Source organism: Procambarus clarkii, chromosome 32 (assembly GCF_040958095.1).
Source record: "Procambarus clarkii isolate CNS0578487 chromosome 32, FALCON_Pclarkii_2.0, whole genome shotgun sequence".
NCBI classification, from domain to species: domain Eukaryota; kingdom Metazoa; phylum Arthropoda; class Malacostraca; order Decapoda; family Cambaridae; genus Procambarus; species Procambarus clarkii.
The window spans coordinates 15,423,123-15,535,310 of NC_091181.1; the positions used below are offsets into that span (position 1 = coordinate 15,423,123).

The 112,188-nt window shown below is 41.8% G+C and overlaps 2 protein-coding genes across 2 annotated transcripts; both read right to left on the minus strand.

The window, feature by feature from the left end:
- Positions 1 to 2,047: 2,047 nt before the first annotated feature.
- Positions 2,048 to 77,301, minus strand: LOC123759273 (probable glutamate receptor). Its single transcript, XM_069334801.1, has 13 exons — positions 77,095 to 77,301; positions 76,326 to 76,472; positions 60,131 to 60,238; positions 57,069 to 57,298; positions 56,852 to 56,980; positions 40,130 to 40,288; positions 37,114 to 37,204; positions 12,538 to 12,844; positions 12,071 to 12,288; positions 11,778 to 11,958; positions 5,094 to 5,193; positions 4,565 to 4,694; positions 2,048 to 4,412 (listed from the first exon to the last, which is right to left on the minus strand). Exons 1-13 carry the CDS (start codon positions 77,299 to 77,301, stop codon positions 4,326 to 4,328), a joined length of 2,094 nt encoding a protein of 697 aa, XP_069190902.1. The 3' UTR covers positions 2,048 to 4,325.
- Positions 77,302 to 100,495: 23,194 nt separating this feature from the next.
- LOC138370436 (trichohyalin-like) lies at positions 100,496 to 102,777 on the minus strand. Its single transcript, XM_069334802.1, has 2 exons — positions 101,845 to 102,777; positions 100,496 to 100,954 (listed from the first exon to the last, which is right to left on the minus strand). The coding sequence occupies exons 1-2, from the start codon at positions 102,775 to 102,777 to the stop codon at positions 100,496 to 100,498; spliced, it is 1,392 nt and encodes a 463-aa protein (XP_069190903.1).
- Positions 102,778 to 112,188: the final 9,411 nt, after the last annotated feature.

A 112,188-nucleotide genomic window follows, 5' to 3' on the forward strand; every position in this document is an offset into this window, starting at 1 on the left:
TATATATATATATATATATATATATATATATATATATATATATATATATATATATATATATATATATATGTCGTACCTAGTAGCCAGAACTCACTTATCAGCCTACTATGCAAGGCCCAATTTGACTAATAAGCCAAGTTTTCATGAATTAATTGTTTTTCGACTACCTAACCTACCTAACCTAACCTAACCTAACTTTTTCGGCTACCTAACCTAACCTATAAAGATAGGTTAGGTTAGGTTAGGTAGGATTGGTTAGGTTTGGTCATATATCTACGTTAATTTAAACTCCAATAAAAAAAATTGACCTCATACAGTCGATTGTCAAGGACTGGTCCGTCCTTGAGAATGGTCCAGGACGGACCGAAACGTCGTCGTCCCTTGACCTTCTAGTATGTGGTCTGGTCAGCATACTTCAGCCATGTTATTGTGACTCATCGCCTATAAATGTTGTTTTTGTTATCATCCAGAAGTTTTAGTCCCAGCATGAGATTGATTTTAAATATTCATTCTCGAATGCTTGTTATATTTACTTCTTTCCGCATATTGAGAACTTTGGTAGTTATCTCACAGCCAAGTATAATTCTGAGTGCTTCACATCGTTTTCGTCGAACCGGTCCTGGTTTTTGTGGGTTGCTGGTCGGAGGTCCTCAAGGGTAGGAGAGTATACTGCTTCTCTCAAGACTGCCCACCTCACCTCAATGCTGTCCTGACCATGCTTGGGTGTGTCTAGTGTCACGTCTCTCTTATTAGCTGCTCTACGTTCTATTTAACAGTGACTGTCTGATTCTCTTTCCTCTGTCACAGACTTTTATAAATTAATGATGTTTACTCTATTGTACGGCCTGGTCCTTATTATTTAATCTCAAGTTGGCCATGTCCCAAGGCTTCTACTCTGATCATAAAATCCTTTACTTAGGGGTCTAGGGGATGATGCTTCTAGATTTGCCAATGGAATTTTCAAAAGGAGTAGGGAAACATCTGAGTAGTGACAAAAATTTTATTTACAAAATAAAACATACACCAGGTAATAAACGCAATAAAGCACTCCTCACATCTTAAGATCATTCTCGTTAATAGTTACACACCAGTGTGACTTATCTTTCACCAAAGACTTCAGTAATACAGTAACCCTTGAATTCTGGTTTAACTCTAGAAATTGTATACAACAACCACATCTCTTAGCATATTAGTCAGCCAAATATATTTTAACTAGAAAATCTGGACTGTTACCTACTCGGTACAACGCCAATTTACTCTACACACTCCTATAACCTGAATAACTACAACATTAAGACTTATCTTGGTACCTGACAGGCGTTAATCCTGCGAACGTTGAGGACTTGTCCCACGCAGACTCTTTCCGACCAGTGGACGATGGCGTCCACCCTCTGGCTCCGTCACTCGCACCTTGATACTCAATCTCTCAACATTCCTAGTCAAACTCTTAACCATGTGCCTAGTAATAACCATGTGCCTAGTAAACCTAGTAATAACTCTTAACCATGTGCAGGCGATGAGTCACAATAACGTGGCTAAAGTATGTTGACCAGACCACACACTAGAAGGTGAAGGGACGACGACGTTTCGGTCCGTCTTGGACCATTCTCAAGTCGATTGTGATGAAGAAGTAAAGACAGGCAATAAATTGGCAAGAGAGAGCTGAGGAGCAAAGTAAGGTGTAGTAGAGGGGATAGTAATAATAATAAGAGCTGCAGAGGGCCTATTGGCCCATACGAGGCAGCTCCTATTATAACCACCGAATGAGAAGGAGATAGGAATAAGAAGAGGATACCAAGGGAGCGTAGGAGAAGACAATGAACAGAAAAAGGGAGAAGAGAGAAAGAAAAGGAAAGAGAAAGAGAGATAAATGGAAGGGGTAAGCTTATGTTAAGTCACGTTTGTTAGAAAGATTAGAGCATTTAAGTATATACTGTGAAAGGGAAGAGTCCACAGCAACAAAGCCAGGACTCACGTTCATGTTGAGTACATTGTGTATAAGAGCCGATTCAACACGACGGCGTCTGTGTAGAGTAGAGGCAGGAAAGATTATTTTAGAGGAAGACCAATCAATGGGATGATTAGAATCCCTCACATGGCAGAAGAGAGCATTGTTAGTGTCTGCAGACTTAACACTTCTCCTGTGTTCTTTAATTAAGTCTGTCATTCAGTGTACGGCCAGTTTCGCCAAAGTATTGGAGAGGACATGACGAATAGGAAATAGAGTAGACGCCAGCAGCGTTAGAAGCAGGAGGAGCAGTGTGAACTAGATTGCTATGAAGTGTGTTAGTTTGTCGAAAGGCGAGTTTAATATCAAGAGGACGAAAGGTATTGGTAAAAGTTTTGAGTTCAGATATGAAGGGAAGGCATAGTACAGTGCTACTAGTGTTGGAAGCAGGTTTAGGATGAAAGAAATTTCGTTTAGCTTGAGAGTAGGCACAGTTGATGAAACGCAAAGGGTAACCAAGGCGAGAGAATGATTTGTAGATAAAGGCAATTTCAGAATCAAGAAACTGAGGGTCGCTGATGCGTAGAGCGCGGAGGAATTTCTTTCATCCTTTCATCACATGCGTAGATAGACACGCCTTAGTTCTCAGAGGTTCCCGAACCTTCAGCTACCCTCACCTGGTTTTGCCCGCCAGTCGAAGCGGGGGTGAACATACAAAGACATACAAACTCATATATTTATTTTTTCTCATATCATTCTAATTCAGTTAAGTACAGTGTACTCACCGGTCTTAATCTAAGTACATATTGGATTTGTGGCCCGTCTTACCTAGAAGCCGAACTTCTACTTTACTTATATAAGTACGCTAGTACTTATATAAGTACGCTAGTACTTATATAAGTTTTTGGGATTTGGGTTATCTCTCGTGGTTCATTGAAAGAGCACATAATAAAGCTAAAGGCATCATTTACACTACAACTGAAAGACGCCCTTGGAATCCTTAGAAGAATATAGTTTTGAAATTATGCTACCTCACATAACTCTCTTTTAGGTAAACTGACCTATAACATATTTGATACATAAAATTACTTTCAATTAGAGATAAAATACATATAATCGCTTTTAATTATCCAAATACACTTTGGGAAAGAGTTTGTAAGAATATAGTAGAAGATGAAATAAATCGGGAGGCATTTATATATTACCGTGTAGGGATTGTAATGAAATCTATGTTGGGGGGGGAGGGACAGGGCTAAAACCTGAGATCAGAATTGAAGAACACAAGAGAGCATGTATGATCATGGCTGATAATAGTGCTGTAGCACACCATAGTTGGGAAAAAGACTCACAATATTGATTTTAAGAATAATGTATAAAGCTAATACTAAAATTAGAAGGGTAATGGCATTGGTTCTAATAAATAGTACAAATACTTTCGATGGTAACAAAAACTTTACTTCGGACAATACCTTTACTACAAAAGTGATTCTAAGTGAATGAAAATTAAATCTCAATAAATGGATGAATGAAAGCAGTCTCATTAGAAGCGATACTTTGGGCATGGAGAGACTTGAATTACGAGGGAACGCATCCAGATGAAAATCTCTAATAATAACAGCTCCAGTTCCCAAAATATTAGGATGACAGAAAGGACACCTGATCATAATTCCGTGGAAGACACCATCTCTGGTACGTCGTCAGTCGGGAATAGCGGTGTCCTGGGGCCAGATTCACGAAAGCACTTACGCAATCACTTACGAACGTGTACATCTTTCCTTAATCTTTGATGACTTTGGTTAAATTTATTAAACAGTTTACAAGCATGAAAACTTCCCATTCAACTGTTGTTATTGTTATGAACATCCTGGTGCTTCGGAGCTCATTGACTGTTTAATAATTGGAAACAAAGCCGCCAAAGATTGAGAAAAGATGTAGAGGTTCGTAAGTGCTTGCGTAAGTGCTTTCGTGAATCTGGCCCCTGGTCAGGAGGACAAGAAGGATAAGAGGACTGGACCCAGGATAGCAGCCTCATTAGACGTTCAGATGTAAGTCTCGTCCGAACCACACACTCAGACCTTGACAAAGCACTCAGGAGAGTGTAAAAGACTTGGTGTAATTCTCTACGTAAATTTCACAAATGCACAAGTGTGAGTTTTATCCTATATTATTATTATTATTATTATTATTATTATTATAACTAACAACATGCTTGTTACATGTGCTGACGTAACAAGTTAGTTTAGTGAACAAGAAGTGGTGGAGCAGACTACAAAATACATAAATTATAGATAAGATTAACCCTAATAGGATCAGGAGATAGTACAGAATGGAGACGTCCAGGAACTATGATGGTAACTTATCTTGATTGTCTTATGTCTTATTTCTGTATCATGACCGTAATTATCTCCAGACACAGTATTAAAAACCCTGCACCGTGTCCAACAGTAAGAATGACGAACATCCCCTGAAATATAACAAGCCAAGTCAATTAGCAGGAAGATCATAAAGGCTTTTATTGATATAAAATTGTTATACAAATTTTCACATATTATCACCAGAGATCAGTTTTAATTTCAGTTTCTATAGTGTAATACAAACATTTAATTTATTTTTTACCCAAAGATTACTTATTGAAAGCGATGCCCTGACTGTGATGCTAGTTGGGGCATTAAGACATATGGTAGAGTTTGGCTCAGAGTCCATCAGCCACTTGAAGAACAGACCAGCCTCAGTCGCAGCCGTGATCCTGTTAAACAATGGATATACACGAGCTTTTACGAGTCATCACACATAACTCATTTAAATTTTAACAACATATACATATGTGACACATACATTTTAACCAACATATATATTGTTTTTAATACTCAGAAGACACTGAGTGTAATACAGAACTATAATGGACCAGACATAAACATTGTTGTGGTCCAATGTTATCTTTAAATAGACACATATTAATAATTATTTACCTCTTGCTAGAGCTAATAATATGTGACTGTAGCAGTCCTTAAAAAATAAAAAAAAAAACATATCAAAGAGAAAGTAGATCTACGACGTTAAATTTAGTTCGCTCTTACAAGTACCTTTCTATCAGAAGGGAAGAGTAAACTGTAATATATTACATACTGTATAACTTGACTTTTACCTCTTATTAATAGCTGGGACGATTGGATTGTCCATCGAACTTATCATTCCTAAAATCAAAGGCAGAAAACCCTCTCTTGAGGAGTAAAACGAGCACTTGCCTGAAAGATAAAATGTTATTATTCATATTAAGCAGATTAGTGCAATAGAAATGACATATACCTCTTTCTTTAAGTCCCATACACGCAAATGATTCAGAGATAATGTTTTAATAGTATTTTATAATATCTTAACTGCAGTACCTGTGAGAATACTAGAAACTCTTACTTTATAAGTTTGCACCTTAAGAAAGTTGCATTAACCAAAATACGTGATTAATTACAGAAATTTACTGAACTATCTTCAAGGTCAATTACACTCTAAAGGCAGACTGATATTTTCATATATTTGAAAATAACAATCTGGACGTGGTAATAACAAAAACAGGAGCATCTCTAAGCACCAGTTTATATACCAAGCCTACAAGCATAGGATTATGCCTAAATGGTAGACGTAAATAAAGATACAAATCTAGTGTTCTCAACGCTTATATTCGTCGAGCCCTTACCCACTGCTCTGAATGGAGCAACGTGAGTATGGAGTTTGAAAGGATAACACAAGTATTGGTGAACAATGGATATTGTAACCATAAACACTACTATAAGATGACACTTGGACAGGTGGTAGCATCTAGAACCAAGAACAGAAACCACAACACCTCCAATAAAATTATATTACAAGCTAGTTGTACCTGGCCGCGCGTTGCTGTGACTCTGCAACACATTTGCGTTGCTGAGCCACAGCAACCTTACCCTGTCTCCCAGTCCTCCCACCGTTCCCTCCTTCCCCATCCCCTCGTCCTCTCAACCATTCATCACTCCTCCATCCCCTCGTCCTCCCAACCATTCCCCCACTCCCCCGTCTCATTGTCCTCCCCACCAGTCCCCACTTCCCCATCCCTTTTTCCTCCCTACTATACCCCTCACTCCAGCGTCCCCTCGTCCTCCAAACCATTCCCCACTCCACCATCCCCTCGTCCTCCCCACCATCTTCCACTCACCCATCCCCCTCGTCCTCCCCACCATCTTCCACTCACCCATCCCCATCGTCCTCCCCAACATTCCTCCCTCCCCTGTCTCCTGGTCCTCCCCACCATTCTCCATTCCTGTCCCCTCATTCCCACCATCCCCAACTCCCGATCCCCTCCAACATTACACCCTCCCCTGTCCCTTCGTCCTGCCCACCATTCCCCACTCACTCATCCGATGCATTCCCAAATGATCTGATGTTCCCATCAGAAAATTTGGAACATCAAATGATCTAATGTTCCCACCACTGAAATATAAGAAAACTGTTAAAAAATGAAATGGTAAAATGAAAAGATAAAAAAATAAACTATACTCACAAAATGAACGGTATGGTAAACAACACTGCTCAATTCGAATGCAATGTCACTCAAAATAATTAAATCAAAATGGAAATAATACCGAAATCTATGAAAATTCAATTTGTGAATGCAACTGGAAACATTGAAATGGAATTGTAACATATTTAGTATAGCATGTGTTGGTCTTATGTGCAACAGATGGTGCTGTTTCTTAAAAAAAGAATGTTTTAACCAGTCACAGGTGTGGCACCTATACTTATACTTACAGAATGAAAGGTATGGTAAACAACACAGCTCAATTCCAACGCAATGTCATACAAAACAATTATATCAAAATGAAACTAAGTCAAAATCTATGACAAATTAAATTTATCAATGCAATCAGAAACATTGAAATGGAATCGTAACATATTTAGTATAGCATGTGTTGCTATTACGTGCAGCAGATAGCACTGTTTTTAAAACAAAAGCATGTTTTTACCTTTACAGGTGTGGAATCTATATAGTAGGTATATAAAAACATGTATGTACTCAAATAGAATGTTGTGTCAAAATTTCAATACATTGGGTGAAGAAATTTTGGAGTTTACAGCATGTGTTCCTCTTACTTCCAGCAGAAGGCGCTGTTTAAAAAAAAAAAATGTTTTTTCCTGTCACAGGTGAGGCATGTTTATAATAGGTATATAAAAACATCTGCCTATTCGAATGCAACGTTGTTTCAAAATTTCAAAGCGATCGGAATAGAGGTTTCAAAGATTTCCCACACATGAAAAAAAGTTTAAAAAAAAAATGTTTTTTCCGTCACAGACCTGACATCTATATAGTATGTATATAAAAACCTGCTCGGATGTGAATGGAACGTTGTGTAAAAGATTCAAACCAATTGGTGAAGAACTCTCGGAGATTAGCGATTTAGAACAAACGAACATTTCCATTTTTATTTATATAGATTCACCATGCACAGTGAATATAAAAAAGGAGAAAGATTAATGAAAGAAATAATCCATGAAGAAGTAAAACCACAACCGTAAACCAGTCAAACGTGGTATATATGTACACCTGCACCCCACGAAGGACGTAACCTTCACTCTAAGTACATAGGTATGACGGTGACCAAGCTCAAGAGGCTTTTGACCTGTCATTTTCAATCAGATGCCCAAACAAATTCACTTGAGACAAGCCCATGACATCACCGTAACAAGGGAAATGCTGAATAATAATACTTGCATAATTGACAAAACCCAAGATGTAAAAAGATTGCAAATTCTTGAAGCCCTTCACATAAAAGTCGAACAGCCCACCATAAATACCCAAATAACGGAACTAGTCACTCTACCAACCATGAGAGTAAGAATAAAACCGGAACGTCAAGATGCTATCGACAACACTGCTCAAAACGACAAGCCCACTACACCTGAATTGTCTTGGAATGTGTTTTTAACCTTTACTCCTTATTCCTCACCTAATTGTATGTATAGGTTATGACTTGTGCCTCTTACGTTTTATACCTCACCTATTTGTATGTACCTGACCTCCCAGTGGTATAAATCCGATACACACTTCCCCCTCCCCCCAACCATTCCCACTGCTACCCGTTGAGAGTGTGGACATATTGCGACCCGAACGTCTAAAGGTTAGAGCTACCTCCCTTGACGGTCATGCTTTCGGGAAAAGCGATATTCTAGAGGTCTTGAAGGATGTTACCGGCATCACCCCCAATGACATTAGTCAGGGAGGTGATGATATCGTGCTCTTCTTTTCATGTGACGAAGAGCTAGAACAACTCTTGACCAACGATGCAATACTTTGCAAGGAGTACCACCTACATTCTCACTTCCCACGTCAGTTCCTGGCCGGAAGAACTGTTTTTACCAGCAGGTCCAGCCAGTGGATCGCTGACCAACTGCAACAAAAGATCATGGGACAATATCGTGGACAAAAATCAGAACCTGGGTGTATTTAACTTAGAGTTCTGCGGCACTGACAAATCTTCAATGAAGATTACTTTCACCACCATAGCTGCGGCCACCCAGGCTGCCACACAAGGTTTCTACTGCTTTGGCTTACAAATACAACCCCACCAAGTAAAAAAGGAATGATACCATGAGATCCAGCAGTGCTTTAAGTGCTACGAGCTCTCCCACCCCACCAAAAAGTGTTAGCATCCCGTCCAGAAGTGTAGCCTTTGTGCACTGGACCATTGCTTCTCGATATAAGGCAACCCATCGTTGCTTGCTTTGTGATGGCAATCACCTCGCAATTTCCTACCGCTGCCCCCGGAGACAGGAAAACCTCAAGGCCAAGGTTGAAGCCAAGAAAAACAACTTTTCTACCACCACGACCCAAGCCCCAGGCGCTCAACCCACCACTTCCAGCCGCCCTCCAACCGACCAGAAGATTTGTCCAGTCATACCAAAGAAGGACTCCTTCCACCAGGCGACTCAACATTCACAATGGGGACCCAAGACCCCACAGGCTTTTTCGCTGCCCCCCTCCCCTCTGCATCACGTGCAGGCATTATCACTGGTCTTGTCAGACTACCGGAGAGGCTTGCCGGACCAGACAACCACCATTTTGTCAGTGAACTGAACACATTATACATTGCTAATGGCCTGGACCCCATCATAGCCTCTGGCGCAAGTCTCACTGCCTCTACTACCACTCTGGAGACTACCACCATGACTACCACGAGATCGATTTCAACACAAACTCCAGAACCACCCATGACCCAGGCGGCACAAACAGAGGTATTTCCTTCTCCCGCTCCCAACACTCCTACTATCACCATCTCAGCAGCCTCACTACTATCTTGAAATAGCTTCTAGCACCAATCAATTACACCTGAGCCTACCTCAAGCTGCGAGGCGAAAGACGAAAACACCAACTATGGAGGTTACGGACTCTTCAGACGAGGAAATCTTAGTAGGAGCTCCACCGCCGCACCACAGATATGACACCTACTCGGTTCAAGACCTCCTCTTGGAGGCCATCTCATCAAACTCTAACGACAGCATGGCTCAGCCAAGTCTCTCGCAAAGAAAAAACGGAAGACCTAGAGGCATACACTAACCCCACCAGGTCCTTTACTGGTACAGCCAGCCCTCCTGGACTGAAAACTACCATGAAAACCATCATCCATCCCTCATATCTCTAGTATCAGCTATTGGTACAGATAATGGCTCCAAAGAGCCTCCATGTACAGGCTCCCCATAGCCTGTGCTACTTCGAACTTGTTGTTCTGAGTAGCTAAATCTAAAACAACACCAAAAAATCTTGTCCCTTACAGGCTCACTATAGCTTATGCTACATAGATATTTTGTTTTGAGTAGTTAGATCTAAAAACAACAACATCCTGTCCCACTTACTCATGTTCATGCCACCTCTTGGGTGGCTTAGTCTTCATCAATCAATCATTCCTATCCCATTACAACTACTCCATAAAACATCCAACGTTACTCTGACATTAGAGAAGGTAGCAATCGACCATAATCAATATGTTGAAAGTTCGCCTCTGGAACAACCAAACATTACATTTGTTCATTTACTCAGACATTCTCCACGAGCAATATTCTAAAGACCATTGTCACCACAACCAACACTAATCCCATCGGCATCCGCCAGGAAGGAGAGGGGATCGTGCTCATCTACAACCAAGGAGCTGTAGCTGACCACTTACACCGTTCTTCAATCCAGAAAAGCCTATTTTGCCAGAACATCTAACTCGCCTTCCCGAGTCACACATTGGCCGAAAAAAATTTGATTGCCAGGAGTGTCATTCCCCAATCACTGACTGGAGACTAACAGAAATTCTCTTCGTTCTTGTTGCAGCTACTTAGACGCCTAAGTAAAGTAAGAAAAACTTACATAAAAAACTTTACTTACTCAGACACCTAAGTAAAGGGTTTTATGACTAGAGCAGTAGCCTAGGGATACAAATTGAAAACCTTAACTTGGAGGTACTCAAGATTACGAGCCTCCTCAACGCCGGCGACGGCTCTGAAGATCATCTTAACCACTGTAGATGCTGCACATCTCGTCGCCACTGCTGGGTTCAAATATTTTGTCATCTTGACCCCACCTGCACAAGTAGCAAAGGAACGGTTCTACACTATGCACAAGTGCGTCAGATACTTTGAGTATACACACTTCATCAACAAGTGCCCATTACAAGATGCAAGGTGCAGTATCTGCGCCTAGGATCATCACTTCTTCGTTTGCAAAGTTAACTTTCAACACTTTCTCTCCTCCTTAATGACTACTTTGCTGCTATTTCTCATCCCAATCCACGCAGACAGAAAGTCATCCAGCAATTAATGGAATCAAGGTCAGTTCACACGAACGATGCCACAGACACCAACACCAAATCCAATGCTACTGCATCCATCAGCCAGTCCGAAGCTTTCCATCCCTTACTTACCAGGCAGCAGCCTCTCATTGCAGAGGCTGCTGCATAAGGCTCCCAGCCGGCTCACTGCCCTACACCAACGTGCCCTAAAATCTCTTCAACCGACGGCATCATCTCCACCCCTCATGCGCCTTGCCGAATGGGTCGCCGGGTTCGACAACTGCTTGTTCGTGAGCACACTCAACACCCTATATACCACGAGTGGCTTAACTGGGATAATCGTTCCTGACACAGTGCTGTCTGCCCCAGCTACGACACCTACAACGGCTCCAACACCACACACCAGACGAACAGTCAGCCCTCGCCTGCAAACCGCCAACGTTCCTGCTGCAACGGCAACCCGCTCCGTGGCCACAGGGGCACACACCTGCACCTTCGACCCACATCGTATCGGTGGCAGAACTAATTGACATAATAGACGGAAAAGTCTCGGTGGGAGTACCATCTCCTCCCCACCAACTTAGTCCCAACGGCCAGGATGAATTTCTACTCCAGACCGATGGAGAGCATTGCAGAGTCTACACGCAGCAAGACGACGAAGCCCAATAAGAAGACGATGTCCTAGAGAGGACATCGACCCCATCCATCCTCAAATCAGCTATTGGTACTGGTAATGGCTCCTAGCGGCCTCCACTTACGGGCTACTCATGCCAGTGCCACCTCTTGGGTGGCTTAATCCTTATCAATCTATGAATCAATTCTGTTCCATCACTTGAGAATGAACCTTATAGCTTCGAAACGTCTAAATTTATTATATAATAAGTGTAATACATTCTATAGTCAAATTTTTCTTTTAGTCAACGTCGAACAAATATGACATTGTGAGAGCAACAGCCTTAAGCAAGAAAATAATAAACACAGAATATGCAGTCATATTCAACGAAACATGTCTAAATGAAAACCGTTGAACATACCGTTTTTGGTGAAGTCTTGAGCAAAATGTGAAATTAAAGTATAGCCGGCATCTATAAGAACATGATCGCCTCGCCTAACCAAGGTGTTAATGGCTTCTGGGAACTCCTCTCGTGGCCGCCATATGAGGTGGCCAGTCTTCATTGCCTCGTTCATTTTGTAGTATATACCAGACTCCTGCGACTGACAGCAATAACGGATACTGAATTAGGTATAAATACTCATTTTATAAGCTTGAGATTTGCATTTTGTTTTGTCTTACAATGCAGGCTATTGTAACATTTTTATTGCCAACCTGTAGGAAGTCTTCTAGTCCGGACCCTTTTAACCATATCATGGTAGTAGACGGGTCGTCCAGCACGTCGCGTCGGGACTGGTAAGGTTCAGAGATGTGTCTGACAGCCAGGAGAGCCATGAGGTTACCGGCGTAGCTCTGCGTCAACACCACCGTCACCAGCCCCCACACTGCCAACATCATCCGCTCCCACCACCAGTTTGCATTCTCCCTGATATCTGTAATGAAACATTTAGTGTTCCGTAGTTTAACTATTGTTTAATTTGTGTTGTATGCTGCTATGAAATCGGAGGCTGTAACTTTCTACTGCCTTACGTGTGAACTTCTTAATCATATAAAATAAACCATCATAATATATTTTGTTTTAAAATTATTTTATGTGTATATCCACTTTGCATCTGCTTTCATCATATTTTACTATATACATTACAGTTCATGGTTATCAGTAACTTGTATTGTTTTGTTACTTTTATCTTGCTGTAATAAGATTCGAATGTAGTCGAAAGTGAGCAGTAACCAGTTCCGTTGACCACTTGTCTTCTGAAAGAAGCATGAAGACATGAGGAATAGTGAAGCTGGCAGCACCAGCAGCGCCCCCAGGATGACCGCCCACACCAGCGGCTCTAGAGGGAACAGGAAGCCCCACGGGTCCACCTCCGGCCGGCCTCGAGCGCCCATAATTTTCCAGTAGTCTATGATCGCTGGCACAGTGAAGTCCACCACTCCAGTTCGCTCTCCCAGTAGCATGACGGGACCGACAGCAAGATCCACCTCCTGCAATCATTACAAAACATGTTTAGATTGTAATGAGGACTGGCTTGTAGCTTGTTCAGTCAAACGTCATTCAAGCAGAGTAAAAAAAAAAGTACATATATATATGCAATAATTATAATTTATATTTGAATTATCTATTGCTGGAAAATTATGTACAGGTGCACATGAAAAACCCATGCAAACTATTGACATTGACTTGAGATGATCAAATAGTAGATTGACTTGAGATCATCAAACCGCTTGACCATCACGACCGGACATAAGGAAGTGATAGCCGAAGCTAGCAGTTTAAGGCGTCCTGTTCATACCAGTTGCGTTGCTCCTGCGAGTATGGGTTCGAGTCACTTCTGGGGTGTGAGTTTTAAGTTGCATATAGTCCTAGGGACCATTCAGGCTTGTTCGCATTTGTGTTCCTCACGTGTGCCCCAAAGAACGAGGTGATTTGATAAAATGCTATGTCCAAGATTGCCATCCGAGTGCCGGTGGGGAAGTGGTTCAAATAGCTTTGGCTATCCCTTCCTTATGTCTGGTCGTGATGGTCAAGCAGTTTAAGGCATCCTGTACATACCAGTTGCATTGCTCTTGGTAGTATGGGTTCGAGTCACTTCTGGGGTGTGAGTTTTCAGTTGCATATAGTCCTGGGGACCATTCAGGCTGGTTTGCATGTATGTATATATATATATATATATATATATATATATATATATATATATATATATATATATATATATATATATATATATATATATATGTCGTACCTAGTAGCCAGAACGCACTTCTCAGCCTACTATGCAAGGCCCGATTTGCCTAATAAGCCAAGTTTTCATGAATTAATGTTTTTTCGACAACCTAGCCTACCTAACCTAACCTAACCTAACTTTTTCGGCTACCTAACCTAACCTAACCTATAAAGATAGGTTAGGTAGGGTTGGTTAGGTTCGGTCATATATCTACGTTAATTTTAACTCCAATAAAAAAGAATTGACCTCATACATAATGAAATGAGTAGCTTTATCATTACATAAGAAAAAAATTAGAGAAAATATATTAATTCAGGAAAACTTGGCTTATTAGGCAAATCGGGCCTTGCATAGTAGGCTGAGAAGTGAGTTCTGGCTACTAGGTACGACATATATATATATATATATATATATATGTCGTAACTAGTAGCTTATTAACTAATAAGCCTAACCTATCTTTATAGGTTAGGTTAGGTTAGGTACCCGAAAAAGTTAGGTTAGGTTAGGTAGGTTAGGTAGTCGAAAAACAATTAATTCATGAAAACTTGGCTTATTAGGCAAATTGGGCCTTGCATAGTAGGCTGAGAAGTGCGTTCTGGCTACTAGGTACGACATATGTATATATATATATATATATATATATATATATATATATATATATATATATATATATATATATATATATATATATATATATATATATATATATATATATATAAGTGCTACCAAAGTGCTACCAGTTTTTACCACCTACCAAAGTGGGGTGAAAGTGCTACCAGTTTTTTGAAGGAACTGGGTTCTAGGCTCATTGAAACAACAAGGGACCCGAGAGCTGCAAGCTTTCTATTCCAGCGCCTCAGTGTGGCGATACAGAGGGGAAATGCGCACTGCATCCAGGGTTCCTGCCCGCCATCTGAGGAGCTGGAGGAACTCGACAACCTATGACAACCATCTTTGTAACCCATATGTAACTCCTTTTTTGTAACAAAGTTCAAATAAAGTAAATATATATGTGTACATACAAAAGAATGGGGGTGGTAGGAGAAGATAATATTAGTGTTCAGTGAGAGACCACAAGGTCTCCTCTGAATACTTTTTATTTTCTTCTCCGAGGCTATGGGTCCCCACATTGGCACCAGAGGTGGTACCCTCACAAAAAAAAAAAATATATATATATATATATATATATATATATATATATATATATATATATATATATATATATATATATATAACTGAAAACTCACACCCCAGAAGTGACTCGAACCCATACTCCCAGAAGCAACGCAACTGGTATGTACAAGACGCCTTAATCCACTTGACCATCACGATCGGACATAATGAGGTGATAGCCGAGGCTATTTGAACCACCCCACCGCCGGCACTCGGATAGTAATCTTGGGCATAGCATTTTACCAAATCACCTCATTCTTTGGGGCACACGTGAGGAACACGAACTTTGGAACACGAACACGAAGGAACTTTGACAAGATGCCAAAGGGGGGGCAAAAATATTTGGCTTCCAATTGATTTATACTGTATATTTTTTTTAATTATTTTATGGCAAATCATGGGCAGCACAATGAATGTAGTTAAAAAAAAAATTTGAATGTACAGGTAATGGAAAGCCTCTTTCTAGTAGGGCCTTGTTGGTTCCCTGTCCTTCCCTACCATGTGTGTCAGTTTGTGGTCTTTTCAGCTCTGGAATAAGGTTATGATAATGTGGAAGCCGAGAGCTCCCGGTGGTGCTGCCACCTGTTGGTGGCCAGCCATAACTAAGGGGGGGGGGGGGTTGACATAGCTTCTAATCATTTACAGAATTGTTGCTTTGCTGTCTGTGTAACTTGAAGTTGTCTGTATTGCTTCTCTTACTTTCTGGATGTTTTCTTGGTAAGGGAGATCATAGCAATCCCCTGATCGCTATGCCTCTGTGAGGAAGCCAGGGTCTGGCTATGGTCCCCAATAGGTCATATGAGATTCATAAAGCTGATGTAACTCGGTAAAGCCTTGGTGAGCTAGCTTCAGGGAGCCATTGTTTGACCTGTAATGCTTGTTACTTTGGTACTATGCTTGTTACACACAGTATGGTTGTTTTAAATGTATATTTGTATAGTTTAGTTACAATGGTTTGTTTTTTAATGGTACAGTACAGTACAATAGAATCATGATGAGTTGCAAGATTCTGATGATACTGAAGATGGTGACGTTTGGAAAGACGATGGTTCATGGTAAGACCATAGTGTTGGTGCTGCTGGTTGCTACCTGGTGAGTGACTGCCGATGTTGTGATTTTGGCAGCCTTATATTCCCATCCACCTGACTGTTGCTGACCCTGGTTGCTCATAAATTGATTGATAGAAAATGTGCCTAGTATCTGTTGGATGTTACTAGCATTTTGTGGAATACCAGGGAATATGTAGCTGATGTTATTTGTAGTACTGTATGTTGAACTCTTGGGGGATAATTTAAGTGGCTGCTACAGGCCCCTCCAGAAAGTTTGGTACTGCAGTGGATATTTCACTAGAAATGATAATACCGATTGTACCTGATGCTGTGTACATACTGTGATGTGTTATGTACGTATGCTGTGTTTAACTTGAGGTGAATGGATGAACCATTCACCCCATTCATTGAACCATTGATTTTTAACCCCTCTCTATCTGCATTTATCTGTATTTTTGTTTGGGTTGTTGCTTTCCCACCTTATGAAAATGGGGGAGTCAGATAATCAGAATGTTGTTGAGGGAGTCGGTCGGCCGAGCGGACAGCACGCGGGATTTGTGATCCTGTGGTCCTGGGTTCGATCCCAGGCGCCGGCGAGAAACAATGGGCAGAGTTTCTTTCACCCTATGCCCCTGTTACCTAGCAGTAAATTAGGTACCTGGGTGTTAGTCAGCTGTCACGGGCTGCTTCCTGGGGGTGGAGGCCTGGTCGAGGACCGGGCCGCGGGGACACTAAAAGCCCCGAAATCATCTCAAGATAACTCAAGATAACACAAATGCGAACAAGCCTGAATGGTCCCCAGGACAATATGCAACTGAAAACTCACACCCCAGAAGTGACTCGAACCCATACTCCCAGAAGCAACGCAACTGGTATGTACAAGACGCCTTAATCCACTTGACCATCACGACCGGACATAATGAGGTGATAGCCGAGGCTATTTGAACCACCCCACCGCCGGCACTCGGATAGTAATCTTGGGCATAGCATTTTACCAAATCACCTCATTCTTTGGGGCACACGTGAGGAACACAAATGCGAACAAGCCTGAATGGTCCCCAGGACAATATGCAACTGAAAACTCACACCCCAGAAGTGACTCGAACCCATACTCCCAGAAGCAACGCAACTGGTATGTACAAGACGCCTTAATCCACTTGACCATCCTTAATCCACTTGACTTGCATTTGTGTTCCTCACGTGTGCCCCAAAGAATGAGGTGATTTGGTAAAATGCTATGCCCAAGATTACTATCCGAGTGCCGGCGGTGGGGTGGTTCAAATAGCCTCGGCTATCACCTCATTTTGTCCGGTCGTGATGGTCAAGTGGATTAAGGCGTCTTGTACATACCAGTTGCGTGGCATCTGGGAGTATGGGTTCGAGTCACTTCTGGGGTGTGAGTTTTCAGTTGCATATTGTCCTGGGGACCATTCAGGCTTGTTCGCATTTGTGTTCCTCACGTGTGCCCCAAAGAATGAGGTGATTTGGTAAAATGCTATGCCCAAGATTACTATCCGAGTGCCGGCGGTGGGGTGGTTCAAATAGCCTCGGCTATCACCTCATTTTGTCCGGTCGTGATGGTCAAGTGGATTAAGGCGTCTTGTACATACCAGTTGCGTGGCATCTGGGAGTATGGGTTCGAGTCACTTCTGGGGTGTGAGTTTTCAGTTGCATATTGTCCTGGGGACCATTCAGGCTTGTTCGCATTTGTGTTCCTCACGTGTGCCCCAAAGAATGAGGTGATTTGGTAAAATGCTATGCCCAAGATTACTATCCGAGTGCCGGCGGTGGGGTGGTTCAAATAGCCTCGGCTATCACCTCATTTTGTCCGGTCGTGATGGTCAAGTGGATTAAGGCATCTTGTACATACCAGTTGCGTGGCATCTGGGAGTATGGGTTCGAGTCACTTCTGGGGTGTGAGTTTTCAGTTGCATATTGTCCTGGGGACCATTCAGGCTTGTTCGCATTTGTGTTCCTCACGTGTGCCCCAAAGAATGAGGTGATTTGGTAAAATGCTATGCCCAAGATTACTATCCGAGTGCCGGCGGTGGGGTGGTTCAAATAGCCTCGGCTATCACCTCATTTTGTCCGGTCGTGATGGTCAAGTGGATTAAGGCGTCTTGTACATACCAGTTGCGTGGCATCTGGGAGTATGGGTTCGAGTCACTTCTGGGGTGTGAGTTTTCAGTTGCATATTGTCCTGGGGACCATTCAGGCTTGTTCGCATTTGTGTTCCTCACGTGTGCCCCAAAGAATGAGGTGATTTGGTAAAATGCTATGCCCAAGATTACTATCCGAGTGCCGGCGGTGGGGTGGTTCAAATAGCCTCGGCTATCACCTCATTTTGTCCGGTCGTGATGGTCAAGTGGATTAAGGCGTCTTGTACATACCAGTTGCGTGGCATCTGGGAGTATGGGTTCGAGTCACTTCTGGGGTGTGAGTTTTCAGTTGCATATTGTCCTGGGGACCATTCAGGCTTGTTCGCATTTGTGTTCCTCACGTGTGCCCCAAAGAATGAGGTGATTTGGTAAAATGCTATGCCCAAGATTACTATCCGAGTGCCGGCGGTGGGGTGGTTCAAATAGCCTCGGCTATCACCTCATTTTGTCCGGTCGTGATGGTCAAGTGGATTAAGGCGTCTTGTACATACCAGTTGCGTGGCATCTGGGAGTATGGGTTCGAGTCACTTCTGGGGTGTGAGTTTTCAGTTATTTATATATATATATGTGTGTGTGTGTGTGTGTGTGTGTGTGTGTGTGTGTGTGTGTGTGTGTGTGTGTGTGTGTGTGTGTGTGTGTGTGTGTGTGTGTGTGTGTGTGTGTGTGTTGTGGGATATTTGGGTTTGATTCTGATTAATTAATAATTAAAGTAGTAAATTAAATTACGAAGGACCACCCGCTTTTAAAGTAAAGAGGGAAACTGAGAATTTCAGATCATTAGATAAATTTCTAGAGAAAACCAGTGACTATGGATATGACTAGAAAGTATGATCATAAGAATAATTAATGGGCTGTTTTATTAAAGAAAACAAACCTCAAACACCTACATTGGGGGGTTATTACTGGAGGTAAGTACGTCCAGGAATCAGTGTGGTTCGTTCACTAATTCAATTAATAATAATCTTATCCTATAAATAATGCTGAATATAATATCATTCATATAAAGAAGAACATGAATATGAGCATAGTAATGAGTTACAATAAATCACATTAATATTAAACATTCTGAATATAGTAAATTGCAAAGAAATGGATAAAAAGAAATAAGCCTTAGCTTGTAGTAGATTCCTTTAGATAACCATGGAAGTCCTCTTAATCTCCAAGTCTGGTACACAGACGAATGGTACGGTTAACATGGAGAAGACAGCATGAGGAATTCGTCTCTCGAGCTGCAAGATAAATAACTACCAGTAGCAATTGATTTAACTACTCAATTCATATTCAAAATTATTAATATCTACAGATGGAATTCTAATCACCTGTTATTAGGTGTTATCCCGCTGCGTGACGAACAATCACCCCGCTATTATTAAACCTGTAAATGATGTATCAAATAAAGGGTACTTAGCTGTGGGCACTGTATAAGTATTAAGATTCTTTCGTAATTTCGTAATTTCGCATCCCAGGCTCCGGTGAACCTATCCTGGATTGATGCGTTTCAAGCTGGCTGATCACGTGTCGTCAGGAACCAAGTCTAGGGGTCCCTCATTTAACACCAGCACTAGTTGAAGATATTATCTGCAAGGTCGTTCACGCCTCACAGTGGCGGCTTTCATCTGAGGATGAATAACACCTGCCCGATTTGCTGACCAATGGCGTCGTTTATGAGTACGGTAAGCACAGTTCTGCCTCCTTTCGGCTCTGCACGTGTCCGCGTACTGAGGGTGGTGGCGTCCCTCCAACCCACGCCGAGTCGACGTTCATAACACAAATTATTGTCACGAACATTAATATTTCTTGCATTCGCGCTTGAAACTTTAAAGACTGGACGGGTTTATTATTTAGAGGAACAAAATATTATTATTTACCAATCTAAGAATAGTAAATATATAAGGGAGAGGAATTAATGTCTCCCCATGGCATTCATTGATGACGTTAACTCTATCGCGAGGTAGACGCTATGATTCTAACGCTCTATTCGGCTTTTAGTTAGAGAACAATTCGTCTGCAATCAGTTGTCATACAGAATGCTTTAATTATGGAGAATCGTATTTAATTCTCACACAAATTGAATATAATGTGTTTTACTGTAAGGAAATCTGACGCAATACTGGCGTCAGGTGACGTGAGAATTCTAGCCTAATGCACAGATGAATTATTAGTACATGAGAATTCTACGAGTTGTTAATTTTACTTACTACAATATTTAGTATGGTTAGTAATAAGTAATAAGAATACAACAATGTTGTATTCGGTGTTGGAAATATCCAACATAACTCCGGGGGGAGGATCTTAGGGTCGCAGTGTACTGTGTTGTACTGACCTATCCCGAAGTGATATTAAGATTAATACATTAGTATGTTAATATGTTAGTATGTTAGTACACACATAACGAACGTCCCGGATTCATCAAGGACTTACAAGGACTTGAGTCTTGCTATTTACATGTCAAATGAAACATGTTGTTTGTAGCCTACACAATATTTATAAAATTCAACTCTCCCAATTTAAACTAACAGAATCTACGGTGATGCAATATCCTGGGTCATAGTGACGTGTAATGTTTCGTTACGTGATATCACATCGTAGCATCATCACAGTTTACTCAGTGGGAAGTGAAGGAAATTACTCTTCTTCCGAGTTGTAATAGGCTTGCAGTTTCCCTTAGTGGAAACATGCATGAAATAATGAAACATTAAATGGTTAAGTTATCGGTAATCAGGAACACTCTAAAGTTCACAATAAACTCAACAACTAGGGTCGCAGTGACATGTAATGGTGTATTACGTAGCTGCTGAATCGTAGGTAAACTCAGAATAAGTTCCTAAGAACTGATAACACTATTGTATGATTATACAGTAAAGTGTTATTAGTCATTTAAGATCAAGGAGACTATGACACTACAGTAAAGTGACTGTCTAGGGTCGCTGTGACTTGTAACTATTGAGTTACTAGACAATAACATCACGCAGCATCACGATCACCCCAAATTCAAATGAGGAAATTGAATTTAATGTGCACTGCCGTGCAGTAGTCATGCTGACTGATGGTACAACTAATTTGCTAACTAGCTAAAATAATAGAAAGGTAGAGAACTGAAAAGTTTATTCATTAAAATCAAGGAAAATTCTGAGTCGACAGTGAGATTAGCAGCCTAGTCATTTTGACTTATGAGCTAATTAAATGGCAGCTCATAGGCTTGACACTGTAAACTTGTTAATAAGAAATCACCTTTACATGAATTTGAGTTTATTAAATCAGTCTCTATAAGTATAGTCAACTGTAAGTAATGGTGAGTACAGATTAGGCTAATACTCAGTTGACACTAACTAAAGTCCCTAAGCCTACCTAAATAAATGGTTTGAATTTCTAACCTACCTAAGTAAGGGACTAAGCTAATTGTGAGCAAAAATGTACTCGAATTAACATAGTGAGCAGTATTGAGCTCATTAACAGGTCGAGTTATATTGCACTCGTGAACATGGTGAGCTGTATTGAGCTCGTCAACAGTGTTGACAGGGTGAGCTGCAGTGAGCTCGTCAGCAGTGCTGACAGGGTGAGCTACAGTGAGCTCGTTAGCAGTGCTAACAGGGTGAGTTACATTGAACTCGTCAACAGTGTTGACAGGGTGAGCTACAGTGAGCTCGTCAGCAGTGCTGACAGGGTGAGCTACAGTGAGCTCGTTAGCCGTGCTAACAGGGTGAGTTGCAGTGAACTCGTCAACAGTGTTGACAGGGTGAGCTACAGTGAGCTCGTCAGCAGTGCTGACAGGGTGTTCTACATTGAGCTCGTTAGCAGTGCTAACAGGGTGAGTTGCAGTGAACTCGTCAACAGTGTTGACAGGGTGAGCTACATTGAGCTCGTTAGCAGTGCTAACAGGGTGAGTTGCAGTGAACTCGTCAACAGTGTTGACAGGGTGAGCTGCAGTGAGCTCGTCAGCAGTGCTGACTGGGTGAGCTACAGTGAGCTCGTTAGCAGTGCTAACAGGGTGAGTTACATTGAACTCGTCAACAGTGTTGACAGGGTGAGCTACAGTGAGCTCGTCAGCAGTGCTGACAGGGTGAGCTACAGTGAGCTCGTTAGCCGTGCTAACAGGGTGAGTTGCAGGGAACTCGTCAACAGTGTTGACAGGGTGAGCTACATTGAGCTCGTTAGCAGTGCTAACAGGGTGAGTTGCATTGAACTCGTCAACAGTGTTGACAGGGTGAGCTACAGTGAGCTCGTCAGCAGTGCTGACAGGGTGAGCTACAGTGAGCTCGTTAGCAGTGCTAACAGGGTGAGTTGCATTGAACTCGTCAACAGTGTTGACAGGGTGAGCTGCATTGAGCTTGTCAGCAGTGCTGACAGGGTGAGCTACATTGAGCTCGTTAGCAGTGCTAACAGGGTGAGTTGCATTGAACTCGTCAACAGTGTTGACAGGGTGAGCTACAGTGAGCTCGTCAGCAGTGCTGACAGGGTGAGCTACAGTGAGCTCGTTAGCAGTGCTAACAGGGTGAGTTGCATTGAACTCGTCAACAGTGTTGACAGGGTGAGCTGCACTGAGCTCGTTAACAGTGTGAGTTCAGTGAACTCGTCAACAGTGTTGACAGGGTGAGCTACCTTGAGCTCGTTAGCAGTGCTAACAGGGTGAGCTGCAGTGAGCTCGTTAACAGTTAACAGGGTGAGTTCAGTGAACTCGAATTAACGAGGTGGAGTTTTGTCATTCAATTGTCATGGCGAGCAATATTAAGCTCGTACGCATGGTGAACAAGTACTCATATTATTACGTTAATTCTAAGGTGAGCTATATTAAGCTCAGGAAGCATGTTAATTAACAATGCTAATGTTTAACGATAATGCATTAAACATATTAGTTCTCTGTAAATTCGCTTACGTATTAGTAAGTTTGCAAGTTTGTTCGTGTTGCGTTCCTACACTAAATAAGCAGAAACGAAAGAAAAAACAACTCAAACAATTAATGCAAGTATTTATCACTAACTCTTAGTGCAGAAAACATGGTATTAAGAAGGTTTTCTTGGCAAACCTTTAAGCGCAAGTATAGTGGACCAGTGGTCCTAGTGAATTTATAATTAAATTCAGGAAATGCCAGTGGCATTAAGTGCTAGATTTGCTAGCCTAACATTATTAATTCCTAGGGAGTACTAGATTCTCTAGCCTAACATTACAATTTACCTAGGAAGACTGAGTGTGGTCAATTACTACTTGTCGAGAATAATTCTAGGTCTGCAGTGAATTCAAAGGTTTGGTCGCTGTGACTTGTACTTGTTTGAGTACGGACCATTGGTTTTCACTGAGAGCTATGAAACATCTCGGCGAGTATCAATTGCACTACATTCACTCTGAGTTTATTACTCAGCTGTGTTTCTCCCTTTAGCTTGTTGCTGGAGAATTGATTTACTGCTGACTAATTTATTATTGTTGGCAGGTTTAGGCTTGTTCACATTCAGAACTTTACCAGTAAGTAAATAGCCTCCTGCAGATTGGAGCATATTCATTCCCAATCGTTTAATATGTCCAGTTATGAACTGGTAATAGTAGTCGGCTCCTACTAGTACATCTATATTGTTAAGGCGGTCAGACGTTAATTTGTTGTCAGCCGAATTAATTTCACGTTCCTGCAGGAAGTGGGCTGTGTACCCCAGACCCTTAATATTTAAGTCTAAAGGTATTTGATCTACAACAATGGCTTGGACAGCCTTGGCTTGACTACCTAGTCGTACAAGCGGTTGAACTACTGAGTATTCATGGGTTCCTCGATTTATCATGGACCCTGACAAGTTTAATTTTACCTGTCCTATTGGTTGTAAATTAAGTGCCTCTCCTGCCCTTTGAGTAATGAAAGTTCTCTGGGAACCTTGATCAAATAGTCCACGTATGGCGATCTTGGCTCCTCTGTTCTTCACTTGAAGTTGGGCAGTAGGCAAAGCAGCATCTACTTGAGATGCTTGTGTAGTTACGCTGTACACATCTCGCACCTTGCAGCACTGTACTGGTGTAGATTCTCTACGTCCTATTCTAGGATTGACATAATTAGTCCTAACTAATTTGCACAGTGCAGCATGATGCTTGCCCCTTCTACACCTATTGCAGGTGTTCAGTGGGGTGTCACAGCTGTTAACATTATGTGGTTTGAGACACCTAGTACATTTGTGTAACTGTTTGAGTCGTCTGACTCTTGTGTCTCTATTAGGATAATTAGTACATTTGTACAGAGAATGGTTTTGATTGCAAAACAAGCACATTCCCCATCCTACAGATCGTTTAGGGGTTACCGATTTAGGTCAAACAGTATTTGCAGGTTGTGATGGTTTTGCTGCTTGCATTTGCTTGTTATTTATTCTCTTGTGAGTACTTGGTTTACTCTGGGGAACCATTAACAGGCTCTTGGGAGTGCTCTTTGGACTATTAGGTCCTCTTAGGAGCACCTGTGGGACTCTTAGGCCTCACTGATGAATCAGTGTTTGACTGATTTTGGTTACATTGAGTATTAGCACCTTGGTTACCTAGTGACAGAGTCACTTTAGGAGTTTCAGGTAAGGAAACTGATGTAGGTACAGTTTTGGTGCATTCAGATTTAGCATTAATTGCTTGGTCTGCTGCATGATTGCTCATATTACGCAAACCTGTAAATATATCCTGCATTGACAGGGTATTACCATTCTGGCATACATATAGTTTATTAAGTGTGTCACTAGACAATTTTCTTTGGATGATAATTTTAGTCATCCACTCAGTAGTTGGGTGATCCACCTCTTTACTGAAAGAATTTATCAGTGACTCAAGCTGAAAACTAAAAGCTTGTAAAGAGTCATCTGATTGCTCTGGTGAAGATAAATTTAATAATTGGTGTACAAGGTTTATAATAGTCTTCTCATTGTTAGCACTTACTTTAGAAGGCTGGTGTGAGCAATTGTGACCATTACTTGTGTTGCTTAAGGCTTCTTGTTTAGCCTCAGCTGTGATTACAGCTTCGACTGCTGCTGCAGCATTAGCTTTATCATTTTCTGGTTCAGATTCACTGATCATTGCAGCTTCACTTGTTTTATCTGCAGCTTCACTTGTTTCTCTGGGTTCTGGCGATAAGCTAGTTAATTCAGTAGCATTATGTATTGAACTTATAGAATCCAAGGAACATTGAGAAGAGTGGTCTGAAATTTGATCAGACTCTGTAAACAAATCATCACATGAAGCTGTATTAGATGAGAGGTTAGAAAATGAAGGTTGAACTTCAGTTGTTGATCCTGTATCATGATCAGCATTGATTAGAGGATTCTCCTCGTCTTGATGTAGCTCAAGTATTTCATCTGAGCTGAGTGTTAACTTGGGTACAGGTCTATTAATGATCTGATCTACCCACTCGGGAATATCTTGTCTCGCAAGCACCTCCTTATATCGGTCTAAACTGGTTTGAACAGAATGTTCATAGTTATCGAGATCATATTCTGTTAGACGTAAGTGGTCTGAGACAGTATGACCGGCCTGGAGTAAATTCCTGTGGGACTCGATTACAGTCTTGATATAGTCATATTTTTGGGTGGCGATCCTTATGGAACTTGCTAGTCTATAGACGTCACCTGGGTCAGTTTCGACACAGAAATGACATTTCATAAGCAGTTTTCCTAAAGGACCTTGAAGAGCTGTCAAGAATCTTGCGTTCCTTTCTAAAGGATTCATTCTTGTGGTAAATTGAGCCTGATAGGGCTTATGTAGCTAGTGGTATAGCTATAGTCTGCTCCTTGATGCAGAGCAGGTATAATTATTGACAGCCTGATAGGGCTTATGTAGCTAGTGGTATAGCTATGTTGTCTGCTCCTTGATGCAGAGCAGGTATAATTATTGACAGCCTGATAGGGCTTATGTAGCTAGTGGTATAGCTATAGTCTGTTCCTTGATGCAGAGCAGATATAAGTATTGAAAGCCTGATAGGGCTTATGTAGCTAGTGGTATAGCTATGGTGTCTGCTCCTTGATGTAGAGCAGGTATAAGTATTGACAGCCTAATATTTCTTGAGGCTGGTTGTAATTTACCTCATTTAGAGGTTAGCTACCTACCTAATAATAAGCAACTAAGATTTGAGTGGTACCTTAGTCTCACTACAGGTGTTCCTCAGCTTAGCTCTTCTAAATCAGCCTCGGATGGGTAGTGGACTTACAGTAACACTCAAAGACATACATAGAAATATGCAATAAAATAATTACACAGTAAATGGTTAATCCCACCCTTGATAGGGTCAGCACAAAAGAATAATATGTGTCTCACTAACTAGCTCAAGCCTAGTCGTGAGAATTTCTGCTTGAGAAACTACAACTATATTTAGTCTGTGCTTGTGCCAAATTCAACACAATCACAGCCTAAATTGCTACCTAATGAAGGTTGGCAAAGATTATATTATGGTGCAGTAATGTGCAAATAATTGTGCTGTGTTTTTGGGGTTTTTGCATTTTATATAATATACACTTGTGTAATTATGTGTATAAGAAATTAAATGAACACAAAGGAATTAATTGTGTTTGGCAAGTATTCTACTGCCGTAAATATTACCTAACTCTTAAATGTACTCCTAATTGTGGAATAAAATATTATCAGGGTTAGTAATGATTAACTAGTATGAGATCAGTAATTTATATTAGTATACTTGATCCCTAAATGTTAATGATCCACTGACTTGAGTGAATCAGTAATTATAACATGGATTCAGGCTATAATGGACAGTCTGCTGACAGCCATACATTGAAACATTGGTATAGCCTAAATGGTTAACACTTAATTGGTGTTAGTGATTAATATAAGGTTATGAGCTGTTGCTCTTGGTGACCTAAAGATTCTACTTCAGTATGAAGTGTAGGTCTAAATGTTGTGGGTAATTGGCTATGACCCACTAAAGCCACTTTATACATGAGGTAAAAGTAGCAATATGTTAGTGTGATCTAGGCTAACTGATGTGTTACAATGTTAGTTGACACAATTAATTAAATAGTTAGTGTAGCTACTATCACACAAGGATTAGTTATTAATGGTTAATATTTTAATTATAAATTTAATGCCTATCCGGTTCGATAAGGACCATAATGTGGGATATTTGGGTTTGATTCTGATTAATTAATAATTAAAGTAGTAAATTAAATTACGAAGGACCACCCGCTTTTAAAGTAAAGAGGGAAACTGAGAATTTCAGATCATTAGATAAATTTCTAGAGAAAACCAGTGACTATGGATATGACTAGAAAGTATGATCATAAGAATAATTAATGGGCTGTTTTATTAAAGAAAACAAACCTCAAACACCTACATTGGGGGGTTATTACTGGAGGTCAGTACGTCCAGGAATCAGTGTGGTTCGTTCACTAATTCAATCAATAATAATCTAATCCTATAAATAATGCTGAATATAATATCATTCATATAAAGAAGAACATGAATATGAGCATAGTAATGAGTTACAGTAAATCACATTAATATTAAACATTCTGAATATAGTAAATTGCAAAGAAATGGATAAAAAGAAATAAGCCTTAGCTTGTAGCAGATTCCTTTAGATAACCATGGAAGTCCTCTTAATCTCCAAGTCTGGTACACTGACGAATGGTACGGTTAACATGGAGAAGACAGCATGAGGAATTCGTCTCTCGAGCTGCAAGATAAATAACTACCAGTAGCAATTGATTTAACTACTCAATTCATATTCAAAATTATTAATATCTACAGATGGAATTCTAATCACCTGTTATTAGGTGTTATCCCGCTGCGTGACGAACAATCACCCCGCTATTATTAAACCTGTAAATGATGCATCAAATAAAGGGTACTTAGCTGTGGGCACTGTATAAGTATTAAGATTGCCGTAATTTCGCATCCCAGGCTCCGGTGAACCTATCCTGGATTGATGCGTTTCAAGCTGGCTGATCACGTGTCGTCAGGAACCAAGTCTAGGGGTCCCTTATTTAACACCAGCACTAGTTGAAGATATTATCTGCAAGGTCGTTCACGCCTCACAGTGGCGGCTTTCATCTGAGGATGAATAACACCTGCCCGATTTACTGACCAATGGCGTCGTTTATGAGTACGGTAAGCACAGTTCTGCCTCCTTTCGGCTCTGCACGTGTCCGCGTACTGAGGGTGGTGGCGTCCCTCCAACCCACGCCGAGTCGACGTTCATAACACAAATTATTGTCACGAACATTAATATTTCTCGCATTCGCGCTTGAAACTTTAAAGACTGGACGGGTTTATTATTTAGAGGAACAAAATATTATTATTTACCAATCTAAGAATAGTAAATATATAAGGGAGAGGAATTAATGTCTCCCCATGGCATTCATTGATGACGTTAACTCTATCGCGAGGTAGACGCTATGATTCTAACTCTCTATTCGGCTTTTAGTTAGAGAACAATTCGTCTGCAATCAGTTGTCATACAGAATGCTTTAATTATGGAGAATCGTATTTAATTCTCACACAAATTGAATATAATGTGTTTTACTGTAAGGAAATCTGACACAATACTGGCGTCAGGTGACGTGAGAATTCTAGCCTAATGCACAGATGAATTATTAGTACATGAGAATTCTACGAGTTGTTAATTTTACTTACTACAATATTTAGTATGGTTAGTAATAAGTAATAAGAATACAACAATGTTGTATTCGGTGTTGGAAATATCCAACATGTGTGTGTGTGTGAGAAAGCTGCATGAGAAAGCTGCATGCATGCACAAGCCATATATCACTAAGAACTCTTTGACCCGGCCAGGATTCGAACCCATGCCGTCCAGGATCATCCCTAAACGTACACAGTACCGTGACCACCGCACCAATGATCGTCATAAGGATTGGTCAGTCTTGGCGCTTATTAACTAAGCTCCCTGACTGACCAACCCCGGACGACACTCATGGATCCATTTGGGTATAGTTTTACTGTTGTTCCCCCGATGCTGCTACGGAAAACGCCTGGGGCCTCCGTCCCTGAGTGGTCGTCCTCTATGGGGCGGTAGGACAGTGGCCCATGCATTGCTGCTCCCTCTTCTGTGGTGGGATCGTGTGTGCCTCCGTTGGGGCCTGTGGGGTTAGATGCGCCTTGATTGTTTCCCACGATGGTGCCCTCTCTAACACGTGCAACATTGAATGTGCATGGGTTGAGTGATTTTGCTGTGCATTTGGGTCTGGTGGATGTGCTTCGTTGGCAGTGTGTGGATGGGACTTTTATTCAGGAGCACAATGTTAATGATGTGGCTGTCTTGCATGGTTTGTGTGAAGATTTTCATATGGTGCTCAACCCGCCGAGGAAGTCTTTTGGGGGTTTGTTGATGCTTTTTTTCTTGGAGGGCGTCCTTATCAGTTTTCACACGGAGGTGGATGAGGATGGGTGGGTGCTGTTTGTCCGGGTGGAGTATTTAGGGGTAGTGATTCTGCTCTTGACTGTCTACGCCCCCTCGGGGTTGGCATATTTTGGGGTAGTGAATAGAGGGAGGACTTTTCCTTAGAAGGGTTTCTGGATTTTTTGCACCATGATATGCGGGATACGATTTTTGGTGGGGATTATCACTGCGTCACCCATGTGCGGGACTGCAATAGTGCTCGTCCGCAAAATGTTTCTGGAGCGTAGGTTGAGACTCTGCAGTGCTGTGGGTTCCGTGATGCTGCAATTATGTGTGGCGGTGCGTTAGAATATACCTTTGCTGTGCGTGGGGTGTGTTCTAGGCTTGATCGGTTTTATGTTCGTGGGAGGGCGGGTTCTGTTTTTACATTCCACACTGTTCCTGTAGCTTTTTCTGATCATTGTTTAGTGGTGGTTCGGGTTGGTGTTCGTAGTCAGGTGAAGGTGGGTTCAGGGTGGTGGAAATTTAATTGTAGGCTGCTGTCTTGTCCGCGGTTATGTGCTCAGTTTCTTGAGGGATGGTTCGGAATTGTTGTCTGGCGGTGTGCCTTTCCTTCTCTTTTAGATTGGTATGAATGGTGCAAGGTGGAGTGTCGGCGTTCCTTTGACATGGTTGTGAAAAGGGAGGCGGCTGGGGAGTTTGGGTTGCTGCAATTGCTTTAGGCACAGCTGTCTCGGTTGTATGTGAGGCTGAATGCAGGCCAAATAGCCCTTAGCAGTTTAAGGGTTAACCAAAAGAAACCTTAACCTAACCTAACCAAGGATAGAGAGAGTAGATAATAACATAAATTATGTAGTCGTTTCCATTGCATTCCCTGGAGGGAATCTCCACCCTGAGGACAGGTTGCACATAACTGATTACCCTTGAAGGTTTCTCAAACCCAGCTTTACTCACTTCCTATGTTTCAGACAGACCTCCATTAAGGCTTCACCCAGGTATTACAAATACAAATAATTGTCAATAGAACCTAAACACCTAACCTCATCAACCAAGGTTAACTGTTCGTTTATCCAGCTGCCAAATTCCCTGCTTATGAAAGAAAAACGGTAAGCACACAAATCACAACTGAGGATGTGTGAATATTTCTCGCTGACGACCTCTTTTCAAATTGCGTCTCAATAAATGCTTTCCATCATAATTAAAATACAAATAACCAGCAGTGGAACCTAAACACTTAACCTAATCTTTGTCTAACTATACATAGAACTTTAATATAAAATTATAGTAATTTTTATTTGAGAACAAACCTGCTTTTAATTCACACAGCAATAAAATTGATGAATGGGTTTTGGGGATGGTCACAGCTTTAATGAGTCCGGCCTGAGGACAGGATACCTCCCTAATGTACCACAAATGAAAATAAGTGAAAACAAAAATGAAACACTTGGCCTAACCAATACTAAGACTACATTAAAATACACAAAACTATAAAAATCATTAATATTGTTTAATTTTGGAAAACAATTAGCTTTTGAATAAACAATATATTAACGTTTTCAAATGCATCATGAAGGTAGTAAAGACCATGGACGAGCTAAGCATAAAAATGCAGCCCATCCTCCAAACAAAGACCTAAAAGTGATTCCATGCACCAGCCAAACCCCCTGCTTATGAATGAATAACGGTTTACACTCGATTCACAACTGATTTCGTTCAAACGCTTCCGGAACAAGGGCTTCACTGCCCAATTTTATTCGAACCACAACGCTGTAAATCGTTCACCCATGTGCTACAGATACAAATAATCACAACAGAACCTAAACATCTAACCTAACCTAAACTAACTTATGTCTATACCTGCACAATATACTAGTATCTATATAAATAAAAATGTAAAATGTTCGTTTGTTCAAAATCGCTAATTTCTGAAAGTTCTTCACCGAATGCTTTGACATTTTCACACAATGTTCCTATCGACTTGAGAATCGTCCAGGATGGACCGAAACGTCGTCATCCCTTCGCTTTCTAGTATGTGGTCTAGTAAACATACTTCAGCCACGTTTTTGTGATTTATCGCCTGCACAATGTTCCATTCGCATCCAACGGGTTTATATATATATATATATATATATATATATATATATATATATATATATATATATATATATATATATATATATATATATATATATATATATATATATGTATATATATATATATATATATATATATATATATATATATATATATATGTATATATATATATATATATATATATATATATATATATATATATATATATATATATATATATATATATATATATATATAAGTTTGTGAGGGTACCACCTCTGGTGCCAATGTGCGGACCCATAGCCTCGGAGAAGAAAATAAAAAGTATTCAGAGGAGACCTTGTGGTTTCTCACTGAACACTAATATTATCTTCTCCTACCACCCCCATTCTTTTGTATGTACACATATATATTTACTTTATTTGAACTTTGTTACAAAAAAGGAGTTACATATGGGTTACAAAGATGGCTATCATAGGTTGTCGAGTTCCTCCAGCTCCTCAGATGGCGGGCAGGAACCCTGGATGCAGTGCACATTTCCCCTCTGTATCGCCACACTGAGGCGCTGGAAAAGAAAGCTTGCAGCTCTCGGGTCCCTTGTTGTTTCAATGAGCCTAGAACCCAGTTCCTTCAAAAAACTGGTAGCACTTTTACCCCAGGCGCCGAGTGTCTCAGAAGCAATGGGGACAAAATTGTAGTGGTGATCCAGTTCTCTATACTTACGGGATTTGGCTGCTTCCCTGTGGGTGGCAGCGCCACCTGGTTGTGCAACACTGAGGTTAATGTAGGTGTTAGCCAGGGTTGATACGCACGTGTAGTCCCATACCAACTGCTTGCCATTCTTCCAGGGGTTCACTGTGATACCATCCGGGCGACCAATAAGAGCATCAGAGTTACGGGGCGTTAGGTAACGGGGCTCTCTTTCAGCTGGGCATCCAGCTGTGGTGAGGCTCCTCTTGATGATGTCGTTAACTTCACTGTGCCTCGAGTGCCATCCCCCTGTGCTTTGGCAGAGTAGGCCATGGTGGCCGTACCTGTCAGCCACCACCTCGCTGCAAATACACCTATATCTGGTGTGGATTGGGGCAGCAAGGCGGAGGGCCACAGCAATTCGGAGGGCGTGTGGTGTGAGACGCATGCCAGTTGCCGACATTGGGGTTGCTAACAGGAAATCCCCTGCATGTGGTGCTGCTACTGCTGTGAGGCGAGCAATGTCGTGTTGTGTTGTTGCAGCACCCAGGCACTCTGCAGCAACTTGGTCTACAATGGGGCCATCCCAGCTGGATTGCTTGTGGGCTTTTGGAGATGGTGGTTGAGGTGATTGGCCTGCACGAGAAGCCCACTCTGTGGCACAGCGTGTAAAATTGGGATCATGTACACCTGCCAGCTGATGTAAGTGGGCAGGTAGAATTTCCTTCACAAGGTCGTCGGATGCTGATAAGGAGGTCAGGAAGGCTGGAACAGCGATTTGCGTTGCTGTTCGGACTCCGAGGCCCCCAAGTCTTACGGGAAGAGAGGCTTGTTTCCACTGTAGGTCATCGAGAGAGAGGTTAAGGGCTTTTTCTAGCATTGATTTCAGTAACCGGTCATACTCACTTAGTTTTTGGCTACTGTAAGATGGTGAACACCTCAGAAAGTAGGTTAACCTGGGGAGGGACATCATCTGGTGATGAGGTAGAGTGCATCATGAGCATCAATATCCTCAATCCTCCCATCCATCCTCTTAAGGTCGGCGATTTTCTTATCAAGGACATTATATATATATTATATATAATATATTATATATCTTATATATATATATATATATATATATATATATATATGTATATATATATATATATATATATATATATATATATATATATATATGTATATATATATATATATATATATATATATATGTATATATATATATATATATATATATATATATATATATATATATATATATATATATGTATATATATGTATATATATGTATATATATATATATATATATATATATATATATATATATATATATATATATATATATATATATATATATATATATATATATATATATATATATATATATGCGGAAAATCCACAGAGAAATATGAAATGAGGTGAACGTTTCGGCTTTGTTAAAGCCTTTGTCAACACCAGACTGACAGTCTGGTGTTGTAGACCAAGGTGTTGTAGACAACATTGTAGACCAAGTTGCTGCAGAGTGCCTGGGTGCTGCAACAACACAACACGACATTGCTCGCCTCATTGCTCGTCAACATCAGTCAGTCTGGTGTTGACAAAGGCTTTAACAAAGCCGAAACGTTCACCTCATTTCATATTTCTCTGTGGATTTTCCGCATAAAATGATCAGTGTTTTGTGATCATCAATTGCATATATATATATATATATATATATATATATATATATATATATATATATATATATATATATATATATATATATATATATATATATATATATATATATATAAATATATATATATATATATATATATATATATATATATATATATATATATATATATATATATATATATATATATATATATATATATATATATATATATATATATATATATATATATATATATATATATATATATATATATATATATATATATATATATATATATATATATATATATATATATATATAGTACTGATGATATTGGTCCAACTATAATTTGTACCAGTCCTTAGGGTACAAGTTTTCAATGTGTTGCATAACCGCTCAAAACCTAAAAAATGATTAACAAATTTAGTTTTTTTACACGTCAACCCGAAGTCTAACCCTAGAGAGAGAAGTTCTTTCTCAATGGGAGACAGAACTCTCTTTGAAAAATTGAAAACCACCTTATCAGGGTCCACCGAATTAAATGAAGGTATACCCAAGTTACGCAATTTCTTCTCGTGAAGAAGTCTACATTTTTCAACCCTTTTATCATTATAGTTTTCATATTTACATTTTAAAGATTCAAAATCAACCCAGGAAACCAAGATCTTGAATTTCTCCAAGTACACGTGCAATTCACTTTTCAACTTATTTACCCGCTTCTGCTTTTCAGAGATTTCAAAGTCCAACAATCTTAATAACCAAGAATTATATTCACTTGTCAACGCAAATTTGTCGGAATACACTTTAAACCTGAGGAATCTTGGGACCAAACGATGCGCCTTACAGGTTTGTAGAAATTCCAAATCCAAGTGAGCCTTCTTAACTGCGAAATCCACTTTCTCTATTCTTCTGTATAACGTAACTGTAGGTCTTCCATATCGTTTTAATAAAATATTTATGATCGATGTTCCCTTCGGGAATCTTAATTTTAAGATAAATAGGAAAACCAGAGATATACTGAACATCTTGTTTCAGAATCTTTACTTTAAAATGCATAACGTTTCGAATACTATATATATATTCATATATATATATATATATATATATATATATATATATATATATATATATATATATATATATATATATATATATATATATATATATATATATATATATATATATGTCGTACATAGTAGCCAGAACGCACTTCTCAGCCTACTATGCAAGGCCCAATTTGCCTAATACGCCAAGGTTTCATGAATTAATTTTTTTTCGACTACCTAACCTACCTAACCTAACCTAACCTAACTTTTTCAGCTACCTAACCTAACCTAACCTATATGGATAGGTTAGGTTAGGTTAGGTAGGGTTGGTTAGGTTCGGTCATATATCCTACGTTAATTTTAACTTCAATAAAAAAAAATTTACCTCATACATAATGAAATGGGTAGCTTTATCATTTCATAAGAAAAAAATTAGAGAAAATATATTAATTCAGTAAAACTTGGCTAATTAGGCAAATCGGGCCTTGCATAGTAGGCCGAGAAGTGCGTTCTGGCTACTAGGTACGACATATATATATATATATATATATATATATATATATATATATATATATATATATATATATATATATATATATATATATATATATATATATATATATATATATATATATATATATATATATATATATATATATATATAATATTGATGTAACGTCTGTGACAGAAAAAAAACATGCTTTTATTGAAAAACTGTTTTTAGTGTGTTTTTCATGTGAGAGAAATCTTTGAAACCTCTTTACCGATTGCTTTGAAATTTTGACACAACGTTGCAATCGAATAGACGCGTCTTTTTATATAACTACTATATACAGGCATCACCTGTGACAGGAAAAAACATGTTTTTTTTTCAAAACAGCGTCATCTGTTGGACGTAAGAGTAAAACGCGTTGTATTCTCCCTAAGATCTTCACCGATTGCTTTGAAATTCTGACAAAACGTTCCATTTGAATATGCGTGTGTGTTTATATACCTACTATATAGATGACACACCTGTGACAGGTACAAACATGTTTTTTTTCAAAAACAGAGCTATCTGTAGCACTTAATATCAACACACAGGCTATACTAAATATTATACGAATTCCATTTCAATTCCCTCTTCACCTGCCTCACAGCACTCACCTGACTCATCACCTGCTACACATCACTCACCTAACTCATCACCTGCCTCACAACACTAACCTCCCTCATCACCTGCCTCACAACACTAACCTCCTTCATCACCTGCCTCACAACACTCACCTGACTCATCCCCTGCCTCACAACACTTTCCTGACTTATCACCTGCCTCACAATACTCACCTGACTCATCACCTGCCTCACAACGCTCACCTGCCTCATCAGCTGCCTCAAAACACTCACCTGCCTCATCACCTGCCTCACAACACTCACCACCCTCATAACCTGCCTCACAACACTAACCTCCCTCATCACCTGCCTCACAACACTCACCTGTCTCATCATATGCCTCACAACACTCACCTGACTTATCACCTGCCTCACAACACTAACCTCCCTCATCATCAGCCTCACTACACTCACCTGACTCATCACCTGCCTCACAACACTCACTTGCCTCATCACCGGCCTCACAACACTCATCTGTCTCATCATATGCATCACAACACTCACCTGACTCATCACCTGCCTCACAACACTAACCTCCCTCTTCATCAGCCTCACTACACTCACCTGACTCATCACCTGCCTCACAACACTCACCTGACTCATCACCTGCCTCACAACACTCACCTGTCTCATCATATGCCTCACAACACTCACCTGACTCATCACCTGCCTCACAACACTAACCTGTTTCATCACCTGCCTCTCAACACTCTCTTTCCTCATCACCTCCCTCATTACCTACCTCATCACCTGCTTCTTAACACTCACCTGCCTCATCACCTGCCTCACAACACTCACCTCCCTCATCACCAGCCTCACAACACTCACCCCCCTTCACCTGCCTCACAACACTCACCTCCCTCATTACCTACCTCATCACCTGCCTCTCAAAACTCACCCGCCTCATCACCTACCTCACAACACTCACCTGCCTCATCACCTACCTCAAAACACTCACCTGCCTCTTCCCCTGCTTCTCAATACTCACCTGCCTCACAACACTCACCTGCCTCATCACCTGCCTCACAACACACACCTCCCTCATATCCTGCCTCACAACACTCACCTGCCTCATCACATGCCTCACAACACACACCTCCCTCATATCCTGCCTCACAACACTCACCTGCCTCATCACCTGCCTCACAACACACACCTCCCTCATAAGCTGCCTCACAACACACACCTCCCTCATAAGCTGCCTCACAACACTCACCTGCCTCATAACCATGCCCACCATGCCGGACCAAGAGCCGTTCTGAAGCCTGTTGCCCCAATAACGATCCGGAGGACGCACGTTGGTGTACCTGGAGGGTGAGACATTGGTCACGCACACACACGTACACAAACATCAGACTCTTAATCATTGGCGATTTCAACCATGGAAAGATTGACATGGAGAATGGGGACCCACATGGAGGTGAAGACACATGGAGATCTAAACTTTTGGAAGTGAGTACAAGGAACATTCTGAGCCAACATGTCAAGGAGCCCACAAGAATGAGAGGAAACGACGAACCAGCTAGACTCGAACTGATTTCACCTTAAATGACTCAGAAATAAGGGAAGTTAAATATGAAGCCCCCATAGGAATGAGTGACCACAGTGTATTGATATTTGTGTATCTGGTAGAAGTATGGATAACCTACCCAAGGATGGGATTGGAAGGAAACAGACTAAATTACCGAAGAGGAAAATATGACGAGATGAGAAACATCCTAATGGGAATACCATGGGAAACAGAACTCAGAGAAAAGACTGTACAGGATATGATGGATTATGTCACTCAGAAGTGTCAGGAGGCTGTAGACAGGATTATCCCAGTCCAAAAAGTGAAAATGAAAAGCAACAGAAGAATCCGTGGTTCAACCAGGAATGTGCGGCAGCAAAGCAATTGAGTAAAAGAACATGGCAAAACTACAGGAACAACAGAACACCAGAGAGCAGGGAGAGATACCAGAGGGCCAGAAATGAGTACATCAGAGTGAGGAGAGAAGCAGAGAGGCAGTACGAAAATGACATTGCCAGTAAAGCTAAGACCCAACCAAAACTGCTCCACAGCCACACCAGGAGGAAAACAGCAGTGAAGGAACACGTGATGAAACAGAGAAAAGGGGAGAACAGATACACAGAGAACGACAAAGAGGTGTGTGAAGAACTCAATAAGAGATTCCAGGAGGTCTTCACAATAGAACAAGGAGAGGTCTCTGCACTAAATGAGGAGGCAAACCGAACAACCTTGGAGAAAATTTACCTCACCAGTGATGAGGTCAAAAGGAATCTGTTGGAGCTGAATGTGTCAAAAGCTGTTGGGCCTGACAGAATCTCACCGTGGATTCTAAAAGAAAGTGCAGAAGCATTAAGTGTGCCACTCTCTATGTTGTATAACAGGTCACTGGAAACGGGGGACGGGGAATGGAAGAAAGCTAATGTAGTCACAATTTACAAAAAGAGGGACAGGTAAAAGGCACTGAACTACACGCCAGTTTCCCTAACTTGTATACCATGCAAGGTGGTGGAGAAGATTGTGAGGAAAAGGTTCGTAGAGCATCTGGAGGGAAACAGCTTTCTAACACACCACCAACATGGGTTCAGAGATGGTAAATCGTGCCTCACAGGCCTAACAGAATTCTATGACCAAGCAACACAAATTAGGTAGGAAAGAGAAGGGTGGGCAGACTGCATTTTCTCGGACTGTCAGAAAGCCTTTGACACAGTACCTCACAAAAGGCTGTTACAAAAGTTGGAGCAGCAGGCAGGAGTAAAGGGTAAGGTGCTCCAGTGGATAAGTGAGTATCTAAGCAATAGGAAACAGCGAGTAACAGTGAGTGGGAGGCATCAGAGTGGCGAGATGTCACCAGTGGGGTTCCACAGGGCTCTGTTCTCGGACCCATCCTGTTTCTAGTATATGTAAACGACCTTCCAGAGGATATAGACTCATTCCTCTCAATGTTTACTGATGACGCAAAAATTATGAGAAGAATCAAAACAGATGAAGATAGACAGAGACTACTGGACGACCTGGACAAACTGGAGGAATGGTCTAGAAAATGGCTGCTAAAGTTCAACTCAGGAAAGTGTAAAGTAATGAAATTAGGCAAAGGGAGCAGAAGGCTGAACACAAGGTACCATCAGGGAGGTGAAATTCTACAGGAGTCAAATAGAGAGAAAGATCTGGGGGTCGATATCACACCGAACCTGGCCCCAGAGGCCCACATCAAAAGGATATCATCAGCGGCATATGCTAGTCTGGCCAATATAAGAACTGCCTTTAGAAACTTGTGTAAAGAATCGTTCAGGACCCTGTATACCACTTATGTTAGGCCAATCCAGGAGTATGCAGCTCCAGCCTGGAGTCCATACCTAGTTAAACACAAGACGAAGCTAGAGAAGATTCAGAGGTATGCCACCAGACTGGTCCTGGAACTGAGAGGAATGAGTTACGAGGAAAGGCTAAGGGAGCTGAACCTCACAACCCTGGAAAACAGAAGAGTAAGGGGAGACATGATAACCACCTACAAAATTCTCAGGGGATTTGGCAGGGTGGACAAAGACAAACTCTTTAGCGAGGGTGGAACACGAACAAGGGGACACAGGTGGAAACTTGGTACCCAGATGAGCCACAGAGACGTTAGAAAGAATTTTTTCAGTGTCAGAGTAGTTAACAAATGGAATGCCTTAAGTATTGTTGTGGTGGAGGCTGACTCCATGCACAGTTTCAAATGTAGTTATGATAGAGCCCAATAGGCTCAGGAATTGTACACTAGTTGGTGTACCTGGAGGGTGAGACATTGGTCACGCACACACACGTACACAAACACCAGGTGAGACATATATTGGTCACGCACACACACGTACACAAACACCAGGTAAGACATATATTGGTCACGCACACACACGTACACAAACACCAGGTAAGACATATATTGGTCACGCACATACATGTACACAAACACCAGGTAAGACATATATTGGTCACGCACATACATGTACACAAACACCTGGTGAGGCATATATTGGTCACGCACATACATGTACACAAACACCTAGTGGCAGATATGTTGGTCACGCACATACACATTCAACTAAGCATGTACTATTCAACCAGGAATGAACTATTCAGCCACGCACGAACAATTCAACCAAGCATGAACCATTCAACTGTACGTGAACACTCAACCAAGCATAAACATTCAACCAAGAATGAACACTCAACCAAGCATTTAACTTACGAAACGTTCATGGCAGTGGCGATGAAGTCCATGAGCTCTCCCATTGGTCCCTTGAACTGAACCCGCTGTCCCCCTGGAGCCTCAGGGTCATCTGTTACTACCATCTTATGGAAAGGGTTCCCCTCTGATGCCGCCAGCAAATTGAACCCAGTGTTGAATCTGTCAGAAATGCAAAAAAAAAAAAAAATATATTGATGAATAAATAAATCAATAAATAAATATTTTAAAAATATTGATGAATAAATTAATCAATAAATAAATATTTTAAATATATTTATGAATAAATCAATCAATAAATATATATATATATATATATATATATATATATATATATATATATATATATATATATATATATATATATATATATATATATATATATATATATATATATTAATAAATATGACCGAAAAAGTAAGATTAATAATTCTAACACGAATTTTCTCAATCTTTCTTACATTTCTTTTCACTGCTGGAGGTAAATCAAAAATCAATTCTCCAAAATTCATTTTTATTTCTAGTCTGACGCGACACAAGCGCGTTTCGTAAAACTTATTACATTTTCAAAGACTTTAGTTCACAAATACACAACTGAATAGAACTTACGCATCTCCGATTTTATATCTACATTTGAGTGAGGTGGAAGGGGTGATGTGGCATTAACACAAGACAGAACAAGAGGTGGCATTAATAGGGTATTAATTTCATCAACACAAGACAGAACAAGAGGTGGTATTAATAGGGTATTAATTTCATCAACACAAGACAGAACACGAAACAATGGGTATTGAATAGAAGTGTTTGTAGAAAGCCTATTGGTCCATATTTCTTGATGCTTCTATATTGGAGCGGAGTCTAGAGGTGGGTAGAATATAGTTGTGCAATAATTGGCTGTTCATTGCTGGTGTTGACTTCTTGATGTGTAGTGCCTCGCAAACGTCAAGCCGCCTGCTATCGCTGTATCTATCTATGATTTCTGTGTTGTTTACTAGGATTTCTCTGGCTATGGTTTGGTTGTGGGAAGAGATTATATGTTCCTTAATGGAGCCCTGTTGCTTATGCATCGTTAAATGCCTAGAAAGAGATGTTGTTGTCTTGCCTATATACTGGGTTTTTTGGAGCTTACAGTCCCCAAGAGGGCATTTAAAGGCATAGACGACGTTAGTCTCTTTTAAAGCGTTCTGTTTTGTGTCTGGAGAGTTTCTCATGAGTAGGCTGGCCGTTTTTCTGGTTTTATAGTTAATCGTCAGTTGTATCCTCTGATTCTTGTCTGTAGGGATAACGTTTCTATTAACAATATCTTTCAGGACCCTTTCCTCCGTTTTATGAGCTGTGGAAAAGAAGTTCCTGTAAAATAGTCTAATAGGGGGTATAGGTGTTGTGTTAGTTGTCTCTTCAGAGGTTGCATGGCTTTTCACTTTCCTTCTTATGATGTCTTCGACGAAACCATTGGAGAAGCCGTTGTTGACTAGGACCTGCCTTACCCTGCAGAGTTCTTCGTCGACTTGTTTCCATTCAGAGCTGTGGCTGAGAGCACGGTCGACATATGCGTTAACAACACTCCTCTTGTACCTGTCTGGGCAGTCGCTGTTGGCATTTAGGCACATTCCTATGTTCGTTTCCTTAGTGTAGACTGCAGTGTGGAAACCTCCGCCCTTTTCCATGACTGTTACATCTAAAAAGGGCAGCTTCCCATCCTTTTCTATCTCGTAAGTGAAACGCAGCACGGAACTCTGCTCAAATGCCTCCTTCAGCTCCTGCAGAAGTCTGACATCAGGTACCTGTGTAAAAATGTCGTCAACATACCTGCAGTATATGGTCGGTTTCAAGTTCATGTCGACTAAGACTTTTTGCTCGATGGTACCCATGTAGAAGTTTGCAAACAGGACACCTAGGGGAGAACCCATGGCGACCCCATCTACTTGCTTATACATGTGCCCATCCGGGCTCAAGAAGGGTGCCTCTTTAGTACAAGCTTGGAGTAGTTTCCTCAGAATAATTTCTGGTATGTCAAGAGGAGTACAGGCTGGATCACGATACACTCTGTCGGCTATCATTCCGATTGTCTCGTCCACAGGTACGTTGGTAAACAGCGATTCTATGTCCAACGAGGCTCTTATCCCTGTGGCCCGTGTGCCCCGCAGTAAGTCAACAAATTCCTTTGGAGACTTCAGGCTGAAGGCGCAAGGAACATAAGGAGTCAGCAGGCCATTGAGTCGCTTCGCCAGTCTGTACGTGGGTGTGGGTATCTGGCTAATGATTGGCCGAAGTGGGTTTCCAGGCTTGTGTGTCTTGACATTTCCATACGCATATCCAGGTTTATATTCCCCAATGATCTTTGGCAGGTGGAGTCCGGATTTCTTGGCGTTCACAGTTTCGATCAGTTTGTTGACCTTTGCTTTTAATTCAGCTGTAGTGTCCTTCATTACCCTTTGGAACTTAGTTTGGTCAGAGAGTATGATGTTCATTTTCGCCAGATATTCGTCTTTTTTAAGAATGACATATAATGGCGACTTGTCACCTCTCCTGACAACTATCTCCTTGTTCTCACGAAGGCTTTTAGCTGCCGCTTTAAGCTCGGGGGACAGTATGGTGCTTCTGTAATTGCCTCGATTCTTTCCTGCTTCTGCAATAAGTTCTGCTTGTAAGGTATCTTTGGTAGTGACCTTCTTTTGTGTCTCGAGGTCGAATATGTCGTCCAACAGAATTTCCAACTCTACTTTCACTCTACATTCAACTCTTACAACTCTACATCTCACTCGGTCTGGACATAACATGACAGTTTATGCCCAGATTTAGGAGAGTGACTAGGTCCTCAGTGAGGTTAATTCCTGCAAGGTTCAGGAAGCCATCTCTTGGTCGTGGAATTGCCATAGGTCCTCCATATAATGAACATTATATGGAGGACCTATGGCAAGCCTGACACACAAGCCTGGAAACCCACTTCGGCCAATCATTAGCCAGATACCCACACCCACGTACAGACTGGCGAAGCGACTCAACGGCCTGCTGACTCTTTATGTTCCTTGCGCCTTCAGCCTGAAGTCTCCAAAGGAATTTGTTGACTTACTGCGGGGCACACAGGCCACAGGGATAAGAGCCTCGTTGGACGTAGAATCGCTGTTTACCAACGTACCTGTGGACGAGACAATCGGAATGATAGCCGACAGAGTGTATCGTGATCCAGCCTGTACTCCTCTTGACATACCAGAAAATATTCTGAGGAAACTACTCCAAGCTTGTACTAAAGAGGCACCCTTCTTGAGCCCGGACGGGCACATGTATAAGCAAGTAGATGGGGTCGCCATGGGTTCTCCCCTAGGTGTCCTGTTTGCAAACTTCTACATGGGTACCATCGAGCAAAAAGTCTTAGTCGACATAAACTTGAAACCGGCCATATACTGCAGGTATGTTGACGACAGTTTTACACAGGTACCTGATGTCAGACATCTGCAGGAGCTGAAGGAGGCATTTGAGCAGAGTTCCGTGCTGCGTTTCACTTACGAGATGGAAAAGGATGGGAAGCTGCCCTTTCTAGATGTAACAGTCATGGAAATGGGCGGAGGTTTCCACACTGCAGTCTACATTAAGGAAACGAACATAGGAATGGGCCTAAATGCCAACAGCGACTGCCCAGACAGGTACAAGAGGAGTGTTGTTAACACATATGTCGACCGTGCTCTCAGCCACAGCTCAGAATGGAAGCAAGTCGACGAAGAACTCTGCAGGGTAAGGCAGGTCCTAGTTAATAACGGCTTCTCCAATGATTTCGTCGAAGACATCATAAGAAGGAAAGTGAAAAGCCATGCAACCTCTGAAGAGACAACTAACACAACACCTATACCCCCTATTAGACTATTTTACAGGAACTTCTTTTCCACAGCTCATAAAACGGAGGAAAGGGTCCTGAAAGATATTGTTAATAGAAACGTTATCCCTACAGACAAAAATCAGAGGATACAACTGACGATTAACTATAAAACCAGAAAAACGGCCAGCCTACTCATGAGAAACTCTCCAGACACAAAACAGAACGCTTTAAAAGAGACTAACGTCGTCTATGCCTTTAAATGCCCTCTTGGGGACTGTAAGCTCCAAAAAACCCAGTATATAGGCAAGACAACAACATCTCTTTCTAGGCGTTTAACGATGCATAAGCAACAGGGCTCCATATAATGAACATTATATGGAGGACCTATGGCAATTCCACGACCAAGAGATGGCTTCCTGAACCTTGCAGGAATTAACCTCACTGAGGACCTAGTCACTCTCCTAAATCTGGGCATAAACTGTCATGTTATGTCCAGACCGAGTGAGATGGCCCGGAAAGTAGAGTTGGAAATTCTGTTGGATGACATATTCGACCTCGAGACACAAAAGAAGGTCACTACCAAAGATACCTTACAAGCAGAACTTATTGCAGAAGGAGGAAAGAATCGAGGCAATTACCGAAGCACCATACTGTCCCCAGAGCTTAAAGCGGCAGCTAAAAGCCTTCGTGAGAACAAGGAGATAGTTGTCAGGAGAGGTGACAAGTCGCCAATATATGTCATTCTTAAAAAAGACGAATATCTGGCGAAAATGAACATCATACTCTCTGACCAAACTAAGTTCCAAAGGGTAATGAAGGACACTACAGCTGAATTAAAAGCAAAGGTCAACAAACTGATCGAAACTGTGAACGCCAAGAAATCCGGACTCCACCTGCCAAAGATCATTGGGGAATATAAACTTGGATATGCGTATGGAAATGTCAAGACACACAAGCCTGGAAACCCACTTCGGCCAATCATTAGCCAGATACCCACACCCACGTACAGACTGGCGAAGCGACTCAACGGCCTGCTGACTCCTTATGTTCCTTGCGCCTTCAGCCTGAAGTCTCCAAAGGAATTTGTTGACTTACTGCGGGGCACACGGGCCACAGGGATAAGAGCCTCGTTGGACGTAGAATCGCTGTTTACCAACGTACCTGTGGACGAGACAATCGGAATGATAGCCGACAGAGTGTATCGTGATTCAGCCTGTACTCCTCTTGACATACCAGAAAATATTCTGAGGAAACTACTCCAAGCTTGTACTAAAGAGGCACCCTTCTTGAGCCCGGATGGGCACATGTATAAGCAAGTAGATGGGGTCGCCATGGGTTCTCCCCTAGGTGTCCTGTTTGCAAACTTCTACATGGGTACCATCGAGCAAAAAGTCTTAGTCGACATGAACTTGAAACCGGCCATATACTGCAGGTATGTTGACGACATTTTTACACAGGTACCTGATGTCAGACATCTGCAGGAGCTGAAGGAGGCATTTGAGCAGAGTTCCGTGCTGCGTTTCACTTACGAGATGGAAAAGGATGGGAAGCTGCCCTTTCTAGATGTAACAGTCATGGAAAAGGGCGGAGGTTTCCACACTGCAGTCTACACTAAGGAAACGAACATAGGAATGTGCCTAAATGCCAACAGCGACTGCCCAGACAGGTACAAGAGGAGTGTTGTTAACGCATATGTCGACCGTGCTCTCAGCCACAGCTCAGAATGGAAGCAAGTCGACGAAGAACTCTGCAGGGTAAGGCAGGTCCTAGTCAATAACGGCTTCTCCAATAGTTTCGTCGAAGACATCATAAGAAGGAAAGTGAAAAGCCATGCAACCTCTGAAGAGACAACTAACACAACACCTATACCCCCTATTAGACTATTTTACAGGAACTTCTTTTCCACAGCTCATAAAACGGAGGAAAGGGTCCTGAAAGATATTGTTAATAGAAACGTTATCCCTACAGACAAAAATCAGAGGATACAACTGACGATTTACTATAAAACCAGAAAAACGGCCAGCCTACTCATGAGAAACTCTCCAGACACAAAACAGAACGCTTTAAAAGAGACTAACGTCGTCTATGCCTTTAAATGCCCTCTTGGGGACTGTAAGCTCCAAAAAACCCAGTATATAGGCAAGACAACAACATCTCTTTCTAGGCGTTTAACGATGCATAAGCAACAGGGCTCCATTAAGGAACATATAATCTCTTCCCACAACCAAACCATAGCCAGAGAAATCCTAGTAAACAACACAGAAATCATCGATAGATACAGCGATAGCAGGCGGCTTGACGTTTGCGAGGCACTACACATCAAGAAGTCAACACCAGCAATCAACAGCCAATTATTGCACAACTATATTCTACCCACCTCTAGACTCCGCTCCAATATAGAAGCATCAAGAAATATGGACCAATAGGCTTTCTACAAACACTTCTATTCAATACCCATTGTTTCGTGTTCTGTCTGGTGTTGATGAAATTAATACCCTATTAATACCACCTCTTGTTCTGTCTTGTGTTGATGAAATTAATACCCTATTAATGCCACCTCTTGTTCTGTCTTGTGTTAATGCCACATCACCCCTTCCACCTCACTCAAATGTAGATATAAAATCGGAGATGCGTAAGTTCTATTCAGTTGTGTATTTGTGAACTAAAGTCTTTGAAAATGTAATAAGTTTTACGAAACGCGCTCGTGTCGCGTTAGACTAGAAATAAAAATGAATTTTGGAGAATTGATTTTTGATTTACCTCCAACAGTGAAAAGAAATGTACGAAAGATTGAGAAAATTCGTGTTAGAATTATTAATCTTACTTTTTCGGTCATATTTAATAATATATGTCTACAGGAAAGACTGCTACCAAAATATACTAATATATATATATTTATATATATATATATATATATATATATATATATATATATATATATATATATATATATATATATATATATATAAATTAAATAGAAAAAAAATAGATAAAATATATTAATTCATGAAAACTTGGTTTATAAGTTATTGACTTTAGGAGTGAGTCATTTTCTGTTAATTTTGGGCTGTCGAAGGATATTATATATATTTATATATATATATATATATATATATATATATATATATATATATATATATATATATATATATATATATATATATATATATGTATATAATATATATATATATATATGTGTCGTACCTAATAGCGACTGACCACCAGGCAATCAGCGATTAGCAGGCGCGACTGACCACCAGCCAATCAGCGATGAGCAGGCGACGGACAGGTAATTTGGTGGTTCGAGTGGTGGAGGCAGAGCAGGTGTTCCTGGTGCTGAATACGTTTGCTCTCTAGCAAACCTTGGAGTTGTACTTGTTGGATATTTCTTCCATATTAGTTGTATAGGGATGTATAGCGACGAACTTAGGAGGGAAGAGCAGGCTCAATCTCTTGAAGGAGATTATCGTCACAATATATATATATATATATATATATATATATATATATATATATATATATATATATATATATATATATATATATATATATATATATATATATATATATATATATATATGCCGTACCTAGTAGCCAGAACGCACTTCTCAGCCTACTATGCAAGGCCCAATTTGCCTAATAAGCCAAGTTTTCATGAACTAATTGTTTTTCGACTACCTAACCTACCTAACCTAACCTAACCTAACTTTTTCGGCTTCCTAACCTAACCTAACCTATAAAGATAGGTTAGGTTAGGTAAGGTAGGGTTGGTTAGGTTCGGTCATATGTCTACATTAATTTTAACTCCAATAAAAAAAATTGACCTCATACATAATGAAATGGGTAGCTTTATCATTTCATAAGAAAAAAATTATAGAAAATATGTTAATTCAGGAAAACGTGGCTTATTAGGCAAATCGGGCCTTGCATAGTAGGCTGAGAAATGCGTTCTGGCTACTAGGTACGACATATATATATATATATATATATATATATATATATATATATATATATATATATATATATATATATATATATATATATATATATATATATATATATATATATATATATATATATATATATCAAATGCTCAACCCTGCACTGGGTGACATTGCAAAGAACCTCTTGGGGGAACTAACCAGATTCACCAACACATGTCTAGCTGGCAACATACCAGCGTCCATAAGACCTATCTTTTTCGGAGCATCTCTCTGTGCTGTAAAGAAAAAGGATGGAGGGATCAGGCCAATAGCTGTGGGCAATTCTCTCCGGCGTCTCGTCGCAAAGGCAGCTGCAAGAACAGTTAGTGATGCAGCGGCCAACATGCTGAAGCCAAAACAGCTCGGGTTTGGCATTCCACAAGGGTGTGAGGCGGCAGCCCATGCAGCTCGAGCCTTCATCGCCAACATCACAGACGAAAAGGCCCTTATCAAGCTAGATTTCAAAAATGCCTTCAATTTGGTGCGGAGGGATGCTGTACTCCGTGCGGTTCATAGTCATTTCCCTTCCCTCTACCCTTTTGTACATTCATGCTACAGCATGGATCTTAAGCTACTTTTTGGCGAACATGAAATTGACTCGCGAGAAGGCGTCCAACAGGGTGACCCCCCTTGCTCCTCTCCTTTTCTGCTTAGTCATCAAACAAGTCACAGAGGTCCTGTCCAGCGAGCTTAACATCTGGTTCTTGGATGATGGTACCCTAGCTGGTTCCCAAGACTCCCTCCTGGAGGACATCAGAAAAATCCAGGAGCAAGGTACAGTTTTAGGCCTCACCCTGAACCCTTCTAAATGTGAAATAATATGTTCCAACCAGGGCATCGTAGAGAGAATAGAGGGTCTTCTGCCAAATATCCATGAAACTAAACCTGAAGACAGCACACTCCTAGGAGCTCCCCTGGGGTTGAAAGCCATCGATGAGGTCCTTGATAAGAAAATCGCCGACCTTAAGAGGATGGATGGGAGGATTGAGGATATTGATGCTCATGATGCACTCTACCTCATCACCAGATGTCTGTCCCTCCCCAGGTTAACCTACTTTCTGAGGTGTTCACCATCTTACAGTAGCCAAAAACTAAGTGAGTATGACCGGTTACTGAAATCAATGCTAGAAAAAGCCCTTAACCTCTCTCTCGATGACCTTCAGTGGAAACAAGCCTCTCTTCCCGTAAGACTGGGGGGCCTCGGAGTTCGAACAGCAACGCAAATCGCTGTTCCAGCCTTCTTGTCCTCCTTATCAGCATCCGACGACCTTGTGAAGGAAATTCTACCTGCCCACTTACATCAGCTGGCAGGTGTACATGATCCCAATTTTACACACTGTGCCACAGAGTGGGCCTCTCGTGCAGGCCAATCACCTCAACCACCATCCCCAAAAGCCCACAAGCAATCCAGCTGGGATAGCCCCATTGTAGACCAAGTTGCTGCAGAGTGCCTGGGTGCTGCAACAACACAACACGACATTGCTCGCCTCACAGCAGTAGCAGCACCACATGCAGGGGATTTCTTGTTAGCAACCCCAATGTCGGCAACTGGCACGCATCTCACACCACACGCCCTCCGAATTGCTGTGGCCCTCCGCCTTGCTGCCCCAATCCACACCAGATATAGGTGTATTTGCGGCGAGGTGGTGGCTGACAGGTATGGCCACCATGGCCTACTCTGCCAAAGCACAGGGGGATGGCACTCGAGGCACAATGAAGTTAACGACATCATCAAGAGGAGCCTCACCACAGCTGGATGCCCAGCTGAAAGAGAGCCCCGTTACCTAACACCCCGTATCTCTGATGCTCTTATTGGTCGCCCAGATGGTATCACAGTGAACCCCTGGAAGAATGGCAAGCAGTTGGTATGGGACTAGATGTGCGTATCAACCCTGGCTAACACCTACATTAACCTCAGTGTTGCACAACCAGGTGGCGCTGCCACCAACAGGGAAGCAGCCAAATCCCGTAAGTATAGTGAACTGGATCACCACTACAATTTTGTCCCCATTGCTTCTGAGACACTCGGCGCCTGGGGTAAAAGTGCAACCAGTTTTTTGAAGGAACTGGGTTCTAGGCTCATTGAAACAACAAGGGATCCAAGAGCTGCAAACTTTCTTTTCCAGCGCCTCAGTGTGGCGATACAGAGGCGAAATGCGCACTGCATCCAGGGTTCCTGCCCGCCATCTGAGGAGCTGGAGGAACTCGATAACCTATGATAACCATCTTTGTAACCCATATGTAACTCCTTTTTTGTAACAAAGTTCAAATAAAGTAAATATATATGTGTACATACAAAAGAATGGGGGTGGTAGGAGAAGATAATATTAGTGTTCAGTGAGAAACCACAAGGTCTCCTCTGAATACTTTTTATTTTCTTCTCCGAGGCTATGGGTCCCCACATTGGCACCAGAGGTGGTACTCACAAACACAAAAAAAACTTAAACTTAAGTTTTCTTAACTTAAACTTCTTACTTAACTTAACTTAAAAGCTTACCCTCACAAACTTAAAAAAAAAAAAAAAAAAAAATTATATATATATATATATATATATATATATATATATATATATATATATATATATATATATATATATATATATATATATATATATATATATATATATATATATATACATATATATACATATATATATATATATATACATATATATATATATACATATATATATATATATATACATATATATATATACTAGAATATTTTGGTAGCAGTCTTTCCTGTAGACATATATTATTAAATATGACCGAAAAAGTAAGATTAATAATTCTAACACGAATTTTCTCAATCTTTCGTACATTTCTTTTCGCTGGTGGAGGTAATTCAAAAATCAATTCTCCAAAATTCATTTTTATTTCTAGTCTGACGCGACACTTGAGCGCGTTTCGTAAAACTTATTACATTTTCAAAGACTTTAGTTAACACATACACAACTGAATAGAACTTACACATCTCCGATTTTGTTTATATCTACATTTGAGTGAGGTGGATGGGGTGAGGTGGTATTTAATAAGGTATTAATTTCATCAACACAAGCCAGAACATGAAACAATGGGTATTGAATAGAAGTGATTGTAGAAAGCCTATTGGTCCATATTTCATGATGCTTCTATATTGGAGTGGAGTCTTGAGGTGGGTAGAATATAGTTGTGCAAAAATTGGCTGTTGATTGCTGGTGTTGACTTCTTGATGTGTAATGCCTCGCAAACGTCAAGCCGCCTGCTATCGCTGTATCTATCGATAATTTCTGTGTTGTTTACTAGGATTTCTCTGGCGATGGTTTGGTTGTGGGAAGAGATTATATGTTCCTTAATGGAGCCCTGTTGCTTATGCATCGTTAAACGCCTAGAAAGAGATGTTGTTGTCTTGCCTATATACTGGGTTTTTTGGAGCTTACAGTCCCCAAGAGGGCATTTGAAGGCATAGACGACGTTAGTCTCTTTTAAAGCGTTCTGTTTTGTGTCTGGAGAGTTTCTCATGAGTAGGCTGGCCGTTTTTCTGGTTTTATAGTAAATCGTCAGTTGTATCCTCTGATTTTTGTCTGTAGGGATAACGTTTCTATTAACAATATCTTTCAGGACCCTTTCCTCCGTTTTATGAGCTGTGGAAAAGAAGTTCCTGTAAAATAGTCTAATAGGGGGTATAGGTGTTGTGTTAGTTGTCTCTTCAGAGGTTGCATGGCGTTTCACCTTCCTTCTTATAATGTCTTCAACGAAACCATTGAAGAAGCCGTTGTTGACTAGGACCTGCCTTACCCTACAGAGTTCTTCATCGACTTGCTTCCATCCTGAGCTGTGGCTGAGGGCACGGTCGATGTAAGTGTTGACAACACTTCTCTTCTACCTGTCTGGGCAGTCACTGTTGGCATTGAGGCACATTCCTATGTTCGTTTCCTTAGTGTAGACTGCATTGTGGAAGCCTCCGCTCCTTTCCGTGACTGTTACATCTAGAAAGGGCAGCTTACCATCCTTCTCCATCTCGTAAGTGAAACTCAACACAGAATTCCGCTCAAATGCCTCCTTCAGCTCCTGCAGACGTCTGACATCAGGTACCTGTGTAAAAATGTCGTCAACATTCCTGCAGTATATGGCAGGTTCAAGTTACAGGTTTCAACTTCAACAGAGTGGCCTTAGTTTGCATGCATGTTTTTTTCTGAAGCTGTTAAGGAGGAGGATGCTTTGGCAGATGATGTTGGATACTTCCTCCTAGTTCAAATGCTGATGAGACGATGGAGAACTAAGTTATCTTCCTCTTCAGAGGACTTTGAGAGCGTTACCCAGCTTGTGGTCCCCAAATCATACCGTGAACAAGTCCTCTCAACTGGCCACGACGATCCATTAAGTGGTCACCAAGGGATGAGTCGAATGTTGTATCAAGTAACCAAGTATTTCTCTTGGCCCAGTCTTATGAAGGATACTGGCAGACATTGTAGACAGTGTGTAACCTGTCAAATGGTGCGTAAACCCAGCCAAAGTGTGCCTAAAGCTCCCCTGCATCCAATTGTAGTTCCAAGTGAACCTTTATCCCACATCATTATTGACTGTGTAGGACCTTTATATCGCACCTAATTAGGTCATGTATTTTTGATAACCCTAATGTGTGCCACCTCCAAATTCCCAGACGTTTATTTGAGCGAAGACAGTGATTAATCATTTGGTAAAGTTTTGTACCTTGTTTGCACTACCACAAGTGAGTCAGATGGATAATGGTAGTAACTTCCGTTCTGAAGAGTTCCAACGATTTTGTGAGGCATGCACAATGCATACTTACCTAATGGTTCATTCCTATTCCACACGATTTTCAAGATGTTTCATTCCCCCCCGCCCCCCCCGCTTACAATTTACTTTGTTCAATATTTCATCATTGGTAAGATTTAATTATCTGTTATGTCTTCATTCCCATACTCTATGTCATGGGTAACGCATAAAACATCACTCACACGATTTCAGTAAGGAATTCAATTATATATTTTAGCTATATAACATCAGTTACTTTAATAATATGTTTTCTCGTTTTTTCTTTTATCAAGTTATTCATCTTTCTTTCATAACTCACCTTCGTATGTAGTATCCAACCAAAAAAGTAGTTAATGGTATCTTTGTATTATAACTTTATTCAACATTAAACTGTAAAATAAGATCACATCAGGACTAATTCTTCTTACCTAACATGACTTTGCAATTTTCGTCTTTTCTCTGCTCAACTCTGAATCATGATACACAATGTACAATTTTCACAGTACGACCTACCCATATAACCTATCATAGGCTTCCTTTGTAAGTTCTTATCTAACCTCTAACTATCACTGAATAACGATTTACCATTGCTCCACACACAATTACTTTTACTTCACAGCTACTCCTAATTTATTCATATCCCAAACTCTAGTTAGGTAGTTATGTCAATAATGTATACATGCTCTCTCCCTTTTTCAATTACAAACACACAATCTACCCATCTTTCACTCTTACACATGGTCATCTCAACTCACCAATCCCACCTAACATATTTTTCTCATGTTTTATATTTTTCAACTTTACTCTGTTCATCTCTGAATATAAATTCACACAACACAATTTTCTCATCGCATCTAATTAACCAAGCTAAAAAAACAAACAAATAAATGTGGTTTTATTTTATATAGTACTTTTAACTTTTTTATTTTTATCAGTCACTTTCATAAAAAAATACATTGGCCCGGACAGGCCCATCACTCGCAATATATTTTTTTATAAAAGTGACTGATAAAAATAAATAAGTTATAATAACTTTATAAAATATAAGTTTTTTTTATAAAAAAAGTGTTATGAGTACATAACACTTAATGTTTGATTTAAACTGAGTATTGAAAAATCATATGGTCTTGTGGGAGAGAGAGAAAAAACAAGAAGACTGATTATTGAACTGATACTGTATTGATGTACAGTGAATACTATCAAAATGATAGGTTAGGAATAGAAGTAGTAGGATTAACGATTAAGCTACTAGTTTTACAGTAAAAATAATAAAATAACACAGTAAAATTATCACATGCATTAAGTAGAGAGGTTAAGTGGATGTTAATCTGTCATTGATATAATATTCATAAAACTTTAAATATTTAGGCGAAACTTAAGACTAACATTCAATAGGTGATGTTCTTTGCTGTCAATGAGTAAGAAGATAAAAAAGTATGTTATCACATGGACGTAACATAGCTTGGCATACGAGAGTTTACTTGGATTGTAAGAAGTTATGAACTTATTAATGAATTTATTACAATGTTATACGTGGGAACACATGTTCTTTGAAGAAAAACTTTACAAAGATATCACTGAGAGGAAAGGAATGTGTTACGACCCTGGGTTCTCCAGTGGAAACCAGAGGTCAAAATTGAGCTATTAAACTTTCTGGTAGTACAGTTGAGTGCATCTCGAGTGGCAATTGTTTGTATCTTCCCTGCCAGACGTAAGACTATTATTGTTTCTCAAAGAGCATTTAAAGACTGAGCTGGGGGTTGATTATTAAATAATAACATAGGCACCAACTTTGCTTACTAATACTTTCTAATCATTTGTAAAGTAACAATACATTGCATAGGGGAAGATCTTTAATGTGCTTAGCTGCACGATCAATTAGGCTCCTTCCGGCAGCACGACATGGGAGGCCTAGCTGGTCGCTAGGAGGTTTTTCTCTGGCTGGCGTTCTTGCGGGCGAGACCTACTCTGTGGCTGCACCCCTAATCTCCTCCCTTCTCTTACTTATTTCCCTTACCTTAAGTTCCTGTACCATTAAGTTAAGTATTGTATGATTTCTAAGTGTACCTACTCTGGTAGTAAATATTGGTGAGACCTGGGGATAGTATTTGCCAGTGTTTTGGGTACCCCTAAGTGTTGTGTTTTGTATTAGGGTCCCACGTGGTTTCACTACCCTAAGCTGTATCCAGCTTCAGTGCTTATCCAGTAGTACTTTACCCTAGCTTGTTATTAGTGTAAACCTTGTATCCTGCCTATGTGGACCAAGGCTTTTAACGTAAGATAGTGTGGTAAAGTTATTATTATTATTGTTATTGGTGTGAGTGTATATGGGGGGTTGTTAAGGGGTTAATAAATAAGTACATGAATTACAGAGTATCTCTTCTTCCTGTGTGGGAGCGCATTGATCAACCCTTAGACTAACATATATGGTCTAGTAGCAAGTTATTACTACTGTGGATAGTTTATTTTGGGGGCCGGGCCTTTTAGCTCTCCCATATTTGATACTCTTGTCTTCTAACTACCCTTACCCCTTAATAGTACCAGTACCCCATAGAAGCCAATACACCATTATTTATAAGAACAGCATAGGTTCGTTGTGAATGACGACATCATAACTTTGAGTTAGCATATGTTAATGAAATACTTCACAAAAATATCCAAGAAACATCTACTTCTGATATGTGGAAGAAGTAGTGCATAATCCTTTTCGTAGAAAGGATAGGCTGAGGAATCATAAATGGTTGAAGTAAGTGATGATGTAGTGTATTGTGGAAAGACACTTAGTCCAAATTACATCATTGTGAAATAAGAAGCAATGTGCTAGGATGATTTAAATTCAGTAGGAGAGAATAGACTGAGGTATCTTATCACATGTTAAATATCTTAATATACCTGAGTCATGAGTCGAAAAAGGTAAAATGGAAATTGACTTAGCAATAACCTACAAGGTGAAATCTTGTAATCTTGAATCGGAATGAAAGCTTAGATGTCATAGTTTGATAATGAAAATAACACCAGCTTCCAGGTGAGAATAAAGATTGTACTGAGAACTTGATATACCGAAGCATATTTGCTAAGAGATTAGCTAGTAAACATTTTAACTAAACTAGGAATGAAGATACTGAAGTCAACATAGTTGTTGGCTAAAGTTGAAACGCACGTCTAGTCTCACACCAACTGTCTACCATTCTTCCAGGGATTCACTGTAATCCCGTCTGGGCGACTGACAGGCTCGTCAGAGTTGCGGGACATTAGGTAACGAGATTCTCTCTGCTGGACAACAGGCCGGGGTAAGACTCCTTTTAATAATGTCATTTACCATGGCGTGTCTTGCATGCCGTCCTCCTGTGCTTTGGCAGTGCAGGCCATGCCGGTTGTACCTGTTGGCCATTACCTCGCTGCGAATACACCTATATACGGTGTGGTTTGGGGATATAAGGCAGAGAGCCACAGCAATTCGGAGGGCCTGCGGTGTGAGATGGGTGCCGGTTGCTGACATTGGGGTTGCTAATAGGAAGTCACCTGCTTGGAGAGCTGCAGTACCTCTAAGTAGGGCAGTGTCATGTTGTGTTGTTGCAGCTTCAAGGCATGTTGCAGGTGCTTGGTCTACAATGGTGTCATCTAAGCTGAATGGCTTGTGCGCTTTAGAAGGTTGTGGTTGGTGACCAGGTCCTGCAGGAGAGACCCATTTGGTGGTGCAGTCTATAATGTTGGGATCTTGTACCCCTGCCTGTTTATCTAGGTATTCAGGTGCAATGAAAAAAATGAATGAAACAAAAAAAAAGGAAATTTCATTTAAGGAAAAATGAAACAGGAATTTCCTTCAGTACTTGCGTATATTAATACATCTTCAGAAGGAGTGAACTGAACGTGGTCTGACATTGTCATATATATATATATATATATATATATATATATATATATATATATATATATATATATATATATATATATATATATATATATATATATATATATATATATATATATATATATATATATATATATATATATATATATATATATATATATATATATATATATATATATATATATATATATATATATTTAATTAATGCTTATAAACACATATATAAATATTCATGTGTTTGATAACAAAATGAAATAAATTTAAGATGTTTATCTTACAGGAACTGAAAACGTGACTCACCTTGAGAACTTGTCTGGGAAGAGCGGGAGGCTGGAGGTGAGAGCGAGGCCTCGCTGGGGCGTCCAGGAGGCTACCCACAATGGCTGGGTCCCGCGGGGACTGAACGGCAACTGAACATACACGTTGCACCTGTTGAGAGGAGGTTTTGTAGCCCCTCCATGAATATGTGTATACCACTTTATAGAGACCAAAATGCAGAAGAAAAGTCCGACATTACCTTATGCTGGCGATGTCGTCGTCGTCGTGGATGATCAGCAACATGGCATTCATCTTGGAGAAGGCGGTGTAGTGGTGGTGCAGGTGGTGGAGGGAGAGGCGGGTGACGACCAGGAGCCTCGTCGACCACACCAGGAGGCGGCCCTTGAGGGACCACTTGACGAAGGTGGCGAGGAAGGCGAGGTCGTCGCTTATCACAACAACTGTCGGGTATGATGACCGCTGCCGCAACTGCCGCAGTATTGTCAGAGTAGCCACACATAATGGGATTTGCTACTCACATTACCGTGCAATGTGAGATGCCTAGCAATTTATACACAAAATTTTAAGAAATTAATATATATGTAAGAAGGTATATCATATCCTAAGAATATATAGAACTATCCTCAATGAATGGGTAAAAATAAGGAGAGTCCATGAAGAAAATAGCTTTCGTTGCAGTACTCTCAATAGATAGAAAATGCGAATTTATCCCTGATGAAGTAAAAAAAGAAATATTTCGAAATATTTAAACAAGTATTTTGGTAATAAACATTAAAAAAATTAGATTGTGAAATTTGCGTAAAAGTTGTTCTTAAAATTAAATTTGTTGTGAGTAGATGAAGAGGACGATCATACTCTTGGTCTGGGTAGATGAAGAGGACGATCATACTCTTGGTCTGGGTAGATGAAGAAAACGATCATACTCTAGGTCTGGGTAGATGAAGAGGACGATCATACTCTTGGTCTGGGTAGATGAAGAGGACGATCGTACTCTAGGTCTGGGTAGATGAAGAGGACGATCATACTCTAGGTCTGGGTAGATGAAGAGGACGATCATACTCTAGGTCTGGGTAGATGAAGAGGACAATCATACTCTAGGTCTGGGTAGATGAAGAGGACGATCATACTCTAGGTCTGGGTAGATGAAGAGGATCCGTTATATATGTCAAAGCTTCAGTGCATTCAGTAAAAGGACGAATATCCGTGATTTTTTCTAATGTAATCAACATATTATCATGTAAGATTTGGAAACCAGTACAGGTCTATGGCAACCCTTCTGTTAAAAATTTACAACAGTAAATTAGACATATACAACAGAATTAAATTACAACATAAAAGCCAGACATTTTGTTAATTAGCATTCCAATAGTATGGTGAGAGTCGAAAAACTGCGTAAATGACTGCTAGTTTTATCTAGTCAAGACCTCAGGTTACAAAAATAAAATTAGAGAAAATTCACGTTCCGCAGCCTGGATTCAGCTGCTTGCTCTATGACCAATTCAATTACCTGTACCAGTTTTTGAAGAGCTTCTGAGTGCAAAGCATGGTGTAAAACTAACGTCATATCGTTTCGGGTACAAGGATCATTTACAATAATTTAGAGTTGACAATGCATGCGTTTATTGTCATGGCCTGTCAGGCTTCTTAAAATGCAGTAAGTGTGACGCTATATAACCCAAATTAGTGCCGAGTGTTTTTTAGATAGTACTCAGTACACATTGGATTCAGAAAAACTGGCAGGTTATAACAGGCCTGAATATCGGAGAACCAAATATAAAAACCAAACACTAGTAAATCGGAGGAAAATAATGTTTTATCTTGTCCATCACACTGGGTATAATGAGGCAGTATGATAATATTTCGTGCGTAGAAGGTGACTGTTTTAAATACATATGCACAACATTTCCTACCATTAGTTATAATCAACACCTGATGTGTTTGACGTTATACCATTAATTTTAAGTGATTAATTACACACAATCGATTCAAAATGTTTAATTTAATTTGCATTGTCGGTTAATATATCTGTTATAACTACCACACGTTTTGTTGTTCACATAGGACTAACAAAACTGCCATGTTTCCAGTCCTTCAAACAGAAATGCATCATTATCATCGCAATTATCTAAATGTTAACTATTGTTGTTCAATAACAAACAAATATCCTCATCCGTAATGAGCCGGAACAATTGTGGGGAACCTGCTAGTGAGAACATTTTGCAAGATATATTTTCATTTTGATTGTGCAAGTACTAATGAGAGAGATAAACAAATTATCTTGAGCATTAATCGTCAGAGCCACCTTGCGATAATACTTGATAACCATTCTTCATCGACACAATTTATGTTGAAACATACATTAAGTTAGTTACACTGTGGTCCTGCATACCTTGATACATCATTTCTGGACGACTTGGACAAACTGGAGGAATGGTCTAAAAATGGCTGCTAAAGTTCATCTCAGGAAAGTGTAAAGTAATGAAATTAGGCGAAGGGAGCAGAAGGCTGAACACAAGGTTCCTTCTGGGAGGTGAAATCCTGCAAGAGTCAAATAAAGAGAAAGATCTGGGGGGTCGATAGCACACCAAAGCTGTCCCCAGAGGCACACGTCAAAAGGATATCATCAGCGGCATATGGTAGACTGGCCAATATAAGAACTGCCTTTAGAAACTTGTGGAAGGAATCGTTCAGGACCCTGTATACCACTTATGTAAGACCAATCCTGGAGTATGTAGCTCCAGCCTGGAGTTCATACCTAGTTAAACACAACACGAAGTTAGAGAAGATTCAGAGGTATGCCGCCAGACTGGTCCCGGAACTGAGAGGAATGAATTACGAGGAGAGGTTAAGGAAGCTGAACCTCACAACCCTGGAAAACAGAAGAGTAAGGGGAGACATGATAGCCACCTACAAAATTCTCAGGGGAATTGACAGGGTGGACAAAGACAAACTCTTTAGCACGGGTTGAACACAAACAAGGGGACACAGGTGGAAACTTAGTACCCAGATGAGCCACAGAGACGTTAGAAAGAATTTTTTCAGTGTCAGGGTAGTTAACAAATGGAATGCATTAAGTAGTGTTGTGGTGGAGGCTGACTCCATACACAGTTTCAAATATAGATATGATAGAGCCCAATAGGCTCAGGAATCTGTACACCAGTTGATTGACAGTTGAGAGGCCGGACCAAAGAGCCAGAGCTCAATCCCCGCAAACACAACTAGGTGAGTACAACTAAGTGAGTACATCAACTGACGAATATCGTAGAATACAGATTAATGTTGAGGTAACATGACACTTACCAGCTTGACAGCAGGAATCACCCGTGAGAGATAGATTTCCAAGTCCGAGCTGTTCAGTGTTGTTGTGAATACTCCAAAGCCTCCTGGTATCTGTAGGCGCTCTATTATCTGGAACAGGTAAGCCACAAGTAAGGCACAATATCATACACTGGTAATTAATGTTGCCTTAGGATTCTTGACCTTTCAAGATCATAATTACTTCAGCCAGGTGTATTTCGCATGACAGTTGGTTAGGTTTGGTATTGGACGTCAGCCTGTCAACTGTGGGTGGGTTATTATGGCCACTGAACTAGTTCTGAGCATTGTTTAGAAGTGAAGTTGAGTACATATATACCCAGATCCGGGTAACACCTGTCACGCTACCTGGTTGACCTTCACTCTCAGCTACCTATGACAGGACATTACGCTAAAGGGCCTTTTTTAACTTAGACATGAGGCCATATTAACTAAGGAACCTGAAAACTAAAGAAGTGAACAAGGAAGAATAAGCCTGTGTCTACAGAAAGGTTACAGCCAAACAAAAGATTACGTATTAGGTGTAAGTGAGTGTGTCCAGCAACATGGGGGTTCTACGAGTACGTGAGACTGGTCAGAGAAAGGCTTACTAGGTGAGTAGTGTCGAAGGTATACAAGCTATTCGGGAGCTTTCCTTTCCCATCCTTTTCCATTTTTGTGAAGAGAAAAAAAAAAGTTTCTTGTATACGTACAATATGTTCAGGTATGACCTGCCTAATTCACAGCACTCGAGAAAATGGTTCTCTATAAGGAAGGTCCTCCGGGATATACATCTTGTTCGTCATCTAGCAGGTGGCTCAAGTCACATGGTATACGGAGACCTGCTTGGTGCTGCTGGAGAGGACAACTTGAAGCGTTATAGTGCTGGCAGGTGATAAGAACGTGTTTGATGAAAATGGTTTTGCAGTTCAGACACATGGCAGGAGCTGGCGTGCGGTGTAGGGATGGAGGTGCCGTAGGAGCCGTCCAGTCGGTGACAGTGCTAGTAAGGCAGAGCCAGGCTGGTCCACTGAATTTGTCACAAAAGTTGTGAAGTCTTCCCATAGGAAAGCAGTGGCCCCAAGCTCCTGGAGAAGCAACGTGACTCCACCGAGCTCCTAGGCCGACTTAACTAAGGTATCTGTCAGGTCATTACCGCGAATGTTGCAGTGACCAGGTACCCAAATCAAGGTTATGACTTTATCTGCTAACTCCAGCTTATTAGTGCCCCGAAATTCAGGAGAATCGATATCAAAGCTGCCGGGAGATGACAGGGGAGCATAATATATGGCTCTGTCTATTGCAAACAACTCTGTGGAAGACACCAGTCCGGTCTCCTGTTTAGAGAGTACTGACAGTAACGATGTGGACCATCGTACATATATTGACGTAATGAACAATTAGAAAAACAGAATTTGGTACTAATGAATTTGGGCAACCCGGAAATGGTTTTGTATCTAAGTTGCTAATAAAACCTAACCATACTTAACCTGATTATCCTAGGACTAGTACACGATATATGAGGCCTAATATAGTACAAATGTCCTATACTGGGCCTAGGAATATTTTAGTTTCCCGAACACTTTTAAATCAGTAGTACCAAATTCGACTATCTAATTGTAAATTACCTTGGAATATGTTCATTGGTCCACAAAGATACACAAAATACTATATAAACAGGAAGATGGGTTGCGACAAATAATGTATGCAAAGGCAAACGAATCTTAAGGGAACATTCACTCATCCACCACATTCAATACACTCAGGAATCTGTACACCGGTTTACAGACAGTCGAGAGGTGGGAACAAAAAGCAAGCGTTAGACACCCACAAGCTTAACTACGAGAATAAAACTAATTAAGTATAGAAGCACATACACATTCACTCGACCAAACAGAAGCACATACACATTCACTCGACCATACTGAAGCACCGACACATTCACTCGACCAAACAGAAGCACATACACATTCACTCGACCATACAGAAGCACCTGGACATTCACTCGACCATACAGAAGCACCTACACATTCACTCGACAATACAGAGGCACCTACTCATTCACTCGACCATACAGAAGCAGCTACTCATTCACTCGACCATACACAAGCAGCTTCACATTCACTCGACCATACAGAAGCACCTACTCATTCACTCGACCATACAGAAGCAGCTACACATTCACTCGACCATACTTAAGCACCTACACATTCACTCGACCATACAGAAGCAGCTACACATTCACTCGACCAAGCAGAAGCACATACACATTCACTCGACCATACAGAAGCACCTACTCATTCACTCGACCATACAGAAGCAGCTACTCATTCACTCGACCATACACAAGCAGCTACACATTCACTCGACCATACAGAAGCACCTACTCATTCACTCGACCATACAGAAGCAGCTACACATTCACTCGACCATACTGAAGCACCTACACATTCACTCGACCATACATAAGCACATACACATTCACTCGACCATACAGAAGCACCGACACATTCATTCGACCATACAGAAGCAGCTACACATTCACTCGACCATACAGAAGCACCTACACATTCACTCGACCATACAGAAGCAGCTACACATTAACTCGACCATACAGAAGCACCGACACATTCATTCGACCATACAGAAGCAGCTACACATTCACTCGACCATACAGAAGCACCTACACATTCACTCGACCATACAGAAGCACCGACACATTCACTCGACCAAACAGAAGCACATACACATTCACTCGACCATACAGAAGCACCTACACATTCACTCGACCATACAGAAGCACCTACACATTCACTCGACCATACAGAAGCACCTACTCATTCACTCGACCATACAGAAGCAGCTACTCATTCACTCGACCATACACAAGCAGCTTCACATTCACTCGACCATACAGAAGCACCTACTCATTCACTCGACCATACAGAAGCAGCTACACATTCACTCGACCATACTTAAGCACCTACACATTCACTCGACCATACAGAAGCAGCTACACATTCACTCGACCAAGCAGAAGCACATACACATTCACTCGACCATACAGAAGCACCTACTCATTCACTCGACCATACAGAAGCAGCTACTCATTCACTCGGCCATACACAAGCAGCTACACATTCACTCGACCATACAGAAGTACCTACTCATTCACTCGACCATACAGAAGCAGCTACTCATTCACTCGACCATACACAAGCAGCTACACATTCACTCGACCATACAGAAGCACCTACTCATTCACTCGACCATTCAGAAGCAGCTACACATTCACTCGACCATACTGAAGCACCTACACATTCACTCGACCATACATAAGCACATACACATTCACTCGACCATACAGAAGCACCGACACATTCATTCGACCATACAGAAGCAGCTACACATTCACTCGACCATACAGAAGCACCTACACATTCACTCGACCATACAGAAGCAGCTACACATTAACTCGACCATACAGAAGCACCGACACATTCATTCGACCATACAGAAGCAGCTACACATTCACTCGACCATACAGAAGCACCTACACATTCACTCGACCATACAGAAGCAGTTACACATTCACTCGACCATACAGAAGTAGCTACACATTCACTCGACCATACAAAAGCACCTACACATTCACTCGACCATACAGAAGCACATACACATTCACTCGAGCATACAGAAGCACCTACACATTCACTCGACCATTTAGAAGCACCTACAGATTCACTCGACCATATAGAAGCACCTACACATTCACTCGACCATACAAAAGTACCTACACATTCACTCGACCATACAGAAGCACCTACATATTAACTCGACCATATAGAATCACATACACATTCACTCGACCATACAGAAGCAACTACACATTCACCCGACCATACAGAAGCACCGACATATTCACTCGTCTTGGTACCCATAAAAGTGTGATGTAATGTCGATGAAGCGTTGATGGACCTCGTCTTCTGACGCGAATATTTTCCCGACTGACCGGACTGGCCGGCAAGCACCGGCCAGTCATACATAAATGTGCATACATAAATATGAGCGGGTCTCTGGGTGCTAACCTGTTTATCACCAGCTTATCCACCTCCGTGACGGTGCTACCAGCTTGAGTAGGGATGAAGTGGAGCCTAACTGCCAGGGGAGGTAACTTGCATCAGGAGTTGTAAGTTTCGTCTTTAGGTTCCATTCCTGTGTTATCTCAGACTCTGCGGGGACATTGGCAAGGTAGATAGCATTGTCTGCAGCCGTGAGTCCAGCATCGAACCAGGAGCTGCTACTGAAGTAGTGATCAATGATTACAATGCAGGCTCGGTGGGAAATACAGGTTTTTCCAGACTGTCAGACGACTATACCGAAGAGTCTGGTAGTTGTGGAGGAAACGGAAGGGAGGTACAGTTGCCTCAACTTCAAGTCTCTCTACTCTGGTACAGCGGAAGGCTCCAAGATACACACACACACGCAAACAAGCATTCTATATCACGTTCAACAGCTTCAGGGCAGCTTATCTCGCCTATAAATGCGCCTATACGCCGCAGTCTAATTTAGATCTAACCAAGGCCTTATACACCACTAATAAAGATTTCCTGTCGGCTCCCAAAGAAGTTCCAATTAAGCACTGCAGAACATTATGGGACCGACTGCATTTAATAACTAAATACTCTATTTAGAAAACATCGCACATTGAACATTGCACACTGGGAGAGGCATACCACCACAATGCACCGGCATCGGCGTATAGAGAGTATTTTAGGTTTCTGTAAACGAAAACAGGAGACAGAAAATCATTAATCATAACGTGAAACAAAGTTGGACTCACAACCCTGCCATGAGGCACCCCATTTCCCTGGAAAAATGTATCCAAGTTGAAATTAGGTTGGTAAAGAAGATCAGAAAGTTCTGTCAGTTAGAAAATGAACCACAATAATTGGTAAGGGTCTCTTAAACCATAAGTGAGAAATTTAGGCAGTATTCCCGGTCGCCTGGTCATATCACAGGCTTTTTCAGAGTCGAGAAATGTAGGAAGAAAAGTGTGTTGGAGGTTGAAAGCTTGCAGAGTATCGTTAAGCAGGTTCACTAAATAGTCTAGTGTGCCTTTTCGAGTGCGGGAGCCACACTACGACTATTTAAGAAGTCCCTTGCCTCTAGAAAAAAGAAGCCGATCAGGCTTTTGTGAGATCGGAACAACGTGCAAGATGCGCAAAGAGTTGGGGGAGAGGCAGTCGTCCAAATCTCGTAAGCACCTCTAGTAACCTAGCAAGGTTTGACTGACTAAGGCGGTTGAGCATGCGGTAAGTCACACCACGGGGCCCGGGAATCTTTCTTGCCTTTACAGGATTTTAGTGGAAGACATTCAGTCATAGTTAAGAGGTTTTCATATCCTGATGGAGAAGCTTTTGTACCAAAGTCACATCTCGGCTGCAGCTTTATGAAGTTTCAAATCTGGATGATAATTAGCTGATCTACTCGTGTGACGACTCTCCTGGCGAGGGTATTGGCTATGTCCAGAGAGGAATCAATAGTGATTCCACCAGATAAGGTCATGGATACGGATACGGGATTGCATTTGATTTTGTCTGTTAATGTCTGACTTGACGTGTATGAGATGAGAGTCATTATTGAACCCTGAAACATAGCTCATTGCGAGGGATTTATTTTTCTGCAACGACTGTAACTGTATGCAACATCAACAATCCCACTGGTGGTCGCTCTGCAAGGTATCAAGTGGCAAAAAATATATGGGAGAACAGCCGCAAACATTTGATGTATATGAAATGGAGAATGAGTGCACACCATAACAGTCCACAGAATAATGTAGAGGTGTCTCCCGTCACTCGGTCGTCAGCCTCGCTAAAGTGCATAAACGCTATTCTAGAGAAATAACTACAAGGGGGTTCTCATGGCAAAAGTTTTGTTTTTGAGTGTTAGTAGTTAATGGAGTCTCGATACTTGGAGTCGGTTCCAAGTGGAATAATTGTGGGGGCTGTACACTGGGAATTGCTGACGAAAAGACACTGGTACTAATAATGGGTTAATTTGAGAAACTTACTAGTTCACAGGCAGCTTGACTATATTTTAATCTCAAGAGCGTCACGACAAGGACTATACAAACCATACACAGAAAGAATTGTTGCCACAGTGTTCTCAACAAGACGGCACCGAGACTTTAGTAAATCTTGAAGTTAACACACATCACTAAGACAACATTAAACCATTAATATAAAACGTTTCACTGAGACATGAAAAAATGTTCAATGTCACTCAGACTCTAAATGGGAGGTATATGTTAACCCTCTTATTCCAGAACAGGTGTCTAGAGCATTTGGCATACAGGTACACTTCTTGACACTTGTGGGTCACCTCGATTGTTCTACCTTTCACATGTTGTGAATGAAAAGGAGGTACACTTACTCGGTCGGTTTATCTCTGAGATCAACACACAGCAACTCTAAAAAAGGTACAAATTTAATACTTACAGTAGGCCGGTCTTGATAAATTACATCCCAATACATATATCACTATGAGCTAGACGCTGACCTGTCGGCTGCACTGACAAGGTCTTGGCGCAGCTGGGCTCATGGGATACATGGTGCAGCACTCTGTGGTGAGGATACATGGTGCAGCACTCTGTGGTGGGGATACATGGTGCAGCACTCTGTTGTGGAGATACAAGGTGTAGCACTCTGTGGTGAGGATACATGGTGCAGCACTGTTGTGGAGATACATGGTGCAGCACTCTGCGGTGAGGATACATGGTGCAGCACTCTGTTGTGGGGATACATGGTGCAGCACTCTGTGGTGAGGATACATGGTGCAGCACTATGTTGTGGAGATACATGGTGCACCACTCTGTGGTGAGGATACATGGTGCAGCACTCTGTGGTGAGGATACATGGTGCAGCACTCTGTGGTGGGGATATATGGTGCAGCAGTCTGTGGTGAGGATACATGGTGCAGCACTCTGTTGTGGAGATACATGGTGCAGCACTCTGTGGTGAGGATACATGGTGCAGCACTGTGTGGTGGGGATATATGGTGCAGCAGTCTGTGGTGAGGATACATGGTGCAGCAGTCTGTGGTGGGGATACATGGTGCAGCACTCTGTTGTAGAGATACATGGTGCAGCAGTCTGTGGTGAGGATACATGGTGCAGCACTCTGTGGTGGGGATACATGGTGCAGCAGTCTGTGGTGAGGATACATGGTGCAGCAGTCTGTGGTGGGGATACATGGTGCAGCACTCTGTTGTAGAGATACATGGTGCAGCAGTCTGTGGTGAGGATACATGGTGCAGCACTCTGTTGTGGAGATACATGGTGCAGCACTCTGTGGTGAGGATACATGGTGCAGCACTCTGTGGTGGGGATATATGGTGCAGCAGTCTGTGGTGAGGATACATGGTGTAGCACTCTGTGGTGAGGATACATGGTGCAGCACTCTGTGGTGAGGATACATGGTGCAGCACTCTGTGGTGAGGATACATGGTGCAGCACTCTGTGGAGAGGATACATGGTGCAGCACTCTGTGGTGGGGATACATGGTGCAGTACTCTGTTGTGGAGATACAAGGTGCAGCACTCTGTTGTAGAGATACATGGTGCAGCACTCTGTTGTGGAGATACAAGGTGCAGCACTCTGTGGTGAGGATACATGGTGCAGCAGTCTGTGGTGAGGATACATGGTGTAGCACTCTGAGGTGGGGATACATGGTGCAGCACTCTGTGATGGGGATACATGGTGCAGCACTCTGTGATGGGGATACATGGTGCAGCACTCTGTGGTGGGGATACATGGTGCAGCACTCTGAGGTGGGGATACATGGTGCAGCACTCTGTGGTGGGGATATATGGTGCAGCACTCTGTGGTGGGGATACATGGTGCAGCAGTCTGTGGTGAGGATACATGGTGTAGCACTCTGAGGTGGGGATACATGGTGCAGCACTCTGTGATGGGGATACATGGTGCAGCACTCTGTGATGGGGATACATGGTGCAGCACTCTGTGATGGGGATATATGGTGCAGCACTCTGTGGTGGGGATACATGGTGCAGCACTCTGAGGTGGGGATACATGGTGCAGCACTCTGTGATGGGGATATATGGTGCAGCACTCTGTGGTGGGGATACATGGTGCAGCACTCTGAGGTGGGGATACATGGTGCAGCACTCTGTGATGGGGATACATGGTGCAGCACTCTGTGGTGGGGATACATGGTGCAGCACTCTGAGGTGGGGATACATGGTGCAGCACTCTGTGATGGGGATATATGGTGCAGCACTCTGTGGTGGGGATACATGGTGCAGCACTCTGAGGTGGGGATACATGGTGCAGCACTCTGTGGTGGGGATACATGGTGCAACACTCTGTGGTGGGGATACATGGTGCAGCACTCTGAGGTGGGTTTTCTTCACAAAAGACAGAGCCGGGAAGCAAGTCTAGGTTCACTCCAGCGACGTCCTGTATAATTCGTATAACACTCTGATTGCCTCAACCCGCACATAACTTTGTACATAGATGGAACAGATAATACCCAGTCACACTTGGCTTCTGTTTGGTAGTTCTGGTCACCGATCACGTTGTTATGTCGTCATCTACTACAGTTTCTGACTTTCACACTCCAAACGAAGTAAATTACGAGGTCGCGATTCTCAGATGACCAGCACTTAACTTGAATGGAAGCTTAGTTAGTCACAATCGTTTAGGCGTTCCTATGGGTGATTGATACAAATTTGGAGGTTTTTAGCGCGAAGCTTGCCTGGTCAAGGTGAACTCCAGGGTCAGAATGACGCTTCGGGAGTCCAAGCGGCTCTGCTACCGTTACCTTAGTTCAATGGTCTGGTATATGACTGGACCAAACGCAGGCAAGCCCAGACGCTTACTCCAGTTACAATGTGTTACACAGTCGATTAGGTCTATGATGTCATGGAAATATACTAGCGGAGGTTGTAGTTCTGACACCAACAGTGTAATGTAACTCTTCAATTTAAGATGACAAATTGTTTTGTGTAGGTTCTTCATCGAAAATCATTTAAAGTAAATTACGTTCTCTAAGCGCTTGGCGAGGAGCAGGTGTCCACCAGGGAACTTCACACTGTGGTGAAAGTCACAAGGACATTGGTACAGCTGTATCTGTGGTCCTTGTGAAAGAAAGTGTCGTGTCAATGTCATCACCGGATAAATCAAGATCGACGGTCCGCAGAAAAACAATGAAACCTGCTTTCTTGTACTTTATAGTGAGGAACATTGAGTGGAACTATGCAGAATGAGATTTTTTGCTTTCTTTATTATCAAACACAACATATAATACAAATCAAAGGAACTAGACCGTAGCAATAGAATCAGCGCATGCACACACCACTAATATACCACCAGGAACAGCAATAAACCAAAACAAAACAATCATTCAACTCCAATAATTTATAACCCAAGCACCATGTAAGTACAAGATACACTAACCAGGGACGGCGCACATACGCACATAATAGGCATACCGACCACACAAGTGGAACACTGAGTACCTACTGTACAGACAAAACCATAATCACACATCAAACATTCAGAAGATCCAATGGAAATAATACATACAAGGAAAGTTAATATACACACAAGGCCTCCCAACAAACGGAGGCCGTTACCTCCACCACGCCGATAATAATCCATGTCATAAGAGAAAACAACAATATCCAACAAAAATACAGGTAATACAACTAATATACAACAGGCCAACGATACATAAAATAATACAACTGACCGCGGTCAGCCGAAATAGGCACACACATGAACGGAAGGAACCCATTCCAAAATAAGAACCTCACCATGCACACGACACATACACAACCCAGCCGAAGCTAGCAAGAAAATGGTGACACTTCCAATCCTCGCTACTGGACACACTCACACTGAAGGCCCCTAATACAAAGGGGGACACAAAGCACTAGTATAGAACATAATAATGTCATGGTGGACACTGCCCAACCTGAATACAATGTAAGGCGGAGAGCCAACACACGGTCCATACAGAAACATACATAACAAGAAGACCACTCACAGCCACAACACGTAAAAACATCCATATCAAACAACAGGAGATAATTAACACACGCAGGCATATATAAGGGGTGCTGCCGCCCCAAACCTCAAGACATGAAGACAGGACAACGGCGGACGCTGACACACACAGTTATTGGGGCAGCAACAACATAAGCTATACTAATCCACCGAGCAAGAACCCCAGGAAACGACCCCCATAACCACCAAATCATGTAGTGCAGCATACCCTTCCACAACCACAATTGCTGGGCCACATCGTATCCCTCTAACCTACCTACCCACAAACAAAAAACATAGTCTGAAATCAAAACTCATAATGTGTTTTGAACTTTACAATCCCCCCTCAGGAATGACAAGAAGAAAACCCCCAGCAAGTCAACCTTCAAATCAGATCCACAAAATACAACAATGGTATCCCGAAGCCAATCAAACAAACTAGAAACTCTCCTACAGAAGTAAAAGACATGGAGTTGAGACTCACTGTCCCCACAATGGGCACAACAATAAGAACCCTCAATACCCAGCATAAACAACTGGGCATTGGTAAACAGCGTTTTGTGAAGAAACCGAAACATCAACTCCCTCTATTTAAAGACGAGAAACGGCCCCCCTCAGCTCGACCCATACAGCCCCCCAATCCAGCAATGGATACAACTCCTCCACCCTGTGAGCTACTCAACCCAAAAGCACCCAATACACCCCGACTACCAAACGACATAAACCCAGGAAATCAACAAAGCAATCGAAGAATGAGAACAGCCCAGGAGTAAAGCGGCGGCGTTACAAAAGACACATCCCGACAACCTGGCACCTTCGTTAGAAAACTCACTCGAATCGAACAGAACTACAAAACCAAAGAATTAAGGGGGCATATAAAAAAATATCGTTATAAATTAAAATTGTTCAATTTGCTTATAAATTTTTTTATGAAATGGTTATAGAAAGGGCTGCAACTGGTCCAAGTTTCACCATCACACCCTAAACAGAAAAGGAGAAAAAAAATACACAATGTATTATGCAACGAATGTTCAACATTCTCAAATAATCTCAGGGAACACATGTGTCAACTAAAATGTCTACTATGTGCTGTAGAAGCACAAACTCTTGTAATAATTGTAATATGTATGTTCAATATATTTATATTTAAATTTTGTTTTTCTTTTTTTTTTTGGCCAACTTTTTTTTCTCGTTTGTTATCAAGGGATTTGCATGAAACTTGCACACCTTGCTCAATGGATGCCTATCTGCAAGGGTGCCAATTATGAACGAAATCTGTCGAAGTCAAGCTCAGCAACAGGTGGCCGAACTTGGATCTTTATTTTACTCTGGAAAGTAATTTACACCTTCAAATTACTTCAGAGCTTTCATTTATTAATCAATTTACATGCAAATTACACCTTATATGTAGCGTTTGTGCTTCTACAGACTCTAGTAGACATTTTAGTCCAAAGTCTATTTGTTGATTTTATAAAAATTTATAAATATCATATATTGCATATTTTTTTAGTAGGGTAACTTTGAAAAATTATATTATTGCACTAAACACTTTTTTTATAAAACTGATCACTAGAATCCTTTATTATGTGCTTAATTTAATATCTGAGTGTTATAGAAATGATTTTAGTTGACACATGTGTTCCCTGAAACTATTTGAAAATTCGTTGCATAATTCGTTGTTTATTTTTTTTCTCCTTTTCTGTTTAGGGTATGATGATGAAACTTGGACCAGCTGCAGCCCTTTCTATAACCATTTCATAAAAAACATTATAAGCAAATTGAACCACTTTTAATTTTACATCGATATGCCCCCTTAAGCCAATCCTCCAATCCTGGCCCCTACGAAAATTCACCCAAAATACGGTTAACGACTTCGTATACACATCTGTCATACAAATCCTACCCTTCTCAAAACTCTAACATAAGGAGGATCTATGAACCGGGTGGTACCGGCTACACCACACATAATGATAAATCATCTTCTACAACTTTACCCAAATAAAGAGCAACATTAAACAAACTTGGAGAACAATTTCTCAAATATTGGGATCAAAGAAGTCTTTAAATAACAAACCGACTCTCCTGTCTAATAACGATGGTCAGCTTTCAGCCTCTGATTCTGCTACTGAGTTCAATAGGTTCTTCTCTTCCATTGGTTCATCCCTTGCAAATGATATTCCATCTTCCAGTACAGACATTAATGACTATCTTTCAGGTAACTATCCACAGTCTCTGTACCTAAAGCCTATTAATTCCACTGACGTCAATGAGATAATCCTTTCCCTTAAAACCAAGTCTGGTGCCCTTGAGGAGATACCAACTTTAATTTACAAAAAAGCCTCCAGATCTTTAGCCCCTGCTATTGCTTTGCTCTTCAACAAGTCACTTGAACTCCAAACCTTCCCAGATATTCTAAAAAAAGCGAGAGTAACGCCTGTCAACAAATGTGGTAATCTCACAGATGTTAACAAATACAGACCTATATCTATCCTGCCAAACTTGTCAAAAATTTTTGAAAAACTAATCTATAAGCAGCTTTACTCATATCTAGCCAAACTCAATATACTTAGCCCTTGCCAATATGGCTTCAGACCCAAAAAAAGCACTAACGATGCACTTATTAGTATGCTTAACTCGATTCATACAGCTCTTGATAAAAATGAGTTCTCTGTTGGGTTGTTTGTGGACCTGCGTAAAGCTTTTGACACTGTCAACCACCAAAACCTTCTTCTTAAATTACATCATTATGGAGTCAGAGGACACTCCCTACAATACCTCAAATCCTACCTTACTGACAGGCTCCAATATGTTTCTGTGAATAATACAATTTCTCCCACCCTACCCATCAACATTGGTGTTCCCCAGGGCAGCATACTTGGCCCTCTCCTCTTTCTCATCTACATTAATGACCTTCCAAATGCCTCCCAACACCTCAAACCAATTCTATTTGCTGACGACACAACCTTCATTTACTCCAGTCCTGATCCCCTTGCTCTAAATGCCACAGTAAATACTGAGCTAAATAAAGTCCATCTGTGGCTAACTGCCAACAAACTCACCCTTAACATTGACAAAACCTTTTATATTCTGTTTGGCAATAAATCCTCTAATCAAATAAATCTCAAAATAAACAATACCCAAATTTGTAACAAATTAGATGGCAAATTCCTTGGCATTCTCATTGACCACAAGCTTAATTTCCAGGGACACATTCTAAACATATCAAAAAAAGTTTCAAAAACTGTGGGCATTCTTTCTAAGATCAGATATTATGTACCACGCCCTGCCCTGGTGACTCTCTATTACTCCCTTATCTATCCATATCTCAACTATGGTATTTGTGCTTGGGGCTCTACTACCCAAAATCACTTACGTCCTCTAATTACTCAACACAAAGCTGCTATTAGGACAATATCCAATTCTGGCCCCAGACATCACTCGGTACCCCTACTTAAATCTCTGAATATGTTAGACATTAAGTCACTGCACATTCTCTCATGTGTATTATACATATATAAAACGCTAAACTATAATGCCAATCCTGATCTCAAAAGCTTCATAGAAGGTTGTATCAGAACCCATGAGCATCACACCAGAAATAAATACAGTTTTGATATTCCTAGAGTACGACTTAATCAAACTAGAAATGCTCTACAAATCAAGGGGCCCAGAATGTGGAATGACCTTCCAAACCATGTTAAAGACTGTACCTCTCTCAACCAGTTTAAGTTAAAAGCGAAGCTATACCTAATAAATTCCCTGTAACCTACCTTACCCTTCTATTGTCAACCAATGTCTGTTTTTTTCTTTAAAGAGCGCTGTTTGTCGACATAATTGTATTTGTGCTGCTTTTTCATCTATGTTTTCATTCTACTCATTATGCTCAATTAGTATTAAGCTTGTCATTTAAGTTTATCATGCCCGAAACGCTTTGCGTAATAGTGGCTTTAGGCATTGTATGTACTAGCTATACCTATAAGTTAAACAATCCTTGTAAATATTTATTGTATGTATGTACCTTACCTAAATAAAATTGTATTGTATTGTATTGTATTGTAACTCCAACGCACGGGACCTGCTCAAAGGGAAACAATGAGCCAAATACTAAACCTTGGAAAGTAGGTTACAATTCACGATCAGCGTTCGCTGAAAAATCGTCAAGATCCTCTTGGATAATATCCCCACCACTGTCACCACCGCACCACCAGCAACCAAGACCCCTCCTAGGACTCCCAGGCAGCCCAATACCCTAACCCCATAATGCTAGACTTTCGACGATTGACGACAGACCCGTGGCCAACTCAAAAGTGTGCACAACGTCCTGCACACCAACCACCAAAGCAACTAAAACAGACGAAGCATCTGCATGCACTCACAATCTAAGGTTAAACTCATTGGGCAATGTGGGAAATCTGTCGAACCAGAAATCCGAAAAGTCCGAAACAAATCATGTAGTGCATCAAATCTCCAAACCTGCCATACCGAGTACCCAATGGCAAATGTACCACTAAACAAACCCTTCACACATCCGACTATAACACCCCTGATAGAGCATTCGTTCCCAGCCTAAAAACCGGGTGGCAATCCCACGCCGCTCCAGAATCTGTAAGAAAAAAATCAATGGCCACCCAGTCAAAAGCTTTTGACCAGTCCAAATTGATCAAGGCCGCTTGGCCTCCAGATTCTGACATATAAACAATCAGATCCCGAACCAGGTTCTTAAAATGTACCAAAGACCTTCCAGGCACCTCACAAAACTGTTCCAGAGACACGAGGGAGCCCACCACCGACCAGAACCGAGACGCCAACAACTTCGAAATAATTTTATAGTCTTGATTATGAAGAGTAATCGGGCGCCAATTGGCAAAGAACCACAAATCACCAGGCTTAGGAAAGAACCTTACTATGCCAAGTGATTGGGACCCGGCCAAACGCACGATCGCAAAACAAAACTGCACCATCACCAAAAATATCAGACTCAATTATATCCCAACAGAAAATGTAAAACTCTGCCGGCAGCCCATCAGACCCCCAGCAACAATAACCCTCTGCAAGGACCATACCACACCCCAGACCTTCAAACCACCAACCACACACTCCAGAACCATACAATTCAAAGATGACAGCCCGGGACAACAAAACCCCCAGAAAATACCCCTCCAAACCCTTATCCCCCTCCACACTCCTATGAAGATCCTTAACTTCCTGCCGAACACAGCAAAGCACACTATTCGTATTCAATAAAACCGAACCATCCGGCATAAGGAGACTAGTCAACAACACCGGCTCATGATCCTCCTTTACCTTAAGAAGCAAGTACTGGAAAAATACGTTCCCCAGACAACTATTCCCCAACTCCAGCTCGGACATGTTCCCGGTCAGCCACTTTCCCCGCAACCCACGAATCTGTTCTTTGCACTACAAAATCTTCCCGTTTGCAATAGACATAAACAACTTCCTACACTCTCCTTTACACCAGTCCCACCAGTATAAGAGACAAGGGAAACACCGTTTTCGTTCGACCAACAAAACCTAACGGGCCATAACCAGTTCAAGAACCTCAGGACACTGCAACAAATTACAATTTACAATTAATTTTCTACCATCCTCTCCCAACCCGCACCTGGCTCCGAACACCAACCTCCACAACCATCATACAGTGATCAGAGAAAACAACCGGATTCGTGTGAATAGAATGCACATCCCCCCCACCCTATGAATATAAGATCTATCCTACTAGGAACCCGAAACATGAGAGACAAAGGTGAAATCCAAAGCCCCCCCCCCCATGGACAATGGCTGCATTCCTAAACCCACAACACCGTAGAGTTTCAACCAAAGCACGGGACACATTTGTGGACAGACCACTAAGACAGTCCCGAGCCGACGTTGGACAGTTGAAATCGCCCCCAAAAACCAGAGATCGAGTATCATGTCTCATAAAATGCAAAACCTCTGTAGAAAAGAAAGCCTCCCGCTCCCGCCGCCTAGCAGAACCAGAAGGAGCATAAACATTTAACAAAGGAATCACAGCCCCTAGAAAAGAAAATACGCAAAAAAAAAATCAGCCTATCATCAACTATTTCCGTATGTAGCACCGAAATCGGAGCTCATTTGGAGATCAGCACTAACGTTCCCCCTTTCAACAATCAGATAGGGTTCAACAAGATCTAATACCCCGTCAGCTGAACCCTGTAGTACGCCCACATCATGTACATTATGCTCCAAAACCAAATCTATGTCGACCTTATGGCATCGATGCATCGAGTGAAGACCCAACTGAGTCACAAGTAAATGCACCACACTGGCTTTCAAGGAGTTACAAATGAAACACCATAATGAGCCATCGGGGAAGGGAAACAGAAGTTTTATTAACTATCGGGCAGCAGTAACTTAGACAACATTGGGACACCACCCGGCAATCACCAACTCCGCCTTGTATTAAAGGGAAGCTCGAGTAGGAGGAAACCCCCAGAGGAGGGGCGATAGACCTCCTCTTGAACACCATCCTCAACTCAAAGCATGCCCTACACGTCCACGGGCACCAGGATCAACGACCCTCCACCTCGGACCACTGGCACTAGGGAGCCCACTGAGCAGTTCCAAGGAGGAATCAACCTCACCCCGTGCCTGCTCCACCCCAACCACACTACCATCCGTGCCCCGAAGCTCATCTTCCGTTTTCTCCACTGGGCACTCACTACCATAGGACCACAACCTGACAGCGCCCTTCCTGCGTTTCTGCTTAGGAATGAGGTCAGCCGAATGCGACATATCCTGAGGCCGTCGAGGGGGGACGCACACCCTCCATTGGAGCGTCAACAGAGAGGAGGGGGGAACCTCTACCCCTAAATGCACCGCAGGGGAGGCAGCCACACCAGTAGCGGACTCCAACACCAACGGTGACATCCCCGGGGAAGCATCCTCCAACACTACAGCAGGTGGCACATCGAGGATCTCCAACCAGAACCTGCAGCCGCACACTCAATCCATCTGTCGCAACATCATCCAGGCACACTGGCGTACTATCAATCTCCGGGGGCACTGGATACACACACCTCCACCTCTTCGGCTGCACCTGGATCATGGAGATCCACCGTCTCACCATCCGTGCAAAATGGAGGCTTGACACTCCATCGTTCACCACCCCCAAGGGCGGTGAATGGTCAATTCTGGGGAACCGGGATGCGGAATATCTTCCTCTCTGAAGATATTCACCTCGTCAACCACACCAATCGTGCACGCCACCGTCAGGTGACCAGTCAATCTACAACGAACGTATGTATGGGGTTGGCCCAAAAACATACATCGAAGATGAAGTCCCATCATGGAGACCGAAGACGGCATTTGTTGCATCAGGGACATCACTAAAGTCCGTGTACCATCCAACAACCCAGCAGTAACTTTATTCCACCTAACGGAAAGAACCTTTCCATAGCGCCGAAACAACCAGGTCAACAGCTCTTCTTGCATTTCAAACGGCGCACAGTCATGTAAGTGACTGACACACTCCAAGTGTGTCAGGCCCAAGACTGACACTTTAGTCCAAGTGCAGTTAAAAGCTCTGTACCTCAGGGTACAGTCCTTGCACCGCTGCTTTTCCTTATTCTCATATCAGATATAGACAAAAATACAAGTCACAGCTTCGTATCATCCTTTGCAGATGACTCAAAAATCAGTATGAAAATTATCTCGGCTGAAGACGCTGACAAACTTCAAGCTGATATTAATAAAGTTTTCGACTGGGCATCAGAAAATAACATGATGTTTAACAGTGATAAATTCCAGGTACTCAGGTACGGTAAAAATGAGGACCTTAAACATAATTCAGAGTATAAAACACAATCAAATGTATCCGTAGTAGGAAAACAGCATGTAAAGGATTTGGGAATAATAATGTCTGACGACCTAACGTTTAAGGAGCATAACCATGCAAATATTGCGACAGCCAGAAAAATGATAGGATGGATTACGAGAACTTTCAAATCCAGGGATCCCATCACAATGGTTGTACTCTTCAAGTCACTTGTGTTGTCCCGTCTTGAGTACTGCTCAGTACTCACTTCCCCCTTCAGAGCAGGAGAGATTGCTGAAATAGAGGGAATACAGAGAATATACACGGCACGCATAGACGCAATAAAGCACCTAAATTATTGGGATCGTCTGAAAGCCCTCCAAATGTACTCACTAGAAAGAAGACGAGAGAGATATCAAATAATATACACCTGGAAGATACTGGAGGGCCAAGTACCAAATCTACACAGTAAAATAACAACGTACTGGAGTGAACGATATGGAAGAAAATACAGAATAGAACCAGTGAAGAGCAGAGGTGCCATAGGCACAATCAGAGAACACTGTATAAACATCAGAGGTCCGCGGTTGTTCAACGTCCTCCCAGCAAGCATAAGAAATATTGCCGGAACAACCGTGGACATCTTCAAGAGGAAACTAGATTTATTCCTCCAAGGAGTGCCGGACCAGCCGGGCTGTGGTGGGTATGTGGGCCTGCGGGCCGCTCCAAGCAACAGCCTAGTGGACCAAACTCTCACAAGTCAAGCCTGGCCTCGGGCCGGGCTTGGGGAGTAGAAGAACTCCCAGAACCCCATCAACCAGGTATCAACCAGGTATCATGTTGGTAACCTTGACAGTGCCCACTCTACCAGGCAAGGGGTAGGTGTGACCTTCACAACGATCGACGAACCCTAGAAACACTCTTTGTTGTTGGAACTTGACCACCACACGCCATTCACTGATGAGCTAGATGCTCACTAAATCCTCAATCTTGACCTGAAGCACCTCTGTCAGCGCTACACTAACCATCATGTGATCTGCCTGTATAGAGAACTCCAGGCCTGCCGACGAAGATCTCTTAAGGGGAGGCATTGGCGACCCCACCCTGAAGCAACTGTACCCTGCAAAAGCAGAGTACACAGAGTACATAACACAAAACCACCAACTCCAATCCGTGGACGTCAACACAGTAGCAAAATGCAGGCACATCCGTTTTATCTGGCAGCCGTGCGTCGAATCACGTTCGATGGCATATCTTTAGCTGAAACACTGCCAGACTGATTATCTTCACAAATACCCCTACCGTCGCTCAGAAGAAAGTGAATCGTGTTGAGAATTAAATTCACCATTGGGAGGCCTCGCCTACCAGTCTGGATGGTTCCTCACTGTAGATGATGGACATCAAAATTACTCGTAATTACTCTACATGAGGGCAATACAGCAAGAAGCAAACTATGTCCATCATCAAATGCCTCAGAGCAAAGGCTGTAAACTGAGTAATTGGTGAGGTATGCACCTATCCTCTCTCCTTCCCACAATGTAAGTTTGAGATATTACAAACAATTGACTCATGACCACACTTAGACATATGAGACATCTGAGAGGATGAGATACAAAAGGTTAAGTATCGTGGCAATCATATCCGACAATCAAATGTTCAGAGAGTTTTGATGTGTAAGTCAGTTTAACCAGAGAGATCGTCCTCCATTCATTATTAGTCATAAATTCAGTAGACAAGTCCTCCACAGTATTCATTATCACTGGGATAGAGGCATCAACATTATAACAACGGAACTTGCACAGTTTCAACAATTGCTGGGCTTAAGTAGAGACACTAACCTTAATAAAAAGAGTGCCCTTAGACATATTCCTAACGTCAAAAGGACCACAATATCCTTCAATAACTTTTGTAATCAACAAGGGATTAAGGGTAGTTAGAGCCATGGAACCAGTCACTTTGAGGGGAAACAAACGTCGCGAATCGAGTGTCAATGGGTTTAAAGGGAGGTCGGGGTGGTTTGCCCTTCACTTTTCCCCATTTCGTGGGAGGCAGAAGGCGAGCTAGATTTCTCTGGACCATGGACCCACCATACCTACATGGGGGTTAACCCCTTTTCCCCACCCCGTCTCTTGGAGTCCTGAGTAACGAAAACAGTTATCCAGTTAAAAAATACAGAGTTGCCTTGATGCGGCAACCTGCTAGATCATGAAGGCTCCGATATGTTAGAACCGAAAACGGGGAATTACCATAATGGATTCCTCGCAGTGGATGCCAATATTATTTGGTCAGTTGTAATCAGAACTTATCGACAGATCTGGCATATCCAATGACCATCAGAGATAGAGTTGCATCACAGGAGCGAGAAAAACAACCCGCCAACGTAGGCATAAACCTCATCATTGGCTAGCAAGTTATTACAACTCTGTTTCATTGTTTTCTTAATTTAAAAAAATATAATTGTGGAATATTGTGAAAATAATTTTTTATATTTCCTTGGATACACGTAATATCACGTTAATTAAATTGTTATTTTGTCATATCGAATCATAAAACTTGGATAGAAGAACTTTCCATATCTCAATGTTTCTTACTTAGGATTCAAAATAAAAATATTCGATTGTGCACTAAATGGAATCATAAATGCTTTCTAACATATTTATTTAATGTCATGCTATGCTATCTTGCCAAATGATCTAAAATTCTTCCAGTTAATTACTTTTAATTAGTGAAAAGGTTCATCTCTTTATTAGAAAAAAAGTGATAAATGGGCTAGCAAGGCTAGCAATCTTGATAATCATAGGTATTTAAAAACAGATGACTATCATACTTTTCTATAGCGAAATTTGTTTATTTACTTAAACTATCCTAACTTAGAAAATGGTTTTAACATCAGTTAATACAGGCTGCCAACTACTAAAGCTCTTACGGTAAAGACAGTTGAGGTGGAGGTGGAACCATCAGTAATGAAGAACACAGAGTTGGTGGGCTGTGATGCTGCTGACAAAACAGCCTCTACCACCCCTGCCACTGTTGATGCACCTGACAACAATGTTTCCAACCTCCCCAGCACAGCTGACGTCACTGATAACACTGCCTCTGACCTCAACGGCACAGCTGACGTCACTGGTAAGACTGCCTGTGCCCTCCCCAGCACTGCTGACGATGCTGGCATGAGAACAGACAAAACATGCGTCACAGCAGGTCTGCTGGTTCATGTTACGTCGGTAGTGTTCTGCTTTTTTATTTAGTTATTATTAACTTTGTTATTATTACCATCATATTTCATAGGCTATACATTGAGCTTTATTTGATGAAACCGGACAGTTCTAAATATTTTATTTTAAGATTTTAGCTGTTGACGACAGAGCAAACAATTGCAGCAATTCTTGAAGAATTGACAACTAATGATTAACTTTTATGTTATATTTTGCAATTACAACATACAACTTAATCAGATTTAATAAGTAAAAGTAGTTTTAAAGTGCATACGAAGTAAGTTATAGAATTAAAAGGAATATTGTTCAAGATTTATGACACTACATATATAGTTGGAAAATTTACATCCGTTAATCCAGCATCTAACTTTACTTACACATCTCCGTCAGTTTTAATCTGATTTTCATGGAACTTCACGCAATACACAATTACACTAGCTGCATCAAGTCAGGTAAAAAAATCAACAATATATACAAGAATAAACACAAAAAAGCACTGATTCATTTTCCTTTAATAGGAAAATGAAACAAAATTTCCGAACGTTTTCATGTTTCACAATATTATAAAGGGAATATAGACAGAAAAGTCAAGAATGTGGGATTATGTACCTCCCCCCCCCCCCATTACACCTGAGTAAATCCATAACCAAAATATCGATTAAAGGAAGTGACATGAATATCTGGATAATTATCTGGATATCACCTCATTCTTAGAGTGAGGGTATATCCACACATACACTTATTTTAATTATATGTGTATGTGTATCCATACATACACATAATTTACTATCTATCACAAATCTTAACAATTAAAAATTTATCAAATTTATATAATCCTGGACTTACATTAATATTATATAATTCATTGCTTTATAAAAATGATCATTAAGTAATATTTCTTTTAGTAACTGATTTATGCTCCACAATTTTGCATGAATTAGTCTAGTCTTATTGAATGATTACAATCACTTAAGTGAACAAACTATACATTGTGTGGAAAATATCCACTTAAGCTAAGTAAATCATATCACAGTTACTGCTGATCTACGTGGGTATAAACTGTCATCCACACTTCCTGGGAATAAAAATTCCATGTACTTGGGTTTCAGGAGACTCGAACCGTAGACCCCAGGCGTGTGAGGCCGAAGCACTATCGATCGAGCTATTCTGCAGTCTTGATAGTCTTCTGGATTCTAGAAACTTTTCTTATTAAATGATTTCCTTATTTATTATTTCTTACGTATTTCCATTCATTATTCCTACTACTCAATAGCTCGGACGATAGAGCTATTATATATATATATATATATATATATATATATATATATATATATATATATATATGCAAACAAGCCTGAATGGTCCCCAGGACTATATACAACTGAAAACTCACACCCCAGAAGTGACTCGAACCCATACTCCCACAACTGGTATGTACAGGGACGCCTTAATCCGCTTGACCATCACGACCGGACATAAGGAAGTGATAGCCGAGGCTATATGAACCACTTCCCCGCCGGCACTCGGATGGTAATCTTGGGCATAGCATTTTATCAAATCACCTCATTCTTTGGGGCACACGTGAGGAACACAAATGCAAACAAGCCTGAATGGTCCCCAGGACTATATACAACTGAAAACTCACACCCCAGAAGTGACTCGAACCCATACTCCCACAACTGGTATGTACAGGGACGCCTTAATCCGCTTGACCATCACGACCGGACATAAGGAAGTGATAGCCGAGGCTATATGAACCACTTCCCCGCCGGCACTCGGATGGTAATCTTGGGCATAGCATTTTATCAAATCACCTCATTCTTTGGGGCACACGTGAGGAACACAAATGCAAACAAGCCTGAATGGTCCCCAGGACTATATACAACTGAAAACTCACACCCCAGAAGTGACTCGAACCCATACTCCCACAACTGGTATGTACAGGGACGCCTTAATCCGCTTGACCATCACGACCGGACATAAGGAAGTGATAGCCGAGGCTATATGAACCACTTCCCCGCCCGCCCAGAGTCACTTCTGGGGTGTGAGTTTTCAGTTGTATATAGTCCTGGGGACCATTCAGGCTTGTTTGCATTTGTGTTCCTCACGTGTGCCCCAAAGAATGAGGTGATTTGATAAAATGCTATGCCCAAGATTACCATCCGAGTGCCGGCGGGGAAGTGGTTCATATAGCCTCGGCTATCACTTCCTTATGTCCGGTCGTGATGGTCAAGCGGATTAAGGCGTCCCTGTACATACCAGTTGTGGGAGTATGGGTTCGAGTCACTTCTGGGGTGTGAGTTTTCAGTTGTATATAGTCCTGGGGACCATTCAGGCTTGTTTGCATTTGTGTTCCTCACGTGTGCCCCAAAGAATGAGGTGATTTGATAAAATGCTATGCCCAAGATTACCATCCGAGTGCCGGCGGGGAAGTGGTTCATATAGCCTCGGCTATCACTTCCTTATGTCCGGTCGTGATGGTCAAGCGGATTAAGGCGTCCCTGTACATACCAGTTGTGGGAGTATGGGTTCGAGTCACTTCTGGGGTGTGAGTTTTCAGTTATATATATATATATATATATATATATATATATATATATATATATATATATATATATATATATATATATAATATATATATATATATATATATATATATATATATATATATGTCGTACCTAGTAGCCAGAACGCACTTCTATGCCTACTATTCAAGGCCCGATTTGCCTAATAAGCCAAGTTTTCATGAATTAATTGTTTTTCGACTACCTAACCTACCTAACCTATCCTAACCTAACGTTTTCGGCTACCTAACCTAACCTAACCTATAAAGATAGGTTAGGTTAGGTTAGGTAGGGTTGGTTAGGTTCGGTCATATATCTACATTAATTTTAACTCCAAAAAAAAAAAATTGACCTCATACGTAATGAAATGGGTAGCTTTATAATTTCATAAGAAAAAAATTAGAGAAAATATATTAATTCATGAAAACTTGGCTTATTAGGCAAATCGGGCCTTGAATAGTAGGCATAGAAGTGCGTTCTGGCTACTAGGTACGACATATATATATATATATATATATTTATATATATATATATATATATATATATATATATATATATATATATATATATATATATATATATATATATATATATATATATATATATATATATATATATATATATATATATATATATATATTATTAAATATGACCGAAAAAGAAAGATTACTAATTCTAACACGAATTTTCTCTATCTTTCTTACGTTTCTTTTCACTGTTGATGGTAATTCAAAGATCAATTCTTTCGTAATACTTATTACATTTTCAAAGACTTTAGTTTACAAACACACAACTGAAACTGAATAGAGCTTACACATCTTCGAGGTTTATATCTACATTTGGGTGAGGTGGATGAGGTGAAAAACGAACTTTCAACAATGGGTATTCAATGGGTATTAAATTCCTACACAAGACAGAACACGAAACAATGGGTATTGAATGGGTATTAAATTCAAACACAAGACAGAACACGAAACAATGGGTATTGAATGGAAGTAATTGTAGAAAGTCTATTGGTCCATATTTCTTGATGCTTCTATATTAGAGCGGAGTCTTGAAGTGGGTAGAATATAGTTGTGCACTAATTGGCTGTTGATTGCTGGTGTTGACTTCTTGATGTGTAGTGCCTCGCAGACGTCAAGCCGCCGGCTATCGCTGTATCCATCGATGATTTCTGTGTTGTTTTCTAAGATTTCTCTGGTGATGGTTTGTTTGTGGGAAGAGATTATATGTTCCTTAATGGAGCCTTGTTGCTGATGCATCGTTAAACGCCTGGAAAGAGATGTTGTTGTCTTGCCTATATACTTTTTTTTTTAGGCTTACAGTCCCCAAGAGGGTATTTGAATGCATAGACAACGTTGGTCTCTTTTAAAGCGGTCTGCTTTGTGTCTGGAGAGTTTCTCATGAGTAGGCTGGCCGTTTTTCTGGTTTTATAGTAAATCGTCAGTTGTATCTTCTGATTTTTGTCTGTAGAGATAACGTTTCTACTGACAATATCTTTCAGGACCCTTTCCTTCGTTTTATGGGCTGTGGAAAAAACTTCCTGTAAAATAGTCTAATAGGGGGTACAGGTGTTGTGTTAGTTGTCTCTTCAGAGGTTGCATGGCGTTTCACTTTCCTTCTTATGATGTCTTCCACGAAACCATTGGAGAAGCCGTTGTTGACTAGGACTTGCCTTACCCTACAGAGTTCTTCGTCGACTTGCTTCCATTCTGAGCTGTGGCTGAGGGCACGGTCGACATAAGCGTTAACAACACTCCTCTTGTACCTGTCCGGGCAGTCACTGTTGGCATTCAGGCACATTCCTATGTTTGTTTCCTTAGTGTAGACTGCAGTGTGGAAAACTCCGCTCCTTTCCATGACTGTTACATCTAGAAAGGGCAGCTTCCCATCCTTCTCCATCTCGTAAGTGAAACGCAACACAGAATTCTGCTCAAATGCCTCCTTCAGCTCCTGCAGATGTCTGACATCAGGTACCTGTGTAAAAATGTCGTCAACATACCTGCAGTATATGGCCGGTTTCAAGTTCATGTCGACTAAGACTTTTTGCTCAATGGTACCCATGTAGAAGTTTGCAAACAGGACACCTAGGGGAGAACCCATGGCGACCCCATCTACTTGCTTGTACATGTGTCCATCCGGGCTCAAGAAGGGTGCCTCTTTACTACAAGCTTGGAGTAGTTTCCTTAGGCTGTTTTCTGGTATGTCAAGAGGAGTACAGGCCGGATCACGGTACACTCTGTCGGCTATCATCCCGATTGTTTCATCCACAGGTACGTTGGTAAACAGAGATTCTACGTCCAACGAGGCTCTTATCCCTGTGGCCCGTGTTCCCCGCAGCAAGTCAACAAATTCCTTTGGAGACTTCACGCTGAAGGCGCAAGGGACATAAGGAGTCAGCAAGCCGTTGAGTCGTTTCGCCAGTCTGTACGTGGGTGTGGGTATCTGGCTGATGGTTTGCTGAACTGGGTTTCCAGGCTTGTGTGTCTTGACATTTCCATACGCATATCCAGGTTTATATTCCCCAATAATCTTTGGCAGGTGGAGTCCAGATTTCTTGGCGTTCACAGTTTCGATCAATTTGTTGACCTTTGCTTTCAGTTCGGCTGTAGTGTCCTTCGTTACCCTTTGGAATTTAGTTTGGTCAGAGAGTATGAGGTTCATTTTCGCCAGATATTCGTCTTTTTTAAGAATGACGTATATTGGCGACTTGTCGCCTCTCCTGACAACTATCTCCTTGTTCTCACGAAGGCTTTTAGCTGCCGCTTTGAGCTCGGGGGACAGTATGGTGCTTCTGTAGTTGCCTCGATTCTTTCCTCCTTCCGCAATAAGTTCTGCTTGTAAGGTATCTTTGGTGGTGACCTTCTTTTGTGGTTCGAGGTCGAATATGTCGTCCAACAGAATCTCCAACTCCACTTTCTGGGCCATCTCACTCGGTCTGGACATAACGTGACAGTTTATACCCAGATTTAGGAGTGACTTGGTCCTCAGTGAGGTTGATTCCTGCAAGGTTCAGGAAGCCATCTCTTGGTCGTGGAATTGCCATAGGTCCTCCATATAACGTTGTTAGTTTCTTAATTATCCTTGTTTCAGTGCTGCGGTGATGCCGGTCTGTGAGGATGTCGAGGTGTTGTTCAATGCGAGTACGGAGACTTTCGTCAATGTTGCTGTTTCTCCATTCGTTTGTGGCCTGAAGTAGTTGCGCTTTGTTGTCTTTGATTTCATTTTCTGCCTTGTATATCTGATCACGAATCAGATCTTGGCGATATTTTATCGTGAAGCCTTGATTCCTTGCTGCTGGGTCGTGCGTTTTAATATTAGTATATCTTGGTAGCAGTTTTTCCTGTAGACATATATTATTAAATATGACCGAAAAAGTAAGATTAATAATTCTAACACGAATTTTCTCTATCTTTCTTACGTTTCTTTTCACTGTTGATAGTAATTCAAAGATCAATTCTCCAAAATTCATTTTTATTTCTAGTCTGACGCGACACTTGAGCGCTTTTCGTAAAACTTATTACATTTTCAAAGACATTAGTTTACAAACACACAACTGGAACTGAATAGAGCTTACACATCTTCGAGGTTTATATCTATATTTGGGTGAGGTGGATGAGGTGAAAAACGAACTTTCAACAATGAGTATTAAATTCCAACACAAGACAGAACACGAAACAATGGGTGTTGAATGGGTATTAAATTCAAACACAAGACAGAGCACGAAACAATGTGTATTGAATGGAAGTAATTGTAGAAAGCCTATTGGTCCATATTTCTTGATGCTTCTATATTGGAGCGGAGTCATGAAGTGGGTAGAATATAGTTGTGCACTAATTGGCTGTTGATTGCTGGTGTTGACTTCTTGATGTGTAGTGCCTCGCAGACGTCAAGCCGCCTGCTATCGCTGTATCTATCGATGATTTCTGTGTTGTTTGCTAAGATTTCTCTGGTGATGGTTTGTTTGTGGGAAGAGATTATATTACACCTCGACATCCTCACAGACCGGCATCACCTCAGCACTGAAACAAGGATAATTAAGAAACTAACAACGTTATATGGAGGACCTATGGCAATTCCACGACCAGGAGATGGCTTCCTGAACCTTGCAGGAATCAACCTCACTGAGGACCAAGTCACTCTCCTAAATCTCGGTATAAACTGTCACGTTATGTCCAGACCGAGTGAGATGGCCCGGAAAGTGGAGTTGGATATTCTGTTGGACGACATATTCGACCTCGAAGCACAAAAGAAGCTCACCACCAAAGATACCTTACAAGCAGAACTTATTGCGGTAGGAGGAAAGAATCGAGGCAACTACAGAAGCACCATACTGTCCCCCGAGCTCAAAGCGGCAGCTAAGAGCCTTCGTGAGAACAAGGAGATAGTTGTCAGGAGAGGTGACAAGTCGCCAATATACGTCATTCTTAAAAAAGACGAATATCTGGCGAAAATGAACCTCATACTCTCTGACCAAACTAAATTCCAAAGGGTAACGAAGGACACTACAGCCGAACTGACAGCAAAGGTCAACAAATTGATCGAAACTGTGAACGCCAAGAAATCTGGACTCCACCTGCCAAAGATTATTGGGGAATATAAACCTGGATATGCATATGGAAATGTCAAGACACACAAGCCTGGAAACCCACTTCAGCCAATCATCAGCCAGATACCCACACCCACGTACAGACTGGCGAAACGACTCAACGGCTTGCTAACTCCTTATGTCCCTTGCGCCTTCAGCCTGAATCTCCAAAGGAATTTGTTGACTTGCTGTGGGGAACACGGGCCACAGGGATAAGAGCCTCGTTGGACGTAGAATCTCTGTTTACCAACGTACCTGTGGATGAAACAATCGGGATGATAGCCGACAGAGTGTACCGTGATCCGGCCTGTACTCCTCTTGACATACCAGAAAACAGTCTAAGGAAACTACTCCAAGCTTGTACTAAAGAGGCACCCTTCTTGAGCACGGATGGACACATGTATAAGCAAGTAGATGAGGTCGCCATGGGTTCTCCCCTAGGTGTCCTGTTTGCAAACTTCTACATGGGTACCATCGAGCAAAATGTCTTAGTCGACATGAACTTGAAACCGGCCATATACTGCAGGTATGTTGACGACATTTTTACACAAGTACCTGATGTCAGACATCTGCAGGAGCTGAAGGAGGCATTTGAGCAGAATTCTGTGTTGCGTTTCACTTACGAGATGGAGAAGGATGGGAAGCTGCCCTTTCTAGATGTAACAGTCATGGAAAGGAGCGGAGTTTTCCACACTGCAGTCTACACTAAGGAAACAAACATAGGAATGTGCCTGAATGCCAACAGTGACTGCCCGGACAGGTACAAGAGGACTGTTGTTAACGCTTATGTCGACCGTGCCCTCAGCCACAGCTCAGAATGGAAGCAAATCGACGAAGAACTCTGCAGGGTAAGGCAGGTCCTAGTCAACAACGGCTTCTCCAATGGTTTCGTGGAAGACATCATAAGAAGAAAAGTGAAATGCCATGCAACCTCTGAAGAGACAACTAGCACAACACCTATACCCCCTATTAGACTATTTTACATGAACTTCTTTTCCACAGCCCATAAAACGGAGGAAAGGGTCCTGAAAGATATTGTCAGTAGAAACGTTATCCCTACAGACAAAAATCAGAAGATACAACTGACGATTTACTATAAAACCAGAAAAACGGCCAGCCTACTCATGAGAAACTCTCCAGACACAAAGCAGAACGCTTTAAAAGAGACCAACGTCGTATATGCCTTCAAATGCCCTCTTGGGGACTGTAAACCTAAAAAAAAACAGTATATAGGCATGACAACAACATCTCTTTCCAGGCGTTTAACGATGCATAAGCAACAGGGCTCCATTAAGGAACATATAATCTCTTCCCACAAACAAACCATCACCAGAGAAATCTTAAAAAACAACACAGAAATCATCGATAGATACAGCGATAGCAGGCGGCTTGACGTCTGCGAGGCACTACACATCAAGAAGTCAACACCAGCAATCAACAGCCAATTAGTGCACAACTATATTCTACCCACTCCAAGACTCCGCTCCAATATAGAAGCATCAAGAAATATGGACCAATAGGCTTTCTACAATTACTTCCATTCAATACCCATTGTTTCGTGCTCTGTCTTGTGTTTGAATTTAATACCCATTCAATACCCATTGTTTCGTGTTCTATCTTGTGTTTCAATTTAATACCCATTGAATACCCATTGTTGAAAGTTCGTTTTTCACCTCATCCACCTCACCCAAATGTAGATATAAACCTCGAAGATGTGTAAGCCCTATTCAGTTTCAGTTGTGTGTTTGTAAACTAAAGTCTTTGAAAATGTAATAAGTTTTACGAAACGCGCTCAAGTGTCGCGTCAGACTAGAAATAAAAATGAATTTTGGAGAAATGATCTTTGAATTACTATCAACAGTGAAAAGAAACGTAAGAAAGATAGAGAAAATTCGTGTTAGAATTATTTATCTTACTTTTTCGGTCATATTTAATAATATATGTCTACAGGAAAGACTGCTACCAATATATATATATATATATATATATATATATATATATATATATATATATATATATATATATATATATATATATATATATATATATATATATATATATATATAACTTTAGAACACTTTCCCACCAGGAGACTCGAACCCTAGCCAGCACAGAAGCCTTCCAGCAACTGGCATAACAGGTACGCCTTAACCCTCTCCACTACCCGCTCAGACCCTTAAAAGAGATGGTAATTTCGGAGTATTTAAATACCCCAAAGATCAACACCTCCCAAGAGCACCAGAGCAAGTGAGGGGTCATTTAGACGTTAATTTCATCAAGTCCCTGTTAATATGGGAAGACACAGTGTCTCTGCTTAAGGCAGAGACACTGTGTCTAGGACAGAGGAATAAAATTCCTCTGTCCTAGACAGAGGAACTTAAGACAGAGGAATAAAATTCTACAAAACCAAGAAGACTTCCGAACTCCTTATCAAAAACAGCCCGAAGCCGACGGAGAACCCTCTACAGCAGTCAAGCGTTGTATACATGTACACTTGCCCCCACGAAGGATGTAACCTTCAATGTAAGTACATAGGTATGACGTCGACCAAGCTGACGAGGCGTTTGACATGCCATCTTTAATCTGGTGCCCCTAGGAATCACATGAGACAAGCCCATGACATTACTCTAACAAGAGAAATGTTGAACAAGAATACTTGCATAATAGACAAAAACCCAAGATTCAAGAAGATTACAAATTCTTGAGGCAATTCACATAAGAATAGAGCGACCTACCATGAACACCCAAATCACGGAACTATTTACTCTACCCACCATGAGAGTAAGAACAAGACAAGAACATATCGATGCCAACACAGAAGACAATGGCCAACATAACAGGCCAATTACACTGGATTAATCTTTGTGTTTAGATAGGAGATGCCTCGTATGGGCCAATACGCCTTCTGCAGCCACTATGTTTATCCCTTATGTATCCCCCCATGTTTTTCAACTTCATTGTATTATCACCTGACCTAATGCGGGTATAAAATCAACTAGTATTGTAAGATCTGTTCACTTGAGAATGAACCATGGAGGTTCGAAACGTCGTGCAAATTATACAAATAAGTGTAATACACTCTATAGTAAATCACTTCTTTTCTTCACCTTAAAAGTACGAAAATGAGTTTTGGAGAACTCCTATTCCAATTAAGCCCTGATGCTAAGAAAATAGTTAGAGGGATAGAAGCCCTAAACCAAAAAATAATAAATACAGAATATGCGGTCATATTCAATGAAACATATATATATATATATATATATATATATATATATATATATATATATATATATATATATATATATATATATATATATAAAGATATATCAATGAAAATCTTATTGAGGCAATTGAGTGACTTCAACTCGCAGCCTGGTGATTCCCAGACGTCTGTCTTAACTTCTCGGCCACGGTGGTACACACGTTGATCAACCCAGAACCCTACTGAGTTCTCTAGGAAGTTCTGGAGGCTCCAAAATGGGGCCCAAACAGGTTTTTACAGCCAACCTGACCACACTCGGGCCTACAGTAATAGGCCTATTACTGTAGGCTCGAGTGCTTCACTGCTTCACTCTTACGTCAGAGGGGGTAAGAGGGGCTAAGCAGGGGGTAAGGAGCATAGTGAGAAAGGATGGGGCTTGGGGCCAGGAAAGGAAGGGTTGGAAAATAAGAGAGTGGTGGGAGGGAGAAAAGGGGGAAGGGGGGAGGACGAGGGAAAATTAACATAAAATTACCGGGTATCACGAAGCTCTTGTACTTGCACAAACCTGAGGATTCTTCCACAGCGTCAAAGGTTTCTCACGTAACGGCTTTTAACCAGAGTAAGGGGTAACTATTCTTCTCTCAGGTTTTCACACAAAATATATTTTTTATATGAAGGAGACTGATAGATAGAGGCACAGACAAGACGCACTTAGAGAAAGAGAGACAGGACGGACTAGAGACAGACAAAAAAGACAGATAGAGAGAAAGAGACATTTAGATACAGACAGAAGTACAGAAACAGTGACAGACAGTAAACAGATGAATGCCTGGATGAATCGGTGGATATTTATCTAGGTAGATAGCAGGAAGGACGAACACAATTGGTTGGTCTTCCCTTATTGTAGGAGTTTATGAATTTGCAAATAATTATATGAAACATATAACATTTATTTATTCTTACTAGTAGATAGAAGGACATTCCTTGTTCCCAGAGACACACCAACAGCAAGTAACAATGCAACTGCATTTACTTTCATTTTCTGGAAGAAAATAAAAAAATAAATATATTATATATATTGATTTGCTTGATGACTGCCCTTTCCTACAGTATACATACAAAGCCTATCATATAAGCAGACACATTGGTGAGATGACATATATTTACTTTCATACCGTCATATCTACATAAATAAAAATGGAAATGTTCGTTTGTTCAAAATTGCTAGTCTGCGAAAGTTCTTCACTGATTGCTTTGAAATTTCACACAACGTTCCATTCGCATCCGAGTGGGATTTATATACATACTATATAGATGTCGCGTCTGTGACAGGGAAAAAACATAATGAAATGGTTTTTTGAAAAACCGCGCAATCTGTTGGACGCAGGAGAAACGCACACTATAATCTCTGAAAGTTCTTCACCGATTGCTTTGAAATTTTGACACAACTTTGCTTTCGAATACGTGCATGTTTTTATATACCTACTATATAAATGCCACACCTGTGACAGGTTAAAACATGCTTTTTTGAAAAACAGAGCCACTTATTGCACATAAGAGCAACAAACGCTATACTAAATATGTTACGATTCCATTTCAATGTTTCTGATTGCATTGATAAATTGAATTTTCATAGATGTCGATTTGTTTTCATTTTGACCTAATTATTTTGTGTGACATTGCATTGGAATTGAGCTGTGTTGTTTACCATACAGTTCATTTCGTGAGTATATTCAATTTTTATTTATTTTTTCATTGTTTTTCATTTCGTTTTTTAACTGATCTTATTTTTCAGTGATTGGAACATCAGCTTATTTGATGTTCCCAATTTTCTGACGGGAATATCAGATCATTTGGAAAATCATCGGATGAGGGAGTGGGGAATAGTGGGGAGGAAGAGGGGACGGGGGAGTTGGGGATGGTGGGGACAAGGGGATGGTGGTATGGAGAATGGTTGGGAGGACAAGGGGACAGGGGAGTGGGGGACGGTGAGGAGGAAGAGGGGACAGGGGAGGGGGGAAATAGAGGGAGGGCGAGGGGGGATGGTGGAGTGGGGAATGGTGGGGAAGGCGAGGGATGGTGGAGTGGGAAATGGTGGGGAGGGCGAGGAGATGGTGGAGTGGGGGATGGTGGGGAGGACAAGAGGACGAGGGAGGAGGGAATGGTGTGGAGGACTAGGGGATGGAGGAATTGGGAATGGTTGGGAGGACGAGAGGGACGGGGGAGGGGGAAATGGTGGGGAGGACGAGGGGACGGCGGAGTGGGGATGATTGGGAGGACGAGTGGACTGGGGAGGGGGGAATGGGGGGAGCACAAAGGGACGAGGGAGTGGGGAATGGCTGGGAGGATGAGGGGACGGGGGAGGGGAGAATGGAGGGGAGGACAAAGGGACAGGGAAAGGTAGCTGTGGCTCAGCAACGGCCAAGTTCCCATCAGCTGTACCCAGCCATGCTGAGCAACGCATGTCCGGGTACAGCTAGTTAATAATAAATTTCCTTATTTTCTAGCGCATATCATAATGCTCTTAGAATATGAGACATATAATACATCAAAGAAAAATTTTAGATGATAAAGAGAATAGACACTAAATGGATGGCACCCATCACCATCAAGCATCATGTACAAATATATAAACAAACCCAACGAACCTGTTACAACACAACTGAAATACATTCCATCATAAGAAAACTAACTAATTCTACGTAATTATAATAAACCTCAGTCTGTAGTATGTTTAATATATATGTACAGTTCAAATACCACATTCAGGTATGAATCTACTTCAATGATTGATTGATAAGTAATAGCCCTGGTCAAGAAAAAAAATGTTTTATACATTGTGCCCACGGTAAAAAAAAAATGTGTGCTATGTATACATTGGACAATCTGACAAATCATATTGCTGTTAAATACTTTGTTACGCAAGAGTTTGAATCACGGTTAGTGTTTGTTCATTCAAGCAACAATAATAATATCAATCATTGGCCTAAAGCAAAACATATACCTTTGTCATTAATTAAAATAAAATGTTAATGGTGGAATCATCTATATAAATAAAAATTGAAATGTTCGTTTGTTCAAAATCGCTAATCTCCGAAAGTTCTTCACTGATTGCTTTGAATTTTTTTACACAACTTTCCATTCACATCTGAGCAGGTTTTTATATACATACTATATAGATGTCACGTCTGTGATGGGAAAAAAACATGCTTTTTTGAAAAGTTGTGTTTTTCATGTGTGGGAAATCTTTGAAACCTCTTTACTGATTGTTTTGAAATTTTGACACAACGTTGCATTCGAATACACACGTGTGTGTATATACCTTCTATATAAATGCCTCACCTGTGACAGGAAAAAACATGCTTTGTTTGAAAAACAGCGCCATCTGTTGGACTTAAGAGCAACACATGCTGTGATCTCCAAAAGTTCTTCACCTATTGCTTTAAAATTTTGACAAAACATTCCATTCGAATACACGCATGTTTTTATATACCTACTATATAGATGCCACACCTGTGACAGGTAAAAACATGCTTTTGTTTTAAAAACAGAGTCAAGAATCTCTATATACTCAATACTATCTCACGCTATACTAAATATGTTACAATTCTATTTCAATGTTTCCAGCTGCATTCACAAATTCAATTTTCATAGATCTTGGCATTAAATCCATTTTGATTTAATTATTTTGTGTGACATTGCGTTCGAATTGAGCTGAGTTGTTTACCATACAATTAATTTCGAGATTATAATTATTGATGCCACACCTATGATAGGTAAAAACATTGTTTTTTTAAACAGCGCCATCTGTTGCATATAAATGCAACACACGCTATACTAAATATGTATTGATTCTATTTCAATGTTTCTGATTTTGTTGATAAATTGAGTTTTCATAGATTTCAATTTATTTTCATTTTGATTTAATTATTTTGTGCAACATTGTGTTGGAATTGAGCTGTGTTGTTTACCATACTGTTCATTTTGTGAGTATAGATTATTTATTTAATTTTTCATTATTTCATTTTTTTTTACAGTTTTCTTATATTTCAATGATGGGGACATTAGATCATTTGATGTTCCAAATTTTCTGATGGGATCATCAGATCATTTGGGAATGCGTTATAACGTGATAACGTTATCTAACGTTAATGCTGGAAGAAGATAACGACGCTGTTATCATCTTCCAGCACCCCGTGTTCATCATCGGGTCATCCTTTGTGGTCTCCATTAGCCACGTGGAGGCAGTTTGGGTGATATTCAGCTCGTCAGTCTACTGCAGCTTCAGTAGGGTGTGTAAATGAGGAGATCAGTCTTAAAAAGTCAGTACTTTATTGATGAATTGGTGCAAATATCTCAGAAACTGACTCTCAGTCAAGGGTGACTTCCTGTCACCTAAACACATGTTTAGGTGACCGGAATGCAGTTGCATGAGATACTCCTATAAGGATGACTACAATCTGGGGGGAAAGGCTCTCAGTGAAGTCGTTAAGAAGTGTGTATGAATTACACCTGGGAACACAACAGAGAGTTGGTAGGACTATTGTGGTAATTTGTGTGATCCATTGTACTGTGCTCTGAATCGATTATTACCTTGTATGCATTGTTCTCATTACAGGTGAATACAGAATCCCTGGCTAGGTAAGGGGTGTGATTAGCCTGTCTAGATATTACTGTTGTGCAATATTGTTAGTGAATTTATTGATATGTGGTGGGTGTCATTTTTGGGCTGAAATTTTATATATATATTTTGGGTGTTTTTTTGGGCTGTAATTTTATATATATTGTCAAGGTTATCACCCCTTCCTACCTTATATGGTTGGGGCCGCTCCCACGGGTCTTTGCCCTTCCGTACCTGGCACCACTGTTCGCCCCGGGGCTCCCCAGTCTACCACGGGCTGGCCTTATACGCCCCTACTGAGTGGAGAGGTTCACGCCCTTCTGTCTCACAGCTGAACCTACCCGTCTTGACACTGGGATATTCTCTCTATCCCTGTCTAGCCTGTTCATGGTCGCCAGCTGGGTGTTTATACTCGTGTCCCAGCAACACGTCAGTTGTCTTATTAGTTATCTTATATCAAGGATGCAATCTCATGTGCAGTGTAAGGTGATATAAATGGTTTCACTCAAAATAACCCTAGAGAATGGAGGCTCACTCAAACACATTGATAAGATTAAAAGTTTACTGAAGAAAATATATTAACTTGCATAAAGAAATAATACAGATGGAATTGTCCGATGGTGGCAACACTCCTCTCGTCGCGCCTATGGCAACACGGTCAGCTGACTGGGTCCAACTGTCAGACGGCAGGCACACACCTCGCGCCTCTGGCAACTCGATCAGCTGGACAATTCAGAGTTCGTTTCTGGCCTCTTGAAAACCAGCCACTACCTCCAGATGCACTAACGTCACCGTATCTACATATTTATGTTCACACACACCAACTTATGCCTACAAGAGCTCCTTGGCTCCTAGCCTAACACTGTCACATTGACAATAAATGGTAACAAGAAATGTTCACAATATATAGAATATCCTAGTTCACCTAGATCTAAGGGGTAAAGGGAGGGATAATTATCTACCTTCCTTTATTCCATTACGAAGTTGATCCTTCCTCTGGCGAGGGATGTTGAGGTTCCTGGCATCTGATCTTCCATTGATCCATTTCCCACACACACAAGTTCCTCAGTCGTCCTTGTAGTAGCGTTTCTTCACCGTCCTCACTCCCAGCAGGCACGGTCCTCCTCCTCCTCTTATTTGAGGTACTGGAGTGAGGTATCAGCGCCGTCGTCCTCTTCCTCCACTTACTGGACCTGTAGACACAACTTGCAGTCCAGTACAGCTTCCACTCTCCTCACTTCCAGTATATTTGGCCCGGCCGTCGCTATTTGTTTGATATGAAGAACGTGGTCTGCTGGGCGACCCAAGACGTCCCCAGCCCAACGTTCGTCCCTGCTGCAGACTCTTGATAATAGAGCTCTCGACTCTTTAGACCGGCCAATCCTTGCTTCTTGGCACTCCACGGGAGTCGGATTGACCTCCCAGTCAATCTGGGACTGGGATATGTCTGCCGTATCAAAGCGATGCTTAAATCCACTGAAAGGGGCTCTCTAGCTTCTATATCTGGAGCTCACTAGAGCACGTCCACGCTCTATGATGGTCCATGATGTATTCTGCCCACCCGGGCGCCAGCCACCCCGGGAGCCCTCTGCCTCGTGACGTCACACCGTCCGAGGGCTCTCGTCATTGGTCACTTCCGGCACGTGACCCTACCTGGCCCAATCAGGTGCCGGCAGGTGCCGTAATGCTTTGACAGGAAACAAAGTGGCCCGGCGCCATTTTGTGACTCAAAAGGGCGTAAGCCCCCCTTGCATAATCAAACTTAAATGACAATTTTACAGCCAACCTGATAACGCTCCACAAATACGAAAATGTTCCCTGAATATCAGGGAACGCTCTGGTTATGGAGATATGACTCTTTGAGCAGGGTTAGGAGAAATATAGGGGTGGGACACCGTCACATACCCCTCCCCTTAAAATAAGAGTCGTATCTGCTCAGTCCACATGGGAAAGGGCATCTGCCACTACATTCTCTTTTCCCTTAATGTGCCTTATCTCTAACCAATACTCTTGCAGAAGTAACGCCCATCTTGTTAACCTCTGGTTTGAGTTCTTCATCTTGTACAGGAAGGTCAATGGGTTATGGTCAGTGAATACTAGTACAGGTCGTGCACCTCCACCCACATACACATTGAAATGCCTTAAAGACATTACCAAAGCTAGGGCCTCTTTCTCGACGGTACTGTAGGCGCGCTGGTACTTTACAAATTTCTTTGAATAAAAGGCAACTGGTCTGTGTACCTCGTTTCTTTCTAGGGCCAACATTGCTCCTATTCCCACGTCACTGGCGTCGACATACAGTATGAGTCTCGCTGAGAAGTCTGGGGATATCAGAACAGGGGGCTATGTTAACAGGCTCTTTGTCTTTTCAAAAGATTCCTGGCAGGTCTCTCCCCACTTCCATCTCTTACTCTTGGATAACAACTCCGTCAGAGGGTGAGCTGTGGTGTAGAAATTCTTACAGAACCCCCTTTAGTAGCCTATTACTCCCAGATACCGAAGTAATTCTTTCCTTGTTCTGGGCATTGGGTACTCCTTGTTTTCCGTCACCTTCTGATCGACCGGGGTCACTTCTCCTTGTCCTATAATGAACCCCAAGTGCTTCAAACAAGCCTTTCCAAACTCGCTTTTCGCTAGATTCACTATCAAGTTCGCTTCCTCAAGTCTCCTGAATAATTCCTTAAGTCGGACCAAATGTGTTTCCCAACTGTTGGCGTACACCACGATGTCATCTATGTACACCCTGCATCCTTCGGCCCCCTGAAGCACCTCGTTCATCATTCTCTGGAAACAACTGCCGCTGTTCTTCAATCCGAACGGCAGCACTTTGTACTGGTATAGCCCATCCAGCGTGATGAAAGCAGAAATCTTCCTCGCCTGCGGAGTCAATCATATCTGGTAATATCCCTTCAGGAGATCGACCTTCGACACGTACCCTGCGTTTCCTACCTGCTCGATACAATAATTTACGTGGGGCATAGGATGGGAATCTGACACAGTGATGGCATTTACCTTCCGATAATCCGTACAAAAACGGTACGTCCCATCGCTCTTCCTTACCAACAAACAAGGTGAACTCCGCTCACTGTTACTGGGCTCTGCTAGGTCATTCACCAGAAGATATTCCACTTCTTTCCTCATTAACACCCTCTTCTCTGGGCTGACTCGATAAGCACTCTGCTTAATCGGCCTTTCACCTCTCACTTCCATTTCGTGCATTACACTCTTGTGGCGTCGGGGCACGTCCGTGAAAAAGAGACTCATTCTTCCTGAAAATGGTCATCAATTCGGCCCTCTGCTTCCCTTTCAGATGTTGCAACTTCTTCCCGATGTTTCCTAAACTCTCGGTGTTGGAGAGATGAGTGCCATCAGCACGGGCCCATTTTCCTTCTTCCTTCAGTAATTCTTGGCTGAGTCACATACACATGACAGCTCTACTCTCTCTTTCTGGTCGCATCGTCCCGTTCCGAACGATGGCCTTTCCTTCTTCCTGGAAATACGGTTTTAGACGATCTATAAGACGCACCTGCGTCTTACGGGGTCGGTCCTGCTTGCTGATTTCATAGTTCACGTGGCCTATACGCTTCACAACCCTGTATGGTCCTTCAAAACGCGGTTCAGTCACCTTGCTCTTTCCGGGTAGCCGCAGCATCAGCTGGGCCCCTAACCTGGAACTCCCTTGGGACGGCTTTCCTATCATACCAATCGGACATCTTCCTCTGGGCCTTCCTCAGATGCTCGGCTGCCAATTTTTCTGCACTTCCAAGTCGTTCCCTGAATTTGCACATATATTCGTCGACTGATTTCATGTCCACTCCCGACGTCAGCCGTTCCTTCAGCATCAATAGGGGACTACGCACCTCGTGTCCATACACGAGTTGAAACGGCGAAAATCCCAGAGACTCTACCACTACGTCCCGTATTGCAAATAACGCTGGATACACGGCCTCATCCCATTCTGCTCCTTGTTCGGTGCAGAACACTTTTAACATGGTCTTCAAGGTCGAGTGGAACCTTTCGATCGCTCCTTGCGACTGCGTTCTGTAGGGCGAAAATCGAATCTGGGTTATCCCCCAGCTTGCAATAGTTTGTCTGAACCATTTTGATTGGAACACGCTCCCACAATCAGTCTGAATCTCTTTGGGCATCCCCACCCAAGAGAAAAATCGCTGGAGCTGTCCCATAATACTCTTTGATGTTAACTGTCGCACTAGGACTGCTTCCAGAAACCTGGTTGACGCGCATATAATCGTTAGCAAGTAGTTGTTCCCTCTCTTCGTTCGGGACAAGGGTCCCACACTGTCTACCAGTAGACGCTCAAACACTTGTCAGAAAGCAGGAACAGGAACCAGAGGGGCCCTTGGTATTGCCAGCACGTTCTTTCCCGCCCTCTGACAAGAAAGACACGTTTTGCAATGGCGTCTCACGTCGGCAGCCATTTCCGGCCAATAGAAATGTTCCCCTGATCAGGTTCAGCGTCTTGGTTACTCCTAGATGACCTCCAAGGTCCACTGATTGCGCCAAATCAAGCAGTGTTCCTCTGCACCGAATCGGTAACACCACCTGCCGCTTCACCCCTAGTGCCTCCATATCGGCTTCCATCCTCACTGGCCTCCACTGCCTCATCAGCATCCCCTCTTTTAAGTAGAAATGCGTAGGAATCTCGGGTCCAGTGCGACCCCCTCGGCCTGCCTCTTGTATCAATTCGGGAAATTCCTCCCGGTGCAGCTCGCCCAGTTGAACGCGATCCAACTCGAGAGGACTGGTGAGAGTTATCTGTATACGCCATCATCCGAGTTCCCACCGCTCTCCATCTGTCCTCTGGGTTCCTCGAAGAGACAATCGAGTCCTATGCTGTCAGGCACATCCTCTCCAGCCTGACCAGATCCACTCGTTTCGCTTTCGACACATTGTCTCGGGATTACCGTGCACACAGGGAATGCTCCCCCAGCAATCTCCCTCGTGGCAGGGTGTTGGACACCTCCAGGTGTCCGACGCCCTGCCTCCCTTCTTACAGTCTTCCAAACACTCCTCGCCCTTAACGAGGTTTGGGAGGACACATCCCGCACAGGAGTCATTTCCCAAAATGACCTGGGCCTCAGTCTTAGGCATCGAGGCGCAGACCTCCACAACTAGGGTCTTGCAGCCGTAGTCAGAGTCTAAAGTTACCACGTAAAGGGGCATCCTCACTGGGCCACCCACAGTGGTCACCAAGGCCACCCCCCCCCCTCATACTGGTGTTCTCATAACCCTCAGGGAATAGGGTCTCACTCACCAGGGTAAAGTCCACCCCAGTATCTCTTAACTTCTTCACTGGAATGGGGTCGGCCCTCTTTATCCTCATAAATAAAAGGATGAATCTTTTCCTCCCTTCCTAGTGGAGATCCGCTCGAAATATCCTTAGCTCCTTGGTCGACCTTTCTGACCAGTGCCACATTTCCACATTGCCTGGGGCGAGCACACTCATGTGTCCACGCCCGCCACAAATAAAACACTTGCCTCTCCAGGGAGGCGACCTTCCACTGGTGACTCGAGCAACACTCCCGGAAACCACCATCCCCTGGGTCCTCCTCGCGCCCCCGGTCATCGTCTCCCTGGCAGCATTCCTTGCTCAAGCACCAGTCCCGGCATTCCCCCCCCCCCCCCCCCCCTTGGCGTCTCCTCACCGGTTCCCCTGAACTCTTGGACTTGATTACCTCGCTGGGTAAACTACTCTTTGGAGAGTCCCCGCCCGTTCCTCCTTCTCCTGATCTCTTGAAGTTCCCTCCAAATCTTGGGTAAGACGAATGTCTGGGCGGTCCCTTCTTTCTGAGATGTAATGCCTCCTCCAGCATATCGGCTCTCTCTTCAGCAGCTTTAAGGTCCTTAATACCTGCCTCCCTTACTCTGACCTTGAGTTCCAGATGGAGCATCGACATGAATTTTTCCATCAGAATTAACTGTTTTAGCTCCTCCATCGTCTCTACCTCTTCGGCCTTCAGCCATCGTAGGAACCTGCGCTCCATGTCCCGAGCAGTCTCAGCATATGACCTTCCAGATGCTCTTGCGCACTCACGGAAGCATCTCCTGTAGACCTCCGGGGTTAGTCTATACGAGTGGAGCACTGCTTTCTTTATTGTATTGTATATGGCGCACTCCTTGACGTCCAACATGTAGTAAGCCTCCCTGGCCTCACCAGTCAATCTACTCTGCACTAACACAGCCCAATCCTCTTCCGGCCATTCCTTCAATGTCGTTATCCTCTCAAAATGGTCAAAGAAAGCCTCAGTTTGTAGAGGGTCAAAGGTGGGTAGATCGCGCTCCTGGGCCTTGAGGTCATCCCGCCGTGCAGGCAACGAGGGCAGCCCGTGCTCAATCCGACGCAACTTGACCTCCTTCGCCTTTATTTCCTCACGTTGCTGTTGTCTTTCTCCTTCCTCTTGCTGCAGTTGGGCTTCACGCTCCTCACGCTTCAGCTGGGCTTCGCGCTCCTCTTGCTTCAGCTGGGCTTCACGCTCACGCTCCTCTCGCTCCAGCTGAGCTTCACGCTCTTCTTGCTTCATCTGGGCCTTGTGCTCACTCTCCTCTCTCTTCAGCTGAGCTTCAAGCTGCATCTTCATTATCTCCAGCTTTATACTTCTCCTGCTGCTACTGCTGGATCCCCTGCTGCTTCGTTCATCAATCTCATGTGTAGTGTAAGGTCATATAAATGGTTTCTCTCAAAATAACCCTAGAGAATTGAGGCTCACTCAAACACATTGGTAAGATTAAAAGTTTACTGAAGAAAATATATATAGTTGCATAAAGAAATAATACAAGTGGAATTGTCAAATGACGGCAACACTCCTTTCGTCGTGCTTCTGGCAACACAGTCAGCTGATTGGGTCCAACTGTCAGATGGCTGGCACACACCTCGCGCCTCTGGCAACACGATCAGCTGGACGATTCAAAGTTCGTTTCTGGCCTCTTGAAAACCAGCCACTAACATTACCGCATCTCCATATTTATGGTCACATACACCAACTCATGCCTACATGAGCTCCTTGGCTCCTAGTCTAACACTCTGTCACATAGACAATAAATGGTAACAAGAAATGTTCATGATATATAGAATATCCTAGCTCACCTAGATCAAAGGGGTAAAGGGAGCGATAATTATCTATCTTACTTCATTCCATTACGAAGTCGATCCGTCCTCTGGCGAGGGATGTTGAGGTTCCTGGTCCTGGCGTCTAGTCTTCCGTTGATCAGTTTCCCACACACACAAGTTCCTCAGTCGTCCTTGTAGTAGCGCGTCTTCGCTGTCCTCACACCCAGCAGGCACGGTCCTCCTCCTCCTCTTCTTCGGGGTAATGGAGTCAGGTACCTGCGCTGTCGTCCTCTTCCTCCTCTCACTGGCACTGTAGACACAACTTGCAGTCCAGTACAGCTTCCCCTCTCCTCACTTCCAGTAGATTTGGCCCGGCCTTCGCTATTCGCTTGATATGTAGAACGCGGTCCGCTTGGTGTCCCAGACGTCCCCAGCCCAACGTTCGTCCCTGTTGCTGACTCTTCAAAATAGACTCTTGACTCTTTAGCCCAGCCAATCCTTGCTTCTTGGCACTCCACGTGAGGCTCCCTAGCCTTTAGATCCGGAGCTCACTAGACAGCGTCCACGCTCTATGACAGTCTGTGTTGTACTCTGCCCGCCCAGGTGCCAGCCGCCCCGTGAGCCTTCCGCCTCGTGACGTCACACCGCCCGAGGGCTCTAGTCATTGGTCACTTCTGGCACGTGACCCTACCTAGCCAATCTGGAGCCGGCAGGCGCCGCGATGCTTTGGCGGGAAACAGAGTGGCCCGGCGCCATCTTATGACTCAAAAGGGTGTAAGCCCCTTGCATAATCGAACTTAAAAGGCAATTTTCCAGTCAACCTGATAACCCTCAACACTCTCACACATATGAAAATGTTCCCTGAATATCAGAGAACACTCTAGTTATAGAGATATGACTCTTTGAGCAGGGTTAGGAGAAATATAGGGGTGGGACACCGTCACAATATTTTATTACTGAGCTGTGTAACCCGTGTACCTGTGTACTGTGTTTGCTTGTCTGTGCGACAAGGAGTTGGTATTATCTTTAATTGTTAATAAAGGATTCAGTGAGAGGTTATTAGGGGTAATTAACATCATCAAGGGGATTCGCATTGTGTTGATTGACACTGATGCAGATTGTGTTAATGAAAGTGTTCTGCATTAATTACCTGTCTGTGGGACAGTTAATTAGGGGTCATTAAAGCCAATTGTCGAGAGAGTGACAGCTTTGTTGACTTACGTAATCGTTCTGTATTAATTACCTGTCCGTGGGACAGTTATTGAATCACTCAAGTTAATTAAGGGTAATTAACGCCATCAAAGTGATTCCACAGAGCTTCAATTCATATGGTTGTTGAGGGACAACAGTGATTGAGTAACGTCATTCGTTCTAATTAATTACCTTTCTGTGGGACAGTTAATTAATTACTCAAGTTAATTTGCTGTAATTAACATTTTCAAAGTGAATTCACAGTGATTTGACTGGCTGTCGTGGACGATAGTGTATGGGGTAACGTAAATCATTCTGGATTAATTATTTGTTGACAGTAATTAATCACTCAAGTTAATTAGGGGGTAATTAACATCATCAAGTGAATTCATGTAGTTTGATGGGATCTGTCATGCGTGTCAGTGCTTAAGTAACATTATGCGTTATGGATGTAATTATCTGTCTGACAGTAATTAGTCACTCAAGTTAATTAAGAGTAATTAACCATCAACGTCAATTTGAAAGTCTTGCTTGGAAAGCTGTCAAGAGAGTGGCAGCATTGTTTAACGTAATTCGTTTTTTATTAATTAGCTGTCCGTTTCCAGTAATTAATGTAATTACTCACTAAATGCTTGACGGGTCAGGTGTTTGAGTAATTAGGTCGAGCGAGTTATCGTGTTGATTGTTGACTGGACTGACAGGAAACTAGAGTACTGATTAACATAGAATGCTTTGTTGCTGACTGACAGTTGACAGTCAATTAACACAATTAATTACTGAGGTCAATTAGTGTAATTTGTTATACTATTCTTTTGAATGCTGTCTTGAGAGAAGTAATGTTTAGGCAGTTACAGGAGAGGTGTCTCATGTGCTCGCCTTCCCTTGCTTTGATTCATTGCAATATAATTGCAGAGTGCAGCAAGTGGTTATTGCAATTTGCGTCCTGAGTGTACACTCTGATTTGTTCAGTTAATTCAACTTTTCAGCTCAAAACGAAAACAGATATGATTCTGTTGTTATACTTGAAAGCGGCAGGGACAGAAGTCTTTGCTACACTAGGCTTTGGAATAGTTGTCTTTACCGTGTCATTTACGGACTTTAACGTAATGTCAAGACTGTCTTGCATTAGATTCAGTTTTTTATGAATAAATTGTTATTGTTGAAAAGAGAACTGTCTTTATGTCAATTCCTACAATATTATTGCCCCATATATTCTCAAGCTGTTCATGTGATCTTTAATGAAGGCTTGCTTCTGGATTCGAACCTGATTCATAGCCGCACACATCAAATTAAATTTGGTGTGAGAACTCGTGACCTACCCTTATTAATTGCACTTATATTGGAGGAGGTAAATGACCTAGTGGATAAGGATTTCAAACATTGGAATCCTGGCGTTTGCTCTCGCCCTTCTATGAATTTTGTCTTAAAGCATAAGCTGCATCTAACACTTAACGTGTTGACTTATGTAGTTCTTTGTGACCGAGTTCACCATCTAAGCTAAATAGTAAAATATCACATAAGTGGTTAAACACCAGGGGTTAGATAGCAAGTAGTTAGACACCTGGGTTTAGATACCAAATAGTTAGACTTCCGGGGTTAGACAAAAAGGGCTAGACACCAAGGGTTATACACCAGGGGTTAGATGCAAGTGGTTAAATTTCATGGGTTAAACAACAATGGCTAGACAACAAGGGTTAGATATCAATGGCTAGACACCAAGGGTTAGACACCAAGGTCTACATATCAGGGATTCTCGGTATTCTCTACAGAAAATCAGGTGAAAGGCAGAGCTTACAATGTTGTAAAAAGGATTCCTGCAATATAGGAAGTAAATGATAAGTTATCACTTTGTTCTCATAACCTAAAAGATTCAACTGTTCTCATAACCTCGCAGTCAACTGTTTTCCCAATCTCACATGCTGGACTGTTCTCATAACCTTAGATGTTCAACTGTTTTTATAATCTATGTTATAATCGTCAAGTTTCGTACCTTCCCCGGTATCATGTACATTTTAAACGGACCAGGAAACATTATGGTTCACATTGGAAGGCTGGAAGTTGCAACACTTTTTAGAAATTCATGTTTTAAATTTTGATGGAGGGGAAAGCCTAGTGGCCATGTTTCCAAGATGGCTGCTTCAGTGTCGCTGTCAGAGAAGATATTTTTTACCTCTGGAGGCAGGAGTCGATGACACTGGACACCAGGATGAGAAAGAAGATGGTGATTGGTTATGAGTTGCTTGAAGTAACCAATCAACAGGAAACCCGACGTTATGTCATCAGTGAAAATGAGCATCATGGCTTCTCATTGGACCAGGAGGTGTCACTGTACTCCGAGATGTAGTGGCAGGCGGACACAGCGGCTGGGTTCCAGGTTTGTGATAGTGGGTTGTGTGGCAGGTCGAGACTTTGTGGAGTACTATGGGCCTTGCATCATTATAGGGACCGGCCTCGTTAACCTCAGGAATGTTTTTTCGTTGTTTTCTCTGAAATGATGTAAGTTGAGGGCAACAGGGAGAAACCCACCGGCCTGGGAAAGTGCGAAGTGACATCAAACGCCCAGCAGAGCAGACTCCATCGTGCAGAGGACCTCTGTGAGGGATCACTCTTCAGCTTATTCCAGGAGTGCAACATTTCTGAGGACAGTCCCGCCCAAGGAAGATGGGTACTGCTGAAAAGCGCAGTGAAGATGTTGCATGCAAGAGGAACCCTGACTTTGATTACCTAGGTGTATTCAGTTTTTCATTCAATTATATTAAATCTCATGAACGTTGTCTTTCTATGTCACTGCTTTCTCTGGTATTTATATACTGACTCTGCTGGGGCTGTGTTATAACTAATTATTATACACTTAATAAGTGAGAGATTAGGCTTGAACACACTTCTGCAGATGCTGACAGAGGAATCGTTCTGGAGTTGTTTGTGGCCAGAGCATTTGTGAGATCTTGCAGTGGCGCCTGCAAGTTACCTCACAGTTATCCCCTATTCTTATAACCTCAAAGTTACTCATGTTCTCCTAAACTCACAGTTTCACCTGTTATCATGGCCTCAACATCCACTGTTCTCGCAACCTCACAGATAGCACTGTCACTCAAGCAGGAGAACAAAAGATCCTACGACCACTACACAATGGCGTTTACAAAGAACATTTTCAACAGAACAACCTTATAACAACATTTGTAATGTTCAGCTGTACATGGTTCCATATATTACCGCAGTCGTCAATGCTTCGCACAGGGGCAACACAGTGAAGGGAATTTTTACGTATTGCGTATTTATTTTTACGTATTACGTATTTATAAATTGACAATTATTGATACGTAAAAGTTTTATTATGTATATTTTAAAAAATACGACATACACTCAGTATCAAAGAGTACCTATCTCTGTAAAATAGTCTATGTAAGTCTATCTGTTCAAGGTTGTAGTCCAGATGCTTGGTGCTAGCCTCACTGAGCACTGTTTTGTGATTTGTGATTGATGTCACAGGGTGGTCGGGGTCGACCATTTGCCTTACTTTAAGCAGCATTGGTTCATACTACAACCCTGCGACTCTTATTTTCTTTGAAGCCTGAAATATTGGCTTGATTGTCCATAGACTGTTAAAAACAAAACAAAAATCCTGCTGTGATCGTCATTGAATCAACGTCGATAACGTTGACTCGAGCATATTTTCGTCATTGGGACAGAGAATGGGAAGGAGAACAGGAGAAAGCAAGAAAGTGAGGGAGGAAGGGACTGAGGGGTGGGAGGGGAGAATGGAATAGAAGGAGAATGAGAGGGAAGAAGGGACCGTACTAGGAAGAATGGGAGAGCAGGAGAGTGCGGAATATGGGAGTTGGGGGGATCGAGAATGGGAGAGTGAGAATATAAAGAATGGAGGGAAAATGTGAGGAAGGAGGTAGAATGAGAGAAGGCGAGAGAGAGAAAATGGGAGGAGGGACTAAAATAGAAGAGAGAATGTGATCCCTGCAAACACTCAACGTAACAGTCCCATTTGTCATTTTTTTACGTGTTAGAAAGTTGTTACAACTTTTTACATGATTGTTACAACTTGTTAGAGAGTGTCAAAACTTGCTCGAACGTTGTAGCAACGTAGTAGTTTTGTTTTGTGATTGGCGGGACGGAGTGAGAATGGAAGGAAGAATGAGAGGGGAGACAGACATACAGACAGAGGCAGAGAGACAGATCCTAGCACCACCGGTAATCCCCCATATATATCTTTGGGAGGGTATGTCAGTCTGTCGGCTTCTTTGTTTGTTCAAGGATGGAGGCCAGATACTTATGGTTTGACTCACCCAAAATTCCATGATAAATGGTCTGGGGTGTGGGACGGACTGTGGATGGCCGACGTAAATTTTGTAAGAGATATTAACATTTACAGAGGCCGCCATGTGAATTTCATAACATTATGTGTGAAATATTTGGTGTATTTTGTACAGTTTTTCTAAGCTTTGTAATAATTTTTTTGAGTGCAAGGGTCAAGGTGGAGGAGGGAAGAGAGTGACGAAAAGGGGGATGAACGAGGGGAAGGACAGATCTGGGGACGAAGGGGAGAGGGACGAAAAGGGCAGGTATAGATAGGGGTGAGACCCAGGTGAAGTCGGGTACCCTTCAGTATTCATATATAAATGGAGATGTCTGACTTTTTGAGGATGGAGGCACGACAGGGAAGGAGGAGGAGAGGAGGCTAGGAAAATTGGGTAGGTGGAAAATGGAGGAAAATGGGGAGATGTTAGGGATGAGAGATAGAGAGGGGAAGGGGATGAAATGTGGGGAGAGGGGGAAAACAGGGGAGAGAGTTGGAGATGGGGGAAGAGGAAGGGTGTGGGGAGGCCTCCCTAGTTGGTCTCGTAGCGTGTGGATGGGTGCCTGCTACTGTCCATGCAACACCTCCTAGTATCCCCACCTCAACCTTCAAATCAAAATATCTTGTACAACCGAGGAACTGGCTACTCCCCATGGCAATATTGACATGGACACACACTCAGAAAGCAGCCAGTCAGCAGTGGAAAAGGATTATCAGGAAGTGTTAACCAGGGGACAAAAGACACGGAGAAGACAGGCATAGTGTAACAGACTAACGGAAACGACAAGAGAATGAAGAAAAACGCTGAGAATGATCAGTGTGGGCGAAAGGAAAGAGCAATGTTGGGAACTTTCCCAGGAACGTGACGGTCAGCGGAGGTGGAGGCTTCTCTTCCGTACCTCATGCACATTGAACTACCACTAGAAGCTGCTGTGGACAGTCAACCTGAGAAGAGACCACCGCAAGTTCGAGCCCCTGTTAAAGGGAGGTGTGAACAGGCCTTACTTAACGGTAGGTTCTATGGCGGCTGTTATGTTTCTAACCCAGCAAGGATATGGTAAAATTGTCATGAAAACACCAGAGTAGAATAAGAAACTGACGAAGGAAATTATTTACAAATACCCCTCAGATTTTAGACCCCAAATTTATGCTCGACGGGCAACGTTTTGTGTGCGCCAAGCGTCACCTTATTAAATATGAAGCTAGGAACCAAGTGGTGGCTCTAGTGAGAGGTGAAGTCCCCGAGAGAGTGTTCATCACCGGGGCTGGCTACAGTCATGTGATAAAGTATGTGGAAGAGCCCATAATATGCCTGTAATACTGCCGATGGGGACATCAATCTTGGAACTGTCAGATGATCCATGATGTCGTTTCTGCGGAAAGTCTCACCTCTCTAATGTGTGTAGAAATGAACTTCAGCTGGGTGAGAAAATAGTCCCCCGATGTTGCAACTGTGGAGGTGTTCACAACGCCAGCTGGGCTGTGAGTAGCAAGAGGCCGAGTATGGATGTTCCCCGACCGGAGAATGTTACACATCAGGCAAGAGCTCTTACTCAGACACCGGGAGCACAGCAAAACAGTCAGCACCAAACAGCGGAAGTGAACCGGACTAATGTGTGGGCAATAGACATCTTTATTTCGTCAGGCTCCAACAACAGGCAGCCACACCAGTACTCAGGACTCCGGCAGTGTAATGGTGAGAGAAGTAGTTACTGGGGCTCAGAAAGATGGTCTTAATGGTATTGTCCAGGATTTGTGGGCAGAAATAAGGAAAGCTGATGACTTCCTAAGATATCTTGGGCCGAGAATTGAGTGTATTGAGGCAAAATTAAACATTCAAGTGAATTTAAGGAAAAGTAAGAAAACAATAGTGATGAAAAGTAAGGAAATAGTGGTTGAGGACAATAATGTAACAATGCCTGCATTTTAAACTTTCAGGGGATTATGGGGAAGGCTCGGGTTGTTCGGGAACTACTTAGTGACCACTTTGCCTTGAACGTTGAATTGCCACTGGGGAAAAAAACAAGTCCACTTTCAAAGGAAAAGTTTAATTATTAATAAAGATAAGAACAATTCTTTCATTCAAATATGGAAGACTGGTATCAACAATACACGCGGCCTCTCTACGTTGATAGCTTTTACGAGGACATGGTCGAGAACTTAGACAAATTAGTCCAAAAGGAGAGTAACGGGGGCAGGGGAAGCAAGATACATGGGCCTAAGAAATATAAATACTTCAATGATCAGCAAGTCAAGGGGTGGGAGAGAATGCTGTGGAGTGAAGACAAAGTGTGGTTAAAAAATGGAATGAGGGATGAAGATAAAAAAACAATGTTGGAACTGGCTACGGAATGCAGTCAGGTGAGGAAGGAGGCGCGGGACAGGTACTGGCAAGAGTTGGCTCAGTCCATTGGTAACACTAAGAACCTTAAAGACATATGGAGAGCAGTAAACAAAATCAAGGGTTGTAAGATCAAATCCATATCTCCCAGATTCAGGAAAGGTTGTTAATGAGTTAGTAGACAAAAGGACAAGTGCTGCTAGTATAAAGTCCTCATCTGAAGACACGAGAAACACCATTGATTCGTAGGAAAATATTAGAAATGGAGTAACTTTATAAACTTTGAATACAGAATCAGTAGCATGCACTGAGATAACTTACGATGAGCTACTTGATGTTATAAAAGGTGGCAGCTTTACTGTTCCGGGGAAAGGTGGAGTAACGTATGACATTCTTAATTATTTAGCAGGTATGAAACCTAGTCCCTTACTTGATTTGTTTAACATGAGTTATAGGGAAGGAAACTTACCAATAAAATGGAAGGAGGCTGTCATCATTCCTATACCTAAGTCAAACGGAGGCTACAGGCCTTTATCCTTATAACAACTGAAGCTGTTTTAAAATAAGTAATTGTATGGGAGGCAGTGGGATACGCCCTTGTACAAAAGTTAGAGTCAAGTGGTAGTTGGCCTGACCCGACGTCACGGAGTATCTCTCCTGGGATTAGCAGTTTAGATCACAAAATGGCCGGCGCCTTTGTCTTAAGCAACGTATAATGAACTATTTTACAGAATTCAGTAATTTAGAGAAATTCAAGTTTTCATTCAAATTGTATTCAATAGTATTCCTGTTTAAAGTATCAAGAGTATCCTCAATTGTCGGAATACTGAGTAAGTCACCATCAGTGACGTCACTAGCCGGGACTAGCCTTTGACACATAGCGATTTTGGCGACCCGAGGTCACGGGTCACCAAAACCTTCCACATTTAGTAATTCTCAAAGGTCAACTAGCCATTTTGTAATTGGAAATAACCTTTCCCTAAGATGCCTGTGCAATTACCTTCAGTTTAAAAGAGTTCAACCATCTGGGTTGTTCAGGGCAACAGAGTTTAGTTGTTCACCTTAAACCTTGCTAGTAAACTTAGTGAACCTGGCGTAGG

Excerpts from the sequence above, each read along its gene's own strand:
- LOC123759273 (XM_069334801.1), bottom strand. The coding sequence starts at position 77,301 with ATGGTGAGACGGTGGATCTCCATGATCCAGGTGCAGCCGAAGAGGTGG. Across the intron at positions 12,289-12,537 it reads CTTATTACAGCAAGATAAAA|ATATCAGGGAGAATGCAAAC; the intron begins GTAACAAAACAA and ends GTTTCATTACAG. Across the intron at positions 5,194-11,777 it reads TCAAGACTTCACCAAAAACG|GCAAGTGCTCGTTTTACTCC; the intron begins GTATGTTCAACG and ends TTTATCTTTCAG.
- LOC138370436 (XM_069334802.1), bottom strand. The coding sequence starts at position 102,777 with ATGAAGATGCAGCTTGAAGCTCAGCTGAAGAGAGAGGAGAGTGAGCAC. Across the intron at positions 100,955-101,844 it reads CCAAGAGTTCAGGGGAACCG|ATAACTCTCACCAGTCCTCT; the intron begins GTGAGGAGACGC and ends TGGCGTATACAG.